The sequence below is a fragment of the Vombatus ursinus genome, unplaced genomic scaffold (genome assembly GCF_900497805.2).
Source record: "Vombatus ursinus unplaced genomic scaffold, bare-nosed wombat genome assembly UNPS02014789.1, whole genome shotgun sequence".
Lineage (NCBI taxonomy): Eukaryota > Metazoa > Chordata > Mammalia > Diprotodontia > Vombatidae > Vombatus > Vombatus ursinus.
The window spans coordinates 4,720,089-4,864,267 of record NW_020954567.1 but is presented as its reverse complement, the minus strand read 5'-3'; the positions used below and the strand labels follow the sequence as shown (position 1 = coordinate 4,864,267).

The window sequence follows — 144,179 nt, the reverse complement described above, 5'->3', positions numbered from 1 at the left end:
TAAATAAAATTAATATATAGGCTCTGAGAAGGTGCTGAAGGGACAATCCTATGAATAAAATATATGACCTTTGTGATATATATAAATATATGTGTGTATGTATAGATATATTTAAAATCTCATATATAAAAAACTTAAGTAATTTAAATGTATCCCTAGTTGCATTTCCCTACATGCTTCATGAGGTAGCTGTCTATCCTACTCCCAGGACAAAAGAACATTGTCTTTTGTGGGAGAAATCTCTCCATTTTTATCTTAGTTTGCTGGAAATGAAGAGGGAGCTCAGTGGTGAACCTTTCATCCAGTCGGTCCACTCAAATGTGAACCTTTTGTCCACAATCTCTGAGAAGCATTTTGATTTAACAGAGACCTTCTGGACACAGTGCCTTAACACAAAGAATTGATTTCTGGTACCAGACCAGACTAGTGAAGGAAATTATTTTGGGACAGGGGGGTCTTATTTCTCGAGAAACACAATGCTGATAAACATCCCCACTCATGTATGTAATAAAGGAACTAGCCAATGAATGGCCAGGCCTTTGCCCAAGAGTAGTATTTTCTGCCTGCTACCAACACACATGGAGACTTGATGAGCCTGCTTCTGGAAACCTATGATGGAGGGGCCCTTTCCTTTCCCACTTCAGAGCAGGCACAGATTTTTTTTTTTTTCTTGCTAGGCAATGGGGTTAAGTGACTTGCCCAGGGTCACACAGCTATTAAGTGTTATGTATCTGAGGCCGGATTTGAACTCAGGTCCTCCTGAATTCTATCCACTGTGCCAACACAGATCTATTTCTTACCAGCTTATTTTGTGGTAATGAAAAGCTTTTTTGATTGGCTTTTGAGCCAGAACTAATTGTACATACCAAAGGCTAAAATGGATGAACTTTCATGGCTCTTTTCCCTGGTGGCGATTAAGGCAATAACTGGTGTGAGCCCAGAGACGGGGCAGGGACCCCAGGACCTTCCTCCCACCTGGCCTCTACACCATGGGTGTGTGAATGGCTGTCCCTTGTGAATGTCTGTCTCTGTAGCATTTATTCTTTCTTGATCTTAGTTGAGTCAGTATTGGGTCCACAGAAGGGACCAGGTTTCAACCTTATGAGCTTTGAAAGGTGAGAATAATCCCCTGAGCAGGTGGAGCTGTTGCCAAGTCCAGTGAGGAAACTGCCCTGAAGAGTGACCTGCTTGACCCAGACTGGTATCTGAAATAGCAAGAGGTGAACTTGTCCATCGAGAGGCCTTGAAAAGAGAAAAAGATTTCTGAGGCCAGAAAACACACTCCCCTCCTTCCCCCATAGGGAGAACAGAATGCTTTGTAGCAACTATTTTGAGTTAAATTCTCTCCCCATGGACCCTGAGGGTTGCATAGAGGAAAAAACATGACCCTGCTTTTGGGGGATGTTTTTGTAATCAAGTGAAACAATATTTATAAAGTGCTTAGCACGTGGTAAACTCTATATAAATGCTTATTCCCTTCCTCTCCCTGAGGACCTTGCCATATCTTCCCAGTAAACATTCCTTTGTAAATGCTAATTAATGTTAGTTGGTTAATTGATATTCAGATGTCAACTAGTTGGGGTTGGGGTGGTTGTTCAGTCTTGTCTTACTATTTGTAACCTAGCTAGTGTGCCAACACTGCCCATGGGATTTTCTTGGTAAAGATACTGGAGTGGTTTGCCATTTCCTTCTCCAATGGATTAAGGCAAACAGATGTTAAGTGACTTGCCCAGGGTCGCACAGCTAGTCAATGTCTGAGGCTGGACTTGAACTCTGCTCTTCCTGACTGGTCTCGGCACTCTATCCACTAAGCCGCCTAGCTGCCTCTAACAGCCATGATATTGGAGGAATGAACCAAATGCGGGTTCATCTGCAATAATATTAGATATCTTCAACCTCTCAAGTTACCCTGAGAACCCTGAGAGGAGCAGTAAGTAATTTGGCTGGGGGCCTGACTTTCTTGTCCTAAGTCAGATGTGGTGTAGTAGTCCTGGAGTCTGTGCTACCTACATAAGGCTTAGGTGACAGCGACCCTGTCCCTAGGTATGGAATAAGTCTCACTTAGGTGTGTTCGCTTGGGCTGCCCTGGCTGTACAGGAACAGCTAGAAATACAATCAGAAAAGCCACCATGTCTCTCCCAACTCCCACCCCACTGCCCAACTCTGCCCAGTTTTAAAGTCAGCAGACTCTCCCTAGTGGACAGGTTGGAGTGCCCCATTTAAAAGATGCCCCACTGAAGTCCATTCCCCATTGTAGTCACTGGAGAATCTTTCAGAGACTCATTCCTAGGTTCTGGAGATAGGGCAGGAATTCCAGACACCTAGAGTCATGAAGCCATGCTCAGGAAACAGCTCAAGAGAGATACTGAGGGGCAGCTAGGTTGCATAGTGGATAGAGCACCAGCCCTGGAGTCAGGAGGACTTAAGTTCAAATCTGGCTTCAGACCAAACACTTGACACTTACTAGCTGTGTGACCCTGGGCAAGTCACTTAGCCCCAATTGCCTAAAAAAAAAAAAAGAGACAGATGCTGGAACTTGATGGTTACCTCATTTCCCACCTAGCTTGTTCCTTTGGAATTCTCCGTCATGTTCCCGACAGCTATCTCCCTCCCCTTCCCCCCTTTCAGCTTCCTTTTGTGTGTTGTCTTCCCCAACTAGATTGTAAGCTCCTCAAAGGCAGAGACTGGCTTTTTTGGATCTGTACCCACAAAGCTTAGCACAGTGCTTGGCACACAGTAGGTACTTAATAAATGTTCACTGACCGGCTAGTTTTGCTTTCTAAGAGTAGAAAACCAGGTCCTTCTCTGGATACCTTGCTGAATACTCATGTGGTAATACATGGCCTGCAGCCCTGCTCCAGGTGGAACCATACTGCTATATGTCACAGGTGGCTAGTATGCCAGTTCTGTTAGCAGGGCCCCTGCCACCCCAAGCCTAACACCTTCCTCTTAGAGACTTGATGATATAATGGTTCATAATTCAGCCTGGGGGTCACCTGGGCAGGGAAGGAACTTTCAAAGAAGGTATGCCTCTGGCTGTACTGGTTCTAACAAGTTAACCTCCATGACCTTAGTTTCCTCTGATGAATAAAAACCCCTGTAATGGAATTAGGCTACAAGGCTCAGTTTTGTTTTACAATGTATAGTAGTGGACGGATTGCTGGGGCCTACTTTCGGGGAGAATGTGTCCTTCATCTGGGTTCACCTCTGTTCCTCCATATGAGATCCTACAACCTTTGTGGGCAGAGGGAAGGAGGCAGGGAAGGAGGGGAAGGTGTGAACAACTTTCCCTGGAAAGAAATGTTTTCTGGTATCTCGCTGAAGATGAACCAGTTCTCTTTTGTTTAGTTCTCAGTAGAGATGAGGAAAAGCCAGATCTCATCCTCTGAGTATTAATCCTTCATAGACTTGGAGACTCTATTTTAGTTTCCCTCTCCTCTTTGGTTTGGCCTCTTTTCTTCAGCAAATACGTGTGGTAGTACAAAGAGGTAACCATTTCTCTCTAGGTACAGGGGACAAAAAGGAAGCAACGCTTAAATTTTAAAAGGGAGAGGGGGCAGAGGAGTACCCCCCAACTGAGCCAGAGGAGGGACTGCCCAATATTCCCAACTCAATAACAGCCAACTGATCACATTGATATAGTATTTTAAGGTTTTCAGTGCACTTTCCTCATAACAATCCTGTAAGGTAGGCTGTATTCATTTTTGATATCTCCTACTTTATTCACTTTAAGAATGAAGAAATAAGGAGATTGAGTGATTTGCCCAGAGTCACCTAGCCAGTGAGTGTCAGAGCCAGAACTGGTCTACACTGACTCCAAATCATGCCACTATTTTACATTGCCTCTGGAGAATGATCATTAGAAAAGCATGGTGCTGAATGAGTGATCTTAGCCTTACCAGTAATAAATCACCAACATAAAAATGGTACTTTCAAGGCTGATTAAAACCGTCTCAGGGAAAATGCTCTTCCGAAATAACCTTTCCCTCTACCCCTTGAAAAATGCCTTCATAAAAAACTCATTTATTCAATGTTTTTACAAAATAAACTTCCAGGCAGTGCTTGGATTGATAAAATGCTGCAGAGAGGCAAAAGCAAAAATCTCACTGATTGTCAAGTCCCACCAAGAATAGAGAAAGGAGAGGGGAATGTGCCCAGTACTCCTTAGCAGTCGCCATACTCCTACTCAGGACCATAAGTTTAGAGCTGGAAGGGACCTTAGAGGTCATTTAGTTCAACCTCTTATTTGACAGTTAAGAAAGTTGAGGCCCAGAGAAGTCTAGGGACTTGCTCAAGGTTATACAAGTAGTGGATGGGAGAGCAAGATTCAAACCCAGGTCCTCTGACCCCACCCACCCTTGTAGACTATTGAAGATCAGAACTGGAACTTGGTGGAGAGTTTTCTTCTAGTGGCTGTACCTGATGGGAGGAAGGTCATCAAGCCATCCAGAGTGAGTAGTGCTATGGAAAGACTTCCATCCTCTCTTTGGCTTTCTCCTTCAGCTATTCCTAAAAAGAAAAGCAAAAACAATACTCAGAGTTTATATTGTGGATGTTGGTGCAGCTTCAGATCCTATCAAACCCCAGAAGGCTAAACCTGATCTTCCCTAATGGCTCAAGCCCTTTCCCTTAGGTGTGCTGCATAGGAAGGAGAGGAAGCCTGAGCCCAGGCTGAGAAGCTTCCCTCCCTTGGGGCTTCCAAACTCCTCTGAGCATTTCCTCCTATTCTCCTACCTACCCCCTTCTTATATTCTAGTCCAACTTATCCCACACTGTTGTACAGAGCAATGACATTCTATACCAAGTGTTTCCCTAATGATGAGGGATGTGCCTACACATCTCAACCAGCTGTAGGCCCACTCTTGTCCACCCCAAGCATGTAAAGACTTCCCCTAGTGGAATGGGCAGATGAGAAGAATTTGTTCCAATGGCCATGAAAGCGGGTGATGCAGGCGTGGTACAGTGCATCCACTGGATCCCAGGCCATTGCCAGGCATCCTGACTTTTGTCCTGCTACTGACTGATGACTCTGGAAGAGACAGTGACGCTGAAGACTTTGTGCAGCTCTGCTTCACTTAAATCCAATTCACAGACGAGTCAAGACATCATCCCATGATGTCATTAGTCCTCTCCAAAAATAAAAGACAATCAGGGCAGCTAGGTGGTGCAGTGGATAGAGCACCGGCCTTGAAATCAGGAGGACCTGAGTTCAAATCTGGCCCCAGACGCATAACACTCACTAGCTGTGTGACTCTGGGCAAGTCACTTAACCCCAATTGCCTCACTAAAAAATCAACACCTGTGTGCCAGGCAATGTGCCAGATACTTTACATATGTTATCTCATGTGATAATCACAACAACCCAGTGAAGGAGGTGCTATTATGATCCCCATTTTTCAGATGAGGAAATTGGGGCACACAGGTTAAGTGACTCATCCGGGGTCACAAAGCTAGTAAGTGTGTGAGGCAGGATTTTAACTCTGACTTTCCTCATTCCATATCCAGCATTCTATCTTTTGCACCATCTAAATACTTCAATTCAATAGGTTCACATTGTTAGGTGTCATGGGGATAGAGAAGACAATACAGTTCTTCTGACTGAACTGGAGAGCAAGGAGAATAAGTGAATGAGTACATGAATGAAATCAATTAAGCACTTGCTATGTACTATACAAAACACTAATACGCAAAAACAAAAGTAAGACTTTCCCTGGCCTCAAGAAGGTAATGGAGGAGACAACATGAATGTGGCATATGGTAGCCAGGGACAGGCTACCTGTGAAGCCATAGAGTAGTCAATTGATATACTCTTTCCAGTATCCATGAGAGTGTTGATTTAATAATGGTTCTAGAACTAGGAGGAGGTGGGAGGAAGAGAAAGAGGGCACATGCATGGCATCAAGGCCATTGGCAAGAAGACGGATGTGGGGAGGTAGGGAGCATGGCTGGAGCAGATGGGAGCTGTATATGAGGAGCTCACCAATCAGCAACTCAGGGACCCTAGTGAGGGATTTTTGGAGCTAAAAGCTCCAAGAAGTGATCTGGTTCATGGGACAAGGCAGTTAGTGAGAAGATGGTGAAGGTATATACACACAGGAAATATCTACATAAGACAGTACATAATGAAGCAGGAGACTGAGGTCCAGATCACTAAATCATAGAATGCGAGGGCTGGAAGGGACTTTGACAATGTTCTTGGATACTGGAAGTTGACTGCGCCTTCTAGCTATAGGAAGAAGACTGCGCTCTGAGCCAGGAGACTTGGGTTTGGATCTTAGATCTACCATTTATTAGCTAGCTCTATCACCATGCTCAAAGCACCTCTCTAGATCTGTTTCTCAACCGTGAAATGGGAATATTTCCAATGAATGCATCCCCTCTCCCTTTCTCCCAATGCCTTTCCTTTCACCGCCAGACTCACTTACTTCTATTAATCACACCAAGTATTCTCCCATTCACCTAGGTTAAAACCATGAAGTTACTGTTCACTCTTCCGCTTCCTTCATACTCTATACCCCATCAATCACCAAGGCCTGTTAATTCCATCTCCACTATTTCTCTTACACCCATCCTTGCCAACCCCCCGTGTCCTTATAATTTCTCATTTGGGTTACTGTCATAGCCTCTTCCCTCATTTTCCAGGTCTCCAATGTTCTCCCATTCCAGTCCATCCATAACAGATCTGCCAACATCCCTTTCCAAATGCACAAGGTTTGTCACATCAATTCCCATAGTAGATAAGCATTTATCAAGTGCCTAGCATGTTTGAGGCACTGTGCTGAGGATACAAAGAAAGGCAAAATATATTCCCTGCCCTCAAGGAGTTTACTATCTGATGGGGGAGACAATACGCAAGCAACTATGTATACACGAACTCCATGAAGAATAAATTGGAAATAACCAACAGAGGGACAGCACTAGAACTGAGGGGTTAAGGAAAGGCTTGCTGTACGAGGTAGAATTGCAGCCAGGACTTGAAGGAAGCTGGATAATCCAAGATTGGATTGGAATCCAATTGTAATGAGGAAGGAGAACATTACAGGGATGGGGCACGGTCAGAAAAATACAATATGATAGGGGAAATATTTATCAAGCACACTACTGGGGATAGAAATAAAAACAGAAGAAAGAAAGAAAGAATAGAAAGAAAGATAGGAAGAAAGAAAGGAAGAAAGAAAGAATAGAAAGAAAGATAGGAAGAAAGAAAGGAAGGAAGGAAGGAAGGAAGACAGTGCCTGCCCTCCAGGAGCTTACAAAGGGGGGAGACAATGCACAAAAGAAGCTGAAAAGGGTCAGGGAGGGGTGTGGGCAGAGGGTCACAGACAATGTCGGAGTGAAAACCAGGCAGAGCCACTGGTGGCAAATGAAGAGATGGGCTGGGATTGTGAGCCCTTTATAAAGGGAGGCTCCCCACTCCAGTCCTCCAATCAGAGAAGCAGAAGCAACTGAGGGTACTGAGGTATGATTACCAAAGAAAATGTCCTGGTCAAAAACCTTCGGTGGATACTTACAGCAGATGATAAAATATAAATCCTTCACCTGACATTGAATGCCCTCTAAGATCTGGTTCCCAGCTACCTTTCCAAATTTATTTCACATAACTCCCCTTCATGTGCTATATATGTCAACCAAGCTGGGCTAGTCATTGTTCCCTGACTTCATCCTGCATTCTTCCCCCAAACAAAAAGAGATTTCTCCTTCCCCCAATTTTCCTAGAGCACTTTTTTCTCCTGGATTTGTCCTTTGTCTCTATTGCATTCTTCACTGTATCATATTTTTTTGTGTAATAGTCATGTTTTTCCTTTATCTCAAGTAGATTGTAAAAAGTCCTTTTGTTTTTTATCTTTTTTTTTTAACAGAACCTAGCCTAGAGCCTACACACAAGATGAACTCAATAACTGCTGTACTGGGTTCTCTTTATACTTAATTTTGTTTACATATATACATACATACATATACACACATTCATATATACATGTACAGTTATCCCTTCCACATTGCAACTTTCCCCATTATGGTTTCGATACATCGCGGGTTGGCATAAGAAATTAAACAGGAATTTGGGGGGAGTTTTGCAGAAGCTACAGACAACACACAAAGGCCAGCAGATGACATAGAAAAACTTTAGAAACTCAGAAATGTAGAAAAACATATGTATAGCATTGTTTAATATCAACATATTTTATCTTTCAATATCATAATAGTTCAGACTTCTGTGGTATGAAGGGAGGGCCAAAAGAATTTATGTGGATATTCCAGATCAAGAGGATGCCATGCCCCTAACTCCCCTTGATATGGAAAGGACAACTGTATATACATATACATATATATACATGTGTGCATATACATACATATACATGTATGGATGTGTAGTCTCTCCTATTAGCATGTAAGCTCTTATTATATAGAGGTTGTTTCAGTCTTTGTTTTTGTACTGCCAACACACAGTAGGTGCTTAATAAATGCTTCCTGTTTGATTAATTTATTGAGATGTAGCTGCTTATGTACCAGTGCAGTTGGGAGAATCAAATGAGATGATGGATGCAAAGCACTTTGCAAACCTTTAAATGCTATGTAAATGTCAACTGTTATCATGACTGTTGCCAAGAAGAAGCCAAAATCCCACTGTGGAGCTGGAAAGCTTTCAGAGCCCTCTAGATGCTAGTTAGGTTAAAGCAAGGCAGGATTGTATTGTAGCTCATTACTACCATCTAGTGGCCTATTAAGAGACATACAGGTGGGTTTGGCTTAACAGAGCTGGCATTCCCTGGGCTAGTTGGAGTCATGCCTACTGCTTGGTTCAACATCTGGGCCACTATTCCGCCTCAATTGAAGGAAGCCCCTTAGATTCAAATATCAGAAAAGTCCTTGGAAAGGGGGTGTGGTTCAACCCACCAATAGGCATCTATTGGGCACCTCCTTAGCACAGTACAAAATTTTGCAGCTACAAAAAAGACAGCCCTTTCCCTTAAAAAAGCTTACAGCACAACTGGAAACAGACTAGCTGACCCTTGTAATAGTCTATCACCCAACACTCCCTGGGCACAACACACAACTGGATAGATGGAGAATTCCTAAAACAAGTGATGTTTGATCTATTCCACAGCAGAATTTCTCTGTGGAGAAAATGAATAAATAGCTATGTAATGGATTTTCCAATCAATCCATTGATTAACCAACAAATATTCATTAAGCCATTTAGTAGGAGAAAGCCTTTTATTATGTGCCAGGCCCTGGAAAAAAAAAACAAAGAAAAAAACAGCCCTTGCCCTCAGTGAGCTTATGTTCTTTCTCAAGTTTTCTATTTTAATTTTCTTCAGGGCAGGGCTCCCCTAGAAGGCAATAAGGCCTATGCTTTTTACCATTTTCCTGTCAAAATATTACTTGTGAATGAAGGGAACATCAGTGCCTTGAACCCTTGCAAACTCAGCCCAGTGGCCTAGCATTCTGAGAGCACGCCTAGCCTGATTTGTGCAGTCTGATTTGCTATTGATTCAAACTTACATCATATTGGTTTTCATACCCTTCCAGCTATCTCCTTTGCTGGCATTACTTTTGCCCTAAATGTGAGTGGCATACAGGGCTTTATCTTTAAATTTCTGTTCATTCTACTTTTTCTAGACCCTCCATTCAGATCTCATCAACTACCACAATTTCAACTGTTGCTTCCTAATGATGCATCCCAAAGCTACATTCCCCAGCCTTCACCAAAAGACCCCACAATTCCAACTTCTGGCTAAACCTTTTCTACTTGAATATACCATTGGGACTTCGAACTAATATGTCAGCCTAAAAGCAAACATGTCTTCTTTCTGACATGTAATAAGGATTACAAATTACCTTCTCCCTTGATACAACTGAGAACAGCTAACTCTGTCTTTCCATCCCCTTGCCACTAACCCTTTTCTAGAAATCTTTTGCAACTGGGAAATAAAATATTCAGGCAATGGAGTATAGAAATCTATCCTGCCCTACAGGAAAATAGAAGGGGAAGGGGATAAGAGAAGGGGAGTGTGATAGAAGGGAGGGCAGATTAGGGGAAAGGGTATTCAGAATGCAAGCTGTCTTGGGGTGGGGGAAGGGCAAGATGGGGAGACAATTTGGAACTCAAAATCTTGTGGAAATGAATGTTGAAAACTAAAAATAAATAATTAATTTAGAAATCTTTCTTCAAGTAATCCCAGGATAATTTGAATAATCTGGCCCAATTGCTTCATGGAAAAGGATGGGGGAAGGAAAAAGAATTGGAGAAAATATAAGAGTGTTCCCACAAGTTCTGAGACCTGTTGCAAGCAAGAGATTTGCTGCCTATGCATTATGGGAGGGAAGAGAGAAATGATACTAACTCACCATAATCCTATATTGAACTGAAGACAGAGAATCATTTGAAGCTATAAGAAGGAAGTATCCACTATGGTATCCATCCTATGGCCCAGCTTTTTATACCCACAGCAAAGGACTCTTATACCTAAGAGTCCTTTGGTACTTGAAGGCAGAAGATGTGGAGCCTGGGTGAATGAAAGGTTCTCAAAGGAATGATCAATTTCAAAGTACTCCAAGAGGAGGAAGAGAATTGTCTTCTTCATTACTCCCTTCTTCTTCCTCCTTCTTCTACTTAAACTGAAATGAAGTCAAAGAAGGCAGAGGCTCAGAGTATTCATTTCATATGGGTCAGGGTCTCTAGGAATTTGGATAAGCTCCACTGGCTTAAGACGGGGTGAACATTAGCTGTGGGAAAAGATTCAACAGTAGTGTTGGTAATTGTTCAATGAGAGGCAGAATTACAGTGGCATAAGAAGTTGAGCTGTATAGGAGATAGTATTTGTGACCATCATAGAGCACAGAGACCAAAACAAAGAATTCTCTAAGATAATAAGGCTCTCTAGAGGATCCTGTTGATAGATGATATTACATCAGTTGCATCAAGCCCTAGAACATTACAGAACCTCCAATGTGAGATCCATAATCACCCCCCAGGGTTCAGCCTCAGTATGCAGAGAAGAAAAGCCAAATTGATGAAGAATATCTATTGTGCAGGCAAGGATGAAAGGGAAATTGATCCCAGGATTGAAGAGAATAAAGAGAGAATCCTGTTTTGCATTGGGAAAATTTTACAGCATTTTCAATGACTGTAAACTTCTCCTTGGGCTCTAGATGGCACAGTATATAGAGTGCCTGATCTACACTTGGGTAAGCTCATCTTCTTGAGTTTAAATCTGGCCTCACATACTTACTAGTTGTGAGACCCTGGGCAAGTCACTTAATCCTGTTTGCCTCAATTTCCTCAGCTGTAAAATGAGCTGGAGAAGGAAATGGCAAATCACACCAGTTATCTTTGCTAAAAGCACCCCAAATGGGACTGTGAAGAGTTGGACATTGCAGAAATGACTAAACAACAAAACTTTTCCTTGAAACAAAAACCCATCTTTTTTGGTTTTTTTGTTTCTTTATTGAGATATATATAGAGAGAGAAATATGTATCATCATAGTTTCCCCCAGTATCCTTCCTCTTCCCATAGAGCCATTTCATATAACAAATGGGTTTTTTAAAAGACAAAAAGAGCCAAGTAAAAAGAGGGGGAAAAGTAATATAATTGATCAATTCACTAAAATAGTTTAAAAACATGTGCTATGTGCAGCATTTATGGGCCTCCCACCTTTGCAAAGGGCAGGGGTGGGGGTGCCTTCTCATATCTCCTCCTTTGAGCCATAATTGCTCTTTATAATTTTGAAACACTGACTTTTGATTTTTTTTTCATGATTGTCCTTTGCATTACATCTTTCCAATGCCAATATTCTGGTGAAAAAATGCAGCTGCAATGCTATCCCTTATGCCTAGAATATATTTCCTTCTCATCATCACTACTTCTCAAAACTCTTGTGTTTCTTGAAGAATCAGCTCAGATATCACTTCAGTGCAGCCTTCCTTCTAGATCAATGGTTAATAGGCTCTTTTTCCTCAGTTTTCCTTGCATGTATATGTGTTATGCCACCCCAGTAGAACATAAACTCATTTGCCACCTGAGGAAACCCCTGGAAACAGAGACTGACAGGGAACAGCAAACCCCAGCCTTCCACCTTGCTGCCCAGGAAGGGACCGCCAGCCTCACACACTTTGAAAGAAAAATTGCCCACTAGAATTCTCTTGACTCTCTAAGACTTGGATGAATCCATTTGTAAATAAAACATGTTCCCAAGCCTGTGAGCCTCAGCGCTTAAGAGGAAAACTACTAGTTGCCTTTGCAGCGGGAAATGCCAAATAGTGACGCTCTAAGGTTCTACCAGGTGACAAGCTAGAGAAATAAGTTCTTAGCATGTACTGGAACCCTTCACATCAGGAAGGAAGCTCCGACACAAGGATTATACACAAATAATCTTTTTCTCTAGATTTCCCCACTTTTGTCAATGTGAATATCACTCTCAATTCAACAGATTCAATTCAATAATCATCTGCTAAGTGCAAGGCACTATGGAATGTTCTGGGGAATACAAAAGTGAAAAACAACACAGCCACTGACCCCAGATCATTAAGTCAGTCAAGTCAGTCACCTATATGCCAGGCACTGTGCTAAGTTCTGGGGATGCAAAGAAAGCCAAAAGACCATCCCTGCTCTCATGGAGCTAACGACATAATGGGGGAGACGACATGCAAACAACAATGTATAAACAAGACATACACAAGTTAAATAGGAAATAATCAGCAGTACTAGAATTAAGACAGATTGGTAAAAGCTTCCTGTGGTATAGAAGGTGAGATTTTAGTTGGGACTTAAAGGAAGCCAGAGAAGCCAGGAGGAAAACTAGACATAGGGGACAGCCAGATAAAATGTTGGGAGTAGAGAGATGGAGTGTATTGTTTCTGGAAGAGCAAGGAGGCTGGTGTCACTGGATCACAGAATATGAGCGTATGAGCAGGGGTGGGGGGGAGTAGTGTATGAAGACTAGAAAGATAGAGGGAAGTCAGGTTATGAGGGGCCTTGAATGTCAGAGCATTTTATATTTGATCCTGGAGGTGATAGGGGGCCATGGCAGTTTATTTAGTAGGAGAGATATGGTCAGACTTGAGACTTGGGGCAGCAAGCTATTACAACAGTTCATATATGAGGTAATGAGGGTTTGCACCGGGGTGGTGACAGTATCAGAGGAGAGAAGGGGGCAAATGTGAGAGATATTATGAAGGTGAAATCAACAGGCCTTGGCAATAGATTGGATATGGGGTGTGGAAGGGGGGCAGGTAAGAGATAGTGAGGAGTCAAGTATGACACCTAGGATTTTGAGCATGAGGAACTGGGAGGCTGGTGGTGCCTTTGATAGTAACAGAGAAGTTTGAAAGAAGGGCAAATTTGGGGGAAAGGATGAGTTCAGTTTCAGAAATGATAAGTTTAAAGTGTCTATTGGACATCCAGTTTGAAATGTCTGAAAGGCAGCTGGTTATGTGAGACTGGTGGTCAGGAGAGAGGTTAGAACTGGATAAGTAGATTTGAGAATTGTCAGCACAGAGATGATAACTGAATCCATAGGAGCTGATGAGATGACTAAGTGAAATAACATAAAGGCAAAAAACCATTGCAATAGCTTTCATCCCCAATAACTATCATCTCATATCTCTCTTTCTTTTTCTGGCTAGACTCCTCAAGAAGGACATCTACCAATAAGGTCTCTACTTCTCACTCTGCAGAAGCTGCTCTCTCCAAAGTGCTTTGACCTCAGGGTGGAGCCTTCTCAGAGCCTTGGGCAATTTAGTCGAGGGAGCAAGTACTTGGAGCAGAAGGAATGGCAGGATACTATGCTAGAAACTGGATGGAATGGTACCCTCTCCCCTCATCTAAGCAGTAGGGCACTGGTGCGATGGAATGGTGCTTCTCCTTTTGCCACAGGAAGCTGGAAGCCAGACAGGAGATGCAAGTAGCTGTGGGAGAATGGTTGGAATGTTAATCTCTACCCTCACCATAGCATTAGGAGACTGGTACAACTCTTCTCCTCTGAAGGAGGCTCAAGACGAGGCAGTAGATATACTGTGCTACGGGGTTGGCACCCTCTCCCCTCACTATGGCAGCAGGAGATTCATGTGATGGAATGTCTCTTCTCTTCCTCAGAGAGGCTAGAGACCAGACAGGAAATGCACAGAGCATCCTATGGAGCTCCCTTTCCCATTGAGCACCCAAATAAGCATGCTACAAGACAGAATGTGACCTAAGAAATATGAAGAGATCACTTTCACTGGGGGAAATGGTGGAGAGGAGAATCAGGCAAGATGTCCTAGAGCAGTGGTGTCAAATTCAAATGGATAAGAATCCACAAAACTGTATGGAAGGACTCCTGTGGGCAGCATATTGATTTAGGAGACCCCACACTAACATCATCTACATTCTATTCTATTTGTATTTACTTTGTTAAATATTTCCCGGTTACATTTTAATCTAGTTTGTTTCCATGGCCCAAAGGCATGTTTGACACCTTTGATGGAGGATGTGGGTAGAACTTGAAAGCGGAGGACTTCAACAGGCAGAGATGAAGAGGAATAGCTAGGGCATTCCCTACATTAATTAATACACAAAGGCATTTCGAGACAAGACAAGATCATGGAATAACTAGTAGTTCAGTGTGGCTAGAAGAGATAATTAATGAAGGAGAAATCTGTGAAAGATTGCTACTGTAAAGTAGCAGAAAGATGGAAGGCCTTAAATGCCAGGTTAAGGCATTTGAATTTTAGGTAACAGACAAACAATAAGAGTTTTTGAGCAAATATTCATATTGAAAAGACTTTTTGGCATCTCTGTAAAGAATAGGTTGAAGAGGGAGAGAAACAGGTAATAAGAGTCCTGTTAGAAGTTGGGGCAGTTAGGTGGCGCAGTGGATAGTGCACCAGAGCTGGAGTCAGGAGGACCTGAGTTCAAACCCAGTCTCAGACACTTGACACTTACTAGCTGTGTGACCCTGGGCAAGTCACTTACCCCCATTGCCTATCCACAAAAAAAAAAGAGTTACAATAGTCTTTTTTTCCTTTGCCTTTTTTTGGGGGGGGGGGGGGTGAGGCAATTGGGGTCAGGTCACTTGCCCAAGGTCACACAGCTAGTAACTGTCATGTTTCTGAGGTCAGATTTGAACTCAGGTCTTCCTGACTCCAACACCAGAGCTCTATCCACTGCGCCACCTAGCTGCCTCCCCTTTTTTTTGTTTGTTTTTGCTTTTTGATGAGGCAATCGGAGCTAAATGACTTGCCCAGGGTCATACAGTTAGTGTCAAGTGTCTGAGACTGGATTTGAACTCAGGTCCTCCTTACTCCAGGGCTAGAGTTCTATCCACTGCACCACCTAGCTGCCACTGAGTTACAACAATCTTAAGAAGAGATGATGAGGTCCCAGACAACGATGATACAATGGCTGAATGAGTGGAAAGGAGAGAATGTATGTGAGAGGTATCATGGACACAAAATTAGTAGGAATTGGTAACTGATTAGATGTGTCGGGAGAAGAAATGAAAAATGACTCTTAAGTTTGGGTGACTGGGAAGATGGTGGTGACAATTTTAAAAAAGGCAAACAGGGATAAAGGCCAGGTTTGCAAAACAAGAGGAACATAAGTCTATTGAGTTTGAGATGTCAGCAGGATGTACGTGTGCATATGTCCACGTGCGGATGTCCATGTGGGTCTGGAGCACAGGTGTGTTTAGAATGTGGACTGGGTACTGTGTGGACTCACCCTGGCTCTATATTACCATTGGCCCTTCAGGCTAAACAGTATGGAGTAGTATAGCCACGAGAAGGGCCAATGATAATGCAGGCTCAGAGTGTACCTGTATACCTGCCCTGGCTTTACTTTATTCTTTGTTGTTTTGTTCTAACTTGTACTATTAGAGTTAAAGCTCTGTCCTTGTCTTACTCATTTTCTTATTCCCAGCACTTTTGTATGTAGTAGGTACTTAACAACATTGAACTGAATTGACTTTTATTGTTTCTTGTGAGAGTAAGACTTTAAGATTCTTGGGGATTTTGTTATTCAGTCATTTTTCAGTCATGTCTAATTCTTCGTGACTCCATTTGCAATTTAAATCCCAATGGCAAAGATACTGGGGTGGTTTGCCATTTCCTTCTCCAGCTCATTTTACAGGAAATTGAAGCAAACAGGGTTAAGTGACTTGCCTAGGGTCACACAGCTAGTAAGTGTCTGAGATCACATTTGAATTCAGGTCTTTCTGACTCCAGGCCCAGTGCCTAATTTAGTAGGTAATCAATCAATAAACACTTATTAAGCACCTACTATATGCCAGGCACTGATACTCAGTGATACTTGCTGAAATATTCAAGATCCCCCAAGAAAGGGAGTTTTCTTGCCATATCACCACCTGGCACCCACAGAAAGACCTTCAATGTTTTTTTAAATTTTTTATTAATTTATTTTGATTTATCAACAATCACTTCCATATGCTTTTGGGTTTAAATTTTTTCTCTCCCTTTCTCCCCACCACCCTCCCCAAGATGGCACACGATCTGATATAGGCTATACCTATATATTCCTATTAAACATATTTTCACTTGAGTGATGTTGTAAGTAAAAATTAGAACCAATAGGAGGAACCACCAGAAAGAAGAAACAAAACTCAACAGAAGAGAAAAAAAAATAGCAATTCAAATTCCATAGTTCTTTCTTTGGATGTAGACTGCATTTTCCATCACAAGGCCTTTGGAGATGTCTTAGATCTTTGTATTGCTGGGAAGGGTTAAGTTTATCAATATTAATCATCGCACAAAATGGCTGTTATTGTATACAACATTCTCTTGGTTTTGCTCACTTCACTCAGTATCAGACCATACAAGTCTTTCTAGGTTTTTCTGAAATCAGCCTGTTCATCATTTCTTATAGCACAATAGCATTCCATCACATTCATATACCACAACTAGCTCAGCCATTCCCCAATTGATGGGCATCCTCTCAATTTCCAATTTTTTGCCACCCCAAAAAGAGCTGCTATGAATATTTTTGTACATGTGGGTCCTTTTCCCATTTGTATGATCTCTTTAGGATATAGCCCTAGAAGTGCTATTGCTGGGTCAAAGGGTACACACATTTTTATAGCTCTTTGGGCATAGTTCCAAATTGCTCTCCAAAATGGTTGGATCATTTCACAACTCTACCAACAATGCATTAATGTTCTAGTTTTCCCACATCTTCTCCAACATTTATCATTTTCCTGTTTTGTCATCTCGGCCAATCTGATGGGTGTGATGTGATACCTCAGAGTTGTTTTGATTTGCATTTCTCTAATCAATAATGATTTAGAGCATTTTTTCATATGACTATAGATGGCTTTAATTTCTTCATCTGAGAACTGCCTGTTCATATCCTTTGACCATTTATCAATTGGAGAATGACTTGCATTCTTATAAATTTGACTTAATTGTCTATATATATTTCAAAAATGAGGACCTTATCAGAGAGACTGGTTGTAAAAATTCTTTTCCAATTTTCTACCTTCCTTCTAATCTTAGTTGCATTGACTTTGTTTGTGCAAAAACTTTTCAGTTTAACGTAATCAAAATTATCCATTTTGCTTTTCGTAAAGTTCTCTATCTCCTGTTTGGTCATGAATCTTTCTGTTCTCCATAGATCTGACAGGTAAACTATTCCTGGCTCTCCAGTTTGCTTATAGTATCAGCCTTTATATCTAAATCATGAACTCATTTTGACTTCATTTTGGTATATGGTGTGAGATTTTGTTCTATGCCAAGTTTCTGCCATACTCTTTTCCAGTATTCCCAGCAGTTTTTTTTTCAAAGAGTGGGTTCTTATCCCAGAAACTGGGGTCTTTGGGTTTATCAAATAATAGATTACTATAGTCATTGACTACTGTGTCTTACATATTTTACCTATTCCACTGATCCACCACTCTATTTCTTAGCCAGTACCAAGCAGTTTTGAAGATTGCTGCTTTTTAATACAATTTAAGATCTGGAATCGCTAGGCCACCTTCCCCTGCATTTCTTTTCATTAGTTCCCTTGATATTCTGAAACTTTTGTTCTTCCAAATGAATCTTGTTATTATTTTTTCTAACTCTATAAAATAATTTTTGGTAGTTTGATTGGTATGGCACTGAATAAGTAAATTAGCTTAGGTAGAATTGTCATTTTTATTATATTAGCTCGCCCTACCCATGAGCAACTGATGTTTTTCTAATTATTTAGATCTGACTTTATTTGTGTGAAAAGTGTTTTGCAATTGTGTTCATAGAGTTCCTGGGTTTGTTTTGGGAGGTAGCCTCCTAAATATTTTATAATGTCTACAGTAAGTTTAAATGGAATTTCTTTTTCTATCTCTTGCTGTTGGGCTTTGTTGGTAATATATAGAATGCCGATGATTTATGTGGGTTTATTTTATAGCCTGCAACTTTGTTAAAGTTGTTTATTATTTCAAGTAGCTTTTTACTTGATTCTCTGGGATTCTCTAAGTATAACATCATGTCATCTGCAAAGACTGATAGCTTTGTTTCTTCTTTGCCAATTCTAATACCTTCAATGTCTTTTTCTTCTCTTATTGCTAAAGCTAACGTTTCCAGTACGATGTTGAATAACAGTGGTGATAATGGACATCCTTGTTTCACCCCCGATCTTATTGGAAATGCTTCTAGCTTGTCCCCATTACATATTATGCTTGCTGAAGGTTTTAGATAGATGTTATTTATTATTTTAAGGAAGACTCCATTTATGCCTATGCTTTCTAGTGTTTTTAATAGGAATGGGTGTTGCATTTTGTCAAAAGCTTTTTCTGCATCTATTGAGATGATCATGTGGTTTCTGTTAGTTTTGGTGTTGATATGATGATTTATGCCGATAGTTTTTGTTATATTGAACCAGCCCTGCATTCCTGGTATAAATCCTACCTGGTCATAGTGTATTATTCTTGTGATAAGTTGCTGTAATCTATTTGTTAATATTTTGTTCAAAATTTTTGCATCTATATTCATTAGAGAAATTGGTCTATAATTTTCTTTCTCTGTTTTGACTCTTCCTGGTTTAGGTATCAGCACCATATTTGTATCATAAAAAGAACTTGGTAAGACTCCTTCTTCACCTATTTCCCCAAATAGTTATATAGTATTGGAATTAATTATTCTTTAAATGTTTGATAGAATTCACATGTAAATCCATCTGGCCCTGGAGATTTTTTCCTAGGGAGCTCATCAATGGTTTGTTCAATTTCTTTTCCTGAGATGAGGTTATTTAAGCATTTTACTTCCTCTTCTGTTAATCTGGGTAATTTATATTTTTGTAAATATGTATCCATTTCACCAAGATTGTCAAATTTGTTTGTATACAATTGGGAAAAATAGTTCCTAATTATTGTTTTAATTTCCTCTTCCTTGGTGGTCCCTCATTGTTTACAAAGGGAGAAAGAGAGATAAAGCTTCTATGGGGGACTGCTGGGCAGGGGTTATGCCCACACTTCAAAACCTTAATACCCAATGCTAGGAGGGTCCCCCAGAGCTATGGGAAGTCACATGCTGCCATTGAAGGGCTGAGAATTAACTTGGATTTAAAGAATGTTGAATTGGAAGGGTAAATGTTAGCTAGTTCCTAGTTTAAAGTTGTCAAACATGCGGGTTGCTCAGCACTGCCCAAACCTGATTAAAATGCCATTGGAAATACTTGACAAAATAAATGACTGCAAGTAAAATAAAACACAGATAATGTTAATTAGTGGTTTTCTAGGTCAATATGTGGCCCACGAGGAGCTGTAGGTGTGGTTTTGTGGCCCTAGTTTCTATCTGAATTTGACACTGCTCTAGTTCAACTCTTAGTTCTCTTGACTTTAAATTTAGTGTTCCTTTTATTACCAAGCATGCTTCATTACTATGGGGAGAAAGCAAGGGAGATGGAGAGGATCAGTTCTCTCTTAGATGTGCAAAGAGAAGGAAGAAAAGAGTTAATAAGCTCACAGGCACCCCAGAAGGAACAAGTGACTTGCTTAGAGGTAATATTCAATCAATCAATCAGCAAGCACTTATTAAGTAACTATTATATAAGCACCATCCTGGGCACAGGGAATACAAAGGAATAAATGAAACAGTCTTTGTCCTCAAGGAATTTTTGTTTTGTAAGGATGAATCACAATACTTCTATTTCAAAGTTTCTTGTTGTTCTTCAGTAGTTCAGTGGTGTCCAATCTCTGTAACCCCACATGGGGTTTTCTTGGCAAAGATACTGGAGTGGTTTGTTATTTCTTTCTCCAGTTCATTTTGCAAATGAAGAAACTGAGGCAAACAGGGTTAAATAACTTGCCCATCAGGGTTACACAACTAGTAAGTGTCTGAAGCTAGATTTGAAGTCAGGTCTTCCAGATGTCTGGCCTGGTGCCCACTTGACTGGTGAATGAATCAACAGATGAAGTGCTACAGATATCATCTGCTTCTATTCCTTCCTTTCCCACTGCAGCACCCTAATTCAGGCTCTTTGTCACCTACTACATTAATTTCCTAACTGGTCTCCCTCCCTTCATAAAACTCTAATTTTAGAGTTTCAAATGACCTTAGAAGTTATCTGGTCCAATCTCTTCTCCATTATTTTCTACCAGTGTTCCTCCACCCTCCAACTTAAAAGACTTCTAGTAATAAGAAAACCAGTATCTCCCAAAGTAGCTCATTCCTCTTTTGGATGGTTCTGAGTGTTAGTAAGTTTTCTTGTGTTGAGACAAAAATCTTCCTATTCCTCTCTTATCCCTCCAATTCAAATTACATACTGTCTCGTGATTCATCTTCCTAAACATTACAGGCCTGTTCAAAAACCTTCAGGGGCTCCACAGTGCTTATCAGATAAAGTCCAAACTATGTAGGTTGATATTTGAGGCCTTCTACAGTCCCCTCTCTGTATCTCCAACTTTATCTCCCATTACTCCCCTACATAAATCCAATATTGTAACTGTCTACACATACACCAGGCACACTCATTCTTGCCTTCCCACCTCTGTTGATCCCATCTCATCCTCCTTACCCCCCTCCCTGTTTATCCAAGTCCTATCTAGATTTCTTAAGGGGAAAAAAAGGGAGGGAAAAGGCAGACTCCATACCTTCTCCAGAGAATTACCTTTCATCTCAGATCTCCTGGCATTCTGCTCAGTGTATACTCTAATTGACAAAAGCTAATGACTTGGGGCCTGGAACAATTCCATGTAAAGAGGAAGAATTCAAAGACTGTAAGGGATGTTGGAATCACCTTTAAAGCTCTTATGGAACTTGGACCTGAGAAGATATATGTCCAGTCCAGGGATGGGGAACTTGTGGCCTCGAAGTCACATGTGGCCCTCTAGGTCCTCAAGTGTGGCCCTTTGACTGAATCCAAACTTGATGTGAAGTCAAAGGACTTTCTGTCAAAGGGGCACACTTGAGGACCTAGAGGGCCACATGTGGCCTCAAACCTGTAGGTTGCCCACACCTGGTCAAGTCACTCAAGGTTAAAGAAAACCTCTTCATAGGATTACAACCAAGAATCATCTACCAAGCAAAACTGAGTATAATCCTTCAGGGGGAAAAATGGATATTCAGTGAAATAGAGGACTTTCAAGCATTCTGGATGAAAAGACCAGAGCTGAATAGAAAATTTGACTTTCAAATACAAGACTCAAGAGAAGTATGAAAAGGTAAACAGGAAAGAGAAATCATAAGGGACTTATTAAAGTTGAACTGTTTACATTCCTACATAGAAAGATGATATTTGTAATTCATGAGACCTTTGTCAGTATTAGAATAGTTGGACGGGAAAAAATTATATGGATAGATAGATAGATAGATAGATAGATAGATAGATAGATAGATAGATAGATAGAAAGAAAGAAAGAAAGAAAGAGGGCACAGGGTGAGCTGAAGATGAAGGAGTGATATCTAAAAAATAAAATTAAGGGGTGAGAGAGGATTATCCTAGGAGAAGGAGAAAGGGAGAGGTAGAATGGGGTATATTATCTCACATAAAATAGACAAGAAAAAGCTTCTACAGTGGAGGGGAAGTGAGGGAAGGGAGAAGGAATGAGTGAATCTCATTCTCATAGGATTTGGCTTAAGGAGGGAATAACATACACACTCAATTGGGTATGGAAATCTATCTTACCCTGCAGTAAAATAGGGGGGAAGGGGATAAGAGAAGGAGGATGATAGAAAGGAGGGCAAATTGGGGAAAGGGGTAATCAGAATCAAACACTTCTGAGGAGGGACAGGGTTAAAAGAATAAAATAAACAGGGTTGGGATGCACGGAATAGAATGAAGGGAAATATAGTTAGTTTTTCACAACATGACTACTATGGAAGTGTTTTGTAGGACTACACATGTATAACCTGTATCGAGTTGCTTGCCTTCTCAATGAGGGTGGGTGGGGAGGGAGAAAGGGAGAGAATTTAGAACCCAAATTTTTAAAAACAAATGTTAAAAATTGTTTTCACATGAAACTAGGAAATAAGATATACAGGCAACAGGGTATAGAAATCTATCCTGCCCTACAGGAAAATAGAAGGGGAAGGGGATGGGGGGGGGGTGTAATAGAAGGGAGGGCAGATTAGGGGAAAGGGTATTCAGAATGCATGCCATCTTGGGGTGGGGAAGGGGCAAGATGGGGAAAAATTTGGAACTCAAAATCTTGTGGAAGTGAATATTAAAAACTAAAAATAAATACATTTATATATATAAAAGAAGATGACCTCTCCACCTATTGGTTACAGAAAGCATGAACCTCCAAGTGTGGTTTGGCCAATGCCTCACTGCCCTTTCTAGAATACCTGTCAAAAGTTTATGTATTGACTCTCCTCATACAAGCCATTTTTGACCCTGTCTTGGTATTTTATTGTCCCAGATCATTTTTCTTCTATTTTATTTTTTCTCCAGTTACATATAAATTAAATTTTTAGCATCCATTTTTACAAGATTTTGAGTTCCAAATTTTTCTCCCTCCCTCCTTTTCCTCCCCTCTTCTGAAAATAGTAGCCAGTTTGATAGTTTATACATATGCTATCATGTAAAAATTATTTCTATATTAGTCACAGTTATGAAAGAAACATTAAAAAAAAAACATGAGAAGGAATAACACAAATGAAAAAAATGCTTTGATCTGCATTCAGAGTCCATCAATCTTTTTCTAGATATGGATATCATTTTCCTTCATCAGACCTTTGTACTTGTCTTGGATCATTGTGTTGCTGAGAAAAGCTGAGTCATTCATAGCTGTTAATCACACAACATTGCTCTTATTGTATACAATGTTTTCCTGGTTCTGCTCATTTCATTTTGCTTTAGTTCATACAAATCTTTCCAGGATTTTCTGAAATCTGCCTATTCATTTCTTATTGCACAAGAGTATTCCATTATTTTCATATACTACAGCTTGTTCAGCCATTCCTCAATTGATGGACATCTCCTCAATTTCCAATATTTTGCTACCATGAAAAGAGCTATCATAACTATTTTGCACATGCAGGTCCCTTTCCCTTTTTTATGATCTCTTTGGAATACAGATCTGGTAGTGATATCACTGGATCAAAGGGTATGCACAGTTTGGTTGCCCTTTGGGCATAGTTCCAAATTGCTCTCCAAAGTGGTTGGATCATTTCACAACTCCACCAACAGTGCATCAGTGTCCCAATTTTCCCACATCCTCTCCAATATTTATCATTTTCCTTTTTTGTCATGTTAGTCAGTCTGATAGGTGTGAGGTGGTACCTCAGGGTTGTTTTAATGTGCATTTTTCTAATCAAAAGTGATTTAGAGCACTTCCTTTTATGCCTGTAGATAACTTTGATTTCTTCATCTGAAAACCACTTTTTCATATCCTTTGACCATTTATCAATTGTGGAATAACTTGTATTCTTATAAATTTGACTCAGTTCTCTGTATATTTGAGAAATGAGGCCTTTAACAGCAATATTTGCTGTAAATATTGTTTCCCAGTTTTCTGCTTTCCTTCTAATCTTGGTCGTATTGGTTTTGTTTGTACAAAAGCTTTTTAATTTAATACCAAAATTACCTTATTTTATATTTTGTGATGTTCTCTATCTCTTGTTTGGTCTTGAATTCTTCCCCTCCCCATAGATCTAATAGGTAGACTATTCCTTACTCTTCTAAGTTGCTTATGGTATCACCCTTTAAGTCTAAATCACCTACCCATTTTGACCTTATTTTGGTGTACGGTGAGAGATGTTGGTCTATACCTAGTTTGTGTCCTATTCCAGTTTTCCCAGCAGTTGTTATCAAATAGTGAGTTTTTATCCCAAAAACTTGTGTCTTTGGGTTTATCAAACACTAGGTTACTATGCTCATTGACTATTGTGTCTTGTGTACTAATCTATTCCACTGATCCACCACTCTATTCCTTAGCCAGTACCAGATAGTTTTGATGATTACTGCTTTATAAAATAGTTTGAGATCTGGTAATGCTAGGCCATTTTCCTTTGTATTTTTTCATTAATTCCCTTGATATTCTTGACCTTTTGTTCTTCCAGATAATTTTGTTGTTATTTTTTCTAGCTCTACAAAATAATTTTTTGGTAGTTTGATTGGTATGGCACTGAGTAGGTAAATTAGTTTAGGCAGAATTATCATTTTTATTATATTGGCTCAGCCTGCCCATGAGCAGTTACTATTTTTCCAATTGTTTAGATCTGACTTTACTTGCATGAAAAGTGTTTTGCAATTATGTTCATATAGTTCCTGGGTTTGTCTTGGCAGGTAGACTCCTAAGTATTTTGTACTGTTGATAGTTATTTTAAGCGGAATTTTTCTATCTCGTGCTGCTGGGCTTTATCGGTCATAATGTCCCGGATCTTTTTTATGAGGCTTACCTTATGCTCAGGACAGAATTTAGGGCTAAGTGCTTACATTACCTTCTGCCCCACCCCCCCAAGCCCACCCCTATTCACTCAATGTTCTGACCAAGCTTGACTACTCTTTAGCACCTGAAACATGCCCTCCGTTTCTCTGTCTCCATGTCTCCTATCTATTAATCATGCCTCTGTTAACACTGTTCCTTACGCTTACAATGCCTTAACAGTAGAATGTAAATTCCTTGAGGGTTGAGACTTTTATTTTTGTCTTTGTACTCCCAACACCCCTCATGGTGACTTTTATGTAGCAGTCACTTAATAAGTATGTGTCCAATTAAAATTAATTGCAAATAATATCATCCCTCCTCCCTATTCACCTGCTGAATTCCCAAGGGGTGGCTTTGGGTTACTTGAGCTTGTCACAGAAAACAAACATTAGTTCACCAGCAGGACCAGGGGCCATGCTCTGGAGGATGTACACTCTGAAACTCTCACCAAGGGTGCCACTGTCCTGACTCGGGAGAGCCTCATGGGACACTCCCCTATATCAAGGCAGGTCCCAGGCATGCTTTGCTTTACTCAACATTCATCTTCTCACCAGAGAATATGCTCCTCTCCAACTCCCCAACTCTTTCCAGTAATGGAACCAGAACCGAATCAATACTGCCATTACTACTGGAAAAGATGAGTCAATCTACTCTCCTACAATGTCACTCACCATTCTTGTAACTTTCCAAACCAAAATACCTCTCTCTAGCCACCACTCTCCTATATGTCTCTCCCTAAAGTAAGGGCAAAGGCTTTCATTTGTGTTTCTATTTCCAGAGCTTAGTACTAAGTAACCAAGCACTTAAGGTTTTTTCATTCATTTATATAGCCCTTTAAGATATACAAAGTATTTTCCTTACAACCACCCTTTCAGATAATTGATACAAGTATTTTTTTTTTACCTCCATTTTATAGATGAGCCTTTACAAAGGCTCAGAGAGACTTGTCCAAGGTCTCACAGTTTATAAGTGATGGTGTCAGGATCTGAACCCAGAGCTCTTGTCTCTCAGGGCCAGCACTCTATCCACTGTAAGACATTGCCTTCCTATAGAAGTTACCCCCACTGCTGGCCACATGTGCTCCGCCTGTATGGAAGAAGAAGAGGGGAAGAGTGTCAGAACTGGGAATCTGACTCTTCCCACTATGGCCCACTAAATAAATTACTATCATTACCTTCTCTCATCTTCGTATAATAACACTGCTCATTTTTACAAGTCATTTTCACATCTGTGATCTCATATGACCACTACAACCGTGCCTTGAGGAAAGTAAGGCAGAGATTACTATTCCCATTTTACTGAAGAACTTTAGAAATACAAAGGAAGAATATTTGGACAAAATCATACAAATAGCTGGAGGCAAAGCTGGGACTCTATCCTGTCCTTTCCAACTACCAGATCCTCTCCGTGACTCCACATGGAACAATTCTCCCTTATTCTCACTCTCCCTTTCTCTCTACAGTTTGCTGAGACTTCATTTCCTGGACAGATCCTCTCTTACTTGTTTTCAAAGAACTAAAAGATTCTTGGTTGTTATTTTTTTCTTCTTCGTTGATTGTCCATCATTTCCCTCTTTATCAACATCACTCCCCAAATGAATTTCTTTCTAGTTATTTCCAACCACTCACTTCAATCTTCTTGCCTCTCCAGATTTCACAGTATCATGGATCCAGAACTGAAAAGAATCCCAAGAAGGCCATCCATTCCAACCCTCTCATTTTACAGATGAGGAAACTAAGGCTCATGATGATTAAATGATTTGCCCAAGGTCACCCAAGGAGTGAGCATCAGAGGCCACATTTGAACCCACATCTACAAACTCCAGAGCCCAGCCTCTTTCCACAGCTCCCCACTGTACACTGCTCCCCACGCTCCCTGTTGTCCTTTGATTTTTCTCTTTCCTCGGCTCATTTCATTGTCACAAATCCCTTTGCCAGTAATCCCCCCACTGGGTGGCCTTTTTCTCCCATCCCAGGTACATTTGCCACCTCCTTACGCCTCTCTATTTCTTTAGTAGTCCTGCTAAGAACCTCTTCATACTCCCCCAGAGAAGACAGCCAAAAGACCAGACTCTCATGTGCGTGGTTACCTAACATTGTGTGCATAGGTGCCTAACATTGCCCTTCTCATCCTCTGCCAGCCCAGTTGTGACAGGTATGGAAGAATGCAGAGGGCTCAGTCTGGCTAGCTGATCTGGAAAGATTCCAACACAGTTTGATTCCATTCAACAAAGGTTTATTAGGCACCTACTGTGTGCAAAACACTGTATTAGGTGCTGAAGGAGATACACAGTTTAGAGAGGACACAAGCCCTGCCCTGTATGGGGCTTACAATCTAGTAGGGAGAGATGTCACACACAAATAACCAACATGTACCTCTTACCCTGCTCGGTACCAAATCTGCCAAAACAGAAACAGGCATGTGTTTCCTCAACAAAGTCACACTGATCAGCTTCCAACTGGTCCCTTTTGATGAACTGTAAAAGCCAAACTTGAATGGCCCTAGAGGCCACTCCCCTCTTGGGCAGCAACTCCTGGATATTGGAGTCTTTGGAGATCAGGCCATTTAGAGCCACACAATTAGCATTTAAAATTTGCAAAGGGCTTTACAAGTTATTTTATTTGATCCACACAACAACCCTGTGAGGTAGGTGCTATTATTTTCCCCATTTTACAGATGAGGAAACTGAGAATGAGAGAAGTGAAATGACTTGCTCAGGGTCACACAGCTAGTTAAGAATCTGAGGATGGATTTGAACTCAGATTTTCCTGACTCTGAGTCCAGTACTCTATATCCACTGTGCCACAATTCTTCCCACTCCCTATTCCCCCTCCCTCATCAAGTGATCTGCAAGATTCAGCTCAGTGAAGATGGGGAAAGAAAAAGAGCCCAAAGCATTCTTCAGCAAAGCCCTCAGCTTCCTACCCAGTGAAAGGCATCTCCAAAAACCATTTCTAAGCAAAATGAGTTTGAGGGTTAGAGGAGATGACGTTCTAGCCAAAGATTCCCAACTCCCTTTGGCATGACTGCCCAAGAAGATATGACCCAAGATAAAAGATCTCTGGGTTGATAAATCTCAAGCAAATGAGGAGCTCTCTACCTGCTCAGGTCCTTCGGATCTGAGCTAGGGGCTACAGTATCGGCAAGCAAGGCAGCCCAACAGAAGGAAATTTCAGCTCTCCGGCTTCCTCCGGCTTCCTCCATCTGCTCCAGATTCCCTAAGAGGCCTGTTGAGAGGGAGCCACACACATGGGCTACATTCTCTCCATCCAGCCCAATTAGAACACAAAGCCTTATCGTTCCATGCAGCTAACATTCAAGGCTATTAAAATCCACAGGCATGGGAAAGTGGGATCATTTCACAGTCCTTAGTAAATATCCGTGATCCAAAGATCATTGACAAAATAAAAAGACACGATGTCATCCCAAGAGCATTGCAGTTCAAAGCCTAGTTGGGCCACTCAGTTGACTGGGTTTGACTTTGAGAAAGTCATCTAGCCTCTGAGCCTCAGCTCTCTCCTTTATAAAATGGACTTAACGTTTGTACTACCTACCACTTTACAAGGTTATTGTGAAGTCAACTTAAATCAACAGGCATTTATTAAATGGGGATACGGTTAAAAGCAAAAGGCAATGAATGAGCTTTGTAAACCTTAAATGGTTATATAAACATGAGATTTTATTAAAAATGCGCTTCTCTGGGCACCTAACCAAAGGTCCCTTTTCATATGTCCTTCCTGAAACTGCTGTTCAAGAAAACTCTCAAGCCTAAGAGATTCCAAGAACCCCTGAGCCTAATTAGGGCTGCACCTGCTGCCAGTGGAGAAATACTGGGGGTGGGGGTGGGGCTGCCAATTTAACCAAGGAATGTGAATCACACAAAGATGGCTAGGTTATCAGCAAGGCGTCCTGGTGTGGCCAATCAGACACTAGACTGAATGTCACAAGACCCAGATTCTAGTCCCAGTCCTAGCCCTAGCTAGCCTTCTGAACTGGGATTTCCTTATTTGAAAAATGAAAGGATCAGACTAAATGAGCAGAAGATTTCATTGTGGTTCAACAAATGTCCCAAGATTCTAAAAGTGAGTGGCCTGCTGCCAGCTTCTAAGACTCAGTGTACTCTGTAGGTCAGAAAAGCTAAAGGGAACGTGTAGTTTAGATAGGTTTTAAATGGCAAAAAAGAAATACTTCAAGCCTGAAGTATTATGTTCACAGTGGGCATTTTGGCAGCATGGTACAACGCAGAGAGTACGTACCAGGAGCCAGAAGATCCAGGTTTGAGCCCTGACCCTTCTTACTTGCTGTTTACCTGTCATAGCTCATTTTATTCCTCTGTAAAATGAAGCAGGCTGGATAATCTCGTTAGGTCATCCTAATTCTAGAACTCTATACACACACCAGGATGTAAAACAGAATTAAATTTTCCCATTTGGGCCTGGAAAGGAAGGGCATGCTAATTCTGGAAACAAAAGGGAGAATATACAGAAGTCTCTGGAGATGTCTGTGAGCTCCATGGTGAACACCCATGTCAAAGGGAAGAGCAGCTGCCAGGTGGCCAATCTCAAAGAGGGTGGGAAGCAAAACCGAAATGTGGCCACTAGGTGGGGCATACTCATCAAAAAGTTAGCCAAGAAGAGGATTCTGAAGCACCACACATAACCATCACCTTCATCACCGGGATAGGCTATGCTGCAACCATTGATGGTCCCTGGCACTTGTCTTCATTAAATGTGATTTGGCTACATGCAGGAATCTAAAGGCATTACAAAAAGGGGTTCAACAAAAGGGTACACAGCAGTGATAATGTGGAATCCTGAGTGCAAATATCGGCACTGGCACAGCACTGTATGAAAATTTAATAAGGGTGTAGAAAGCACTAGGGGAGAAGGCAGAAGGGGGAAGGGAATAAGCACTTATATAGTATCTGCTATATATCTGACACTGTGCTAAGGACTTTTTAAAAAAATATAATTCTATTTGCTCTTCACAACAACCCTGCCACTAGGTAGAACCATTGTAGAATATGGAGCCCCCACATATCCTAAGTATGACATGTAGAGCCATATAAACTTAACAAACTAAGCTTTTTATTGTTATTTTGTTGGGGTTTTTATTAATCACTTTGGTTCAGGTATTTTACTGTTCTGGTTTTCACCATTTCTACTACTTAACACGCAAAATTATAGCTTCTTATTAAGGGTAAGAATTTGATTTAGAGTCAAAAGGGCCCTTGAAGCCAATCTCATCAAATCCCTTCATTTTACAGAGAATAACACTGAAGCCTAAAAACAAAGTGATTTGTCCAAGGTCACACAAATTCTAATAGTTTGGGATTCAAAGCCAGATCCTTTGGCCTATCCATCTTTCACAAAGCTGCCAGTTGAGTCTCTTAAAGCATTGGTCTCACCAAGTTACCCCTCTACTAAAAAAGCTCCATTACCTCCAGAATCAAATATAAAACTCTGCTTGACATTTTAAAATTTTGATATCCTGGTCCATCTTTTTTTGCCCTTCTCCATGGAGGCATTCTATGATTCCACCATATTGGTCTATTTGCTGTTCATGACATCTCCTATCTCCATTTGCACTAGATGTTCTGCTTTCCAGCCCTTCCCCCCATCATATCTAGACTATTCTCTCATCATCTGTTTCTTAGAATCCTTGGCTTTCTTCACTAATAAATTTCAAAGCCCACCTTCTACAGAAGTCCTTTTTGAATTCATCCCAGTTGCTAGAGCCTTCCCCTTAGGTTTTATTATTCATCTGGGGTGTGTGTGTGTGTGTCTCCCTATCTATAGCATCTCACCCCTTTGACCTTAAACTTCTAGAAGGCAAGGACTATTTTGCTTCCTTAGTGTCCAGCGGTTAGCCCAGCACAAGTACCTACTAAAAGCATATTTTAACTCTGAATCCCTAGCACTTAGCACAGTGGATTGCATGTAGTAGGCACTTAATTTTTTAATTAATACAATTTTAGAGGTGTAACGGCCCTTAATGGACTACAGATAGGAAAACTGGGGCCCAGGGTGGTCAAGTGATTTACCGAAGATCACACAGCAAGATGATGACAGGATTGTGATTTCAGAAGCTAGCATTTTCTTTTTACTACTTCAATGCCTCCAATATCTACATCCTTTTCAAACTAATTCCTTTCACTTAGTTTTAAGTTTTTCACTCATACTTGTGTGTATGTATATATAAACATACATGCAGATATATGTATATACACACACACACACACACACACACACACATACATACACACAACTATGTGAATATTGGAGTGGAATCCAAAGTTCAGAAAACTAGTGTGGTTCTTAATGCCTTGAAGTTTATGGCTGGGTTCATACTGAGTGACCATAGTAGAGATCCAGCACCACAATCTGAGCATCTTCCTTTTCACTATCCCCTTTAACGCAGGAGTTCTCGACTTTTTTTGGATCATGGACCCCCTCAGCAGCTTGGTGAAGCCTATGGCCCTCTACTGAGACGCATGTTTTTCAATGCTGGATTACAAAAGAAACTTTATTGAAATAATCAAAATATTTTCCAGAGCTTCATGGTATTTCATGGTTTCTCTCTTTAAGTTGCCCTGACTCCTGATGTTGATTAAATTAGCACCTGGATAAAGCACTGTCATCTCCTCACCTCTTGCCCATAAGACCAGAGACTAGAACACTAGAAATTACCTCTGAATTCTCAGGTAGGAAAAATGAGTCCTGTGGTTCCAGCAGAGGTTCAGGTTTGAGGTAAGGGTTGAGAGTGATAGGCCAAGCCACCAATTCACAGAAGTTAGGTTGGATTAGACGTGAAAAAGAACACACTAGGGCAAGAGCAGAAGAACTGGCATGTTCCCATTTAGCAGCCACATGGATTTGAAAAGGCCCTTTCATCTCTTTGGGTCTGAGATTGATCTTTGGTCAAGGGGACACACCTTGCCCGGAGACGTCTGTGAAAGCTCTTTACAAACCTATGGTGTCTTTAAGGGAGACAGCATGTCTTCCTTCTCTAGAGGAGCTTAGACTCCAAAGTTCTTTTAGACCTTACAGCACTGCCTATAGAGACGCCTGCTAAGGTCACCCTCACACTCACACCAGGTTTAACCACTGCTTCTCAGAACAAATATAAAGGCAAAGGAAAGGGTTGCATCCTTTTGGTTCCATCTTTATTTACAGGGAAGGACAGAATATGAATAGGCAAGAGTATTTCATCACTAATAACAAAACAGAAAAGACAAATGTATAAACTTAAAACAAACAAAAAAAATCTAACCCCTCACCAACAACCCAACTTTAATTCAGAGGCAATACTGGCAGCTACTGCCTCTTCCTAGCATATACCTAAAGGCAGAATGAGCTTGAATTAGCAAGGGCAGATCTTTAACCATTTGCCTGATACAGAGGAAAGGAACCCTCACTGATGGTTAAAGGGAGCTTCACACTCTCAATTCACTTCCACAGGTTTTTCTCCTGCCTAGAACCTGCTTGCTACCACCACTCCAGCTAATAAAGCATATTTGCCTACTGGACCCAAAGAAAAATTTTAGAAGGGTCAAGTAAGAGTGGCAATCCAATCTTCATGGACTCAGCTTTGTCTTCATGGGCTAAAATAGATCTAATTGATTTTGGGGATTGGAATATTTGATGTGGGAAGGTAAGGTTGTAGGATACAGAAGAACACATGTTCCTAACCTCCCATTAACTGAGGTCTTTGCTGCCAGGCCAAGAGTGTTCCAAGAGACCACACCAAGAGGTCACTTACTTATACACAGCACTGAATGGACTTAAGGGGTCTCAATTTCCCATCCAAATCCATGGCCATAAATCCTAGGGAGATTAATCCATTCACCTCCTTAAGAGACTCTTGTACCACATCTGATCCAGCAAAGAAGTTCCAAATTCTCGAGGCAACTGTCTAACCTAGAACCCAATTAGGGGCAGAAAACCATGCTCCCCATGATTAACCACCCCCACTACAGAACATGTGGCTACATCGGAACTCTTGAGAATGCCTTGGGGGCACAACCACCACTTTTACCTCTCCTGGTCCGCAATCTGAGCTGGATCAACTACATTTCCAATAGCATCCATTAGTTCTCCTAATACCCTTGCCTTATCCCACAATTCATCTTTCCTTGGGTTAAGTGGGATATGAAGAATGGAGAAGGCAGGAGTTCTCTGGTTCAGGGGTTAGGGTGAAGCCAGCCTGTCATCACATTATATCATCCTGGCTACCAGGCTGCAGGTGCTGAGTTTCAAGGCAGAAACTTAGCACCTTCTGGTGATGAATCTGAAGGAGCCCTCCATTGGGCTCATCTTTGCCTGCATCCTAACATCTGCACAGGGGTATATGAGAACAAGAGAAGCTCAATGAAAGAATCTGCCAAGTCTGTAGATGATGGTGCCCTGCCTAGGGCACTCAAGGACCTGGATTATACCCCTGAATTTCTTCCTTTCCTCCAATATGGCAATCTCTGCTCTGTGCTATAGTTTTGGGGAGGACCTCTTTGGATTCTGCTCCACCCTGGGAAATACCAGCCAGCCTCCCTTGCCTGTCAATGACTGTGACAGGGAAAGGCCAGAGAGGCTATCAAACCCATGAAGGGTAGAGCAGCAGTGAAGAAAGGGACTGGAAGATTGGTAGGAGAACCTGCTCAGGGGATGACCTTGGTCCCAATATCACAAGTAGATGAAGAAGCAACTAAGTAGAAGGGTCAGTGACAACAGAAGAATCTGTCTTACAAGGCAGTGGGATAGGCAGCCAAGGCACTAAATGGTTTGGCACCTGGAAGCTTCAAGTAAATTTGAGCATGGTACCCGCTGCAAGGCAAAGACTGTCTGAGACAGACACTTCCCATGGCAGAGAGTGCCCCCACCTGGGATGAAGGCCCCGCCATCCTGAGGCTCCTGGCCCTGTCTTATCCTCCCCCCTCCCCATGCCTCAGAGCTGAGGTGTGACTATAAAGGAATGTGACTGAATACTAAGAAAAAGATTCCAGAATTTCCACACACAAAAGCATGTTGTTCTCTTTCAAAGGGGACACCTTGGGAGGGTGACCCAATTTATCAATGACACTTCCATGGCTTAAAACATTCTGGAAACTCCTCTCTCTTGAACTGCCTTCAGAGAGCCCTTCTCTCTGGAGAAAAACCGTTTGGTATTTTTTAAAAGGTGGCACCTTCTTCTGAGGGTTGGCAAAGCTTTGTCCTTGGGGATAGGTTCAGTTGAAAAGCATTCAAATCCCTTGGAGCCAAGTCTGTGAATAAGACAGGGTAGACTGAGCCAGGTGATGCCATCTGGGGTTAACAGACAAGTTGCGGCCAAGTGATCAGACTGGTTTTGTTTTGTGACTCAAATTAGACTTCAAACGCCACTTACAAGAGTGCCCCAAATGCTTAAAGAGTCTGTCCTCTGTCCTTGCCCACCCCACCCCAGTCCGACTCCCGAGTGATTTACTTTAGAAAGATCACAAATTTTAGATAAAGACAATCTGGCAAGTGTATACAAAACAAAATAAAATTAAAGCAGTCACATTACTTTAAAATCACATCTCATAAATCCAGTAGTTCTGATTTTTTCCCCCCAGAATTCAGCTAGGAATCTATCCCAGGAAGGAAGGCATCACTAGGGGACTGGCTTGGGTTTACCTCCCTGTAATTGAGAGGAAATTCCAGTTATTAAAGATGAAAATGCACAGTCCCCTCCTTTTAGCACCTCTAAGGCACAGGATGGAGCTGTTTCCTTCTCTGTGGTAACAGCAATTTTATCCAGGTTGTCACATTGCAAATGAAAAGCATTAATGGGAGGGAAATCAAGTTCATCCTACTAAATGCGCATGCGTCCCCCCTTTTTTTGGGGGGGGGAGGGAAACAAAGCTACCCCTTGGTCAGAGAAGACAGTTTAAGTGTCTTGCACTGGCTCCCATTGCTGAGATGAATGGCCGTGTGGCAGCGTCTGAGATCCAGAGCCACTTATCAGAAAGTAAATAAGCAGAAGCCCAGACCCTTCAGTTGCTGTATAACAACAGGGCAGGGGAAATCCCGAATGCAGATTCTTTCCAGGTACCATCTGGTACCTGGAAAGCCAGTATCTAGAGAGGTCCCCACACCACTGGCAAACTCTCTCCTGCTCCATTCTTGCTCTGTTTCTGTTGACAGCAATCTCACAAAATTCCTACTTACTCTGGTAGGAACCCAGAGGCACCATCTCTGAGAAGATTAAGAAGGACAAAAGAAAAGGATATACAGACTAACTGGATGTGGGGAAAGAGAACATTCAAGATTCACTCTCTTCTGCAGGTCACTTCCTTCCCTGAGTATGATTTTGGGGTCTTTCCTCATTCCCGACTAAAACAAAGACAGAGATCCTTTCACTTTTCATATCCTTAAGGACCAGCCCCAGAAGGTGGCATGTGTCAGAAGAGAGCAGCACTGGGAGGGACGGGGAGGAATGTCAGAAGCTAACCCTTTCTAGATTTTCACCAGCATTCAGGACAATTTATCAGCTGTCCTTCCCCCTGCATCACTCCTCCTTGACAGATGCTTGAACCACTGGCTTATCCTACCTGGAAATGTAAGAAGCAAACGCCCTCTGCCGGGGCTAAAGCACCTATCCCAGAAAATACAAGCACAAACTCTCAGATATCCCCTTGGAAAATACTCACGGCAAACAGCTTTACATTATTCTACATTTACACAAAAATAGATTTTTATATATATATGTATATATTTATAACTGGTTACACGATGGACTCGTAATTCAGCATCGCCAGTAGCTCCTGGCACAGTTTATCGCTTAAACTCATCTTCCATTTCATCCTGCCCGTTCCAAAGTACAAAAATCAAAGGCATTTCATCTTCCCGGGTGTTTTCTTACACAGTCAGGTCACTGGAAACACTATATACACAGATCAGTGGGGCCTCCTCGCCCGGGTAGGGTTCAGGGGCAGGGACGAGCATTGGGCGGAGGCGGTCAGTGTGGCCGGCTGCTGGACTCGGAGGCCTGCCGCTTACGGGAGGGGGTGTAACCGTTGAGGCAGTTGTTGGTCTGACGCTTGGTGAGACCTCCATTCAGGATGTCCTGGATATGCTGCACGATGAGGTTGATGGCCACTGTCAGGGCAGAAAGGTACAAAAATATAAGGAGGCCCAGGAACAGAGCCCAAAACAGCCTAGTCATTCTCCTCTCCTCTCTCCTCATTCTCTTTCTCCCCTCCACTCCCCACCATGTCCCTCCAGAACTCACCTATGTTGTCCACACCTCTGGGAATAATCACATCAGCATATTTCTTGGTCTGTGAAAAAGATTTTTTTAAAAATTAGCATTGCAAGAGAAGTTGAAGCTTCTGGAACATGCCTTACTACCAGAGCATGGAATGGGAGAAGGTGCTCCACATTGTGACTTTGCAGGCTGAGAACCTCAGTTATAATTTGGCTCTGTCACTTGATAGCTGTGTAACTTTGAGCAATTGCATTCCTTAACTCCTGGGGGCCTCAGTTTCTGTATCTGTAAAATGAGGACTCAGGTGACCCCTTTCAGCTTTACAACTTATGATCCTGTAACAAGTTCTTATGTAATACTACCTTTGCTGTACTTACTAAGAATTCTACAGTTTAAAACCATGAACTTTATATTGGCAAAACTCTGGCCAGACACACCAACTGATTCCATTGAAAACACATTATGAATGGGACTGTAAACGAACTGATGCTTAGGGGAGGAAAGACACCTCAGTTTGACCTGCTAGTTTCAATTCACTGCATCTGGAGCAAAAGGCTGAGTTGCTTCCCTCTCATTTCATTGAAGGTACTGTGAAATGTCACTGGTTGTTACAACAGTACACAAGTCATGCATGTAATTAATCTTAAAAAACTTACGGCAAAAATCTCTCAAAAAATTAAAGACAAGCCCCAATTGGTAGAAACATGATGGATGGGGGCATTGGAGATAATTTAGAAACATGCATTGGCTGAACAAAGAACCAAGAATTTTTTTCTGTTTTTAGGTGGCTGTCCCAACCAATGGGATAGCTGTATAGACAATATAACAATAGTGAATGCTTTAAAAAAAAAAAAAGTCAATTTTCAGGAGAAGAGAGAAAGGAGAGACTATGGAACTCAAATTTTTTTTTTTAAAATGAATGTCAAAATTTTGTTTACATGTAATTGAGAAAAAAATAAAAATTAAATGTAAAAAAAGTCAATTTTCAATGACCTATACTCAAATGATCTAACTGGCACTATCTTGTTCTCAAGTTCATTCTGCCCAATCACTTTCTCTCCTTAAATTCATTAACGACATTTAACACTGTTTACACATTCACTTGGCTTTGCACATTAGAATTTAGCACAGAAAGGCAAAAATTTCATTACTTCCCCACCAAACAAGTAGGGAGGGAACCATTGTGCTTAGGATTTCACACAGACGATTCAAGAAGAAAACCCAGATAACAGTTTATTCTCTCCTTCAGGCAAGAGATAGACAACTGTGGGAAAGGAGGCATAGAATTGAGTGAGTGTTGTGAATATGAAATACTGTCTTTACCTGGAAACTCCAAAGTATATTCTAAAGCTAAAATATAAGTGATTTGGGGATTTTACCTGCCCCCAAGCTTTTCCAATTGTGTCGATGACTACAAAACAATTATTCCACTAGGAGATTTATTTTCCTAATTACTTTCTGCTCAGACTCACATCAGGAACTTAATTCAGTAGGGAACAAAAAGTAAAAAAACAAACTGTACTAATTTCCTGAATTGTAAAACTAAGTATTAATTCTGTTTTATATGAGTTCCAAAACTAAATAGAAATGTGCTTTCTGTGTGTGGTTTAACTCAACATGACAGAATCCATCCAAGTAAATACAGGGCCATCTTTTCTCCCTAGATAGACTAGGGTTCTAAGTTCTTGAGGGACAGAACTATATACCTTTCAGTATATATGTAGTTTTTTGCACATAATAAGGCATAGATATTTACTGGTTGATTGTGAATTGGAAGTTTGAGCAAGAATGAGGGGATGATATGTCTGAAGACAATGAGGAAACTCTGAGAAACAATTTGAAGTAAAAATTCTAAAAGGTAAAAGATAATCTTCTAAGACTGCTAAATTAGAATAACATTTCATAAAAATATTCTCCAGCCAATTCTGAATTCTGAACCAAACTGAAGAGACATTCCATATCAGTCCCTGGCTTACAATGGAATGCGATGGCTTTCCTTGAGTATTTAATAGCTAGATGGGAGGGAGGAATGAGTTGGATGGCTGGAGATACAGACTGCCCCAAATTCTAATTTTCACCAATGTGCTGGGCAAAAAACCAGAAAGAAAACAAAATTACCCAGAGTTACCTATGCTCACTTTAAAAAATGTGGCAGACTTATGGAGAGGGAGAAGAGAACAAGCTTTTGTTAAGCACCTACTATGTGCCAGGCACTGAACTGCTTTTAAATATTATCTCATTTGATCATCAGGAGTTAGGTGCTATTATTAGCCTTATTTTACTGTTAAGGAAACTGAAGTAGATAGAGGTGTGACTTGCCCATGGTCATACAACTAGTAAGTATCTGAAGCTACATTTGACCTCAAGCCTTACTGACTCCAGCTATCTCTATTATTAGAGATAAAAATGGCAGAGGGGTGCCATTGTGGAGTCGCACTGCTGCTCTGCTACCAAGGCCCACCTGGTGCCCTCTGCCTGTCACCATCTGACCTGATCCTACAAAGAAAATCCCCAGAAGGCCCAGGGCACCTGTTGCCCTAACTGAATCCTTTAGATTTCCCCTATTTCTGATCTGACACTGGCTACCTTAAATTAGGACTGGTTTGTGATGATTTTCTACAAAGTATCTCTTTAATCAGACTTAAAGACAGGGAGACTTTTTTTAAACCAAGTTTATGGAAGGCAAGTGGGAGTGAAGATGAAAACTTTGCAATCCCTTTTCTAAAGGGATAAAGACAACAATCACAATTCTTGGCTTCACAGACCAAACAGCTTCCTCACCCTGCAGAAGGATGCCTGTCTATCAATTAGCTTCCAAAAGATATCACTCAGGAGCCAGGCCAATCTCCCAACTCACAACAGTTTGAATAAAATGGAACCAGAAGGGCCAATGTCACTGAGATGGAGAGAGGAAATCCCACACTAAATACTTCTCTTTCCAGATCATTCTCCCTCTACCTCATCCTGTCCCCTTCCCTCATGTTCCAGGGAAGACAACTGCACCTCAGCGGCTGGGTTCCAAAGACTTCTCCTTAAGGGATGCCTTCCTTCCCTGAAAATGGACTAGAGCACTTCACTTCAGAGCTGGAGAACTCACAGGACCAGCTGATGCCACAGGAACATCCAATAGCTCAGTGCCAAGGAGGAACTGAGGAAATTTTTGAGGCGAGTCTCAAGTACAAAGCTTATTTTATGTCTCCCTCCCAAATTTAAACCAGCTGTTTCAGAACTAGTCAGAACCAAAGAAAAACGTTAAAAGGTAAAAACCTGTGGGAAAGTCATTAGGGGAACAGATCTCGTGGTATACAACATTCTCCACCTCCCCTGCATCTTGAGCAACAGGCTTTCCTCTCATTTCACTGAAGGTACTGTGACCAATACGAAACCATGTTGCTTAATGTAATTATCATACTGGATGAAACAGCTGAGTGAATAGAGGCTACTGACTATCTAGTTGGCTGGCCTGAGATCTGGCAACAAACAGAATACCAGATCCCATGCCAAAGGGATGAAAGGGAGAGCTATTCCCAGAATCCCTCGTGGGGGAGGTACATTTAGCTTTGCCAGGCAAGAAAGTGGTTGAGGTGGCCTTTCTCTGGGCCTCAAGAAGGGAAGCAACACTGGCATCTATAAACAACAGGGAGGAGAGGGAAGCTAGTGTCAGAGAAGTCAGAATTGCATCAATTCGAGTAAGCTTTGTTTGTATTATTAAATTGTAATTTGTGAATTAGAGAAGGGGGATGGGGGCTGTGCAAGAACTTACTGGCAAGCAGAATTCCTCAAAGGCAGGTTTGACGAACGTAATGTACTGAGATAAGATCTGTTCCAGGTCTCTCCCTCTTTCGCTGATGTCCCTTAACACTACAAGAGAAGGAAAAACAAGTCATGAAAATGCTGCACTGGTCAACGCCTCCTTCCTCTCTTTGAGGCCCTCTGGGCTCTGGCACACAGGGACCATCAGACTGTTCAAAGAACAGACCAGCTGCAATTTGAGGAACACTAAGTTGCATCTGATGTCTTATAACCAAAAAAATCCCTATATAATACAAAGGACCACCAAGGCTAACCAAGCAGCCTATTTTGTTTCTGCAACATTTTTTCCCATATTTCATAGTAACAAAAAAGGCCTGGATCAGTCACTTGGAGTCTGTTCCACTGGTTCACAGTTTAGAAAGGTCTTGAGCTGCTCCTGCCTGCATGTCCAAGCCAGGCAGGGAGTGGAGAGTAGCCAACTCTACCTCTCCCTCCCCCTCCCTCCCTCCTCTACCTTCTCTCTTTCCCCTCTCTAGCGCACCTCCAGCCTACCCCCATCCATCCTCAACAGCTCTGCTCAGTGCTCCTCCCAGAATTCCAAGCACCAAATATCAGTTACAAACTCTTTATTCCCAACTTTGCTATTCTGCCCCCATGTCAACTCCATCAGGGGCAATTTCAGCTGTGGGTAGATGGTGACTACTTGTCACAAACCATGAGCTTTGTTCAAAAGAATCCCTGACACTCTAGCATTCCCAAATATATTTGACGAAAAGAGGAAAATCAAAACATATGAACCTGTGCCTGGGGCGGGGGAGATGAGGTAGGCAGAGAAAATAAATGCTTGTTAATTAAAAAATAAAACAAAACAAGACACTGATATATCAAAAGACTTCTGCCCCAATTTCTTTGCAAGTGAAGGATGGGATAGGAAAGGGGAGAGGGGGTGAGGCTGTGCTGGTCTGAATTCTGAGTGTGTAACAACTTAGTTCTGCTGAATTGTCTTTTCCCCTCTCTTTATTCTTTGTTCCAAGGATTGCTCTAAGGATACAATGGACAACAAAGGTAATATAAAAACAAAAGATATCAATAACATTTATGAAAAAAAAAAAGTAATTATGACCTGTCCAGGTTTGCCAAGAATGCCAAACAGAACTACAATAAACAAATTACACTCTTCCATAACACTTGAATGTTTACAAAGCCCTTTCCTTCATAACAACCCTGTAAAATAGATATACTTTCCCCATCAGAAAGATGAGAACACAAAATGTGCACAAGGTGACCTCACTTGGCAGCTCCATGTTAAGATGCTAGTAAATATCAGGTGAGATTTAAACCTTGAACTCCTGAATTCAAGTCCTGTGTCCCTTCCACCAACATCTTCTTGCCACCAATCTGACTAAATTTTAAGCATCTTGAGGTCACAGTGTAGTGAACAAAGTAGACTCAATAAATGTTTGCTGAATAAATGACTAATGGGAGGATAAAGAATGAAACTCACTCAAATTGTTCTGAGGTCTAGACCCAAAATGGTGGGACAGAAGGGCACTTCAGGCCCCAGGTTCATGAAAATATGTTCACATATTTTCCCTGGCTACCTTATTAAGTCACCTTTCATCGGAAAAATCTTGTAATTTTTTTTGGGGGGGGGTAGAGACAGGGGTAGAAAGAACAACCTTGGCTTTCTCATTAACTGTGCTGCTCCCTGGTCCTCCACTTTCCCATAGATTAAAAGTAGCATAGAGGGGACCACAGAGATTACAATGAGATTTTTTTGATGATGGCCCCAAACTACCTCTGGTTAAACCTCTCTTTCCCTTACTAGGAATGCATTACTTCTTTAGATGTTTTCATATGGATATTTCACTGAAATCCACTCTCACTGAACAAGATGCATTAATTTCTACCAACAAACCCCCTATAAGGCACCACATTTATTGTAGAGCTCAATATTAGGCTGCATTTCACTGTAAACAAACCTGTGAAAGAGTTGAATGAAGATACATCTGAATTATTCGGTATGGGGGTTGGGGAGCAGAGTGGAACAGAAAAAGGGTTAGGAAAGCATCACTGGAATCCCTGCAAAAGCACTTATTTTTTCAGCTCAAGAAAGAAGGTGACAGTCCCAACACTAAAACAAGAAATAACCACAAAATCTAGTAACTCTCCTGGAAGAATTTGACAACCAAGAAGACGAATGAATGCATTTGCAGCTTGGAGCAGCTTAGGGTCCTTTCTGGTCCAATAAAATGTAAAGGACTGAAAACAAGAGATGACCATCAAGAAAGTCAAGATACCTATGTCTGTCAAGGGAAAAGGCACTCACGTCAAGATAACAGGAAGGGCTGTCATTTTGTAGCTTAGTCCAGATTTGTCCTAATCCCTGCTCTACCACATATCCAAAGGACAGGACATCCACACAGAAACCATGCCCTCTCTACAGTTTCATCCTGGAACTTTGGGGTCTCCTCAGTCTGGAATATCCTGTTAGCCCTGGGGCCTGCTCATCCTAGACTATTCCTCTGCAAGGTAAGCCTCACCTCCCTCCTAATGGTGAGTGATGCTGGTGAGCCTGTTTTCATCCTTCTCCCAGCTCTGTTCCTGACTTCCTGGATTAAAACCATGCTATGTTCCCACCAAGTACTTCACCCTGTTCCCATTAGAACATAAATTCCTTGAGTGTAGGGACATCTCTTTTTTCTGCTTGTGTTTGTATCCCTAGGCACTCAGCACAATGACTGGCACGTGGTAAGTGCTTAAGAAGTACTTGGTTCTCTCCTTTTTCTAGCTTTAATAGATTCATATGGAATAAATGCTTTGACTAGGACAAGAGGATGCTGGGGAGAATACAGCATCATCAGACAGAGTAGGTCAAGTCATGGTGACTACCCCGCTCTACGTAAAAATATTGTACATCATTTGGGCTTAGTGCCATTTAGGCTTATAATGATTTCCTCCAAACAATTATTTATTCAGACGTCTTATAAGATTATCTTATGACAACTACTATATGCAGAACACTCTGCTAGGCACTGAGGGAAATACAAAGTTTGGATAAGACATTAATTTTGCTTATAATCCAGCAGGAGAATAAGACACAAAAATAGGCAACTACAATATGAAATGCTACACGATAGTTATGTTGAAAGATGAAGAATAAAAGGCTGTCAGGTCCAAAGAGGAGGACTGTTTTCAACAAAGGGATCAGCAGTGGCTTTCCGTAGGAGGTAGCATTTGAAATGGGCTTTAAAGGACAGGGAGCAGAGGCAACATGAAAAGGGGGCTAGATTAGGAATCAGAGAACATGAGTTCAAATAATGGCTCTGTCATTCCCTAACACCGTGACCAGGACAAAAATCATTACTTTGGGTCTCGGTTTCCTCATCCGTAAAACGACCAGATGACCTCTGGTGTCCCTTCCAGGTCCACAACTACAATCCTGCTCTTTCCAATTCTCTCTGATTCAAGGCGGCAAAGGAAGATAAAATTAAAAAGAGATTCCAGCACTAACACACTTCATATTCACAATGATGGGTAAATAAATCAATCTGGATCCCATTCCATGCCTTGCGTTCTGGGGAAGGGTGCCACTTACGAAGGAAAGGTTCAGAAAGAGCCAGGTATTAGTTTAAGTCTGATTGGCTTCATTCACATATCCCCAGATGAGAGATATCAATGCCAGGAAGGCAGAAAACCCACTGCAAAGGCATTGGCCCATGGAGACTGGCCAGGTCTCCCCTTGGAATGTCAATGAAAAGGAAAAGCACATAATTAGATTTAAAAATAAACAAACAAAAAAAATTGGAGACAGAGGAGAGAGGTAATTTTTAAGCCTCAAGTAATGCTTTTACATGTGACCACTACTTCTTCCCTACCCCATAAGCACACCTCTGTTACAAAGCTGGAAAATCTCACGTACACACTGGAGAGACATGGTATACCAGTGGATGGATCTCAGAAACAGTAAGCAGTCAGCAAGGAGAATGCTTTGATGCATTGTTCATACAAAGGGAAGGATTAAAGAAAGGGACACAAAGTCTACTCTAAAAACAAGCCACACGAGGAAGGAGAAAGCCTTGACTGTCTCACTCTGACAACCGCATCTAAGACTCAGAGCCAGAAAGAACCTGAAATATCACTGCAGCCCACTCCTCATCTTACAAATAAGAAAAGTGAGACTTAAGAGAAATTACGAGATTTGACCAAGTCACACACGGCTAAAAAGTCACAGAACTGGTGACTCCAGCTTGGACCCCCTACTTCCAAATCCCAGACTCTTTGCTTAAGGCTGGACGGAAGACATGCAGAAAAGGCAACAGATACAAAGAAAGTTTTAGCTAAAGAAAGTGACTTGGAATCATAAAAAGAAGGAAGAAACACAATGAAATAGAAACTTTTTTTCAAGTTTATTTCTATGTGGAAATATGCTAGAGGTAGAAACCTAGAAAGCATCAAGGGATCACTTTACAAGATAGTTCAGGTAGGGGAAGATATCAAAATAAGTTAAAAAATATAATTAATGGACAATATTATCTTCCCACCCCCAAAAGGCAAGCAAGCAACATCAATAACTCTTGCCGGCTATATTACCTTTACAAAATTTTTGTGAGTAAAATAACAAAAAAAAGATTTGACTCAGTAGGACAAAATATAGCTTTAGAGTTCTCCTCCAACCATGGATCTCTAATGCCTGTTTGATCCTAACAAGATTCCTTGATATTTAGCAACAGGACAACAGAAATCATCCTGTTCAGTACCTGGTCATTTGTTTCAAGCAAGGTATAAACATTTGTACCTGCTGGAAAACATGTATATGTGGCTGTCTGCTCTTTGAATGGAAGTACTAAGGGCCCTTTCACCTATGATTATTCTTGAGTTATTCCATTCTTTGAGGTTTTGACTTCAGCTCCAACTGGCTGGATTAGCAATGATGTGAGCCTGGGCCTGTAGTCACCCAGTCCAATATCATGGTCTAACATTATGTGGGAATCTGTGAGTAACAGTGGTGGGAAATCTAATGGGAAGGCCTAATGACTGCCTGGCACACCGGGGTGAGGGCAGGCAGGCCTACACGATGTGCTACACATACACAGTGTTTTCTGTAGAAAGTTAAGGAAAGGGTGCAATGGCTTTCAGGGGGAACCATAAATGGCGGGGGGGGGGGGGGTGGAGGGGGAGGGGGGGAGGGGGTGGGGGGGGGAAGAGGGAGGGGGGGGGGGGGGGGCGGTTGGAAGGATTATGCAGAGTGCAGCATGGGGTAGGAGGGGAAAGGGGAGCAATATGAAAAGATTTCCTGACTCAATCTGGGTAGTAGCATCATTAAAAAGAAAGTCCACTATATCTTGCCCCTAAGCAGTACAGCTTTAAAAACACAGGCTTTCAGAATCAGAGGATGCTAGGGTCAGAAGGCACTTCAGAGATTATCTGGTCTTTATTTTACAGATGGGAACCAAGGCCCAACAAGAGCTAAACAGTGGAAGAGCTCCCAACTCCAGTCTACCACACTGCTTTCTCTGGAGAGTCACCTATTACACATTATAATGCCCCTAGGAAGGGGAAAGTCAGGTTTTCACTTCCCTACAGTCTTCTAATGTCTCTCTCTCTTTTTTTTCATATTGATGCTGAATCTAATAGTCATTGCAAAAGACAAACTGTAGGACTTTGGCAGGGCCCAGGGGAAAGAGCATGGGCTCTCTCTGAAGTACCTGGGCTCCCATCCTAGTGCTTTCATTACTTGTGTGACTTTAAAGAACTCGTTGAAACTTGCTAGTGTTCCGATTCCTCATATGCAAAATGAATAGGTCAGACTGGTTCCCTTCGAGCTGTGGGGCTGATTCTATCTACATTTTATCTGCCTAAAAAGCAATCTGCATGGGCTGTGAGAACCAAAATAACATTCAGGGGCTGCTGCTACCTTGCGGTGGCCATGGGATTTGTTTTCTTCAGTCCTTCTCCATTAAAACTGGCAATGTTACTGACCCAGTGTGTGGGTTATTTGCCAGAATTAAAACACATAAAGCACTTTAAAAAAACAAACCAACCCACATCTACTATGAGCCTACTGTGAGCGAAGATATATGCCTACTACGGGTCAAGATATGTGCCTACTGTGCTAGGTGGGAGTAAACAAAGATAAAACAAAATTATCCTTGAATTATATCAAGACAAAAGTGTATGTGGAATTAAATACAAGATCATTTTTCAAGAGTGAGGCACTAGCAGCAAGGGGGAGGGGGGATTGGAAAAGGTCTCATATAGGACATGGCATTTTGTATTTAAAAGCACGTAAGATAAAGTGAGTAAACTGTCTATACCCCTTGATATCTCATTAAGATACAAAAATAGTCTCAATTACACCAAAAGCAGCATTTGTGTCAAGGAAAAACAAAACAGAAATAAAGTTGATACTCACTGATTAGTGGTGGGCTAAGTAATTATAGTAAATAAATGCAATGGGATATTATTGAGTGATATAAAATGATAAAAAGGAAGGCCAAAGAGAAGCAAAGGAAGACTTATGGGAACAGATACAAGAGAGCCAGGAAAAGACACTTAATTCAATAATGCAAATTGAAAGAATAACAACAACAACAAACTTAATATTGTGTAATGATAAAGACCAAGCTTTCTGCCAAAGAAGAGATGCAGGAAAGTGTGTCCCTCCCTCCCTCCTTTGCAGAGATGTGAAACCCTACTGGATCTGGCTGAGGTATCAGTCAGTCTTGCTTAACTGTTCCTCCACCCATTTCTTGTTTATTTTGTTAGAAGGGATCGATGCCTGATTAGGGAACAGGGGAGGGACATACTGGAAGAGGAAAGGGATACAAAAGCAAAAGACAAATGGAAAACATTTTTTAAAAGATGATTTGAAAAAAAATTGGATATAGGGGAAAACTGGCAGGACTACTCTCTAGTTAATGGTTAAGGGACAGACTGTTCTTGACTCAGAATACCCTGAAGCCAAATGTCCTGATCTCACTCTGAATTTCCCACAAGGACGCTATTTGGAACTGAGTATTTAGCCCAAGCCCTTTCCCATAGGCCCACATGCCAGCCTCTTAGGTTACCCAATAGTGACCTCACAGGGGATTTATTATCCTGTACAGAATGACTGACTAATGCTGCCTCTAATGTCACCAGAACCACTTCCTCACAAGAACATCCTGGAATGAAGAGGGCTCTTCTGCTGGCAGGTGAGCACATCCAAGCTATGAATTCCCAGAGGAAAGAAAGTAGGATCCAGAGTCTGTATTGCGTGTACCACAATATGAAGGGGAGGTTTCCAGACCTACCTCTACGGGAGAGTCGAGTATCTGCATCCGTGTCCACAAAGAGCTTCATCTGGAAAAGGTCTCGTACCTCCTGGGAATAGAAAGCAAGGATCCCTTCAAAGAGCACCACATCAGCAGGATACACAGTCACTGTCTCCTCTTTCCTGCCAGGCACAAGGCAGAAAGTGAAGAAAGGTTAGACCAAAAAGTAAAGAGTATTGAGAAAAGGGTAGGAAGGAGGGCATCTGATGAAGAGGCTAGATTCTCTCTCTGCCAAACTCTGAGTCAGGGGGAGAGTCTTTGGAAAGAGCACTAGAGGACAAAGCTTCAAATTCTACCCATATGTGACCAATCACTTAACCTCTCTGGGACTCAGTTTCCCCCTCAGTACAACAAGAGGGTTGTACTCAATGGCATCTGAAGTCCCTTCTAGGTTTAAAATTATGAAACCATGATTATACTCTCTGTCCACCTTCTTCCCACAAGAGACCAAGAAAAGGGCTTAGTCAAAACAGCTTCAAGGAGCCTTCTGAGATATACTGGGTACAAGGACACAGCAGTCACAATTGGGATAAGAGCCTCTTCTGAAGGATAATCCCATATGAGGTTAAACAAACAGTTGGACACGACTGACTTTCCATAACCCCATTTGAACTTTCCGTGGCAAAGATACTGGAGTGGTTTGCTATTTTCTTCTCCAGCTCATTTTACAGATGAAGAAACTGAGGCAAACAGGGTTAAGTGACTTGCCCAGGGTCACCCAGCTGGTAAGTGTCTAAGGCCAGATTTGAACGCAGCTCCTCCTGACTCTAGGGCCAACACTCTATCCACTGTGCCAACTTGCTGCCACACACACACACATACCACACACACCACACACACATCTGTATGTATGTATGTATATGAATCTTCCTGATTCCAAGCCCAGTGCTCTATTCACTGGGCCACCTTGCTGCCCAATATGACATGTACAATTCAGGAAAAGAAATGCACTTTCAATGATCAAAACACAAACTGCAGTACAACCAATAATTGTGAAGCTGTTGGTAGCTTGATAATAATATAGCGTATGTATGTTATACATCTACCTTATCGGTACATAACATTAGTGAATAACTCACCTTACAGATCAGACAGACCTAACTCCCAAATTTTACAGATGAAAAAACCAGAGCCCACAAACATTACGTCTTGTAGTAGCAAGAAGGGAATTACCAATTACAAACCCAATATACTTTCTGTCACTCTATACTTAGTACTGACATCTGATTACTATAGATTAGCACAAGTCAATCAATGGTTCAATGGAAAGGATTCAAGACACAAACTAATCCAAATTTTAAATTGAGAAATACTCAGTGCTAGCTGTAGGGAGCACTCATCAGATTTAGTGCTGGAGTAGTTATCTAGTCTCATCTCTTCATTTTACAGATTAGGAAATAGAGAAGGCTCAGAGAAAGTAAATGACTTACTTGTCCAAAATCCCTCAGGTTGTAATGAAGCTGGCATTCAAATCCAAACCAGACAATCAGAACAAAAAAGGGACCTCAGAAGCCATCTGGTCTGACCCCCCTCATTTTACAGATAGAAACAGATCAGGGAGGTAAGGAACTTGCCCAAAGTCAAACAAATAAATAAATGGCAGAAGTATAATTCAAAGCCAAGTCTTCGCCCTCCCAAATCAGGGCTCTTTCCACTGAACCACACTGCCTCAGTTTTTAAGAAATTTAATTAATCTTGACTAATGGATAACATTTATGCAAATGGACCATAAATCTATATATACAGCCTAACTCTTTTACCTGAGTTTCAATCTGGTATCACAAACTACCTATAAGCCATTTCAAAATAGGTGTCCCAGAGACATCTAAAACTCAACATGTTCAAAAGAGAACTCAGTTATTTCCCCCAACAAAACTACTTATCTTACAAAATCCTCTATTCTCCCCTCTCCTTTTTGCTTGCAGTCCTAAACCCTGTTCTTTGTCTGTGACCTTCATCCCTCCAAGACTCATTTCTTTCCCACATCAACAACCCCGCACTGGCTACACACTTTCCCCTTCTCCATCTTAAATCAGTTCAACTCTACACTTCTTGAGTCCTATGCCCCCCTTATCCTATTGAAGATCTCACCCCGCCAAGTCCAAAGCGTGGGATTAATTAATTTCACCATCGAATGTGTTCTTTTTTTGGGGGGGGGGGGTGAGGTAATTGGGGTTAAGTGACTTGCCCAGAGTCACACAGCTAGTGAGTATTATGTGTCTGAGGCTGGATTTGAACCCAGGCCCTCCTGACTCCAGGGCCAGTGCTCTATCACTGAGCTACCAAGCTGCCCCCAATGTGTTCACTCTTACTCATATGCTGATAAGCAAAGCTGGAGAAAATCATGAAACCAGACTGACTGGGTCCACTACAGATTCATGATACATAATCTCAACCAAGCTTTCACCATGGCAAGACTGTCCTTTTACATCTCCCTAAGTGATTCACTATCCCATTCAACACAGTAGCTTTTCTAAAACTTATCCCTCAAACCTCCCACATCCCTTCTCTATCAGATAAGAACGTTGCCTCAAATTCTCTGAAAAAAAATTGAGGCCATTTGCTAGGAGCTCCCTCTTCTCCTTCTGATCTCAGATCACTCTAATGTCTTCCAACAATGTCTCCTCCTTCATGAGGGGGGTGACCCTTTTCTTAACTAAGGTAAATTCCTTTACATGCACAATTGGTCCCATTTCAATCTTCTTTAAGAGACCACCTCTGTCATCCCCATTCTCACTAATCTTTAATCTCTCCCTCCCTGTTACTACAAATATACCCATGTCTTTCTCTAACCTCAAAAAAGCCCTCACAGAATTGGTCAATCACCAATAACTATGATCCTTCTCCATTTAGAGGCTAAATTCCTTGAGAAGACCACCTATAGGGGCAGCTAGGTGGTGCAGTGAATAGAGCACTGGGTCTGAAGTCAAGAGGACCTGAGTTCAAATCCAGCCTCAGACACTCAACACTTACTAGCTGTGTGACCCTGGGCAAGTCACTTAACTCCACTCCATTGCCTAGTCAAAAAAAAAAAAAAGAAAAGGAAAAAAAAGAAAAGAGAAGACCATCTATAATCAGTATCTCCACCTCCTCTCCTCTCACACAATTCAAGATGCTCTGTAATCTGGCTTCTAACCTCATCATTTGACAAAATCTGTTCTTTCCAAAGTCACCAATGACCTCTAAAGATATGCCAAAATCCAATGGCCTTTTCTCAATCCTCATCTTTCTTGACCTCTCTGTAGCCTCTGACATTGCCAATCACCTTCCTTTCTTTGATCCTCTCCTCTCCCTCCTCCTACCAGTCTGACCGCTCCTTAGAAGCCCTTTGCTGGATCTTTTTTCCTTTGTCTCCACCACGCTTAGTACAGTACTTGGCACACAACAAAGGCTTAATAAATGTTTGTTAACTATGGTGAAGGCACCACCATTCTTCCAATATCCTAGAGGTTCATAGCCTCAAAATTATCCATTCTCATGCATCCAATCAGCTACCAGATCTTGTCATTTATACCACTACTGTACTCTGACCTTTTAACTCTATTTGCAAAGTCTCCATCTGTTTCAGGACCTCATCTCTATTATCAACAGCCTCCTACCTGAACTCCTTGCCTCAAGGTTCTCTCCATTCCAATCCATCCTCCACATGACTGTCAAAATGATTTTCTTTAAGCATAGACATGACCATGTCACTACCCTACTCAAACTCCACTGGCTGACTTTTTGCTTCTAGGACAAAATATGAACTCCTCTGTTTGGCTTTTAAAACCCTTCACAATACAGCCCCAACCAATTCCAGTCTCATTGTAATATAGTATTCCTTTCCCAAAATCTGTGGTACAACCAAACTGGCCTTCTTTTTGTGCTCCCATCATGGCTCATCAACATAATGTTTGCACTGGCCATCCTTTCGGTTTGGAATGCAAGTTCTCCCCAACTCCTTTTCCCAAAATTGGTCTCTTGACTTTCAAGTACCACTATCTATATAAAGCCTTCTCTGAAGCACCAGAGTACTGCCCCTAACTGCCTTGTACTTGTCTGGGATATCGACATGCTTTCTCCCCCACAGAATGAAAGCTCTTTGGGAGGGGGGGAGGGAATCTTTTTGTCTTAGTATCTTCAGTGACTAGCACATAGTAAATGGTTTATAAATGCTTAAACTAGAAGAACTAAGCTTTAACTAGGAAAAATGCTACCCCTAGGCAAGGGTATCCAGGAAGCTAATTACTTGGAGAGCTCCTGTAAGTAAGAGCTTACACAATGACTCTGTGCTTTGGGGCAGCTAAGAATCAAAGAATTAAGTCCCTAGTCTGATTAAGGATTCCCTAGTTCTTAATCAGATAATCTGATATTGCTTTCACTGAATAGGCCTGGAAAGCTAATAATAACAGTAATAAGAACTTACATTTATATAGTGCTTGCTATGTGCCAAACAGTATGCTAAGCACTTTACGTGTATTATTTGATCCCTCATACCAACCCTCAGAGGTAGATGGTATTGCTGTTTGCACTTTACAGATGAGAAAATTGAGGCAGACAGAGGTGATGGGACTTTCTAAGGGTTACACAGCTATTGTCTGAGGCTACATAGGAACTCAGGTCTTGCTGACTCCAGGCATGGTGCTCTATCGACTGAACCACCTTAGCTGCCTAGGTAAAGGGAGAAGGTGTAAATATTAGTAGGATTGGCTGGTTCTTTGCCTAACAACCCCAATCCTATTTCACCGCCCCTATCTATCAGTAGGATAGAAAAGGGCTTGTTGTCTTTACAATCCCTTTCCCCATTAACTTCCAGCCTTCTAGACATAGGATCTTAGGGGTAAAAGCTCATTTTTATGACCCACCACTAGCTTTAGGGAGAGCGTGATGAAGTCAGTTGCAGGCATGCCCACAGCACTAGTGCTGTCGATGAATATGTCCTATTAAAAACACAACCACAAACCTTATCTCCCTATCCTAAAACTCTGCCTACATGAGGCAGCTCAGATCTAAGAGCTGCAAGCCTACTGTGTCCTCTGGGAAGGAAGAGCAGAAATCCCCACCCCTGAGCAAGGGAGGAAGTCTATTACCGGGAATGGGAGACGAAGTCATATACAGGAATCTGAACCGTCTTTCCTTCTGTAATTTCTTTGAGGGTTTTGAAGATGAGCTCATTGTCGAAGGCATCTAAGGAAAAGAGAGGTGCTCTTGGCTCAGTTGTATACCCCATAAAGCCCTAAAAATATTTCAAAATGACACAGACACCCAGAAGCGTTGGGAGTTTACTGACTTTTCTCCCTGTAATGAGGCACTCGGTAGCCAGCACACAATGACACGTGGGTTCTCACTTCAGGCACATCCTTAAAAAAGGAATACAGGTGTTTCGCCTGCATCCCTCTCCTTCTCCTTCCTTTGTAGAAGCTGGTGGTCATAATCGTGGAACACCATATAACATCAGACTCTGGGGATATACTGGTTAGTCCTGATGAACTTTCCTTCCCCCTTCTCCACCAGTTACAGATCAACTCAAAGGACACTGATGTAGATAGAAATTGGAATCCCTGCCAAGATTAGGAGCAGTGTGGCTAGAAGAGCAATGTTTTGGCAGAAAACCAGGACTGCTTTGCTAATCACTAATCGATTCCTTTCTAAAAGGATCAGCAGGCTCCACAGGGGCAGGACTTCTGTGCTGATAAAAGCTGCCAGAGGGTGGGGAAATGCAGCTGTGAGTATTAGACAGCCAGGGTGCTGAGTGTGTGTGTGGGGGGGGTGGGGGTGGTGTCTCTGTGTGTGTGGGGGGTGTCTCTGTGTGTGTGGGGGGGTGTCTCTGTGTGTGGGGGAGGGGGGTCTGCTGTTTCTCTCTCCCTTACTCTCTCCCTCCCTCTTTCCTTCTCCCCCACCCAGTCCCAAACTAGACAGAGCTACTTTCTTACCTGGGTGGTCAAAGTTGAACTGGCCCTTGAGGGCCTTGGCCTTCTGCTCCATGGTCAGCACCCGGTAGAAGCTGTCCTGACTCAGGATCACCACCTGCTTCTGGTGATAATCCACCTCATTCTGGCCCAGCAGCTGCACAATTTTGGAACACACTGAAGACTGCAACAGGAGAACAAGAAGTGGTGGTTAGGTTACAAGGGAGAAAGTTAACAGGTTGAGTGGCTCCCATCTCCCTAGGCTGGAGGGCAAGTTTAGGGGTGTGGAAAGTTAGGATCTGTGGGTGCTTATAATTCCCTACTTCATTAACATATGTGGATCTCACCAACCCATAACAAGGACAGTATAGATAATACATTTTTAAAAAATTTTTTTAAATCTCATTTTAATTTGACTGACTTCCCTTTCTCTTATCTTTCTGCCCCATCAGCCTCCAGCTAGAGGCATAAAGATAATGAAATTGTACAAAGGAAAAGGAAGGGAATAATTGTTATTTAGACAGTGCTTTAAGATTTGCAAACTTTTCCCACCAGAACTTGGTTAATAATATACCATTTTTCTAGGTGAAGAAATGAAGAGTTCTAGAGTTTAAGGGGTTAAGTGACCTGCTGTGACCATGCCATAATTACATTCTGAGTTAGGATTTAAAAACCTAGGACCTAGGTCTTTTGACTTGGTGTCTAATGCTGTTTGACTACATCATGCTACTTTCTCAGCAGGGAAAGAAAAAAGCAGAGAGATGAGCAAACTCCTAGATAATGTGCTAAGTGAATAATCAGTCCCAGGTAACCAGAAAATACTTGTAGTATTCCAGAGACCTCTCACTGCAACATTTTTACGCATGTCCTTAATCATGTAAGCTGGATAATTCTTTTGCGCTGGTAAAAGCTGCTGTGCTCCTGAAGTCCAGAACACAAGGTCACCCTCTATTTAGGGTAATTCCTTTTGAAACATTCCGTGGTCTCAGACCAAACCATAAACCTTCTCATTTGGGGAAAAAGCTATAGTACCCTGCATTGGTCACCACACTGACCTGCTAACCTCTACACTAAGCTATTGGGATGCCCTGGATAAATGGACACCTTGTAATAAGCCTATGGGACTTCCTTGCTCTCTAGAGGTCCACAGCCCACACAGGTTAGGAATCACTGATCTCACCCAACCCCCTTCACTTTACAGATGAGAAAACCAGGATAGAGTGACTTGCCCATGAGCACACTGCTATACAATCAGAGCCAGATCTGGAAATGAGATCTCTTGTCCAGTGTCTTTTCCACACTACAGACACCTGTGTATGTTATGCCTTAAGGCATAATTGGTGTCTATCACGGACATCAAAGGAGACTTGATACAAAAACCTCATTCTATAGTCCTATATCGTCCCTATAGTTTCCTTTGAGAACTTCATTATGAGATCTGGTGGGACCACTTCAGTAAAAATACACAAGGGCATGGGATTATAGATTTAGAACAGGAAGACACTGGCCTCCTTGCCATTCCTCTCACAAAACACCCTGATTCCATGCATTTTCCCTGGCTATCTACAGCCCTAAAAGGGTCTCCTCCCTCCTCCATTCTTGGCTTCCCTTGAGTCTCAGTTAAAATGCCACCTTCTTCAAGAAGTCTTTATTCCCCTCAATGCTACTGCATTTCTCCCATTGATTATCTCCAGTTTGTACTATATATAGTTGTTCACATGGTACCCCTTCCATTTGATTATCAACTATTTGAAGGACACGATTGATTTGTCTTTTTTGTACTTCCAGTGCTTGGCACGGTACTTGACACAAAGTAGGCCCTTAATAAATGCTTGCAGACTTGACAGGACTCAAACTTTGTCATTTTATATACAAAAAATGATGAGACTCAGAGAGGGTAATTAACTTATTCAAGAAAACAAAGATAGGCCTTGTGGTTAGAGTGCCAGGCCTAGAATCAGGAGGACTCTTCTTCCCAAGTTCAAGTCTGGCCTCAGACACTCATTAGGTATGTGATCCTGGTTAACTTTGTTTACCTCAGTTTCCTCATCTGTAAAATAAGTTGAAAACCTCAAAAGCGATCACAGAGTCAGACATGACTAATAACAACTTCTGACTTCAAATCTATATCCTGTATGTCACCTGGGTCTGTAATTTTTTAAAAACAAGATATTAATTTGTATAGATTAAAAATCCATCTTGAAAACCATGGATCCATAGTCTAGCAGATGGTCCTGGTCTTAGTATTCTCTTTCTAGAAAGCTGAATTGGATAAAGGGAAGATGGCATGGGTGTAGTCACTCACCCTTCAGAACTTTTAATTTTCTTATTTTTATCAAATAATGGAAAAAGATCATTTTGGATCAATATGATACTTTAGTTAATGGAAAAAAATAAGTTCAGTTCACAAATATGAAATTCAAAAGGTGTGTTCAGATTACAGAAATTGCTTGATGCTATGAATGAAATCCACTTTATAGAAGTAATGAGGAAACAGAAAAAACAAAAACGCCTAAAGGAATCTCTGAAAGATGGGAGTTTTGAATTATATCATAATAACTAATTACAGTATGATATAACTGGGAAAGTAATAGGCATATACCCCAAGGAGGTCAAAGACTGAATACCCCAAGGAGGTCAAAGACTGAAAGAATGGCCCTAAATACCAAAATATTTATAGAAGGACCTTTCTGTGGTTGCCCAGAAAAAAACCATGGGTAAAGGTCATGGTCTATTACTGTGCTGTAAGAAATTACAAATGTGAGGAATTCTAAGAAATATAATAAGACTTTTATGAACTAATACAGAGTAAAATAAGAAGTAGGAAAATATGCTACTTAGTGACTATATGAATGATAAAAGGAAACCGAATTCTGAGTAACTATAATAAACAATCTTGGTTCTGGATAACAGATAATGAAGCATGGACATCTCTCAATAGAAAGGCAGGGAACAACAGTTAAATAATGATGTATATACACTGGCAAACATAGTCATTCTATGTTGGTTTTGCTCAACTTTTCTTTATCATAAAGGAGGATTCAATGCTGAAGGGAGAGGTGAGAAAGGGATTTTAACCAGAAACGACAAAAGGCTTGACATTTTAAAGTAAAATATGGGGATTGGATTGGGAATTTTATTTATGGGTTTATCGGTATTATAACTTATGAATTTGGAATTTTAACTATACCAAATATATAAAAGATAAGACTATGCCTTGGCTTTACCATCTATAAAATGGGGGTGGAAAATTAATTTGCCAACTACTTTTGTGTATAAAAAGCCAGTATGTGGACTAATCGTTACTGTGTGAGATTCTGAGTACAACAATCTTCGAGAAGAGATGAGGAAGCATGGATCTTTCCTCTTGATAGAAAGGTGGGGAATTACAGTTACATGATGATGCATACACTATCAAACATGGTCACTCTATGTTGTTTTTGTTTTAACTTTTTCTTTATTATGAAGGAGGATTCAATGCTGGGGGTTGCACCTTCGAGTGGGATTCTTCAGAATGTATTCCAGAAAGTATCCTACTAAAGCACTTAAAATGTGCTCACCTAAGCCTTCCCTAAACTGGATCTGAAGTCAGATGTGGATTTAAATCCCTACTTTGTTTGTGATTTAAGTAAATATAGTTACCTAATCTCTCTGGCCTCAGTTTCTTCATCTGTAAATATGGGGATTAGATGATCACTAAGGTCCCTTCCCAATCTTGTCATAATTCAATAATCATTTCCAATGGCATAGAAAGACAGAAAGACTAGCAGAGTTGAATTTAAGGGCATAAACATTACTCAGAATAAGACAAATAAAGGCTAGAATAGGATAGAACTAGTGTGTGATATCTACGTTTTGCAGGTGTCAGCATATCCTTTACACTCTGGACTAAGCACCAATGAAAGGAAAAGTCCAAATCAATGTCACACACGTATACATGTGTGTACATGTATTGGTATGTGCACATAGACACATGTCTATATATGCACTGTGTGTGCATAAATTATGATACTAAAATATGTTACTGAAAATATGTACACATATAATGATATGTATGTATGGAAAAGGCTTCTACTAGTTGGAAATACAAAGCTGCCATTATTTACTATGTTTGCAAGACAGTGAGACACAAGTTATTACCACCCAAGGCAATATTGATTCTCCACCCAGTTCTTATTATGTTTGTTGACTAAGGGCTGCTGTCCCAGTTTAGCTCACAATCTTCAGTGGTTTCCTGTTACCTATGGAACCAAGTTCAAACATCTTTATTTGACTAGCAAGCAGGGTGTTCCAAAATCTACCAACATGCTACTTTTCTAGCTTTATTTTACCTTACTCTCTTTCCTGACACTCTGCTCCAGCTAAACATGACTTGCTATTGGTCTGTTTTAATAGGTCATGGCCTATTACTGTGCTGTAAGAAATGACAAATGAGGAATTCTAAGAAATATAGTAAGACTTTTGTGAACTAATACAGAATAAAAAAGAGTCAGGAGAATATGCTACTATACTAATAACAAAATGGAATGCCCTATACTCCCCTACCTCCTCAATGGCAGAGTGGAGTCTTCTCTAAGGAGATGCTTAACCTAGTCCATGGCTACTGTCCCAAATTCAGAGACAACTTAAAGTAGACCAATAGCAAAGAATGGTATTCTATTCTATGCCCTTGGGAGATTGAAAAAGAATCTGTATGGACTGAGGAATCAATGTTATGGACAGCATTCTAGATACAGTATAGAAGTGAGTTTTAAAAATAGAAAATACATAAAAAAATAGAAAATATACTCTAGGGATGAGACCAAGTATTTCTTAGAATAGGCCTTTTTCTCCAAAGGTCTCAAAAGTCAGTGCCATGAATCTACTTCGTACTCTACAGACACTAAAGCCTCCATCTCAGCAGCAATGCTGTGATCCTACAACCTGCTTACTGGCAAGTTCCATGAGAGCAGATTTAATCTTTCTCCTCCTTCCCAATAAATCTCCTACCTGGCACAGTGATCTGAAAAGAGGAAGCAGTAAATAAATAGCTGCTGAACAATTGGTCCCCCATGTCTGGAATGCAGTACCTCTTTACTTCTGCCTCTGGTATCTATTGCCTTTGTGTCCCTCCCAAAGTCCAAAGCACAGCTTAGGCTACTTCCTACATTGGTAATAACTAAGGAGATTAAGAAATACCCAGTCTTTCCATATTTGAATTGCTTTGTGTATTCTTTATATTTACGTGCCTGTAGGTGGCCAGGTGGCTCAGTAGGTAAGGTTGGTAAGGTAGGTAAGGTCAGGAAGTTCAAATATAGTCTCGTACATTTACATTTATCCCTGCTTTACAGATGAAGAAACTAAGGCAGAGAGGGATAATAATATACCTACCTCCCAGGGTTGTTGTGAAGATCAGATGAGACAATACTGTCTCTAGCCCTTAAATCACTACATAAAGGCTACTGTATACCTATTGTATCACTCCTCAGGAGAATATAAGCTCCCTGAAGACTACAGCTACTTCATCTTAATCTTTTCATCCCCAATATCTTGCATAAATACCTGTTAAGTGAATTCGAGACTTCAATTTCTCAAAGAGAACTAAAAGGTAGTGGCCAAGAAAGTTAAAGAGGTCTTGGGCTACACTAAGAAAAGCACAACAATGATCACCTATGATAGACTTAGCTTTTCTTAGCATTACAATAATACAAGACAATTCCAAAAGACTCATGATGGAAAATGCTATCCATATTCAAAGAAAGAACTACAGAGTCTAAATGCAAAGCATACTATTTTCACTTTTGCTGTTGTTTTTGGTGGGTTTTTTCCTTTTGTTCTGTTTCTTCTTTCATAACATGACTAATATGGAAATACGTTTAATATGATTACACATGTATAAGCTATATCAGATTGCTAGTTGGAAGGGGGAAAGGAAGGAGAGGAAAATTTGGAACTCAAAATCTTATAAAAAAATGAATGTTGAAAACCATTTTTACATGCAGTTGGGAAAAAATTACTATTTACCAAGATAGAAAGAAAAGAAAGAAAAGCAAGAGAGAAAGAAACTATAGACCAATTTCCTTGATGAATACCAATGCAAAAAAAAAATGTAAATAAAGTGTTAGCAAGGAAGATTACAGCAAAATATCACAAAGGTCACTGTGACCAGGTGGGATTTATACACAAAATGTAGGGCTAATTCAATATTAGGGAAACTATTAGCATAAATGACCAAATCAATAACAAAACCAGCAAAAATCATATGATTATCTAAACAGATGCAGAAAAAGCTTTTGACAAAATACATTCATTCCTATTAAAAACACTAGAAAGCACAGGAATAAATGGAGTTTTCTTTAAAATAAGTAGAATCTTCTAAGACTATCATAAGCATTACCTGTAATGGGGATAAGCTAGAAGCCTTCCCACTAAGATCAGGGTTGAAGCAAGGATGTCCATTATCACCACTATTATTCAATATTGTACTAGAAAAGCAAGCTATAGCAAAAAAAAAAAAGTATTAGAATAGGCAATGAGGAAAGAAAGACACAAGAAGTGGAGCCAACATGTCAAAGTAACAGGAAGCTCCTATCCTCTGTCCCTCTCTCCTCCAAAAATATCTAAAAAAATGCACCAGACCAAATTCTGATCAAGAAATTGAAGAAAGTAGATCAGACCACTTTGGAGGCACTCCAGCCTAAGCTGTCCCTAAAATCCTGAAATAACACAATGCCCTAAAGAAAGCATTAGGAAGCCCAGTCCCTGACAGTTCCAAAAGAAGTACACAGAGCCCGGCACTAACAAAGTCCAAAGTCCTACTTTTTAAAAAAAATCCTGCTATAAAAAGTTACTGTGGTGACAAGGCTATTCCAAAACATCTACAAGCAAAGCCTCTAAGGAAAATATAGCTTAGGTGCACAAATTCAACTAGAATTTTTGGGAGAGATGAAACAAAAAGTTAAAAAAAAATTTAAAATGTTTTTAATCAATGAAATGTGAGTGTTAAAGGAAAAAATTGGGGAAAATATGAGAACTATGGAAGAAGGAACTGGAAAGGGAATTAAAAGTTTGGAACAAGAAGCATAAAACCTCGCCCAAATAGCAAACTCCCTGAAAATTAAAATGGACCAAGGAAGCCAATGACTCCATGAGATAACAATAAAACAAAGTCAAAAGACTGAAAAAATAGAAAAGTAAAAAAGTAAAAGAAAAATAATGTATCTCATAACAAAAAAAAATCTAGAAAACAGATCTAGGAGAGATAATTTAAGAATCATTACGCTACACGTGAAACCTATATCAAATTGTTTATCATCTCAGGGAGGGGAACAGGAAAGGGAGCAGGGAGAGAATTCAGAACTCAAAATTTTAAAAAATGAAGTGTTAAAAATGTTTTTATGTGCACTTGGGAATAAATTTATTAAAAGAATCATTATGCTATCTGAAAAGTCATGAAAAAAAGAGCCTCAACAGCATAACACAAAGAACCATAAAGCTAGCCAGATCTTAGAAAAAAGAGGGCAAAGTAGAAGGAGAAAGAATCTACTGGTCACCTCCTGAAAGAAACTCCCAAATGAAAACTCCCTGAAACATTATAGCTAGAATCCTGTTTCCAGGTCAAAAAAGAAATAATACAAGCAGTTGGAAACAAAGACTACAAACAGTAAGGAGCCACAGTCAGAATCACACCTAATTTTTTTAAACAGTATTTTATTTTCTCCAATTATATGTAAAAACAAATAACGTTTTTAATAAAAATTTTTTCTCCCTACCTACCTACCCTCCCCCTTCCTAATAACCAATTTGATAAGTTATGTGTGCAGTCATGTAAAACATTTCCATATTAGTCATGCTGTGAAAGAAAAAAGTTTTCAAAACACAGTTTGCAAAAGGAAAAAAACACACACAAAAAAAGTGAAGATAGTATGCTTTGGATCTGCATTCAGACTCCATCAGTTCTTTCTCTGGATGGTTCACACATGATTTAGCAGTCACCACTGTAAGGGTATGGAGAGCCTGGAATATGATATTCCAGAAGGCAAAGGATAGGCTTACAACCAAGAATATCTTATCCAGCAAAACTGAGTATAATCCTGTAAGGAAAAATTGACCTTTAATGAAATAGAGTCTTCCAAGCAATCCTGATGAAAAGACCAGAGCCATGAGAACACTATGAAGTTCAAACACAAGAATGAACAGAAACAAAAAGATAAACACGAGCAAATAAGGATAAACTGTTTACATTCTACTATGAGAAGATGGTACATGTGTCCCCTCCGAATTCTATCACTATTAGCAATCATGAGGAAATCTAACTAGAAGGCCTGGGAGTTCTATTATGTCTTGATGATCTTAAAAAGAAGAAATGAAAGGGAGAGGAAGAGGAACACTCTAGGGATTGGGAAAAGAAAGGGAAAGGTTAAGGGAAACTATCTCATATAATCGAATACATAAAGAGAAGTCTATACAAACAAGGAAGAAGGGGTGGGAGAACCAGTGAGTGACACCTGAACCATACTCGCATCTCAACTGGTCAAAGAGGGAAGAACATCTACATACACATACCCATAAACACACACAGGAACAGAAACACTTTCACTCAACAGGGAAACAGGAGAGAAAGGAAAAGAGAGGAGGAATAAGAGAGAGAGTGGATTAAAGGAGGGATTTATCCTAAGCAAAACAAACTAAGAGGTGGCAAATAATTGGAAAATGAAGAGGTGCCCATCAATTGGGTGATGGCTTCAAGTTAAGGCATATAAAAGTGAAAGAATATAATTATGTCATAAAAAATGAAGGGATGGTTTCAGAGACAGCTGGGAAGATTTGTATGAACTGTTAACAGAATGAGATGAGTAGAACCAGGAGAACCATTTACAAAGTTATAACTTTGAAAGACTAAGGAACTCTGATCAGCATAATGATCAATCAAGATTCCAAAGGTAATTTTTTTTTTAAAATATGGCCAATGTGGACATTTGCTTTGCCTAACTACATATGGTCCTAACAGGGATTTTGTTTTTCTTTCTCGATGGGGAAGGGCGGTAGTAGAAGGGAAACGAAGTTTTTGCTGATTAAAAAAAAATTTTAAAGAAATGCATCCAGGAATAAGGAGATAAAGGACATGATTAAAAGCTAGAAAGAGTCCAGGAGAGAGCAACTGGAATGATGAAGGACCTTGGAAACATGTCCTATTAGAAGAGGTAGAGATATTTCACTCATCCCTGAGAAGGTGACTCAGGGGTACCATGATGGCTATTTTACAGTGTGTGAAAGATGTTGTTCTTCTTTGTCCTAGATCTTGCTATACGAAAAAATAAATAAATAACACTTAGACCTGTCCAAAAGTGAAGGTTGGACAACCACTTGTTAAGGGACATTTTAGGAGAGATTTTTTTTTGCAAATTTCAGTTGGACTAGATAACTGCTGAGGTCCCTTCTAACTCTGAAATTCTGTGTTTCCATAATAAATGACTGACCCTCTTAAAGGGGAATAAATTGGACCAGTTATGTTTTTGCCTTGCATAAAAGCTAAAGTATTCTCTAAAATCCAAGAAACTGTCATCATCTGATGTGCCTCTCTAAAAATGAATAAGTAGAAATGACATATAAAAGGATCAGATTCCAGTTATTAGTGTGTAAACATTGTGGAAAAGTATTTGGTATTTTATACAATCTGGGTTTTTACTACGTTCAGAATAATCCAGCTTGTTAGGAATATGAAGCAAAGGAAAAGGTATCATTTGGTTACAAAAATCTCATGGGAAGGAGACTCAACAGTCAACTATGCTGAGTGACATAGTCACACTGTTTTTACTGGAAGCAAGAAAATTATGATATTCTAAAAAACAGAGATATTTGTGTTTCATAATAGACTGAGGCCACTCTGCTGAATGTACTAAACCACGGGGTACCAAGCTCTGACATGCTGATACTTTCTTCATTCCTATGGCCCAGGCTGGGAACACAAGATCTAGAGTTAAGAGACTTTCTGAAACTACCCACTCCAACTCCTTCATTTTAGATACATAGTAAAGGAGGCAACAGAGGGATTAAATAACTTGTCCAAAGGCAGGGCAACAAGGTGACACCATAGGGCACAGAGTGCTGGGCTTGGAGTCAGGAAGACTCATTTTCCTGAGTTCAAATCTGGCCTCAGACATTTACTAGCTGTGTGACCCTGGGCAAGTCACTTAACCTTGTCTACCCCAGTTTCCTCATCTATAAAATGAGCTGGTGAAGGAAATGGCAAATCACTACAGTATCTCTGTCAAGAAAACCCCAAAATGGGGTCAGGAAGTGTCGGACATGACTGAAAAACACCACCACAGCCAAGTACTGAGGATTCAAACACAAGGTGAATATTTATCTATTCACATGATGAATAAGTAGTTATCCATTCATTCAAAGTCACCAGGAGAACAGGGCCCAATGATAATACCTGATATTTACATAATTGCTTGAAGGTCTGGAAAGTGTTTTAAATCTCACTTGATTCTTACAACCATGGAAGTAAATATTACAGATGAAAAAACTCAGAAAGATTAAGTGACTTGTCCATAGGTCACACAGCTAAGTGTCTAAGGCAGGATTCAAACCCAGTTCTCTCTGTTACTTTATTATTATACTGATACTCCCTCTTCAACACAGTTTCTAAGAGGTTTATTTTTCCTTGGCATCTCTCATTTATGTGCTAAGCTAAACTGACTTAAGTGGAGTGTGAGATTGTTCATGAGGGCATCCCCTAGAATAGAGGTTCTTAATGGATCCCTTTTTAGAATAATGCTTTTAAATGCATAAAATAAAATACACAGGAAATACAAAGGAAACCAATTTTATTGAAATAAAACATTTTTTAAAAATATGTTCCATAGACTTCAGGTTAAGAATCCCTTCCTTAAATTTAAGTCACTGTAACCTACCTGTTCAGACTCAGTATTGCTAAACAGACCCAAAATGGAAATGGTTGATTCAGCTCTTGTTGCCTGGTGGCCTTTCATCCTTTCGTCAGTGTTTACGCTCTTCACAGTCACTGCTCAAGAGTGCTGACGAGGGAAAAGCTAAACTAGCTCAGGGATCAGGCCTTCAGGGGACTGTAGAGTCTGGCTGTGGGAGAACTGGGCTGGCATTTCCCATGGGCAGCAGGAAAAGGGGTGGGTTGACAGCTATCTAGGGCAAGGGCCAGTTTCTCCTTTGAGTGGGCATTTACAGGATTCTGTCTGGCTGACACACCCAAAGGGAGCTGGATCAGAGGCAGAAGCTCTGTCTGATGAAGAAAGCCCTCGCAACAGCATGGCTCAGGGCTTAAAATAACCAGCCAGTGTCGTTGCCTCACACTGGTTCCTTATGCCACAGATTTCGAAATGCTGGGATCATGTACCCACAATGGCCAGGCAGCCTCCTTCTTTAACTCCATCATCTGACCTACCATTGAAAACGAAGGTTCATGCTAGATGCTACCTTTACCGTGCAGCTGAGTAACCCAGAAGGCAGTTCTCTAAAAAGCAGCTTCCTCTTTCACTCCCCTTCCCCTGTCCTGTCCAGACAGATACCCACTGAGCTTTACAGGTTCTGCAAATGAGGGGATTATGCATAAGCATCATAAGTTTGTGCAAATTAGCACCCTCTTTCCTTATTAAGTAACGATTTATATAGTTACAATCTCAAAGGAAACTCAAGCCATGCTTCCCTGATATTACTTCATTCTGGCTAAGAGGGGCTATTAAGGACTTAGGTAAAACTCTTATAGACACAGGGAAACTGAGGCACCCAAAATGTATGCAACTCACCTGGGACTGAGAACAAAGTCCACAATCTCAAACTACTAATTAAATTGGGAATACATCCTGGGTATCTGGAAATAGAATGGTACTTCTTAAGAATGTTTCCTTTGTGGGGCAGCTAGGTGGTGCAGTGGATAAAGCACCAGCCCTGGAGTCAGGAGGAACTCGGTTCAAATCTGGCCTCAGACACATAACACTCACCAGCTGTGTGACCCTGGGCAAGTCACTTAATCCCATTGCCTATCAAAAAAAAAAAAAAAAAAAGAATGTTTCCTTTGAGAAATATTGCTATGGCTAAAGACATCAATGTGCAGTGAGCTCCAAGTTACTCACTGGGCAATTGGTAAATTACCAGCTATGGGCCAAATCAAAATGGCTCACAGGAACTGCTGTGGAAACATCAATATTAAGAAGAGGATGGTTTCAGAAAAATCTGAGGAAGACATGTATGAATGGATGCAAAGTGAAGCAAACAGAACCAGGACAACAGTATACACAGTAGCAGCAACATCATAATGATAATCAACCATGAAACACTTAGGTATTCTGATCAATACAATGATCCCTGGAAGACCCACAATAAAAATGCTATCCACCTCCAGAAACAGAACTGATGGACTCTGAGTACAGACTGAAGCATATTTTGCTTGTTTCATTTTCTCACAACATAGCTAATGGGGAAATGTTTTACATGACTTCATATGTATAATAGGTATGACATTTCTTGCCTTCCCAATGTGTGGGAATGGGGTGGAGAGAGAGAATTTGGAACTCAAAAAAAAAAAAAAAAACAAAAACCTGTTATCAAGAAATATATCAAGTAACACCAATATTAAAAAAAAAAAGTCCATCACAGCAAAGGTGTCAAATATAAAAGCCCACTCCCAAGTGGGCCAGAACCAGATTAAAATGTAATTGGGAAATATATGACCAAAAAAAAGTACAATGAAACACAGATAATGTTAATAATTTGTTTTCTAAGTCAATATGCAGTGAACCTTGTGTATGGTTTAGCGCCACTCCCCCCACCCCCATTCTACTTCATTTGAAAACGCTGCCCTAGCGAACAGAATCTGTCATAGACCTTTACACTTTGAGGTAATTAGTTGGCATTTGGGAGAGAGCACTGGGCATGGAGTTTGGAAGGCCTGAGTTCCAATATGGATTCAAAGACTTACCTGCATGACCATCAGCAAGTCACTTCACATCTTACACTTTTGCTGACTATAAAATGGGGATATCTCCCAGGGTTGTTGTAAGGATCAAATGCCATGATATTTTTAAGTGATTAACCCTGTGTCTGACACATGGAAATCAATCTTCCTTCTTTCCTTTCATCTATCCACCCATCCATCACCTGCTAAACTCTTGGGGTAGTGACTAAACCTCTGGGTTTCAACTACCTTATGTAGGAGGTAGCTAACTGGAAGAGACCTTAAAGACAATCAGAACTGATTCACACCAGGTTGTTTCCCATGTAACTGTTTGGCCAAGGACAAGACGACACAATCCTGCTTAAAACTGTTACCTCACATCAGCATGAAGGATGTATAGATTTGCCCACAGCAGACGCAGTAAGGGACAGGCAATTGAACCATCATGGAACAATAGCTCTAGAGTTCGAAGGCGTCTGCCAGGTAGCGCATAAATTCTACCAAGAAAGAGGGGAACTAGTCAAGCAAATCTGGATAAATTATTTAACCTCTCTAGGCCTTAATTTCATTCTTGAATGAGGGGTAGAACCAAATTATTTTAAAGGTTCTCCCATCTCAAACCTGCCAGAATTCTTTAGTTGGTCATATTTTAAACAGGCAAAAGGAGTTATTCGCTGTCAATGATAATGGAAAATAACAATAGCTTACATTTATGAGGTAAAGCTAAAAGAGTTTCTCTTATATTATCTTTGTTTTATATGGCAGTCCAAAGCTTACGAACAATTAGGACAGGCATGAAATGGGTAAAATGTCAGGGGTCACAGGTGCTGGGACCTGACTTCTGTCCCTGGATCCACCTTATGAACTAGGGAGGTGCTCCTTATCTTAGTACTGTGAGTTAGTTAGGAATATCCTTCTTCCCTTCTTCAGATTATGTTCCATAATTACCTAGAACCCATTCTTCCCCTCACTTCACCACTCTGTTACTGAAGAGAAGTAGCTGCTGCTGCAATTGGTGGCATGGATGGATTGCCCTGCCACCATGACCAGACCCAATTGGTCCAATGTTATCACACCAGAAAGAGTCCTAATTAACTCCAAGCAAGTCATAACGTGTAGTCCTATTCCTGAGGCCAGATCTAATGCTCACTTCCTGCCTCATCATGCCCAATGCCACTTACTAGGCCTACACAAACTTTCCTCTGCATTCACTTGTAGCCAACCAGCTTTCACAAGCTGCCAGTGAGGACTCCTTTCCTTCCTATCCAAAAAAACAGCAGGAGGGCCCTGCATAGGTCAGTATTTTCAAAGTGCCTGCAGTGTTGAATTCAATACTCACTTTCAGCACACTGGCTTATGCCGTACCCGATCTTTTAATGCAATATCTGTGACCGGGGCGGGGGGGGGGGGGGGGGGGTTTTGGGAAGCCTACAGAATTCTGCCAACTACACACAGAGTTCCCCAAAATTAAAACTGCTGATTTTGAAGTCTCAAATTCTAGAGTATATAGTTCTTTTTTTTTTTCTTTTTGGTGAGGCAGTTGGGGTTAAGCTACTTGCCCAGAGTCACACAGCTAGTGAGTGTTGTGTGTCTGAGGCTGGATATGAATTCAGGTCCTCCTGACTCCAGGGCCGGTGCTCTATCCACTGCCCCATCTAACTGCCCCTATACAGTTCTTTTCTACCAAAAGTCTTCTCCAGACTCCTAGGAAACCTATCCAACAGGCTCATCTAACAGGCAGTTAAGTGGTGCAATGGATAGAGCAATGTGCCTATGTCAGGAAGATGCAAATCCAGATTCAGACACTTCCTAAATCACGTGACCCTGGGCAAGTCACTTTACCTGCTGGCCTCCGTTTCCTCAACTGTAAAATGAAGATAACAGTAGCACCTACCTCCCAGGGAATGGGATAATGAGATAATATTCAAAAGTGTTTGGCACAGTTCCTGGCACATAGTAAGTACTATATAAAGACTAGCTATTATTTAATCTGGGCAGCTAGGTGGCACAGTGAATAGAGCACTGGGTCTAGAGTCAGGAAGACCTGAGTGCAAATCCAGTCTCTGATACCCACTAGCTGATCAGTGGACCTCATGAGGAAACCCAAGAAGATTAAAAAAAAAAAAAAAATCACCTCACACAAGACATTCTCTTAAGGGTGACCAATTCTTCTCTTCCTGACTCCACCATATAGGTGAAACAGCAAGCTTAGAAAGGAAAGGAGAGGGAGAGGGAGAAGGAGAAGACAGGAGTTAAGTAAACAAAAAATCAGGTTGGGAAATTTCAGCTTGAAGGGACTGGGGGAGAGGGGGGGACGACCCTCCAAACAGGAATTTGAAAATACTATTTATTAAATATCATGTGTTTCTAATCTACAATCACCCTGGTGACCACTGAACTCAAAATGGTGTAGAAACATACAGGTCTCACACACACACACACACACACACACACACACACACACGTCTCAGGGCAGCTTCCTCTAGTCTATCCCTAAGGAAGGGAACATGCTGAAAAATTTCTACCTCTATTCTCATTCCAAGATGGGAAAAGCAGAAAAAAAACCTCCTGCCAAGGAAAATGAAAGAATTCAAAGAAAAACACAGTAATTCCCATTTCAGCAAATACCCAGGAAAAATAAGTCCGAAGCAAGGAGTGCATTAACAGATGTCTCCAGAAGCAGCATGGGGTATGGGTAGGGGGTGGATGTCACCTACAGCTCCATTCTGATTCTCAAAATCATCATTACTCACCTACCACACCTTGACTCTCCAAAGAAATAAAGTCATTTCCTATGACTGCTTATGTTATACGCACTGTTGACAATCTGGGACGACTTAGAGATAGAAGAACTCTTTAGACTATATATAGAGAGATTAATACAAGGCTTACTGCACAGCATGTACTCAATATTCAGTTAGACAGACCCAAAAAAGCTTTTTCCATCTGGGCTCTGTCCCTCCTTCCCCTTGTCTCATCCTCTGAATGAGTAGCAGCAGCACCAAACCCTACCCGCCAAATCTCAGCGTCTAGAGAGCAGAGGAAAACAAAAATTACATGCAAAACAGAGCTCCAGCCTTGGAGTTGGGAGGACCTGAGTTCAAATCTGGCCTCAGACACTTGACACTTACTAGATGTATGAACCTAGGCAAGTCATTTAGCTCAGATTGCCTCATCAAAAAGCAAAACAATAACAACAACAAAAACCCCACAGGCTAGTAAAGAGCACTGTCCCCCCTTCCCCAATTGCTGTAGCTTTCTCACCTTTAGGAAATCAAAGGTTGGGGGGAGAGTATCTCCACATTTATTAGTCATCTTGTTCTATAATGGCCACAATGAACAAAAAAGGGAAAGGGGAAGGGGAAACAGTAGATTAGGCTGATCGGTTTCCTCATTTAACAAATGAGAGATTTAGACCAGAGCAATAGTTCACATTTTAGTGTCCTGGACCCCTTTGGCAGTCAGTCTGGTGAAGCTTATGGGCCTCTTCTCAGAATCATGTTTTCAAATGCACAGAATAAAACACATAGGATTTCAAAGGAAACCAATTACATTGAGATGCAATTGTCAAAAAAACTCAAAGGTTCCAGGTTAAGAATTGCTAGACTAGAGGATCTTAAAGATATCTTCTAACTCTTAACTCCTGGGCACTTAGCTATGGAAAATATCTTAGAGCTGAGACTTTTGAAGGCTTTGAGTTCAATGCATCATTTATAGATTCAGAGAGTAACGCCCTGTGAGTGATTCGCCCAAGAGTTAGTGTTAGCACAGCTGGTCAGTGGCTAAGCCAGTTTAAGACCACATCAAGAATGGCACTGGCAACCATGAACATCTCCTCTGATTTCCAGTTGTGAATTTGACTGTCTAAACAAGAACATACCAATCTCTGGGCCCTCAGATCCGTCACAGATTGTACTGATGGCTAATTCTTGAACTGTTGCCAATCAGCAAGGATGCTGCACTGGCTGGGACTCTGCAGAAAGAATTTCTTTTGCCTTGTGGGTTAGACTAGATGACCTCTAAGGAACTTTCCATGAGGCCTAGAAACCTCAAGTAGCTTGCCTATGGTCAGATAGCATAAGACAGGATCCTCTCCCCTTTCCCTTTTCATTATTTCTTCACTATCTCAAATAGACCAATTGTAGAAATTTCACTTAGAAATACTGACTAAATTCAGAGCCAAGTTCTAGAATTCTTATAGCTTTGTGGTAGATTTATTTGCCAAAAGCTGATATTGGATTAACTACTAGGTAGCAGCAAGAAGTAGCCTTGGTCCAAACTTGCCCCTGCTCCCAAATTTCAGAGAAGCCAAAAATGGCAGGGTTTAAAAAAAGATAGGGGATAGTCTATAAAATTCTGACTTTCACAAAACACTTCTTTGCTAAGCAAAAAAAAAAAATTGTTCTTTGGGAAGAAAGGTACTAAAGGGGAAATTTAAATAGAGGGTTGAATGACTGAGATACCAACTGTCCTGAGACAGGGGGTAGAGGAAGGAAGGGGAGTAAGATTAAGTTTGGAACAACCGTTAGTTCTTTAACTGCTATACTTTGTGCCAACACATACCACATCTCCCATGGGAGCCATTCCCCTTTCTGGCACAGCACAGCCAAGCCTCCCCCTTCCCCTCACCCCACTCCAACTGAACACAAACTGCACCTGTGCAGCAGCTGGCCTGAGAGGATCTCCAATGGTTCTCTCTAGGACAGAAGTCAAGAATTCTACACCACATGAAACAACATCTGTGCCAGGCAGGCAGGAGAGTAATAACAGATTATTGGGAAGAGGGGAGATGGGGAGAATGGAGTTAAGAGCTAGGAAAAACACATGTTTACATACGTAAACTAGACAAACATGAATAAATACAAACTGTCCTCAACACTAATCCTAATTTCCAGCTGAAGACCACTACCCCATGAAGCATTATTTCCCTCCTTATATATCTCATAGCTTTGCATGGACTTGTCCAAACCAATCTTGATGTCCTTTATTTGTTATATATAACATATTCTCCCACCCCCCAACCACATTAGGCTATTAGGTTGCTTGAGAATGTGGTAGGTTTCTTATCTAATCTACCCAGAAGATAGCACAATCCTCTGCACACAGTATGCACAGAACTTTGTTGAACTGAATTCTCATTGAAGGCATAGGAATTATATGTTTAATTTAAATACAAGTAGCACATAATTCTCTACCCACCTATCCTTGAGAGCACATTATCGTATATATCTTTGCATCCCTCAGAGGGCTTTTAGCAGGTAGTACCATTTAGAAATAGAGACTGTTTCCCTTTTTTCTTTGTAGCCATTGCCTAGTACATAGTTGGAGCTTAATAAATGCTTGTTGATTGATTAATCACTACCAATCCCAAAAATGAATCCACTTTATGGTATTCCTAACAGGTAATTGTTCAGGCACTATTTGAACCCTTCTAATAATAAAGAGGCAGTGTGTCAAGGTGGAAAATGACAGATTTGTCCTTAGTGCAAACCCCCTCACTTCCCTGAGTCACTTGACTTCATTATAAAATGAGAAGGGTGGACCAGATGACCTCTTTGGTCCCTTCCAGTTCTAAATCTAACTCACTCTCCTATTTAATAAACTCTAGTGGCTCCCTATTGCCTACAGGTTAAAATATAAAATCTTTTATTTGGTTTTTAATGCCCTTCCCAACCCTAACTCTTCCTTCCTTTCTGGGCTTCTCACACCTTTCTCTTCTCCAAGTATTCTGCAATACAGTGTCACTGGCATCCTTGCTGTTCCTCACACATCTCCCTATTCCACTGGCTGTCTCCCACCCCCTGCATCCCCTGGCTTCATTCAAGTTTCAGCTAAAGTCCCACATTATGTGAGAATCTTTTTCTGATCCTCCTGAACCTTAATGCCTTTCCTCTAAGATTATCTACAAATACCTTGCTTGTACATAACTGTCTATACGTTATCTGTCTCTTCACCCCCTTCCCTCATTAGACTGAGGTCCTTGAGAGCAGACTGTCTTCTGCCTTTTTCTGTATCCACAGGGCTTAACACAAGTGTCTAGAACATTTAATAAATGCTTGTTGATTTGACTAAATCTATGGTCCTAGGAATCCTGATTTTATTGCAAGGCAAACTACCTTATCTCTAATGACTCAATTGCTAAGAAGTTATTTCTTATATGGAACAAGAAAAATCCTTCTGTTGACTTCCATTCATTGGTCTTAATTTTGTCCTTTAATTAGAGCTAATCTAATCTCTCCTTCCACATATGTAACGTCCCTCACCACTCCAACTCTTCAGATTAAACATCCCCATTTTGTTTAACAGTTCCTCATAAGACATTATTTCAAGACCTCTTCAACATCAGGAGAAGTTGCCTCTGAAACACAGATTAGTTTCTTTCTAAACATGTAGAGCCCAAAGCTGAGCACAACACTGAAGATGTAATCTGTCTAGTGCAGAGTACAGTGGTACTGTTATCTCCTTTGTTCTGGGTACTATGCATCTACTAACGTGACAATCATATAAGCTTTCGGGGCAGCCAAGTCACCCTGCTGATTCATGTTAAATTTAACAGCCAACTTTTTTTTAAAAACCTAAAGTCAAACTCTGATCAATGAAATGACCAACACAATGATCCCAAAGAACTGATGAAGAATGTGACTCTACACGCAGACTGAAATACACATTTCTGGACAGGGGGAAAAAATACAGGATTCTGTTTCATTTGACTTAACACATTTGTTACGAGAGTTTTGTTTTGTTTTCCCCTTTGAGAGTGAGTGAAGAGGGAAAATAAATGCTTATTGTTTGAAACAGAAATAATTAAAAAATAAAATCTCTTAAGTTTTTCTCACATGAAATAACCCTAAACCCTCCCTTCTCCCTATTCCAATATCTAGTTTTGTAAAAATCAAAATGTTTACCTAGTTCATCTTATTCAATTCAACAAGCACTTATTAAGTATCTACTCTGTTCAAGGTAATATGATAGTATTGAGTCTACAGAGGAAAAAGTGGAAGTCCCTGTCTTCATGGAGCTTACAAATCGCCGGGGGAGGTGCATCATTTTAACAGATAAATACAATACCATCTGATGAGAAGAAATGAAGAAATGTAATTAGATTGCCTATAGGGTCCTTCCAGCTCCAGATCTAGATGTCATTTTATGACAACTTAAGCAAAGTTTCTTAACCTATGATCCATGGAGATTTCAGGAGGTCCATGAACTCATGGAGAAAAAAAAAATCCATCTTTATTTCAATATAATTGGTTCCCTTTGTGATTGAATTTACTTTATGCATTTAAAAATATTCTCCTGAGAAAGGGTTCCCAGATTTTTCCAGACTTTGGGGGGTGGGGGTGGGGGTGAAGTGGAGTGCTGTGGGAGGAAGAATCTGTGGCACAAAAAAAAAAAAGTTAAGAACCGCCATAACAGAGGAACCTAGAAATGCTTCCATCCCATTGGGGTATCACCTCAGTTAAATACTGAAGGAAGGTAAGGATTATTGATCTGAGGATTCATCACTCCCACTTACTGAAATAATTTAGATCTTAGCATCCAAAATATGTCTTCTTCATAGCTTTGTATTACACAAATTTAATAAGCATGCCACCCCTGCATTCACCCAGTCAGGTGGGTAGTCTAAAGATTATTACCCCTTCTTTTCAAATGAGGAAACTGAGGCCTATAAGAGTGTCAGATCCAAGATTCAAATCCAAGTCCCCAGATCCCAGGATTCTTTCTACTACATGCTCCAATTTTAAATAAAATAAGACTGAATAAAAAGTCATTTTAATTTATATTGAAGGTTGATGCTTAGGAAACATGCATGTACGGCACAGTGAAAGGGCTTCGAATCGTACTCCACCCTCTGACACTTGCTACCTGAGCCTCCATTGCCTTAAATGTAAAATGAGAGTATTGTCCCTGGTAGTTGCTGGCTCTGAAACCATGATCCTATGATCTTTTTCTAGATCCCCCTTATGCCCTCATCTGCCCCAAGTAGCAACTGATAACACTGCCCTGCCCTGACCTCTTCTATTGTACAAAGCTGAAGGTCAATCTCCCCACCTACCCTCACCACCAGTGGAGAATAAAATAATCCATACCCCCTAGGATACTCTTTTTCCTGGTTTCTCCCCCTCTGAAGTAGCAATAAAAAAGCCAGGAATATGGCCACAGGTAATAGAGGTAAGAGGTGCAGGGAGAGAGTTGAAGAGTTAATAAGACCCCATGATTCTACTGTAGGCAACATGACCTAAAAGTGCTAGCATAAACAACAACAAAGATCTGCTCCAAGAGTTTGTAATTATTTGTCACTTGTAATTACAGTAGCATTATTTGTAAAAGCAACCTAAATGTCTAACACTAGGAGACTAGTTAAATAAACTGCAATACATTAATGTAACAGAATATTATAATGTTATTAAAACCAAAAAGTAGGAACACACACAAAAATCTGAAAGTTCCTTTGTGACATAATACAAAATCAAAAAAGATGATCTAGGAAAATGGCATATGCAGTTAAGTACAGTCATAAGATAATGCTCATTCTCAATCTCAACAGGGACTCAGAGGAAATGAATTTGTATGAATGTAAATAGTGACTAAAAGTTTAGTTGTCTGTATTGATGTTCAATGTCAAGTCTCTAATAAAACATTTACTTTTTTTTTTCCTACAGGGAAGAGTCAATTCGGAAAATTCCCTAAAGCAATGAATAGAGAAGACAATTTAGGCAGCAAAGGAGTAGGTTGTTACTGGAGTCGGATGAATAGGAGGAATCATAATTTGAGACCGTAAGTGTTCATCTAAGCCCACCCCCTCAGTCGGGAAAGAATCTAAGACCAAGAGACTTAACCAAGGTCATACAACTAACAGTTGAGCAAGAGATGATCCAAATTCAGAGCAAAGCTGCAACACCACAGAATTAAGGGCATCACAGGAGTTAGAGATAAAAGGGGTTTAGGCCAAGCCTCGGGTTTTACAGATGAGGAAATTAAGATCCAAAGAATTCATGTTGCTCAAAGTACCATAACTAGTAGAGTTCTGATTGCAAATCCAGTGTTCTTTCTACTCTACTGCAGACCCTTTACCAATAATAAAACTACCAAACAAAAGATACTACAAAGGAAACGGTGGCAGAACTATCAATTAACTGTCTGTTAGGTTAATGGTAAGAGAACAGCGATGGCTTCTTTAATCCTTTTTATTCAGTAGTTGTAGTGAAGCCACTCAACATGGAGTGTGGTCACATGGAGACCTAGCACCTTGGCCTTCCTGACGGATAAGGACCAGAGATATGGCTGTCACCTACCTAGATAGGGCAGGTGACTCAGACACTGCCCAGGGTGCTAGTGTAGAGAGACCACAGGGATCACTGAATGCAGAATTCAGTGCCAGGTCTGTTCCAAACACGTGGGGAGCTGCCAGCCTGAGACTGAAAGGAGAGTCTTCCCCTCCCCCTCCCTACCTCCCAGGAAATCAAGATCAGAGATTTGAAAATAAGTTCGTTCTTCTGCTTCCTTCAGCATTCTCAATAATAATGACACCAGTTCTGAAAACTTTTCCTGAGAAGTTCAAAGTTCAGTGTCTTTTCATATATAGATTTAATAACCACGTTTTATATCCTGTGTAATAGTTTTACAATTTATCATTTGCTCCCTTCAAAACAGTTATTAGGCATGTCACAGCCACAGAGAATAATCTCAGTGGAAAGATTCATCTAGCTCATAGATGCCAATCTCCAGAACCATGATTCACAACTTACCCAGACCTTTCATCACTCATGTGGCTAGCAAAACAACCACTCAAGGCCTATGAATGATAAATACACCAAACAGCAATTGCCATCACTGGACTCTGATGGCTCAGAGATCTGCCAGAGAGCCTCTTGAGCCCATCTCCTTGTCTTCTTGCAGGAGCTGCAACCATTCCACACAGACACAGCTGCTGAGATATGGAAAGTGCAATGAATGACTGTATAAGATGACCTGCCGTCAGATACCGTAGCTTATTCTCTCAGACAAAAATCACCAAGATTCTCTGCATCTGCATTCTCTCCATCTCTCCATCTGTAAAATGGGGATAAAAATACTTGCTCTATCTCCCTCACTGGGTAGTTGTGAATACAGATATAAAATTATTTGATTTATATGTCACTGTTCTTATTCCACTCAGGAGAAAAGCTGTAATCTTGAGTGTAGTTGCAGTGAGTGACAGAAAACCTTTGGAAAGAGGACTTGTGTTAAGCTCAACAAGTTGAAGGAAGATTGACTTTTCAGAACCTAAATAACAATAGTAGTAACACCAACCTCAGAGGCTTGATAAGAAAATATCCTTTGAAAACCTAAACTATGAAGTAGAAATGTAAATTGTTAGCCTCAGGGTGAGATGAGGACCCAGCAGCAAGGCAGTAGATATGCCACAGTAGATGTCAAAATGGCAAAGATACCAGAATCGTTTGCCATTTCCTTCTAGACACTAGTAAGTGTTGAGGATGGATTTGAACTCATGAAGATGAGTCTTCCTGATTCCAAGCCCAGTGCTCTTTCTACTGGGCCATCTAGCTGCTAGTTACTATTGCCAACATGACAAGTCCTTCCTTGCCTCTACAACCCTGTAGAAAGGCAACTCCTTCAGCCTGTCAGAGTACTTTAAAAGATCACATACATTCAGAAGAGAGATCAACAGGTTGGACTGGGAAGCAGAGCCATGTTATGAAGCTTGCCAAGGCATCTATCCAAACACACCTTAGGTCTTGACACATTCTGACCTGAGATTTCTCTGGTAAACAATCCCAGAGACTAGTAGATCAAGAACTTTCATCCTTACACTTGACAAAAACACAGGAGTGAGTCCAATTCTTTTCTGACATGTAGAGTAACGACCACAGAAGGCTGTCTATCTTGTTGAATCTTGACTCTCACCTCCTACATATTTTAGTCATCCCCTCCAGACTGATGTGCATATTTGAGAAACATTACCTCTGTGTCTTTATCCAAGACAGTGTCAAAATTATCAACTACCACAGGACCAAGCAGAAATGCCTGCACATTCTATTACAGACTTTCTTCCATGGTGTCTTTGAACCATTAATCACTAGTCTATGGATCCAGTCATTAAACCTGTTCCAAATCTAGCTGATTACATGACCATCTCCCAATTTTCTAAGTATCATTTCTAAGTATAGTATGATGGACTCTCAAGTATTGCTACAAAAAAAAGAAAAAAAAAACCTAGATAAACTAGAGCTACCATCATTCCTCTCATCTGCCACTTTACTAAACTTGACAAAAAATAAGTTAGTTGTGGCACCCATTCATAAAGCCACGCTGGCTCTTTATAACTGACTCCTGCTTCCTTTTCTAGAAATCTATTAACCATCCCTTTCATAATGTTCTACAACTTTTCCAGGAATCAGTCAAGCTCAAAAGTTTATAATCTGCACGCTACAATCCCTTCCTTTTTCTTTTTTTTTTTTTAATTTGGAAAGGACCTTTTTATACTTCCCCAGTCCCATGGCACCTTAAGTCAGTAAGTATTTATTAAACATGTACCATGTGTCAGGTTATACAAAGGAAGGCAAAAACAATCCCTAATCTCAAGAAGTTCAAAACTAATGGGGGAGAAAATAGGCAAAATCAATGATAATGAGTCAACAAATCCTTCTTTCAGAAGCTTGGGTTGGGGTTTATCTGGATCTGATGACTTGAAGTCACCAAAAGAAGCTAAATTCTTCCTTACAATCTCATTTATCTTACATATCAACATTTTTTTATCTTGCCCTGACCAAAGTTGATTATCCATGGCAAGCCACTTAATTAACATCTCTGGGATTCAGTTATATTGTGTGGATTTGAAACATGAATGTATGTTCTTTCCTAAAATCTAAATGTAGAGGGCAACTAACACAGCCCCAAAACTCTGAGATAACAATGTATAGTGGAAATAGTTTAGTTAGGGGACCTAATTTCACAGCCTCTTTAGCTTCAATATTTACTATGTGGCCATAGGCAACTCAATCACTCTGGGCACCAGTTTTCCATTTGTAAAATGGGGATGATAACACATCACTCCATATCCTAGAAGGCTGTTGTAAAGTCATGGTCTTTATAAATCTTAAAGCACTAATGTAAGTTAGTATTTGTTTTTAATCTAAAACAAAAGGTAATGCCACTAAAGAATGCCACTCACCTGACACTGCCTAGTAAAATGAAAACTTCAGGGCAATGGAAGGTTGAGTGGGTTGTTCATAAATAATCTGAATATCATCCCAGCTGAAATTTGCAGTTGTAGAATTTTCTCCTCTGGCAGAATGTCAAAATTAATTTATCTATTAAGCTTCTCCAATTTGCACTAGATGAATCAAGAACTTGGAAAAAGTACAACCATTTGAACAACCTCCTCAGAAAACTGAGCCCATACCCTATGGCACAGTCTGACATAACTTTCAGTACCTGTTCCTAAGAAACTCTGCCTCCCCTTTATCATACCAAGGGCCAAGAGTGACTGCCTAAGAAGCCTAAAATTAAGAACAAAGGGTAAAGGGTTAAATATAAAGAAGATAAGAAAAGGATGGCAAGGCCTCCAAAAGCCTGTAGAGTAGAAACTGAGGCCATCTCTCAGCACACATTACTGCTGGAAATAATTCAAACGTTTACACCTGAAGTACTTCAGGATGCTTACTCTGTTCAAACAATAGACCAAGAGAATGAGAATCAGAAGAACATAGCTAACTCTAGATCTGTCACTAGTGCTGTGCTAAGTGATTACACACTATGATTCTCTCTACATCAAGACATCTCAGCTTTTCTATAACTTCATCTACTGCTTTACACAATTTTAAACTCAATGATTTCCCTTCTGTATGTACAAGCAGATCTTTGAAAGAAAAGATCCTAACTTTAGGGATTCTTTTCCACTCAGGCCCTCTAGACATTGATGGATATGACCAAACTAATAGAGAAAAGGGAGAAGAGGGTCTTTATTAGATAGGATCAAATGCATGAACGTGTAAAGTAGTATAAAAGTGGGAGCTGCTATATATGTTTGGGGAGGGGGGAACATGTTTCCAGAAAATCTGTAAAGACAAAAGTTGCCTTGATTTCAGAGTAATGATAGCTCACATTTATAAAGCATTTTAACAGTTTACAAAGTACTCTTCTAGGAAGAACCCTGTCAATTGGGTAGTACAAACACTAACATCCTCATTTTATAAACTAGGAAATAGGATCAGAAAAGTTAAGTGATTTGCTTGGCCAAGGTCACACAGCTAGTAGCAAAGCTAGGGCCCAAACTAAATGAACAGGCTCCTAGTACAATGGTATTTCGGCCAAGTACTTAAATAGGAACTGATTGCTCCTATAGGCCTCTCGCACATGTAAACCACATGTGTTTGCTGCAGAAGATAATGGAGAGTTCCAACATGGACCATATCTATTATTTATTCTTCCAGAGTCTTAAATCAGTAGTCCTCCAGGCCTTTTCCTGACCTCTAATATGCATCTGCCTCCAATGAAAAGAGACAAAAATAATGGGTTGAAATACAAATGGAATAAAATTCCAGATACTACCAGACTTCCAAACCTTATCTCAAATGAGAATTTCTAATCTCAATACTAGAAACAAGTAGAAGACAAAGGGACTTATAAATTGCATTTAGACATCAAGGGATGCCTTTCAAAAAACAAACAAGCAAACATTTGGGAGCAGCCATCAGGCAGTACAACTGGCAAAAGTATTTATACCCCAACTCATGTCTGGAAAATGTCAGTAATAAAATATCATCTATAGACACTATTCTTTTTTAAAAGTTTCTTTGTGCAAAGCCTACTAAGGAGACTGAATAAAGGAGGCAGTTTCAACATCTGACCTACTTAAAAATATTTGGGTTTTGGCACAGGTCTATGTGTTTCTAAAAAGGTTAAAATTATTTAAGGAGAGAGGAAGAGAGAAGAGAAAGAGAAAGAGAGAGAGAGAGAGACAGCAAGCCTTTATTTTTAATTTTTTTTTTCATAAAAAGACATTAAAAATAATGGCCAACAAAATTTAAGCTGCATTGAGCTGGCACAACTCACAAGGCTCACAGGAACCCCAATTTTCCCAGTACCCCATACACTCCCGCCAGGTCTAGAAAGAAAAAAAAAGGCCAGAGCACAAAGAGCAGATGTCCCTTCCTGGTGCCTCTTGGCAGAAGAGGGAAGGCTTGACACAGTAGGTCCCTGGCTCAGTAGCCTGTGTTATATGTGGGACATCTGGATCTAGGGAGCTTTTACTAGAGCTGGGACTAAGAGAAGACAACTCACTTCAAGTGATACAAAAGATAGCAAAACCCACTGACAGAGAAAAATCAGAAGTTATAGCAGAAAGAGGTTCATTAAGCGTTAGGACTAACTTTAGGAAAAATGTTTGATACTTACAAGATTTTTTGACCCTTCCCTAAGCCTCAAGGGGCTCAGAAAGCTGGCTATCGGGCTCACTTTCAGAATTCTCCTTACATGGAATCATTAAAGAATTTCCCACCTGGTTTCCCAGGGGTCTCTTCTATCCCTCTGCATTTTCCCCTAAGCATAACAATTCACAATTGTATTTTAAAGTTTCTATCCCCAAATCACAATACCTATGCCTGCATCATTTCCCCAAGCTCAACAACACACAGGTTTTCTGAACCAAGGTAAATGGAGGGGGAGTGTGAGACAAGAGAAGGGGGGGAAAGAGTGCAAGCACACATGCATGGACGATCTCCAAGATAATCATTGAAATTCACCAAAGGTATGTTGGAGCTAAAAGTTAGTGTCTCATATCCACTCTCTCCTCTGGAATGTTCAAAATACTTTGCCTGATTACATCCTACCAACCTCTAGGTATAAATATATTAACATAATTACCTTAGAGAAGAAACTTGGCTGAGAGGCTTCAACTGGTGTTAACCAACTAGGATTGTAATTCCACAGTGGCCTATGGATTGCTATGGACTATTACTCATTTTGCTAATTATATGGAGATTGCTAAAGCTGTGGAGTTTATTGAATTTAGGACAGGAGTTACCTGATAACACTTTAGGAAGATCAATTTGATAGAATGGAGAATGGGGATACCTTGAGGCAAGATCAACTAGAAGGTATTACAGAAATCTAGGTATGAGGTGATGAGGGCCAACAACCAAGTGGCGGCAACATAAGAGAAGGGGCCACATAAAAGAGATGATAAGGTAAAATCAGCAGGATTTGCCAACAAATTGGATGGAGGGTGGTGTGAAGAAGTGTTGAGATATCAGCCTGGGTGACTGGAAGGATGATAGAGCTTTTGACAGTAATAGGTAAATTTGGAAGGGAGTATGCTTGAGTGGAGGGGCAGGGGCAGGATAATGAATTCGGTTTTGAACATATTGAGTTTAAAATTTCTACTGCGCATCCAATGACAGATATTCAACCAGCAGATGGAGAAGCAAGATTAGGAGAAAGGTGAGAGCTGGATAAACAGATCTGAGAATCAGTCTGGTATGACAGCAAAACTCATAAAATTTTCTTTGGCCTGTAACTGTGTGCTTCTCTCTTTCTCTCATCCAAGTTCCTTTTCAGCTTTTGTAGCTGAATTTCAACTGTTTGTGTGAGGAATCTGGAAACCCCTTAAAAACTGGAAAGGTCTTTTAAGATTTAGGACACTATGACCTTTGGGGGGGGGGGGGTTGTCATACCAGTGGTATTCTTTCTTTTGTTCAGTTATTTTCAGTCCTGTCTTGCCCAGGGTAGGATAGTCAGTAAGTTTCTGAGGCCAGATTTGAACTCAGGTCTTCCTGACTCCAAGCCCAGTACTCTGTCCACTGCACTACTTAGCAGTACCAAGCACCAGCTTTAACATCCTTAAAATGTAGTAACACCTAGAACTGAACCCAGTCCCACTGTCAATATGTCTGGGTCACAGCACATCTGCAATATTATCATCTTGCTTGTTCTTGACATGATACTTCAGTCAATCAGCACATTAGTATAAGTCACTTAGCTGACTCAATGAATTTGTAATTCATTAAACCTCCACACTGTAGCCGCACACCCATCCCTCAATGGCTCCCTATTATCACCAATATCAAATAACTAAAATTTTCTGGTTTTTAAAGCCCTTCCAAGCTTTCCAGTGACACTGGCTTTTTTGCTATTCCTCACACTAAATCCTCTCTCTTTACTCCATTCCTTTTCACTGGCTCTCCTGCCATGCCTGGAATTCTCTCCTTTCTCATCTGTGCTTCCTGGCTTCCTTCAAGTCTCAGCTAAAATTGCACCTTTTGCAAAGTTTTCCTGAATCCCTTTTAATGCTAGCACATTTCCTCTGAGGTTACTTGCAACTTATCCTGTATCTATCTTGTACGTATGGTTTGTTGTCTTCTCCACTGAAGTGTGAGCTCCTTGAGATAGGGGATTGTTTGTTTTTCTTTGTATCCCAATGCTTAGCAGTGCCTGGCATACAGTAGGTATTTAACAAATGTCTGCTAACTTATTCAAATGGGCATTCTAGATCAAACCAGAACATTAAACCGAGTAACTTGCTGTAATTAGTGCACAAGCACTTGCTATTTCAGGAAGAAGAATTTTACTTCAGTCTGATCTGACCAAGGTTTTCCCCAACCTATTTTAGTTTTTTTCTAAAAGTAACTCTGGGGCTCGAACATTCCCTCCTCTTGAGGCAGCTTCTTAGTCACCTAAGATCATAAAAAGCCCTACCCACAGTCAGGGCTCCTCTGACTTGGTGGATTTCTAAATGCCACAGTAGTCCACAGGGAAACAAGGAAGGTCAGATCCTGACCAAATGTCACTGCATCATTGTTGCCTATTTGTGGAGTTAGAGCAAAGCAAATCTCCTTTTGTTAAATATTCAATGACTTGCAAGTACCATCATTTGTCCCAACATCTAACCTGAACAGGATGCTGGCATTAAGCCAGTCCAATCACTGCTCATCTCCAAATGCTGGATGGGAGGCCAAGTTCAAGTTGCATCCTGACCCCTGCTGTCAACCAGCTTATACCCTGAATCATGAAGGCTGGCAAGCCCTCGAAGAGCACTGCGGGGCTATTAAATTACTACATCTCCTTCCTGCTCACCTTGGTTTCTGGTGTTTTCCTCCTGAAACTAAGAATATACAAGCACCCAGGATGCTTGCTTCCACTTAGTATTTCTAGAACCAGAGTCTTCTTCCATGTTGTTCTTTGGTAAACATCTGAGAAACATTATAACACAACAACTCCTCTGAGTTTTTTTTTTTCTTTTTTGCCCTTTCTCTCTGGATAAACAGTATCAAATGGCGGTAAATCAATATTGACACTCCAACTCAGAGGATCCTCCCGAAAGTTTCCGTTGAGTCTACTTGCCTCAAGTCTGGGCTCTCTGCTATCACTCCATCTTCTTTGTTTACTTAACATAATGCTCAAATTTTACTGCTGACACAGCCTATTAATTAGCTGGTTCTGCCTGCCCTTCTCATTCATGGGTAACCAAAGAACATTTCCATCTTCTGCCTTTTTTAAAAATGAAATTAAGTAACATTTCTTTATCATAAGAGGAAGACAAGTGTATAAGGCAAAGTGAGAGGAGAGCTGACAGACTGATTAGCCAGCATACCTCCTCTTTCTTTAGTCCTTCCATTGAGTTCTGAAGAAAAGCCAACCTTCACCCTGATGCCAGGCAAGAGATGACTGCTTTGCCAAGTCAAGGCTTGCTCTTCTGGCACTACTGCTCATGAGCAGAGAGAGGTAAAATAACTATACTATCAGAGTAGTCTGAAAACACATAATCCCAGATCCTGGCTTAGGAATTTCTAAACTCGATTTCAATAGATAAATGGATGCTACAATTCCTTCCAGTAAAGGGAAATTTGTTTTTAAATCTTTTCTCAGGTGCTTTTACAGCACCTCAAATACATAATGTATGTTAAAGGGACACGAACAACATTCCCAAGCCTACCTTCTCACCTTCCCCTTTCCTTCAAGGCCCATCTCTGTTACATACTCAGTGAACACCTGATTGCTCCTATCTCCCCTCTCTTTTGAACCCTTTAAAAGTACTGCTTCTGGGTAACACTCATTGGGTACTTGATATATGAAGGGATGGTTTTAGAACCACACCATAGTCACAGCAAATAGTGGACCCTTAAGGAATCTTCTAATGATGAACAAAGGAAAAACAAAGACTTCTTTGGGAAGCCCCAGGCACTCTGAAAAGCAGATCCACAGCACTGTATGCAACTCCACTCACCCCCAACCCCAATCATCATACATCATTCCTTCACAGCTAGGTTTGCCTCCTTCCATTTTCTTTGCCCCAGGCCCAGTCAAGATCATGGTTCCTAGAAACAAATTAAGTAATTCAGAATCAAAATCCTAACAAAGAACCTGTCCAACCAATTTTAGGCAGCACCTCAGAATCAGGGTTAGGCTGGTTTCAAATGTTTATAATCCATGACCCCACTGCCAGTCTCCACAAACACCTGTTACAGGAGCATAGTTTTAGAAAACAAGTCTGATCCCTTTATTTTACAGATGAAGAAACTGAAATCCAGAGAGGTAAACTAACTTGCTCGTGGTCATATAGCTAGTTCATGACAGAAGCTAGGAGCTCCAACTCCAAATCAGGTAACAACTCCATTAACAGAGCAGGGACTACAACCTGGCTCTTCTGACTGTCCCATTTCAAAGTTGCATAAGTTAGTTCTCTGTAGCCACTTAGAACTGCTTTTTTGTTTTGTTTTAGTTTTTTTGGTCATCAGCTGAAAATTCTCAAATACAAAATATAAAAGAAGCACTTTTTTCACCTCAGCCTGGAAAATGATGAAGGAATATATCCTGGCATTGTGTGGGATAGTGACCTAAAAAAAACTCAGAGGTATCTCAAGGTAGGAACAGAAACTTTATTTCAATTCTCAAGAAACGGGTGTTCCTGCACCAGCATGATTTCTGATGAAGGAAGACAAAATACAGAAGCAAAAAGCCAGATTAAATAGCCCTGACAGAGAAAATCCCCCCCCCACCAACTATCCAATATTTGGCTTACAATCTAAGTGCCAAAATCTATTCCCAGAGACAGAGAACAAAGAAACAATACACATATCTATCACCTTAGTTTCTGCAAAAATGAACAATGCAGAATGTGCGATCAAGCTAGACGCTGCGGGAAGGTCACGGTGACCAAAATGTAACAACAGAATACGGGGGGGGAGGGGGGGTTCAGAGTTTCAGACTTGGCAATCTTTAACTACTGACAACACTGGGAGAAGGGGGAACTGTAGAAATCTATACTTATCCTATTCTGCCTCATGAACTTATCTCCAAGTTCAGGATAATCTTATCCCAAACCTTAATTACACTGAGAAGTCTTCATAGGGGCATCCCACTCAGCATGGTCTGCTCTATGGACCAGCCTTGCCTCCCTCTGTTCTACACACTGCTAAAATATCAAAGAGAGGCAAAACTGTAAGGGCAGATGGGAATAGCCAGCTTTCGGTTTCACGTCATGTTTGGGTAGAGAAGAAAGCAAGCTTCTTAAATCAGAAGTTGCGACACCACAGTCTTCAAATCTAAACACATCTGTTTGATGAGTCTCTCAGTAAGACAGGATCCCACATGATTAAAAATACTAAGTGTTCCATATAAACCAAAGTTCCAACTTCCACATTCCATTTTGGCCTTGTCTATAGCCCAAGTCCTTTCCAAAATGTTGGGGTAGTTGGAAATCTCTGGCATTATTATTCATAGCTCCCAAAACCAGTCTCTCCTCATGTGGTCCAAAAGCAGAGCAAAGAGTTGAAGCCACAGTCAACATAAACATGTCCCCTTACTATGTCCAAACTTTCCAGGTCATGTCTGGTAGAATACAACATGTGAAAACTGCTTCTCCAAATGCAATGATGAGTCTTTTAAAAGGGAATTACAGTAAACCAAAATATAATACAGGCAGTTAAGTGGTGCAATGGATACAGTGCCGGCCCTGGAGTCAGGAGGACCTGAGTTCAAATCTGACCTCAGACACTTACTTGCTGTGTGACCCTCAGCAAGTCACTTAATCCTGTTTGTCTCAGTTCCTCATCTGTAAAATGACCTGGAGAAGGAAATGGCAAAACATTCCAGTATCTTTGAGAAGAAAACTCCAAATGGGGTCATGGAGAGTTGGACACGACTGAAACAATTCAACAATAACAAAAAACATAATATGTACAGAGGATTCTACCCTTGTGATTGACTTACTGATGGTCCCTTTATAGAGGTTACAGTTAAGTTGCAGTTATCCAGATGAACTACACACACTTAATATTGTATTCTTGTTTGTTTTGATTCTCATGCAGATCAGTTAACACTGACAAGTCAATAGAAATACCTGTCTTTAGTAATCTGAGGGACATTTCCTATTTTAATTCAAGTTTATTTCCCACAAGTTCAAATTTCAATGCCATCTTTTTCAAATCCCTTTGGCCTACAACAATTATCATTCATTCAACATGTATTTACTAAATGTCTACTATATGCAAGGCACTGTGTTAGGTGCTAACCACAAAAGGGAAAAATGAAAAAAATCCATCCTTCTGCCCTCAAGCAGACTACATTTCCATTACCGCCCTGGAGTAGAAAAGATATACTTACTCAAGATAATTTAAGGAGAGCACCAACAAAACTAACTCAGAGGGATAAGTCCCCTCTCCCAGAAGGTGGCACCCAAGTTGAACCTTAAAGAAAGCTAAGGATTTTATGAGGCAGAAATAAAGGAAAAGTGTGCCCTCCGAGCACAGGTGACAGCCTGTACAAAGACAGGTAGAACTGAGGACAAGATATCAAACGACAAATTTGGGGAATAACAAATAAGCCGGTTTCCTATGCATGAAGGGGAGTGGTGTGAACCAATATAGAAGGGTCTGCCAGGGACAGATTGCTCAGGTTTTAAATGTCAAACAGGGGAGTTTGCATCTTATCCTCAAGGAAAACAGGGAACCACTACAAAGTCTTCAGAGAGTGATACAGTTGGACCTGTACTTTTGGAAGATTATTTCCACAGTTGTATGTTGAAGGGACTAGAAAGGGAAAAAGACTAGACTCAATTTGTTAAACAGTTCAGGACAGAGAGGATAAGGATCTAAATTAGAATAAATTTCTCAGTCCCTTTACAGCTTATATCATTCATGTTGTGCTCAGTACACATTGTATTGCTAATTATATTTTCATGTGTTAATATCTTCCCAATGAAATTCTGAATTTCCTTGAGGTGATGGGACCTGACTTAGGCCTCTCTCTATGCCATGGGGACTCTTACCCAGGGGCCATTTTGTTTTATTAAACATTTCCCAATGGAAACTGGTTCAGTTTGCACTTGGGAATGTTGTGGGCTTACTGTCTGACACCTCTACTCTAGATGAGTCCCCCATCACTTTTGGTGCTGTCCAGCGCTGAGGACTTCTGTTCAAGCTAAAGTTATAAAATCACAGTAATACAAGACCTATTTAGAACATAGTACACTTCTGTGACTTGGAGCAAGAACACAAATATTCAAGGTGGCACCTGGAGAATTTATCCAGTCCTGGGTAACAAGACCAACTCTATAATGGCAAAGACACAAATTGTAGGAAAAGGAAGGGAACAAACATTTATTAAGTGCCTACTATTGTGCCAGGCACTGGGCTAAGGCCTTTACAAATTTGCCTCACTGGATCCTTCATAACAACCCTGAGAGATAAATACTATTATTATCCCTATTGTACAGTTATGGAAAATGAAGCAAATAGAGGTTAAGTGATTTGCCCAGGGTCACATAATTGGTAAGTATCTGAGGCCAGACTCAAACTCAGGTCTTCCTGACTCTAGGCCCAGAGCTCTATGCACTGCATTACCTAACTTCCTCTCTCTGATGACTGAGGTCTGCTGCATCCCATTGACAAAAGAAAGAGAAAGCTATAGTATAAACCTACACAAGAACAAACAGCCACATCTGAGGATCAGTAGAAAGAAGCAGTGATTATTAACTGAAATCTCGAGTCAGAAATTTAAAAAGAAAACTCAAATCAAAGTCTTTTTTCTTTAAGTAGGCTAAGGAAGGTATTAATAGACATAAACTAGAAGTTACTGAGGGGTTTTAATTCCTCAAATACATAGTGTAATGATTTGTAAGAGAATCCAACGGTAGACTTAGATCTGTCAAATTTGAGTCATCTACCAACACTTAGACTTTTCAGGCTCACCTGGTCAGTGAGTAAATCATAGCCAAAACTAGGGGAAAAGAGGCTAGCCTGTTTGCTGACACCACCGTTTGTCACACAGTATTATTCTATGTATGGAGTGGGCTCAGGGAAAAACCGCTCTTACCCACAAATGTGGCTTCCTCTCGGGGAAAGAGACAATGCCCCTTTGACAGCTGCAGAGCAACAAACCCTTCCATTAAAGCTATGGCACAACTAACACTGGAGGGGGAATTTAAGGGAGTCAGAATGTAAAGAATAGGGTTTGGACTGTAACCATAAGGCAAAGAGCCAGGGGAACTTCAAAAAACCACAAAAGGTCAAATTTTGCAATCTACTGAGGAGTTTCTGAAAGCAAATACATTGCATGAAAATGCCTCCTGATGAATGCAGATCCGCTCTGGGTAGCTCAACATCTCAACAAGGTCTACATCTATCATGGTTCCATTTAAGCATAAACACCTACTAGATGCTGACTACTGGGCCAAGCTTGAAGCTACAAAAGTGAAATTAAACACCATGCTTGCCCTCAAGGAGCTTGCTCTAGTAGCTGAGGTAAGACAGGTGGTAGATGAATAGAGTACAAATTAGGAGACAGCAAATCAGAAAGGAGAGATCTGAAGCAGGATGAGGGAGGGATCATTTTCAGCTGGCAGGATTACAGATGGCTTTGAGGGGAAAAAAAAAATGACACCTGAACTGGGCCTTGAAGGAACAGCTTATTTAGTTCTTCCAGAAGATGGGGAAGGGGAGGAACCAAGGAAGGCAAGGAGGAGCATGGCTTATGGAAGCAATAGTGCAAATCCCACAGGAATTACCTATAAAGGTATGTGTATGTGTGTGTGTTCATATATATATATATATATATATATATATATATATTCATATATGGAAGGAAAGCTGTTTAAAAAAACTGCTAGTTTTCTACTCCCTCTCCCTAATCCATTTTCCCTTCTCTCACATTCAAAGGAATTTCTCCCTAGATTTCCACAGATCAACAATGGAATTGTCAAATATTTACTTCCTAATATGACCTTAGGCAAGTGCTTTTCCTCATTTGTAAAATGAAAAAGTTGGACTAGATTTCTAAGGTTTTTTCCATCTCTGAAGCCTAGACTCTCATATACTCAGTCTGTGCCTCTTTCAGATGAGGTACTGTTCTAGGTGCTCAAGGGTATTTTTTCAATAGAACTTTCTATTTTCAAGGATGCCCTTCAAGAAAGCACAAATCTGTGACAGGTAAATGAACAGGAGACCATATGGAACACTGAAAGGATCAATGGACTGAGTCAAGAGATCCAAATTATAGTTTCTGCTCTACCACTGATGCAAAACCAGAGACCAGTTCTTTAACCTCTAAAACACGGTTTGTCTGTAAGATGTGGTGGGGGAACGAAAGAGGAAGAGGAAAACAGTAGACTTCTGTGATTTAGGTTGAAGAGCTTACAACTAGCAAGTCAATCGATCCTCTGAGAATTATCTCTATTCATTATAAAGATCTGTAAGGTTCCCAATCCTCCTTGAGATGGACACATCATGAAGAGACAAATCTACAACTACCATAAAACTGAAGAACAGAAATCGTTAAGAAGGATCTTCAAGTTGACAAATCCCTTAACTCTACAATTCTAAGACAAGTGGTCTTTCAGCCTATGTGTGAAGACTTCTAGTGATAGGGAATTCATTATACTAAGACAGCCCATTTCACTTTTGGATTAATTGTAATTCATAGAAAGCACGTCCTTATACTGATTGAGCTGAAATCTGCCTCCCTATGATTTCCAACCATTGGTGCTAGGTTCTAAATGCACAAAATAAATCAAATCCCTTCAGTGTTTCACAGCATTTGAAAATATCTGGGGATATAACTATGTTCTCCCAAGTCCTCTCTTCTCCAGGCTATTTGTGTCCCAGGTCCCTAACTATCTGCTTGCTTATTTTATGAGCTTATCAACATCCTTTACAAAACTTCCAACTGTTTAAAAGATCCTGTCACCCTCCCCAAAAAGAGGTTAATGGTAGGCTTTCACACATCCATCACAAAGGCTGAATAAAACATAAGTCTCATAAACACCACAATTACTTAGTGTACTCAATTGTGTTTTCTGGGCCTAATGATAGGGTGACCTAAGTTACTTTCCAACTCTAAATCTAACGGATCTTATAACACTTTTTACTCCAAGCCTACGGTTTCACATCTTTCACAAAGCATTTCACTGAATCAGATGACAGGCAGCCAGGTACAACAGAAAGAACACTAGACTTGGAGTTATGGGATTCAAATTCTACCTATTTCCTAGCTGGGTGTGACCAGGAGTAGGTCAGGTTACCTTGCTTAGCTGCAGCTTTCTCATCTAGAAAGGAGGGATGCTAATATCTGTGCTACCTTCTCCCCTCCTCTCTTGGTAGGCCCTAGCTCCTTTCAAGGTGCCGTTCAGTGCCCTCTCCTACCCAAGGCATTTCCTGATTCCCACCATGTGAGGGCTTCCCTACAACCTTCAGAAACTACTTTGTGTATTTTGTATTTTTCTCCTGTTTACATGTTGCTGTTTCCTCCATCCCCACTCCCTATCACAATGTAAACTCCTTAAGACAAGAACTCCATAGTTTATATTTCTGTCCCCTTCCCATGGCACCCTGTCTGGTACATGACTTGAACTGAATTTAATGATAGAAGTACTGTGCAAACACTGAGTGCTTTATAAGCGTCAGTCATTTAACCTCCAAAAGCCCATCAAGAATCAGAGCTAGAATTAGAAATGACTCCAGAGGCCATCTAATTCAACAACCTAGTTTCCAGATAGGAAACTGAGGGCCAGAAGGGAGAAGTAGCTTACAAGTAATTGGCTTGCCCACAGTCACTCAGGCAGAAATTGAAAGAATCAGAACTTAACTGTTGGTCCTTTGACCTCCAAACCAGTATTTTTTCCATGCTACAGATATAGATATAGACACATATGTATGTGTATGTATGTATATGGTCTATAGATAGATGGAAGGATGGATAGCTTGCCTTCAAGGCAACACAGGATTTCCTGTTCTAGCTACCTGTGAAAAAGCCAATACTTTCTTGCCTTCCACTTCAACTACATTTAATTCAATTTAACATACAATCATTACCAACTATTGTGGATATTTAAGTCTTGAGGTTTGTAAACGTCTTTGATTATTAAGCACATATATATCGTGGATATATTTAAGCACTGTGTATCGAGAGCTCTCCTAAATCCTAACAACACACACACAAACGCACAAACACACACACACACACACAATTTACATTTAGCTCTAGAGAGTGCTTTTTATAAAGTTTGATGGACTCCAAATTAATTGACTGGTCAACTTGGAAGGACTCTAATGGAGTGTCCAGAGATCCCTGATTGGCCAGGTGCTGTTTAACACTTTAACATTTCTGTCAAAGCTCTAAGTTAAAGCAAAAATGCCAGGCTTATCTAACCTGCAGAATACACAAAAATAGGAAACACAGCAAAGAGGACAGAATTAAGATCCAAAGAGATCTCAAGAGTCTAGAACACTGGACCAAGTCTAATAAGATCAAATTCAACCGGGATAAATGTAAAACTGCCCAAGCACAAGATGGAGGCATAGCTAGGCAGCAATTCAATTAAAATAGAGTAAACTGCAAGCCCATTGAGTCAACAGCATGAAATAGCAGCCAAGAAAAGTAAGTAGCCAACCAATAAGTCAACAAGCACTTATTAAGCACCTACTATGTACCAGACACTGTGCTAGGAATACAAAGAGTGAAATAATCCTTTCCCTCAAGCTTACATTCTAAGAAAATGACATGGAGTTAAGGGTCTGACAGTCATGCTCTACTTTGCCCTAGTCAGCCAGTATCTAGAGTGTTTTATTCTGCATGGGCACCACATTTTAAGAAGGATGCTCATTAGCTTCAAAACATCTAAAGGAGGGAGAAAAGGGACAGTGAAGAGGATTGAGATTATGCCAGATATAGGAAGACCCAACTGAAGAAACCAGAGATGTTTAACCTGGAGAAGAAAAGACATAGGGCTCCACAATTTGGAACTGAAAAAGACATTTTACACGGAGGCCTCTGGTCCTCATCCCACACAAAAATAAGAGACAGAACTGGAATTTGAACCCAGTTCTTCTGATATAAATACAATGTTTTCTCCACTGCACTATGGCAGAATTTCTATTTTTCAAGTATGAGGGGCTAGCACGTGGAAGGTTTGGCCCCAGAACTATGAGTAACAGGTGGAAATTACAAGGGGCAAATTTAGATCTTATATAAGTAAAAAGGCTGGGACCCTTGCTGTATCAGCAAGAACACAATGCCAATAGTTGCCAGCTCTCCCCACCCTGCTATTTTTTGCCAGGCTATCTCCTTGATGCTTATCAAAGAGAATCTGCATGACCCTACTGCTGGCTGCTAGAAGCAAGAGCTGAAAAGGATTCATTTTGTTGCCAGTGGTGTGGATAGAAGGAATTCAAGTGCCCTAACCCAACTAGGAAGTGACGCTTAGGGAATTCTCATCAAGGAGGGGATATGAAGTCTTTGCTAGCAGCTTATGTGCCCAATAAAGGAATGGGGAAGAGAAAATGATGGCTATAAATAAGTCAAACTAACAAACTAGCTAAACATGGGCTGATTAGCACCCAGGCAGGTTAGATTCAGAGCAGATTTCTACAGATGGCACCAGCTCAGCTGAGACATCATCCAGTAATAGCAGTATCTCAGATCAGTAAGTAGCAAATGGAAGCTTTGAAATCAAAGTGGAAGAGCAGCAGCCAAGGTAGATCAGGCAGCCCTGACCATAATGCTTTGAAGCACTCTAGTCTATGAATGGCCTCAAAGCACTGATAAGCTGCAAGGAGGCACTTAGTGACACTGCAGAAGTGGGGGGAGGGGAGATGGGGGACAGGACCTGTGTCCTGTATTTCCACTCAGACATCTCACATTTCCCATCCAGCTTCATTCATTTTGGACTTCTTTGGCCTCTCCACCTGGTCTCTCCCTCCCCCTCCCATTTTTCCAGCTTTCTTTTAGATGCTGTCTTTCCCCTGCGTGCCTAAGCTCCTTGAAAGAAGGGACTGGTTTTTTCATATTTGTAACCCCAGTACTTAGAACAGTGCCTGGCACAGAGCAGTACTTAAATGTTTATTATGGTAAAGGTGGAGCAGCTAGGTGGCACAGTGGATGGAGTGTCAGCCCTGGAGTCAGGGGGACACCCCAAGTTCAAATCCAACCTCAGACACTAGCTGTGTGATCCTGGGCAAGTCACTTAATGCTGTTTGCCTCTGTAAAATGAGCTGGAGAAGGAAATGACAAACCACTCCAGTATCCTTGCCAAGAAAACCCCAAATGGGGCATAAAAGGGTTGGGCACAACTGAAAAATGACTGAACTGAAATGGCATGGGTCTCTGTCCTCCTTTATAAAGAAAAATTTCCTAATAATTATTAAAAACTGCCCAAACTGAAATGGTTTGACTGCCTCCACAAAGACTGTGAAGTCTGTATTACCTGCAAGATCAAATATAAAATCCAATTTGCCTTTAGAAGCCTTTTTGGAAAAATCATGCAAGGAGTTTAAATGACTTAGCCACAGTCAAGTCTGGTAACATGTCAGAGATGGAATGTGAAAACAGGTCCCTTCCGACTCCAAGTCCTGTGCTCTACTACCACATCATATTCCTCCTCCCAACTCCCTGACTACCTGTAGGCAACAGGAAAACTACTGAAAGATTTTGAGTCAGGAATTGACAGGACCACATGTATGCAAGACTAAGTAGGAAAAATTAGAGAAGGAAAGGAATGATGGATTGGAAAGGTGTGAGTGTTGGTGGAAAGATCTGGGTGGGGCTACTGTGATTGTCCAGAATGATGGTAATGAACTGATTCCCAAATACAATTGGTGACACTGCTAAGGTAGAATATGACAAGACTTAACAACTGATAGGAGTAAGGAGGGGGATTGAGGAAGAAAGGAAAGGGGGGGAAAAAGGAGCCAGGATAAACGTGACACCATTGACAAAACCAGAAGGGAACCAGAAGGGTGAATGTGTTTTGAAGAAAGATCAACTTGTTCCCCAATTGATAAATGGTCAAAGGATATGAACAGGCAGTTCTCAGAAGAATTAAAGCCATGTATAGTCACATGAAAAAATGCTCTAAATCACCATTGATTAGAGAAATGCAAATCAAAACAATTCTGAAGTACCACATCACACCCATCATATTGGCCAACATGACAAAACAGGAAAATAATAAATGTTGGAGAAGATGTGGGAAAATTGGAACACTAATGCATTGTTGGTGGAGTTGTGAAATGATCCAACCATTTTGGAGAGCAATCTGGAACTATGCCCAAAGGGCTATAAAAAAGTGCATACCCTTTGACCCAGCAACAGCACTTCTAGGGCTGTATTCCAAAGAGATCATAAAAATGGGAAAAGGACCCACAAGTACAAAAATATTTATAGCAGCTCTTTTTGTGGTGGCAAGGAATTGGAAATTGAGGGGATGCCCATCAATTGGGGAATGGCTGAACAAGCTGTGGTATATGAATGTAATGGAACGCTACTGTGCTATAAAAAATGATGAGCAGGCAGACTTCAGAAATACCTGGAAAGACTTGTATGGACTAACGCTGAATGAAGTGAGCAGAACCAGGAGAACACTGTACATGGTAACAACAACAATGTGCTATGACTAACTTTGATAGACTTAGCCCTTCTCAGCAATGTAATGATCTAAGACAATTCCAAAATACTCATGATGGAAAATGGTATCCACAACCAGAGAAAGAACTATGGAGTCTGAATGCAAATCGAAGTATACTATTTTCTCTTTTTTTCTTTCTCATGGTTTTCCCATTGATTCTTCTTTCACAACATGACTAATGCAGAAATAAGTCTAATATGATCATACATGTATAGTCAATACCAGATTCCACGCCATCTTGGGGAGGAGAAGGGGACGAAGAGAGGAAAAATTCAGAACCCAAGAATATTATGAAAGTGAATGTTGAAAACTAAAAATAAATAATTAATTTTTCTTTAAAAAGGGAAGAAGAAGCTTACACACAAAGGGGAAAGACAATTCACCAAAGAAAGCTGATAACTGAGGGGCAGGGACCTGGCGGCGAATCCCAACGGGAAATGGAGATGTCACAGAGGTGACAGCTGAAGCACATGAGTCTGCTAGCTCTCAGGACTGGCAAAATGGCTATTTTTGAAGTACTACCATATTACTCAAGAGCCCTGTTAAGAAGAATGTAGCATGTGCCCAGTGCTGGAAAGATCCTGCAGCTCATGTAAGACTAACCCTGTCAAAGTATAGGGAACGGAGGTCCAGTAACTTGCCAAAGGTCCCACAGCAGCGGAGACAATGAAATGTCAGACTTCCCCAAATACAACAGGAGAAGTCAACCTTTGGAACCCTCTTCCTGATTCCCTAACTCTCCTTCTACAGCCTCCAAAATCCATGAGGCTGAAGGGGAGAGTTTTTCTAATTAGGAGCAACAGTGCTCTGTGTGTAGCCCTGAAGTAGATGCAAAGGAAGGATGAAAACAATATGATTCTCTGGGGTGAGCCAATGAGGATAAGCAACAGAAAGGCAACCATAAGCTAGGCAAAAAACACCCTCAGGCATAATGCCATAGCCATATTAGAAAATTTTATGTGGAGTCTAAAGTTGAAAACTTAGAATTCTGGATCTTCAAGTGCTTTGCCAAGTTGAAGCAACAGACAGATCTAGCGTATCTGGTCTAAAAGATTCCACACCTGGATTTGTTTGCAGTCTGACCACAAACAAAAGAGTGAGGGGGCTTACCTGTCAATGACTATTCAACCTTCTTAATTCAGCCTAAGACGGAAGAGTATGAAATTAAAATGAAATTTAGCCGGTCCCTGAAAAGTCAATGTCATTTCTTAAGTACACATAAGAAAAAAAACTAAACGTATCTGTATATACCCAGGCACACATAACACATACATAAAAACATATGAGATTCAGACTAATCTCAAAAAATTAGGTTACAAAGGGGCTTCAGCTGTGTAGCATAAAACAGCAGGATTTGGCAAACAAACAATTCTATTTAACATTAAACCAAAACAGGGAAGCAATATGGTATCATGAAAAGAACATTGAATTTAAAGTCCCCACCACCTGTGAGGCTGAGCAAGCCCTTTAATTTCCGTTTCTTCAACTGTAAAATGGTGGGATTGGAACAATGTCTCTTTCCACTCTAGATCAATGATCCACCAGGTAGCTTGGAAAACCTTGATAAATTGGGGAGCTTCAGCTTTTAACTTAATTTGCCTAAATGCTAGAGAGTCCACTCTTCCAGCAAGTCCTTCTGGTCTTATTCTGCCTTTCCTGGAACCAACAGTCAACATTTTAGCTCTTACAGCAAGTTTCTTTTTGTGTCATGAACCCCCTTTGGCAGTCAGGTGAAACCTGTAGACTTCTCAAAATATTTATTGCCTAGAGTCATAACTGGAGGAAGTATTAAATTTCAGTTGGAGGTTCATGAAAATAAGGGTGTAATATTTTTCCCATCCACAGGTGCACAGAACCTATCAGAGAGGGGACTGGGGTGGAGCCTAGGTTAAGAACTCCTGCCTTATACCAACTTTACACTCTATACTAGCCCACTCTCAAAAGCTCCCTGAAGAAAGGCCAAGGAATAGTTTCCAGGGCCAGTCATATGATATAGCAAGTTCCTAATATGTTAGGTGAACAGAGTGTACAAATCATGTCAAGGCTGGAGAGTTGACTCAAGGTGCAACAGGGAAGTGAGAGCCAAGGCGCTCTCAGCTTAAAGAGCTCCAGGAAGTGGCTGCCAACTCACTATCACCTGGAGACAGTGTCAAAATGTATATATCAGTGCCCTATACATGATTCCTCTTGTCCTGTGCTATTCACAAAACTGGGAACAAACAACAACTCATTTGAGAAAGACCATGGGGTTCTCATGCAAGCCCAACAAGTCTAGGGGGTAAGACGGCCACCATTAGGCTTCGTTAATAGAAACACTGTGTACTACGTGAAGGCAATGAGAGCCCCACTTCAGTTTTAATCTGCCTCTTGTCAAAGCAAATCCACATCACCCTGTTCAGTTCTGGGACCTGAAATTTAAGGATATTGACAAACTCGAGCATATCTAGGAGAGGACCCAGAAGAGCAACAGGACTGGAAACCCTTGCCACACTTCACAAGACTGGTGGAAGGAAATGAATGTTTAGCCTGAAGAAGAGAAATACTCAGGAGAAAATAGAAGTGGCCTCCAAGTAAGTCAAAGCTTGCCAACCGGAAGAAAGATTACAACTGTTTTGCTTAGTCCTAAAGAACAGTCAGTCAGTCCATCAATCAAGGGAACTAGAAACACCAGGTGGAAGTGAAGACTTAAACTGAATGAAAAGTAAGAATTTCTTACCATTAAAGCTGTTTCAAAATGAGAGGGACTGCTTCAGGAGGTATTCAGGTCCCTGTCACTGAAGGTCTTTAGAGGCTAAATGAGAGAGCTGGGGGCAGGGTAAACTCTTAGGCTTCCACACCCCTCAGACTCTGAGGTTCTTTAGGGAGATCAGCAGGGTCTAGCAGAAAGAGGGGTGGTCTGGGAGTCAGAAAGGCCTAGATTCCTATCATGGCCCAGCCACGCCTAGTTGTATAACCAGGTGTCGTTTAATTAGTCTTACCTTTCTCACCCATAAAATGTAGATTTATTAACACCTATAGGACCCTGAAAGGCTCAAATGAAAGTCTAAGTCAAACTCCTTAAACCTATTAGTGTTAGGTGCTGAATTGTTTTAGGAGGATTCTGAAGATCACCTGAAAGGATAACATACACTGAGATCCTTTCTCAAATTAAACCACCAAGCATTCCTGAAACTACAACCGTAGAAGCTATCGTTATCATTTTCTATAATACTTAGCATAGCCCTCACTTAGCACAATGCCTGGCACAAAGCAGACACTTAAGAAGTGCTTATTGACTGACTGATCCCAACAGTGACTTTAGTGCTATTTCTTGACCCTGGGCAAGTCACTTAATCCTGTTTGCTTTGGTTTCCTCATCGATAAAATGAGCCGGAGAAGAAAATGGCAACAACCACCTTCACTCACTAGGCAATCCCTCTAGTTCAAAAGCCTTTCCTCGATTGGGTTGCAGTAATATACTGCTTCCTAACTCAAGGCTCCCCTCACCAATTCAATTCCACACAGCTGCCAAAGTTATTTTCCTAAAGGGCAAGTCTGACCCTGTCACTTTCCCCTTCCTACCCTCCCCACTCCTTAAATTCCAGAGTCTCCCCAGTACCTCTAGTATCAACTCCTCTGATATTGAAAACTCTTCACAACCTGGACACATGGTACCTCTCTAGCCTTACCATCCACAATTCCTCTCTCCAAACACTGTGATCTAAAATGGCCACCTTGCTGTTCCTCATATATAACATTCCATCTTCCATCTCTGTGCCTTTGGTATTGTCTATCTTCCAAGCCTGAAATGAACACCTTCCTTACCTCAAAAGCGCAAACATCCCTGACTTCCTTGGGGAGCCAACTCAAGCACCCCTTCTGTAGGAGACACACACATCCATCTCCCACCCCTTTGTGTGGCCCCCAGATCTATTCTTTGTTGTGTGTGTGTTATATTCATATATACTCATTTTGTTGCTGTTGTTCAGTCCTATCCAACTCTTCATGACCCTATTTGGGGTTTTCTTGGCAAAGTTACTGAAATGGTTTGCCATTTTCTTCTCCAGCTCATTTGACAGATGAGGAAACTGAGGCAAACAGGGTGAGGTGACTTGCCCAGGGTCTCATAGCTAGTAAGTGTTTAAGACCAGATTTGAACTCAGAAAGATGAGTCTTCCTGACTCCAGACCAGGCACTCTCTCTACTGTACCACCTAGCTACCTATATATTCATATATACATATAGCTATATATTCAGGTTGTTTTCTAGCTCCCTGGAGGGCATGGCCCAGTTGCCTTGCTTAGCACCTGGAGGGCACTTAATTATCCCTTGTTGATTCAGTAGCATTGTAACATTGTTATCCTAAATTGTGTTTTTCTTTTAACTATACAAGTGTCTTCTTAGGCACTCTCTGGGAAAAATTATTCTTCTAGAATGCCTACCTCCACCTGTGATTTACTTCTAGCCACCACTACTACCTACTCAAGCTTCCAAGAGGAGGTTAAATGAGACATCCTCCAGGCAGCCTCCCAGATTCCTCCCCCACCCAATTATTACATATCTATTTTAATTAAAAAAATAATCAACTAACATTTATTAAGGACTTTTAATGCCCCAAACACTTTAACAGGGGTATAAAGAGAAAAAAGCAAAAATAATCCTTAAAGAGCTTACAACATATATAAACATAGATACAGGACATACATATACATATGACAATACACACATGTACATGTACAAGATACATGCAAAGTAAATACAAGAGAAGGCGGCAATACTAGTAGCCGAGGAGAACTGGAAAGGCCTCCAGAAGAGGCCTTTGTTGACTGAGCTGGGTCCTAAAAGAAACCAGAAGTAAGGAGAGAGACCATTCTAAGCAGGGAAAACAGCCAATGGAAAGCCTCAGAAATGGAAGACAGATTGGAGGAACAGGAAGCAGACCAATATGGCTGAACCACAGAGTGGGTGAAGGGGATACTGTGAAAGAGAGGATGGGGCCAAGTTGTGAGGAGTATTAAATGTCAAACAGAGCAGTTTTTATTTGATTCTAGAGGTAGTATGGAGACACTAGAATTTAAGAGGGGGGCAAAACAGGGTGTCAGGGTCAGAAATGCAGTTGAGGAAGAATAATTTGGGGCCATATAAGATAGATATTGTGGAGAAATAAATGACAAGATATGGAAATTGATTGGATAGGGATGAGAAGAGTGAACACGAGGGGCCAGGAGGAGTTCGGTAGGCAGTGTTTGGGGGAAAAGAAAATGAGATCTGTTTTGGCCATGCAATAAATAGCCTGTTGCTGGGGTTTGCCTGCCTCAAATCTCTCTCCACTCTAATCCATCCTCCATTCAGCTGCCAAAGGGATTTTCCTAAAGTGAAAGTCAGACCACATCACTCCTCTAATTCAATAAGCTTCAGAGGCTCCCAAATGCCACCAAGATCAAGTACAAAATTCTGTTTGGCATTCAAAACCCTCTATAACTTATTCTTCCACCCACCCCCACTGTCCACCTTTCTAGTCTTTACACTTCATACACCCTCCACATAATCTGGAATCCAGTGACACTGGCTTCCCTGCTCTTCCTTAAACAAGATACTGCATCTCTCAGCTCTTGCGTTTTCACTGGCTGTTCCCCAAAACTGGAATGCTCTCCCACTCATCTAGGCCTACTGGCTTCCTTCAAGCCCCAACTAAAATCCCATTTTCTAGCCTTTCCCAACCCATCTTAATTCTCGTAGTGCCTTCCCACATTCATTTCCAATTTATCCTGTATATAGTCCTTTAGTCTCTCCCATTAGATTGTGAGCTCCTGGAGGGCAGTCTTTTTGCCCCTTTTTGTATCCCTAGCACTTAGCACTTTATCTAGCACTCAATAGGCACTTTGTAAATAAATGTTTGTTCATTGACAGACTGAGTAGTTTAGTTTGAGATGTCCATTGAAATCCAGTTAGGGCTGGAGCCCGGGAAGAAGGGTTGGATCTATAGATACGGGAATCATCTACAGAGACAATAATTTAACTCATGGCATCTGATGAATTTACCAAGTGAGACAGTATAGAGAGAAAGGAGTACCTAAAGCAAGCATCTTGAGGGATCCTTACCACTTAAGAGACTGTGATGTAAAGATCCAGAAATGTAGATTTAAGAGAAATCATAGTTAAACTGGAGAATCAAAAAGAGCAGTGTCACAAAAACTTATGGGAGAGATTATCAGATCAGCAGTGGCAAATCCTGAGAAGTCAAGCAGGATGAAAACTGATTAAAGGACCTAAGGTAATTAAGATATCATTGGTGACTCTGGAGTGAAGTTTCATTTGAATGACAGACTTCAAAGAATTTTTAAAAAGAGAGGACAGGAAGTGGATAAACCACATGTAGATAACTTTTTCAAGTTTAGTTGAGAAGGGGGAAGAAAGTTGGAGGACCCTACCTAGCAGGGATGGCAGGATCTGCAGAAGTTTTTTAATGATAAGGAGGCTTGGACATGTTTGTAGGTAGCAAGGAAAGAAAACAGGGAGAGAGTGAATATTTGACATTGGGGTCAATCTGCCTGGAGAAGATGGTGGGGAGGGGTCAAGGCCACCTGTAAACAGGTTGGCCTGGTGAGAAGAAAGGTCAACTCTTCTAAGGCTAGAATAAAAAAGGAAACCGTGGGGTCAGATGTGAGATGAGAAGAGGAGAATGGAGAACTCACAGTGAATGGGCTCTATTTTCTAAGTGAAGTGTGAGGTGTATCTAGAAGAGGTTTAGAACAGCTATTGTGGTGATTAGAGAATCAATAATGGAAAAGCAGAACTACTTAGCAGTAGTGATGGCCCAGCTGAAGTTAGATAATACAAATCTGTAGTGGACTCAGCTTGATTTTATGATTTCCTCTAGTTCTCTGCAACATCACACAAGTAGGAACTTAGGAGACTGATGTAATCTAGTAATCCTGAGTTAGGGTTTCACAAGAACAGGAGTAGCAATACAACCCAAGAAATTTAGTTTTTAATTTTGTCTTTGCTACTGAAAATTATGAGTATAAGCAAGTTAGTCCATTTCTCTGTGGCTTAATTTCCCCATCTGCAAAATGGGCACAATACCTGCTACTACCTACCTTACAGGGTTATTTATAGGTCACAAAAGATACATAAAATACTTTGTAAACATTCTAGAAATACCAACTCTTTTTAAGAGACACCTACTGAAGTAAAATAGTTAGCTAGTATCAACGACTTCATTAGGATGTTGAGGAAAATACTTCATAAACCTTAAACTGAGTTTCTACTCTTATAGAAAATGATTTATCTCCAAATATGTGGCACATAGTAGGCTTTTAATAAAACCTTCCCGAACTAAATTCTGGTCACTTTCAAAGTTACATAACTTTCTCACAAATTTTTGAACAGTGATGTTATCTGTTGACAGTCATTTTGGGATTCTAACTCATTAATTTATAAAATAAGGGGGGAATCTGGAGGAAGGAAAAAGGCCATGGGAACCACAAATCACTACTTTTGCCTCCACAGTCCAAAACAGTTTCCTCTGAGAAAATAACTTGCACCAAAGGCAGTCCCAACAGGGAGACAGGCCACAAGCATGAAAAGGCCAAGTCCATTCACTGTGGGGCCTAGATAAGGATAAGAACCAATAAAACAGTGCCACAGTGTTGCAAAGCAGACTCTTTCTAATAGTAGCAACTTTCCTTGGAACTCGAAACTCCATAGTTCACCTAGTCTTTTTTAGAGCCGAAGCTTCCCCACAGCCCAGTTCTGTGCCTGAAATAGGCTCCCTCCCTCTCTACTCAGCTAGAACTCCTTACCCTCGTACCTCCTCCAGGGAAGCCAGAATGAGGTTCAGCCTTCCCCAATGCTCCCACTCCCTCCTTCACTCTTTCCCCATACAGGTACCTCCTCCCCACACCCCACCCCATCTCAGGCCTCATACAGCACTTCGTTTTACTCAAATCTCTCTTCTTACATGGTAACCTCTCACTTTTCCAGAGCTCAAAACAAGCATGGAATATTATCATAATTACCTGGGTTTATATCTTATTCCACTGACCATCTGATTATATGACACAAACTTTCCCTCTCCCCCAGGGCCTAGCACAGTGCTCCACACACAAGAGGAGCCTAACAAAGGCTTTCTCAAACAACCCCCAACAGCCAGAACTTCGACCAGACCCTCTGAGTGGTGCTTTCATTCTTCTTTATTCTTCTAAATTATACAGCTATACCAAGGTGCCAATTTGGACTTCTTTCTTCCAGAAGCCTATCTTCCAAACTTTTCCTTACTCCTCCCAGTTCAAGTAAGATCCATCAGATCCATTTCATGTCCTTCCAACTACATGATTCAAAGGATTCATATTACATAAACATCTTTGAATTCCCTGGCAGAAAGTTTCTAAGGTAAAAATAAATATAAACTAGGAATTAAAAATACAATGTAATTAAGAAATACTAGATAAACCTATAAAAACATTATAAAAATCCTCATCTTCAGCTCCTGAATTAGTATTAATCACTAAAAAGCACCCAGAATACGCTATGCACTTTTAACAAAGACAGTTCCTGCCTCTAGCTTTGCATGCATTCTCTTGGTGGATTATTTTAGGATACTTTCCCCATTACAACTCTAAAAATTAAAATAAAAATTGGAAACTATATTCTAATGATAACAAATTCTCACTTCTATATTATATAGTAATAAAAGTTAATTTAAAAAGTGTTTTCCCTCACTATTGCCTTCGGAGGGAGGTAACGCACATCATTAGCCCATTTTACAGATAAGAAAACTGAGGCTGAGAGGTGAAATAACTATTGGAGCCAGGATTCTCCAGACCAGTTGCTTGACATCAAGTCTAGGTGCTTTTTACACAGCACTTCCACTATACCAGGACGAATCATCTGTCACAAAAGCAAAACTAAATTTGTGGGGAAGATTCAGAACAAAGAAAAAAGGGTCATTCCCCCCAATCCGAATCTTAATTTCCTCAATCCGTAAAATGTAGAAGTTGGACTGGAGGATCTCTAAGGACCCTTTCTAGGTCTGGCTGTGTATAATTCTAAAATCCCCAGTGAAAAGGGAGTACAAGCGTTCCCTTCAACCTAGTGAGGCTGGGCCTCAGGACTGGCTTAAGGGGTGGCTGCAATAAATGCAGCCTTGGGGAAGAGCAGAAACTAGCAGAAATCCCCCCCCCATCCCCCCAGCTCTTCTATAGCAAACGCTTCCATGCCTAGGAGCCCAAAATCCAAAAAAATCTGTCTCCACGTTTGGAAGGAAAAATGAAAGACCAAAATGGAGGGAGGAGGGGTTGCTGGTGAAGCATACCAAGAAGTGACATTCTCATTGCTCACAGCACATGGCGCCAACCAGAGTCCGCGGTCCAGCCCCAACCCAAACTAGAATACCGCACACACATGGAAGAGGCTCCAGCTTGGGGTTCCATTGCTGCAACCGAAGTTGAGAGGTAGTTAAAAATTGTGGGGGAAACCAGTAACCACATCTTATAAGATAGGTGTACAAACTAAGTGGATCTGTAAACTAACCACTCGTCTCCACCTGCAGGACACGCAACCTGGTGGCCACGGCTGGGGAATTGCTGTTTCCCATAAGTCTCAGACCTTTTGGATAAAACAAAGCCAGCTGCTGCCTTTTCGCGGGGATTTAAGAAACGTATGTAAGCGATGACCTCCTAATACGACCACAGTGAGATAAACGAGATCATCTGCCGGACAAAATAGACCAGCGAATGGATGGAGCCACCACGTTTCCTCCTGAAATTAGGAATATTAATGAGAGGGAAAAAAACCTGCACCACTAAATATAATTTTTCATCTGCCACTGTACACGGGCGCGCACACATCTGGCTCCATTGGTATTTTACCTCAAAATCTGCAATCCCACCCAGATAAAAAGCCAAACCTGCTTACTCCCCTGCCCCCCCCCCCATTCCCGCCACCACAGCAGCTTTCCCAGGCTAGCTTCCTGCCTCACTCCACCCATGGCATCAGGGCTGCACAGCTCTGGCGCGCGGATTAACGCAAGGCCCGGAGAAAAGGAATGTGTGGGGGGCGCAAAAAAAGATCTGCCCTGGAGATCCCTCACCGACATCGGCTTTCCAAAACCATATAAACCTACACATAGTGTCCATTTCAACAACGTCCCCAAAAAGAACGACCCTGGTCGAGAGTTACCGCCTTTAGGAAAATGGGCATGTGCTCAGTGGCCCCAGTACCGCCTACAGCCTTTCACAAGGGTCTTTTTCCGAATCTTCACAAATCACCCCGACACGGGGGCGCAAAAGAGAGCTTCCGACGCAAATGGTAGCCAAAGTATGTCTTTTGGAACGTGGCCGGGAAACAGATACACCGCGTTCCGAAGAGCCACGCGGTCCCTGCTGCAACTGACACAGCACAGCTCCCCTCCCCCAGCCACACGCGCCCTCTGGGGGAGGGGAAGCCAGGCCAAAGGGGTCTTAAGAAGGGGCTGAAAACGTGGAGGGGGAAAAAAAACCACGAGAATCCCCTTACTTTGCCGCTGGCTGTGCCCCCGCTGACGCCAATCAGGAAAGGCTCCCCTCCGTTGGTTTGCTGGTGGTTCTGAAGGGTCTGATCACTGTCTCCGGCCATGGCTCCAGCCAGTCCCTTCCTTCCTGCCCGCCTGACTGCTGGATTGCTTGCTTGCCTGGTTGCCCGACTGCCTCTCTCCCAGTCTGGATTCGTCCTATTCTCTCAGCCACCACTTGGTGTTAATTGGGTGTTATTGTTCTACCGCTGCTGCTGCAGCTTCTGCTGTTGGTGCTGCTGCTCTTGCTGCTGCTCCTGCTCCTACTCCTGCCCCTCCTTCTCCTCCTCCTCCTCTTCCTCCTCCTCCTCTTCTAGGTCTTTTTGAACCTTCCAGCTAGGCTGGCTTTATCAGATGAGCCGAGAGCCGTCCTGTCCCACCACCCGCCCCAACCTAGTTTACATCTCAGCCAGAGGTCATCGCAATACAGCTGCTCCAATCCAGAAGAAAATCTTATCAGTTTATTCGCATAGAGGAAGGCTTCCCAGTCGGGTGGGCTCGTCGCGAAACCCTCCCCTGCATCCCAGGTCTCCAGCTGGCTGAGGTCTCTGGGAAAGGTGTTTGCTTGACACCTCATCAGAAAGCCTGAGTTTATTTAATTAATCCCACCCAACCACGCCTTGAATGAAGAAGAAAAAGAAATAAACGTTTTATTTTCCTGTCCTAGATGTAAGGGAAAAAAAAGATAGAGGGCATTGTTGCTACAATGTATATATTATTATTATAATGAATAAACAATGCGGGTGTTTCCAAAGGTGAGACACCTTTTAACCTGGACCCGTTCTAACTGCTCGGACCTAATTAACATCAAATGCACAGGAGCAAAACAAAGCAAAGGGTTAGTATGAATACCTGGAGCATCGGGGACAAAACCAGAATCGCCTTCTGAAAATGCTTGCTTTTTTCTAGTGTTTGCCAGAATAGTTCTGCCACTTCTTGGTTTTTTTTTTTATTTGCCCCCCCCTTAGAAACTCCCGATTTTCCCATCCCCCTTTTGTAGGATAGGCTTTATGAAGGGCTCTATTTAAAGTACTTCTCAGCTCCACTTTGTCTCCACCCAAAAAAAAAAAATCCAAAAACAAAACTTTTCCACCGATCTACCTAGTTACCTAGGATTCCCACGATTGAAATTCTTTTGGTTACAGCAATGCTGACCTGCACAGACTCTTATGGCCTTTTCTCAATCCTAGTTCTTGAACTCTGAAGCCTTTGCCACTGTCAATCACCCTCTTCTCCTTGATACTCTCTTTAGGTTTTCATATCAGTGAGTTGGGTCCTCTTTTCTTCTTCTTCTACACTATTTCACCCCGTGAATCTCATGAGCTTCCATGCTTTCAATTATTATTTCTATGCAGGTGACTTACAGATCTACAAGTCCAGCCCCAACATCTCTCCAAACCTCCTGGAAGACATCCTGTAGACATCTTAAACTCAACATAGACAAAACTTTACCCCCATCATCTTTACCCCCAAACCTTCCCCTCTCTCTAACTTCCCTATTGCTATCCTAGGGTACCACCCACCTCCCAATCACCCAGGTTGGAAACTTAGGTGTCATCCTTGACTCCTCAATCTGTTGCCAAATCCTTTCAATTTTACCTTCACAACATCTCTCTCATACATTCCTTTCTCTCCTCTGACACTGCAACTGCCCTGATCAAGCTCTCATTACTTCATGCCTAGACACTATCGCAATATCCTGCTGGTTGGTCTCCCTGCTTCAAGTCTAGCCCCACTTCAGTTTATCCTTCCTTAAGCTGTCAAACTGATCTTAAAGCACAGGTTTAACCATATTCCTCCATTCCCCCCCCCCCCCCATAACTGCAGTGGCTCTCTATTATCTCCAGTATCATATATAAAATCCTCTGGTTTTTAAAATCCTTCATAACCTTCTCAGATATGAACCTGGCTACACTCTTTTTGGCGTTCTATGGCTTCTCAACCACGTCCATCCCTTCCCTTAATCCACTACCTTCCCCACCCCATACACCTTTCCAGTTTTTTTTTGTATGTTATGTTCCCAGATTAGATTGTAGGTTTGTTTTTCACATTTGTATCCCCAGTCCTTAGCACAGTGCCTGACAAATAGTAAGTGTTTAATAAATGATTATTATCTGACTTGTTTAAACATAGTTATTTGCATATTATCAGTCATTAAACAGAGCTCCTGAGAGCAAGAACTGTTTTTTGCCTTACTTTTTCTACCTAGCACCTAGCAGAATGCATGGCACACAGCAGGGTTTAATAAATGTTAGCTGACTGACTGACATCCATTAACATTTTAGCTGGAACAGAAAAGATATGAAGGAAGGTTAGAAAGAATCACAGAGGAGCTGAACAGCTTTGAAAATTACATGGTGAGTTTATTATACATTTTAAAAGAAAAGCAAGCTGTATATATAAAACATATAATAGGGATTCACAGTTATATGTATAATCCTCTTTTTCTATTCTAATCAACAAGCACTTATTAAGCACTTACTATGTGCTAAGTAGGGTTGGTACTAAGAGCTGGAAATTCAGAGAAGGGAAAAGCAAAGAAAACAATACCAACAAGAAACTCGGTCTGCTCTCAAGGAGCTCAGTCTAACAGAAAAGACGTGCAAACAACCTCTGTACTGTACAAACAAAATATGCCCAGAGTTTCATCTAGAGTATGTTAAATTCAGAATAGCTTTTTAAACTCATGTTTATCGGTTAGAGGATTAAAAACCCAGCACACTACTTCAATTGAAAGTGAAGAGAGAAATTTTTAAGGTAAGAAGTGAAAGGTCTATAATCTTGGCTTCCAGCCTTTTCTCTGAGACAAACATACTTGGGCTGCATGGCCCTCAACATTCTCAAGTGCAATCTGAATCAGATGAAAATGTCTTTGGGAGGCAGCTAGGTGGCTCAGTGTATAGAGCTCCAGCCTTGGAGTCAGGAGGAATTGAGTTCAAATCCGACCTCAGACACATGACACTTACTTGCTGTGTGACCCTGGGCAAGTCACTTGACCCCAACTGCCTCACCAAAAAGGCAAAAAAAAAAAGTCTTTGGGAAATATTTAACAAAATAAATAAAAATACAACAGAACATAGAAAATGTTAATATGTGATTTTCTAAGTCAAAATGTGGCCTGCAGGGATCCTTCTGTACAGTTCAGTGGCCCCCATTTCTATTTGAGTTTGACACTATTGTTCCAGGGATCATAAACTGAACAGCAATCAGGCTTTGGGATTTGAAAGGCCTAAAAGAGAACTGAAATACTTATTAAAAGCTAATGAAATTCATAGCTAACATTAATTATTGTGAAAACAGACACAGAAATTTACAATATACATCTGGGAGCCAATCAAAATATAGAAACAGGAATTTTAAGCAAGAAGGAAGGAAGGAGGAAGGAAGAGAGTGAGGGAGGAAGAAAAGAAAGAGAGAGAAACAAAGAAAGAAAGTCAGTGTTTGGTCACCAGATCCCACAACTCAGAATGTACAAGTCACTTTTCAGCCTATGGTAACAATGACACTGCTGGTTTATAATTCTTACCCCTCCTCCCTCCCCCATACATACGTACATACATATGTATATATGTGGATGTGTGTGTGTGTATATATATATACATGTTATATATATATATATATATATACATATGTAATCAAATTGGCTTAACATGAGCCAGAATCATACTAGCAATAAAGCAAATGATGTTATCCAATTCCCTTGTACAAATTATTTCTCCTATGCCATATGGACTTTGTTACCTGCATTTCAAACTGACCAAGATCATGGCATTAATTTGGGTTATGATAAAAAGCTATGACCTAGTAATCTAAATCAATATTTCTCAACTACATGTCTATAAGCCATTTAAGGCCAGGATAAAACTTTAACCTATCAAGAAAACTTTTAGTATAGAAAGTCCTTACTTCTTAAGACATACACATTTCAAAAATCTAGCTTAATGTACAAAATGATTAATCCCGTAAATCAATATGGCTGATGTGAACAGGTCTTAACTCTCAATTTCTTAAGGTGGAAGACCACTGAACTAAACACTCCTGAGTTAAAAGGGTAGACTCTCCTGTCCAAGTCTACAGAGAACATGCTCCTTCAAGTTACCAACCAGTAGTCAGCAGGAGGTATTCCGTTCTAATGAACTTACCTTCTTATTTTAATTACTATAGTTATATTTCAAAGATACAATGGTTGGGGGGGGGTTATCAATAAAAATACAAAAAAAAAATACGAAGATGATGTTTAGAAGAACGGGGAAAACAAAGCAAGACATAGTGCTTGGTTCACATATTCATTCAGCTTTCATTCCAACCAGGTATCATCCATGCACAAGTTAAGAACATACAAGATTCCTTAATAGATGTGTAGAAGCTCGGCTAAAGGAGCTAAAGTTCCTTTTGATGAGTTTATAGGGCAGTGAGCTTTGGATTGGGACTCTGAAAAACATTTTCCCATGAAGGGTATGGAAATGCTCATTGGTACCTCACTGAGAAGACTATGGACAGCTCATGGTCATTTCTTACCTATTTCTACCTTAACAGCAACAACAGACAGCTGCTAAGTTTCCCAAAACAGCAGATTAAGTTTCCCAAAGTTTATATTCTATAGGAGGTAATAACATGTACACATATAGGGAGATAAGAAATACATACAAGGTAATGGGGGGGCACTAGAGCCTGAGGGGATCAGAAAAGGCCTCATGTGGCATTAAAGCTCGGCTTTGAAGGGAGCTACGGATTCTAGGAAGCAAGGAGAATAGGAAGGACATTCCAAGCCAGGGAGAAAGTCTATACAAAGGCATCAGTCAATGAATCAAACAATTTATTGAACGGATACATTTTTAAGGTAAGAAGTCACAGGGATAGTGATCATAGCTACCAACCTCTTCTCTGAGGGGATCCTAACTTGGACCACCAGTGCTCAGAGGAGAAAGGAGAGACAATGCTGTAAGAGAAGAAGAAGCTTTTGCCTCTGTTCACAAAGGCCCAACATATAGACCACGTATACATCCTTTGCTTTGCTGTTTCATGGGAAGGAGAGTAATCTGGTGACAATGACCTTATTAGATTTGAAAGAAGCCAAGTGAAGTCCAAGAGTCTGGGAATTGAATCCATAATGAGTTCTGCATCCAGCCCAGAATTGACACCCACAAAGAGGGAATCAGTTAGAACTTAGGAGACATTACCTTGTCCTCACACTTAAAATTATGTAGTTATTGTAACCTGGTATTACAATATGAAGGAGATAGGTGGGGGTTGGGGGGGAGACAGAGAGACAGAGAGAGAGAGAGGGAGTAAGAGAGAGACAGAAAGAGATGGAAGTGAATGTTGATTGATTGATTGATTGAACTGTTTTGCTTGTACAGAGATCATGTGTTGTTTAAAAAGTATTGCTTTAGAACCAGGAGAACATTGTACACAGTAACAGCAACATTTGATAGACTTAGCGCTTCTCAGCAATACAAGGATCTAAGACATTTCCAAAAGACTCATCATGGAAAATGTATCCACATCCTGAGAAAGAACTGTGGAGTCTGAATGCAGATCAAGGCATGCTATTTTCTCTCCCTTTTTTTTTCTGATTCTTCTTTCACAACATGACTACTGTGGAAATGTGTTTAATATGATCGCACATGTATAGCCTATATCAGATTGCTTGCGATTTTGGGGAGAGAGGTAGGAGAAAAAATTTGGAACTCAAAATCTTATAAAAGTGAATGCTGAAAACTATCTTTACATGTAATTGGGGAAAAAATACTATTAAGTGAGGAAAAAATAAAAATATATTGCTTTTTGCTTCTCTGCCCAGAACACTGACCTACTCTGACTTCCTCCAACCCTGCAAAAAGCAGCTGCTTAATTGAGGGAAATAGAGCAGAGGACTAGTAGCAATGGCTGCTCCAGTTATGAAGAAAAGGAGACTAGAATAAAGATAGGGTCCCAAATCTTCAACTCCTCACGCTCTGTCACACCCCATATCTAATCTGTTTCCAAGTTCTGCCAATTCCATCTTCAAAATATTTTTCTTATAACCCCCTTCTCTCCTCTTCCACTGTCTCCATTCCACTACAGGCCCTCATCACCTCAAGTCTGAACTTCTGCAATAGACTTCGAGTTTGCCTGCTTATCTCAAGTCTTTCCACCAAATTGGTCTATCCTCTACTCAGTTGTTAAGTTGATCTTCCTAAAGCAAAAGTCTAACCATGTCACACTGCTACATAATAAGCCCCAGTAACTCACTATTACTTCCAGGATCAAAAAGAAATGCTTCTATTTGCCTTTTAAAGCTTTTCAGTACCTGACCTCTGCCTATCTTTCCTGAATTCTTACACCTTACTCCCCTCACATACTCTGTATCACATATTCTTGATACAGTGACAATGACCTCCTTGCTTAAATAAGACACTCTCTTTCCCAAATTTATGCATTTTCATTGGTTGTCCCCCATGTCTGGAGTTCTCTCCAAGTTCATCTCCACCTCCTGCCTTCCTTATGCCCTCTGTAAAATCCCACCTTCTGCAAGAAACTTTTTCCAATCTCCTCTTTAAGGCGGTCTTTAATTTAATGTTTTGTTTTGTTTTTTAAATGTATGCTGTCTCTTTCATTAGAATGTGGGCTCCTTGAGTAGGGACTGGTTTAGTTTGAGTTTGTTTGTTTGCCTTTTCTTTGTATACACAGAGCCTAGTACATAGCACAGGAGCTGTAGGAGTGGCAGCAGCCCCTAGACTGCCCAATCCTGCTTCTAGTCTGGGGAAGCATCTCCTATGGAGAAGGGGCCAGCCATCCCATCAAGCTACCAACTAATTGCTACCCATAGGGCAGGTAAGTCACCTAGCTGAAGCAGCAAGGCAACATGAGGGAAAAATGGGAGGTGGCATATGCTAGACAAGTATAACTACCACCACCACCTTGACTACCATCTCCTCTCAGACCTCAATGGAGACAGCCCAGAACCCTGAACCTAAGAGGCAATGTTTCCAGCCCAGCACCTGCAGCCTTTTACCACGTAGAAATGGCAATTGCTCTTGCAGGTGCTATAGCCACAGCTACTGAAGATCCAGAAAGGAAAGTTCTTGCCACCAAAGTCCTTGACCCTGTCAAAAGGATCAGCATCAAAAGCTGATATGATTTTGGAGCAGCGAGGTGGCTAGGTGGATAGAGAATCAGCCGTAGAGTCAGGAAGACCTGAATTCAAATCTGGTCAGCCTGGGAAAGTCATTTAACCCTGATTGCCTCCTTGAAAAAAAAAAAAAAAAAAGAAAGCAAAGAAATTGACATGACTTTATCAGTGGAAATGACATTACAGAAGAAACTGTGACCATCTGCTTTATTACTGCGCTCTAGGAACTATGGGACCTTTCCACTGACCTGCAGCTGAAACCTCCTTGTAATGTTGTCTCCTCCATTAGAATGTGAGCTCCTTGAGAATAAAGAATTTTCTATTTGTATCACCAGCTCTTAGCACAGTGTGTTGCACATACTAAATGCTTAATAAATGCATTTTTCATTAATTCATTCATTCACTGTAGGTGCTTAAACCTTCTTGACTTCACTTGACTTGATTTGGGGCAGGGACCAAGGCCAGTGACAAATAAACTTCTATAAATAAATATTTTATAAGGAAGAAACTGAACCAAGACCTAACGAAAAACAAAACCCGATAGATTCTCAAGAAAGCATGGAACCACAATTGGATATTCCCCAGTGGTTTAAAAGAGAAATAAGAATCCTGAAAGAAGTAAGAAGGGAACAGGTAGCAAAATAGATGACTTCCATCACAGAAGTAATTAGCAGAATAGAAAATCCACAATGAATCCACAATGTGAATCCACAATGACAAGTTTCTCCAAAGAAACAAAAGAGAAAACAACAGACTCAGAATATAAGCATACTGAAATGAAAGACTATCTGGAAGAAGAGAAGCAAGAAGCAATAATGTTTAAAGAACACATGATCTTGGGGCAGCTAGGTGGTGCAGTGGATAGAGTACCAGCCCTGAAGTCAGGAGGACTTGAGTTCAAATCTGGCCTCAGACCAAACACTTGACACTTACTAGCTGTTTGACCCTGGGCAAGTCACTTAACCCCAACTGCCTAAGCAAAAAAGAAGAAAAAGAAGAAGAAGAAGAAGAAGAATACATGATCTTGATATGAACAAAACACATTGACCTCAAAGATAGGATGTAAGGAGATAACTCAAGGATGATTAAGTCTCCCAGAAAATTACAAGTCAGACAATCTAAACATCATAGTCCAAGAAATAATAGGAGGAAATTGCCTAGAACTTCTGAATATAGAAAACAAACCAGTAATTGAAAGAATCCACAGACTTTTTTTCCTTCCAGGAAAAATAAACAACAAAACTGTATACTTCAAATTCTAAGACCAATTCTGCAAGCAACAAGGAAAAAAATCTTCAAATATAAAGGAAAGAAAGGTTTGTGGCACGAATCACGCAGAAAGAGGAGGTATGGTTGGGTTATGACCTGTACCTTTAGGTGTTAAAGGGAATGCCCATATTGAGAACTTCATGGAGTCACCGAAGAATGTAAAGATGTATTCAGCACATTTTTTATACTTACATATTTTTATTTAGTATAGACTGTATTGTTTTTTTAAAACTTATACTGCTTCTGTCAAATACACAGTTCTTTTAATGATGCCAAGCTTCTCTCTGAAATAATAATGGTCCTTTTAAAAAAACAGATTTTTATTGATATATTTTGTTTGTACATCACCTAGATTTCCCCCTGTATCCCTTCTTTACCTCACAACTTGCAATGTGAAGAGAATGGGAGGAAGGTCCTGCCTCAAGTCTCTGTCTACTTTAATCCATTTGAAATCAAAGTGATCTCCCTAAAGTTCATTTCTGACCAAGTCACCCCCATTACTCACTAAACTCCAGTGACTCCCTATCACCTGTAGGATCAAATATAAATGCCTGTTTGGCATTCAAAGCCTCTCATAACCTACCCTCTCCTACCTTTCCGGTCTTCTTACACCTCACACCATAGCCCCAAACCCCTATTTAATGACACTAGCCTCCTTTTGCTGTTTCACAAATCTCAGCATTTTCACTGGTCATCCTCAATCCCTAAAAATCCATACCTTCTTACCTTTGCCTCCTATCTTCCCTGGCTTCCATTAAGTCCCCCAAAAAATCCTACCTTCCACAAGAAGTCTTTTCCAATGCCCTTTAATTCTAGTGTTTTTTCTCTGATGATTATTTACAATTTATTCTATTACAGAGTTGGTTTGTACATAGTTGTTTGCATGCTGTCTCTCCCATTAAACTGTGAGCTCCTTGAGAACAGGGACTATTTTCTGCCTTTCTTTGTATCCAAGTGCTTAGCACAGTTACTGGCATGTAGTAGGTACTCAATAAAAGTTTATGGTCTGACTTACCCAAAGGAGTTACACAGGAAAGACAGACATTGATGGGTTGTAATATTCATCCCTGGATGGGAATACCTACATTTGATAAGATCATAGGACCACTGAGATATTTTAAATATATTTTGATATTTTATATAATTTATATTATATGTAAATAACTTATATAACATTTTATATAATTTTATTTTTATTTTATATAATATTTTTTTAAAAATAAGGGATAGTTCTTGGTGCACAAATTATTTCAACATTCATTCAACTACTGCAAATATATACTAAGCATATACAAAGTACATTTACAAAGTACAAATATAGTACAAAACACTTATGCACTGGACACAATACTAAGTATAGGTAAGACAGAATCCTCATCTTCATAGTGAATATAGTCTGATGGAGAGATGTTAACACATATACAGATAGCTAATATATATATACACACACACACATACACACACACACACACATACATACATACATAAATAATACATGAGTTACCAAAAAAAAGATGCTATGTAAGGTTTGAGAATAAGTCATAAGAGATTTGGAGGAATAGGGAAGGCTTCATGGAGGGGGTGGTATGCGAGTTGGGCTTCAAAGGATAGATAGGATCTCAGCAGGTGAAAAGAGGGAGGAAGGACATTCTAGGCAGAGGGAACAGCATAAGCAAAGATCCAGAGGTCCAATACTACCTGGAGTCTTCAGGAGACAGATAGTAGTTTATCTTTGATGGAACACACAGTGCATATGTAAAACCAATGGATGGTTCTCTCAAATCCCAAGATGGGATGTCAGTTCTTAAACCCCAGTTTTTTGCTGTTCAGTTTTTCAGTCATGTCTGACTCACCATGACCCCATTTGGGGTTTTCTTGGCAGAGATACAGGAGTGGTTTGCCATTTCCTTCTCCAGTTTATTTTTCAGATGAGGAAACTGAGGCAAACAGACTTACCTAGAGTCATTCAGCTAGTGTCTCAGGCCAGATTTGAACTCAGGTCTTCCTGACTCCAGGCCTAGCACTCTATGCACTGTACCATCTAGCTGCCCCAAATACATATGGATAAAAATATGAGATAAAGTGAGGATGATATCAAATTACAGAGAGCATTGAATACTAGACAGAACCTTAGAGGAATAATGAGACTTTATAAGAAACAATCTTCATAAGGAAGATCATTCTAAATTAAATTCAATTGAATTCAGCAAATATCTATTTAGTTGCTACTACTTGCAGGGAATTATACTGGGTATTGGGGATGAAAAGAGATTGCTCTTAGGGAGCTTAAAATCTAACAGAAAGATGTCAAATAAATAGCAATGCTACATGGGTGAGTGGGATAAGTATACCAGAGAGGTCCAAACTACATGCAATGAGAAATTTGAGAATGGAGAGACCCCATTGAGCTTGTTGGAAGGAGGGGAGAAAGGAGAAAGGGAAAAGAAGAATGTCAGAGAAGACTTCATGGGGGAATTCAATCTATATTTATTACCCAGTTAAGACTCTGGTAGCTGTTCTTTACTGACCTCTAGGACATTCTTTGTTCCTCAGTGATTCAGCACCATCTTTCTTTTGTCTCTAATTCCTGCCCTCATTCTAGCTTTGATATACACATTGATACTCCCTTAATCACCTCAACTTCCCTTTTCCTCAGCTTACTCGTTTCCATGACCCCCTCCTCCACCCCACCTCAGCTGCTCACAGAAATGGTCATGCCCTTGCTCTTGCTATGACCCACAAGTGCTCCATTTCCATGTTCATGAACTCTGAAATGTCTTTATCTGACCATAATCTTTAGTCATTTCACCTTTCCCTCTGCTTTGAAACCCTAGCCCTATTCTTCATCCAAGACTTCCAGTTCTTCCTCTTCTAAGTTTTCTGTCTTTCCTTCCCTGATCTTGACTCCTTACTGTCATTTTCTACAGTCATCTTCTCTCAAGTCTCTTGTCCCCTTATCCCATCACTAATCTTGTGCTGATAAGCCTAAACCTAGATTACTCCCACTCACCACTGAGCAAAGGTGGAGAAGCAAGGAACAATTTTGGAGAGTGACCTTAACGAACCAGTCTAGAAGCAGCTGAGATGTAGGCCCACCTGGCAGTCATGCTTCAGCTGGATGTGAACTCCGTGAAGTCAATGTTTTGTAGGAACCTAGCTAAGTTTTGAGCCTAATCTTTTCTTCCACTTCATACCCCCAGAATAAGGTGAAATAATATAAAAGGGAATTATGCCTCTGAGGTATCTGGGGGAAATGTTTTTATATTTCTTGCTATATCAGTGAAGTAAATATCCCTTTGCAAAAAATAAACAAAAAGGTAAATTGTGTAAAATGGAGCTAGAGTGCTAATTACTGGTCCTCAAGAAATAGAATGAACATAGCTAATGGGGGGTTGTGCCAACAGCAGTGATAAGAAATACCTTGAAATCCCTCAGAGTACCCTCTAGACCCTGAGGGGGAAGATATAGCAGGCCTCTCCCTGAGAGAGTGATGCCAAAATTAACTATGTTAAACTAAAATCACGAGATAGCAGGCAGCATGCATAACACAATGGAAAACATGCTATTCTTGGAATCAGGAGGACAGGGTTCAAATCCTGCCTTACGAGCTGTGTGAACATGGGCAATTTACTTCATCTCCCAGTTTCAGTTTCTTCATCTTAAAAATGGAGGTGATAATACTTGTATTTCTGATCTTGCCACACAGGTTGTTGTGAAGGGAGTGTTATACAAACTTTGAGTTCTGGTTGGCTTCTCCTTGTCATTTATGCCACCCATCCCATTCCCTCCTGTTTCCTTCAGAACCCTGCCACATCACCATTTCCCTTTTCATTCTCCATCCCTACTTACCTGTTCCTTTACTGATGTATCCAAGTATCCTCAGGTTCCCTCTAACTTATTTTTTTTTCATTTGAGCCTGCCAAGGATGAGAACTGAAAAAAGAGCATCAGATTAAGCAATTTAGAGGTCTTTTTCTCATCCCCTGTGTGAGTGTTCTGTAAGGCTCTGCCCGAGGCCCTCATCTATTTTCTCTATATATTCTCTCACCTGTTCCTATGGATTCAGTGACCATTACCCCCTCACACATTCTCACCTTGCATTCCAACCCTTACTTCTAAATGCCCACTGGACATTTACACCTGACTAGATCTTGTCTGTATCTCAGTGACAACATATCCCAACCTTAATTCATCATTCTTCCCTTAAAGCTTCACACTTCCTGTTGATGACACCACCACCCTCCCAGTCATGTCAGCTCAAAACCCAAGAGTCGTTTTTGACTCGATTCTTTCCCTTAATTACTCATATTTAATCAATTGCCAAGTCTGATGGTTTGTAGAGCATCTCCCACAGTCATCTTCTCATCTTTCCATTTAGACTATGCCACCCCCTAATTCAAGCCCTCATTACAGCTTACCTGGAACATTAAGAGCTTTAAATATACTCACCCTGTTTCCAGTCTCTCTGCTTTTCAATTTATCCTTTACACAGCAACGAAAATAATCTTCCTAAGGCAGTGACTTGTCTGCTCAAGAACCTTCAATGGCTTTCTTTTGCCTATAGAGAAAAATGTAAACCCCTTAGTCTGGTGGTTAAGGCCATGTTTTGGTTCCAATATATTTTTTTCTAATCTATTTTATTTAATCTTAATAGATTTATTCAATCTATTTTTCCAATCTATTTTATTTGAATTTAACCTTCTTTATACATTCTATTTTTACCTTCATAGACTCCCCATTCCAGTCAAGGTAGACTATTAACTTTTTTTTTTAATTAATTTATTTTGATTTACCAACAATCACTTCCATAAGCTTTTGAGTTTTAAGTTTTTCTACCCCTTCCTCCCCAAGATGGAGCACAATCTGATATAGGCTATACACACACATTCCTATTAAACATATTTTCACATTAGTGATGTTTTAAGGAAGAATTAGAGCCAATAGGAGGAACCACAAGAAAGAGGAAACAAAACTCAATAGAAGAAAAGAAAATAGCAAATAGTATGCTTCGATCTGCCTCCAAACTCCATAGTTCTTTCTTTGTATGTGGATAATATTTTCCATCATGAGGCCTTTGGAGATGTCTTAATTCCTTGTATTGCTAGGAAGGGTTAAGTCTATCAATATTAGTCATTGCATAATGTGGCTGTTATTGTGTACAGCGTTTCTCTTGGTTTACCTCACTTCACTCAGTATCAGACCACACAAGTCTTTCCAGGTTTTTCTGAAGTCAGCCTGTTCATCATTTTTTTTTTTTTGGTGAGGCAGTTGGGGTTAAGTGACTTGCCCAAGGTCACACAGCTAGTACGTGTCAAGCGTTTGGTCTGAGGTCGGATCTGAACTCAGGTCCTCCTGACTTCAGGGCCAGTGCTCTATTCACTATGCCACCTAGCTGCCCCTTGTTCATCATTTCTTATAGCACAACAGTATTCCCTTACATTCATATACCACAACTTGTTCAGCCATTCCCCAATTGATGGGCATCCCCTCAATTTCCAATTCTTTGCCACCCCAAAAAGAGCTGCTATAAATATTTTTGTACATGTGGGTCCTTTTCCTATTTGTGTGATCTCTTTGGGATATAGCCCTAGAAGTGCCATTGCTGGGTCAAAGGGTATGCACATTTTTATAGTCCTTTGGGCATTGTTCCAAATTGCTCTCCAAAATGGTTGTATCATTTCACAACTCCACCAACAATGCATTAGTGTTCCAATTTTCCCACATGTTCTCCAACATTTATCATTTTCTTGTTTTGTCATCTTGGCCAATCTGATAGGTGTGATGTGGTACCTCAGAGTTGTTTTGATTTGCATTTCTCTAATCAATAGTGACTTAGGGCATTTTTTTCATATGACTATAGATGGCTTTAATTTCTTCATCTGAGAACTGCCTGTTCATATCCTTTGACCATTTATCAATTGGGGAATGACTTATATTTTTATAAATTTGACTTAATTCTCTATATATTTTAGAAATGAGGCCCTTATCAAAGAGACTGGTTGTAAAAATTCTTTTCCAATTTTTTACCTTCCTTCTAATCTATTTTCTTTCTCTGTTTTGACTCTTCCTGGTTTAGGTATCAGCACCATATTTGTATCATAAAAAGAATTTGGTAAGACTCCTTCTTCATCTATTTTCCTAAGTAGTCTATATAGTATTGGAATTAATTGTTCTTTAAATGTTTGATATAATTCACATGTAAATCCATCTGGCCCTGGCAATTTTTTCCTAGAGAGTTCATCAATGGCTTGTTCAAATTCTTTTTCTGAGATGGGGTTATTTAAGTATTTTACTTCCTCTTCTGTTAATCTGGGCAATTTATATTTTTGTAAATATGTATCCATTTCACTGATTGTCAAATTTGTTGGCATATAGTTGGGCAAAATAATGCTTAATTATTGTTTTAATTTCCTCTTCCTTGGTGGTAGCTTCACCCTTTTCATTCTTGATACTAGTAATTTGGTTTTCTTTTTTCTTTTTTTTAATTAAATTAACCAAAGGTTTATCTATTTTATTGTTTTTTTTTTTTCATAAAACTGGCTCTTAGTTTTATTAGTTCAATAGTTCTCTTAATTTCAATTTTATTGATTTTTCCTTTGGTTTTCAATATTTCTAATTTGGTGTTTAATTGAGGATTTTTAATTTGTTCTTTTTCTAGTTTTTTTAGTTGTATGACCAATTCACTGATCTCCTCTTTTTCTATTTTATTTGTGTAAGCATTTAGAGATATAAAACTTCCCCTAAGAACTGCTTTTGCTTCATCCTATAAGTTTTGGTATGTTGTCTCATTATTGTCATTCTCTTGAATGAAATTATTGATTGTTTCTATGATTTGTTGTTTGACCCAATCATTTTTTAGGATTAGATTATTTAGTTTCAAATTATTTTTTAGTCTATCTTTCCATGGCCCTTTATTACATATAATTTTTATTGCATCATGATCTGAAACAGATGCATTTAACATTTCTGCCTTTCTGCATTGGATTGTAAGGTTTTTATGCCCTAGTACATGGTCAATTTTTGTGTATGTGCCATGTACCGCCAAGAAAAAAGTATATTCCTTTCTATCCCCATTCAGTTTTCTTCAGAGGTCTATCATACCTAACTTTTCTAACATTCTATTCACCTCCTTAACTTTTTTTTTTTTGGTTAGGCAATTGGGTTAAGTGACTCGCCCAGGGTCACACAGCTAGTAAGTGTTAGGTGTCTGAGGCCAGATTTGAACTCAGGTTCTCCTGAATACAGGGCCGGTGCTCTATCCACTGTGCCACCTAGCTGCCCCTCTTAACTTCTCTCTTGTTTATTTTGTGGTTAGATTTATCTAGTTCAGAGAGGGGGAGGTTGAGGTCCCCCACTAGGATAGTTTTGCTGTCTATTTCTTCCTGTAACTCCCTGAACCTCTCCTCTAAGAATCTGGATGCTATACCATTTGGTGCATATATGTTTAGTAATGATATTACTTCATTGTCTATGGTGCCTTTTAGCAGGATGTAGTTTCTTTCCTTATCTCTTTTGATAAGATCTATTTTTGCTTTTGCTTTGTCTGAGATCAGGATTGCTACCCCTGCTTTTTTTACTTCAGCTGAAGCATAATATATTTTGCTCCAGCCTTTTACCTTTACCCTGTATGTGGCACTCTTTTTCAAATGTGTTTCCTGTAAACAACATATTGTAGGATTATGGTTTTTAATCTACTCTGCTATCCCCTTCAGTTTTATGGGAGAGTTCATCCCATTCACATTCACAGTTATGATTACTATCTGTGTCTTTGTCTCCATCCTATTTCCCCCCTGTTTATGCTTTTCTTTCTTCTTTCTCCTTTTCCCTCCTCACTAGTGTTTTGCTTTTGACCACCACCTACCTCAGTCCCTCCTCCCTTCTTTTAGCCCTTTCCCTTTTCTTCCCCTTTACCCTTACTGCTTCTTCCCTCCTTTCTATCTTCCCTCCTTTTCTTTCCCCTTTTCCCTCCTACTGCCTATAGGGCAAATTAGATTTCTATACCTGATTATGTTATTCCCTTCTTGAGCCAAATCTGAGAAGAGTAAGGTTCAAACAATGCTCATCTCCCTCCCTTCTTTACCTATGCTCTAATAGGTTTTTGTCTTTTCCTGTAATGTAATTTACCCTTGTGTGCCTCCTCCTTTCTCAGTACATTTTCTTAGATCAGATTAATCCACTTATTAGATCCATTTAACCCACTTGATTAGACTTTTTTTTTATCCTTACATCAAAGTCAACTTATATCCACCCCCTTTATGTATACTCCTTTAACATGGTGTAATAACAATACAGTTCTCAAGAGTTGCAAGTGTCAAGTTGCAAGTATCATCTTCCCTTGTAGGGATGTAAACAGTTTGCCCTTATTAACAACATCTTGTATCTTTCTGTCCCATTTACCTTTTTATGTCTCTCTTGAATCTTGTACTTGAAGATCAAATTTTTTGTTGAGCTCTGCTTTTTTTATCAGGAAGGTTTGGAAGTCTCCTACTTCGTTGAATATCCATCTCCTCCCCTGAAAAATCACGCTCATTTTCACTGGGTAGTTGATCCTTGGCTGCAATCCAAGCTCCTTTGCCTTATGGAATATCATGTTCCATGCCCTACGGTCTTTTAATGTAGAAGCTGCAAGGTCCTGTGAAACCCTGACTGTGGTTCCATGATATTTAATTGTTTCTTTTCGGCTGTTTGCAGTATTTTCTCTTTAATCTGGTAATTTTGGAATTTAGCTATTATACTCCTTGGCATTTTCAATTTGGGATCTCTTTCAGGCGGAGATTCTTTCTATAGTTATTTTACCTTCTGGTTGTAGGACTTCAGGGCAGTTTTCCTTTATGATTTCCTGAAAGATACTGTCCAGGCACTTTCTTTCATCATGATTTTCAGGTAGGTCAATAATTTTTAAATTGCCTCTACTGGATCAATTTTCCAGGTCAGTTGTTTTACCCATGAGGTATTTTATGTTTTCATCTATTTTTTCATTTTTTTGTTTCTGTTTGACTGATTCTTGCTCTCTCATAGAGTCATTAGTTTCCATTTGTTCAATTCTAATTTTTAACATATTGTTTTCTTCTGTTAGATTTTGTACTTTCTTCTCCAACTGGCCAATTGCATTTTTAAGGGATTTGTTTTCTTCAGTGTACTTTTTTTCCAGTTGGCCAACTATTTTTTGTTAAGGACTTATTTTCTTCAGTGTACTTTTTTTTCCAGTTGGCCAACTGTATTTTTTTAAGGACTCCTCTACCTCTCATTTGACTTTTAAAATCCTTCTTGAGCTCTTCTAAGAAGGCTTTTTGGGCTTCAGACCAGTTCATATTCCCTTTTGATGCTGCAGATGTGGGTTTGTTGACAATGCTGTCCTCTTCAGAATTTCTGTCTTTTTTTTTTTTCAGTGAGGCAATTGGGGTTAAGTGACTTGCCCAAGGTCACACAGCTAATACGTGTCAAGTGTTTGGTCTGAGGCCAGATTTGAACTCAGGTCCTCCTGACTTCAGGGCCAGTGCTCTGACCCAGCTGCCCCCTTAGAATTTCTGTCTTGATCTTCACTCTTCTCATAATATGAATCTATCGTACGTTTCTTTTTCCTCATGGTGTTTCTTTATTCCCTGGCTTTTAAAGAGATTAAGCTCTCCTGCTGTGGAGCAGAGGGCACTGACCTAAGCTTCTTGTGTTGGGAGCTTAGGTCTTGGTCACTGGCTTTGTGTGCTGGGGCCTCTTATGTTGGCAATTGGAGGCTGTAGGGTTTGGGCAACTTACCTGGTGTTGGGCTGGAATCAGCAAGGCTGGAACTTTCAGGCAATTCTAGGCTGCCTGCTTTTCCTTCCCATTAGCTTTCTTCAGCTCCTTTTAGATGGGTGCTTCAGGGTGTTTATCTGCCTGGGACCCCTTGCAGTGCTGCATCCCTTAGTTCTGCTGAGGCACTGGGAGACTCCTTTGCTGTAGAATGCCCAGACACCTGGTGGTTTTGTGAGCTGGTTTCCACTGGTTCCCCCGCCCTCACTAAGGCACTCAGAGTTCCCGGTGTTGGTGTTTGCCTGCTCTACCACCTGGGCTTCGGGGATCTCCTTCTGGTTGGCAGTTGGAGGCTGTAGGGTTGTGACAGCTTACCTGCTGTTGGGCTGGAATCAGTAAGGCTGGAACTTTTGGGTAACTCTAGGTTGTTTTCTTCAGCTCCTTTCAGAGGAACACTGCAGGGTGCTTATCTGCCTGGGGCCCTTTGTAGTACTGCTTCCCTTATTTTTGCTGAGGCACTGGGAGACCCGTTTGCTGTAGAATGCCGAGGCACCAGAATCTCCTCCTGGTGTGCTAAAGTGGGTCTTTCCACTAGCTGGCTGGGCAACTCCCATTCTGTATTGCTCCCCTTCCCCCAGGGTAAGAGGGGCCTTTCCCGTTAATCCCTCTAGCTACCTGGGTTACTGTACTGCTGCTCCCTGTCTTTTTTCTGGTTCAGCTGTTCCAGGGTTTTTTCTGCGGTTATATTTTCTGGGTTTTCAGAGGTTGATAGGGGAGGGTGAGAGCGACTACCTTTTTACTCTGCCAGCTTGGTTCCCAGAAGTGGAACTCCAACTTAGGGCTTTCTGAGGGAGTACCCAGATCCCATTGCCTCTAAGCACAGATTTCTGTAGACTTTATATGTCTCTGGCCCATCTCTGATCTGATGTTAAGAAGCTGTAAGATACCAGTGCCCCCTTTTCAACTATGAGCTTCTTCTGCCTGACTTCTTTATGTAGTTCTGGGGTGGAAGAAATCACTTGCTATAGTTTCTCACTGGATTTCTTAATCATTATTTAGTGTGGTTCAAATTTCCAATTTTTGCTAGAGTTGGCATGTAAGAACTGTGTGGTCTACTTTTATTTAGGTAGCCATCTTGGCCAAAAGTGTGAAAAGTGAAACTCACAGAGGCTGTGACTTTCTCAGGATCAAATAACTATTAAATGTCTGAATTAAGATTTTGCCATATGAAGACCACCTGATGGAATGTGAAATATTTAGCCTGAAGAAGAGATACTAATGTGGAGGACATGATAGTTATCTTCAAGCGTTATGGAAGCCTTCAAGTCATTCAAGTTTCATGGCAGAAGAATTAAATTTGCTCTCTTTGGCTCCTGAAGGCAGAAGTAGGAGCAACAGATGGAAACTGCAAAAAGAAAAGTTAAGGTTTGATAAAAGAAAAACATCTCTAATAATTAGACCTATTCACAAGTGGAACTGACTCTCTGAAGAAGTAGGTCCTTCCTCACTAGCCAAAGTTAGGTGATTATTGGTCAGGTAGTTTACAAAAAGGGTTCTTGTTCAGATAGATGTGGCTCTACATAGCCGTTTAAGTAAATTTCTTCCAAATCTGAGATTCTTCTCCTTTGCTATATGAGCATTAGAAAATAAATCAGTTGGATTTTGTCACAAAATGCCTTTCCCACTGATTTCCACTTCTCTAGTATCAGTGGCTCTCTCCTGGTCAGAGGAGACACTCTCCCAGTGCTCTGCCCTGATCAGACTCATCTGGAGGCTTGTGTTCAGTTCTAGATGCCAAATTTCAGAAAGGATATTGACTGCTGACCTGGAAAGTGTACAAAATGGTGAAAGGCATCAAACTGATGGCACAGAAATATAACTCTCAGAAATTATTTAGGATTGTATCTGTTAAGCAGTTGTTGGTTTCTTTTAATCACCTAAGTTCTTAGTAATTTTTCCATTGGACATGTTATGAAATGGCTTATGATGATGTCTTCAGCTTGCAAAAACAATGGGCTGGTGGTTTGAGATCCCAGCCCTGAACTAGGGGAGGTCATGCTTTCCTGTGAGGTTCACAGAATTGTCACACTCCCTCAAGCTGTGAACAAAGTGATCCCAGGAAATGTAAGGACATGTTCAATGAGAAGTGTTGATGGGAAATAGATTAGACCTGTCAAAATCAGTCTTCAATAAGAACAAAACAATAAATTAGAAACAGAACGAGGCAAGGTGGATAGGGTAAGAACATTTCTTTGTGTCTATTTTTCTTTCAGTACTCCAGCTATTGGAATAAGCGCCTAAGAAAAAAATACAGACATAAACTTGTCTGTTTAGAGGTCACATCTCATGTTCTCCCATGAAGACTTGGGTTTGAAGGAGAATGCAGATGTTGCTGTAACCAGCCTTGGGGGGTGGGGGAGGGAGGAAGGGGAATGGTGAGAGAGGCTCAGGTCTCTTGTATCTCCCTCATTTCTCTCAGTTTTCTTGCCTCTCTTTCTTTTAAGAAATACTAAAAACTCCCACTTTCCTGGGAGAAACCCAGCCTTCTAGTTCTGCTCTGGCTTAGCTTCTTCTCTTCCCAACCAAGGAAACACAACCTGTTGAATTACTACTCATAATTATTTAGTGCATATTTTAAACTTTACCTCCTACAGGAAGCCTTCCCTCTTTCCCAAATCAAAAATGACCTTTCCATTATATTTCAATAGCACTCTGTACCTTTATGATGTATAAAATCACATGATTTTATATTATTTGTGTATATGTCATATACTCTTACTAGATTGTAAGTTCTTTAAGGACAGGGATTCACATTATCTAAACACTGTATGCTGCCTCCCTCCATCCCAGTGTCCAGCCCTTTGTCCAGATCCTTGTGGCAGTCATATACCAGTGTCTAGATCACTTCCCCTCCTCTCTCAAAGAGTTCATTGCCTGATTCACATTCTTTTTCTGTACCCTACCCCCTGCCTTAGTTTTAGAGATTTCAATATTCACAATGCTACCCCTTCAAATGCCCTGGTTCAGGACAATTCATATGACAACAACATTGCAAAGAAAAATAATTGTGAAAGACTTAAGAACTCTGATCAATGTAATGAACAACTACAATTCTAAAGGACCAATGATTAATAAATGATACTCAACTCCTGTATTGTCAGTGGTCCCCTAGAATCATGGTTGCCTGTTGTATTAAAAAAAAATTAGAAAGCAAATGCCCTGGTCAACCTCTTCACCTCCTCTGACTTGTATCTCTACTCTTTCTCAGTCACCCACTTTATCATCACTCAAAACTATTCTAATTCCAGGTACCATAGATAAGGACATTTTCCTTTCTTATTCCAATATTCCTTCCATTTTCCCCTCTGCTTCGTTGCTTTCAAATCTATTCTTATTCCTAACAACTGCCATTCCCTCAGTCTATTTCTATTCTCCCTTAGTCTCACAATTCTATCCTTGACCTTACAGTTAACTGGTTCAATCAATCAGTCACCTATTATGTGGGAAGGACCAGGATACAAACACCTTTAAGAAGCTAACATTCCATCAATTCAAATACACACTCTCCTCTAACCTTAAATTCTTTGCCCTTTGGTGTTTGAGATCTACCAAGCCCCAGTCATGAATCACTCCATCTTTTTCCACCATTTCCTTTTCTGCTTCTACTCCCAAGCTGCTGGAGGAAGTCATGCAACCATGCTAACTAGTCCACTATAAATTCATGCTATCTCATCTCAATTTGGCCTTCAATTATTTTTTTCCCCTGATTAACTATCAATCTTCTTGCTAGCTCCAAACTTCTTCCACTATCCTTAAAACCTCAGCAGCAACCAGACTTCCATTCCCTCCCTGCCCCTTACCCAAAAGACTTCGTCTCCTACTTCATGGAGAATACAAAGATCAACCAACGTGGAAGAGCAGGTGCTGCATATGGTTCCACTGGCCAAGTTATGATAGTGGTCATAACTGTAACTAAAATTGAGGATAACATTTGTTCACCTTGTATTTTCATATAAAGTGATATGTTTGTGTATGTGGTTTTTTTGTGGGTTTTTTTGTGTTTTGTTTTGGTTTTTTTTGCAAATTTTGTCTCGTACTCTTCCCCACCTTTTACTTGCACTGATGGATTGGGTTACCAGAAGGCAACTGCTACTTCAAGTTCTAGAGTACCTTGTGGGTTTGCACTCCTAGATTTTTAGCTCATGAGTCCCTACCAGTGAGCTTAGCTTGAATAGTCAGCCAGTACATTACTTAGTTGGGTTCCCAGGGTCTGCTCCTTTTCATGTCTTGAGTCTCTATTGCCAGGTATACTTTTCTCTTAAGTGCACAGTCAGCTCTCTTCATTGCTGTTCCTTGATGATGCTTCCTTCCTCAAAGTGTTGCTCCTCTCTAGGTATATATCACCACACAAAGCATTATTGCCAATTAGTGTGTGTATAATTATCTACCTTCCCCCCTGTCCTTTGTTTTTTTTTTTTAATTTCACTTGAATTTTATTGATTTACTCTTGCTGCTTTGTGATGCTAGACTGATGACATAATCAATGTCTTTACTTAAGTTGTCCACATGCAAAAATCAAGAAAATACTGCTTATGAGGTCTCCCACTGAAACTAAGAATTAACTAACTCAAAAGCATTTTTATAGTGATTGTAAAGGTACAGAGACTCATGACTATGATTTTTAAATAGATATAAGCAAACAACTAGAAAATTATTCTTAAAATCCAGCCTGACTCAAGCTATCCTCTGAATACAGCACATGCAAATTAGCACCCAAAAGAGCATTACAGAGGTATTATTTGAGTCTCCTCTATCATTAGGTACTTTCGGAGGACTGCATTAAGCAAGGTGATTAATATGCAACTTACTTTTAAAAATATATTACAATTCCCTTGTAAATGTGTCAGCTTTTCAGTCAAATAAATCAAATGTGTTTGTCTTCACTGAGGCAAATGAGAAGAGAGACTGTACTAAATAGTTAAAGAGTTAATGTTTGTAATACAAGAGGCAATAAATGGACGTTGTGGGTGAGTAAATGTTGAAATGAACCTAAGACAAAGCTCTTCAATTTGAGTATACATCAATGTCATAATCATTATTATGCCTACTAAAGAAAGGGGAATAACATTTCAACAACCCATGTCATTAAAAAATAACAAATTACACTGTTTTAGTTTAATGTCTTAGCACATTGTAACAATTCATTTGAATCTCTCTGGACCTAAATAAAGGGGATAAATTTGAATGCCTGATGCTTACCTACCCACCTTTACAAAGCTGACCAATCACTGACTTTATCTAACACCTCTGCTACCATGAAAATACCAACCAGTACAACCTTCACCAAGAATAGAAAAGTAAAAAATCCTATGTACAAATAAGAAAAATGGAAAACGGGATGGTAAGGTAGATTGCCATATCAACCATGACAGAAATGAGAGAAGTATACAAAAACAGAGCATTCTCAGTGTTGCCACTTGCCAATGTAAGAAATGATTATTAATATCCAATATATTGGGGAGATTCAAAGGTCCTCTTCCCCCCTCCCCCAATTCTTCCAAAGCCCTGAATTTCTTTCCCTTCACAAGGACTTTACTGATAATGAGATTGTATTGACTTTCCTCATCTTGGTCAGACCCCACCCAAGTTTGCAAGGAATTTAATTTAAGGTGGAGAAACCCATAGTGTTCTACTCAAACTTGGGTGGAGACATCATTTGCCTAGATAGCCCAAGGCTGGGAGCGGTCTGCTATCGCTGAAAATGGTCTAGTATAGATATTTTCTCTGTCCAGGGATAACATTATGATGGAGTGACATCAGCCCCTATTGGAAGGGTATATAAATTATACAGACTTTGGAATTCCAAAGTGAGTGAGCTCAGTTATAACTGAGCTGTGCATCCATACAGTCAGCTTGAGAGAAATAAAATCTACACATAACCCAATTTTGCTCATCTTTCTTAAACCGAACTCTGGGGTTGATACCATCAAATATAGAACAACAGTGTCCTAGGATTTTCTCAGAGCATAGTATTTCAGTCTGTATAACTCTTAATAGACACAGGTCACAAGACTTTTCTTAGCCTCTCCCACTAAGGTGCACAGGTCTAAGAGACCTACTCTGCCCTGGAAATTGGGATCTCCCAGGAGAGGTAGAATTTGTACATGATTTTATGCACAACCTGCTGCCCTTTTGTGTGGTACAGAGACTCTAACACAATTAAATTCAGACACTTCTCAAGGTGGAAGCAAAAAGTTACTCTTTATTACAATCTCTCGAGAAGGGGCATCTACTGCTTCAGTACACTACCAGCAGGAGAGAGGCGAGGCACAAAGAAAGGACAAAGCAAGGTTATATATCTTAACGCAAACAAGAAACTCCCACCCTGCCACTATCCCTTACTCCCATTGGCTGGGAGGCGGGCTTACATTCTAGGCGCAAAAATCTTTCCCATTCCCAAAGAACAAGGAAACAGGGTATAGCCAATCCAAACATACATGTCCTTATTTAGTATACCTAATGCTGACGTGACAGTGGCAATCAGGAGGGAGTTTAGGGCCGAATTCCTATAGGGTTAGGTAATTTAAACTTATGGCCTGTTCGTTCTCTCAGAGCCTATCTCTAGTTTCAAGACAGTCTTTTCATCACCACCCTGAGAAGTCTTCACAGAGGTTGTATCATTCACTTTGCTGAAGGAACAGAAGTTCCACTCTACAAAGCTGCTTCCTGCCTATTTGACTGCAGAACTACCAAGCCACCTTTTTAAGGGGTTCTGGGGGACTGGTTAATCTTTTCCTAGTCAGTGACCAGGCTTCCTTCCCAATTTGATCAGAGTCCTTTCACACTTTGTGACAGGATAACAAGGCATAGATTTTTTTTAAAATTTAGCTTAATACCTTTTGTGATAACTTTTGTGTAACTTTTTGTGATTATAACTTTGGCTGGGGAGGGGGAGATTAGTAAGGGACTAATTCTCTTCTCTTTACATATATACTAACAATTGTGCACCACATAAAACTTGGGCAAAAATAGATATTCAAAAAGTGGGAGATAAAGACGAAATTACATTTGATCCTAGAGTCAATAGGGAACCATTAGAGTTTATTGAAAGGAGGTGATATATGTTATAGCAACATTACCATGGTAGACTTATTCTTACGGGCTTCTGGGGAGCGCAGGCCAACTTTTTTCTGCACCACCTTGGGATTAGCTCATCACCATATCAATATCATCTCAAAGTTATCAGTGCTCCCTTAAGAAGCTCTTAATAGCATAGCACTTTCTGGTTTTGATAGGGTGGGGATCTGGAGAGGAAAAACCCTGGATTTTCCCCGCATGGCCAAATCTGGCATTCCCCTGAGGCTATAATCCCACCAACTGGCCTTTCATTGTGGACCTCCCTGCGGTCCCAGATCACTTCTCCATTCTCCCTTGGCCATGTGGTCCAGGTCCCTGGATTTCTATTAATTACCTCATAGACTACTTGGCTACTCCTAGATCTCTCCCATAGTCTTTCTGTATATAAGGTCCATCTTGTCTCCATTAAGATGCTGAGATTCTTATAATCTAGCCACTGCTTAGATTCTTATAATCTAGCCAATAGTTTACTAATGTTCAGACTCCTTAAGAGTCTGTCCAATTTGACAGATGTTCTAATAAACCTTGGCTGAAAGAAGGCTTGGGTCGAATTCTTTCGGGCAGGATCTGCATGTTGTGATTTCGGGGTTCCAGGACCCCTGAACCCCTAAACCGTACCAGTTTTACTGTGCATACTGGAGTTTATCTGCAACTTGCAGATCAAGAAGCCATTATTGGTACGTAACTGACTTCTCCTAATTTACCACATAGTCTCTAGATGTGGCCTTAATTAATTTTGTGGGCAGTTTTTGGCAAGTGGCTTATATGTTCCCCTTTATACACTTAATTCTTATTTCCTACCTATTATTATCTTACACTGGCTATTTACATGCCTCTTTATTATATTAAACCATAAGATAGTTGGGGTGACCATAACAAGATACAATTTCTTTCTTTTTTTTTTTGCAAGATATGTGAAGATTTTTAAAATTAATTTATTTTTAGTTTTGACCATTCACTTCCATAAGATTTTGAGTTTTGAACTTTCTCCCCTTCCCTCCCCCCAAGATGGCGTGCAATCTGATATAGGCTTTACATATACATTCATATTAAACATATTTCCACATCAGTCATGTTGTAAAGAAGAATTAGAACCATGAGGAGGAACCACAAGAAAGAGGAAACAAAACAAAACAGAAGGAAAGAAAAAGAGCAAACAGTATGCCTCAATCTGCATTCAGACTCCATAGTTCTTTCTTTGGATGCAGATAGCATTTTCCATCATGAGTCTTTTAGAGTTATCTTAGATCCTTGCATTGCTGAGAAAAGCCAAGTCTATGAAAGTTACTCATTGCACAACTTGACTGTTACTGTGTACAATGTTCTCCTGGTTCTGCTCACTTCACTCAGCATTAGTCCATGTAAGTCTTTCCAGGTTTTTCTGTAGTCTGCCTGCTCATCATTTTCTTATAGCACAATAGTATTCCATTACATTCATATACCACAACCTGTACACACATTCCCCAATTGATGGGCATCCCCTCAGTTTCCAATTATTTGCCCATCAATTTGCCCATCAATCCAAAAAGAGCTGCTATAAATATTTTTGTACATGTGGGTCCTTTTCCCATTTGTGTGATCTCTTTGGGATACAGCCCTAGAAGTGCTATTGCTGGATCAAAGGGTATGCACATTTTTATAGCCCTTTGGGCATAGTTCCAAATTGCTCTCCAAAATGTTTGGATCATTTCACAACTTCACCAACAATGCATTAGTGTTCCAATTTTCCCACATCCTCTCCAACATTTATCATTTTCCTGTTTTGTCATGTTGGCCAATCTGATAGGTGTGATGTGGTAACTCAGAGTCGTTTTAATTTGCATTTCTCTAATCAATAGCGATTTAGAGCATTTTTTCATATGATTACAGATGGCCTTAATTTCTTCATCTGAGAACTACCTGTGACCATTTATCAATCGGGGAATGACTTGTATTCTTATAAAATTGACTTAATTCTCTATTTAGAAATGAGTCCCTTATCAGAGAGACTGGTTGTAAAAATTCTTTCCCAGTTTTCTGCTTCCTTCCTAATCTTGGTTGCATTAGCTTTGTTTGTGCAAAAACGTTTCAATTTAATGTAATCAAAATTATTCATTTTGCATTTCATAATGTTCTCTATTTTCTGTTTGGTCATAAATTCTTCAGTTCTCCATAAATCTGACAGGTAAACTATTCCTTGCTCTCCCAGTTTGCTTAGAGTATCAGCCTTTATATCTAAATCATGAACCCATTTTGACTTTATTTTGGTATATAGTGTGAGATTTTGGTCTATGCCTAGTTTCTGCCATACTCTTTCCCAGATTTCCCAGCAGTTTTTGTCAAATAGTGAGTTCTTATCCCAGAAGCTGGAGTCTTTGGGTTTATCAAATAGTAGATTACTATACTCATTGACTACTCCTTTTTCCATTTTTATGATCTCTTTGGGATACAGACCTAGAAGTGGTATTGCTGGGTCAAAGGGTATGCACATTTTATAGCCCATAGTTGCAAATTGCTCTCCAAAACAGTTGGATCATTTCACAACTCCAGCAACAATGCATTAATGTTCCAATTTTCCCACATCTTCTCCAATATTTATCATTTTCCTGTTTTGTCATGTTGGCCAATCTGATAGGTATGATGTGTTACCTCAGGATTGTTTTGATTTGCATTTCTCTAATCAACAGTGATTTAGAGCATTTTTTCATATGATTGTAGATAGCTTTAATTTCTTCATCTGAAAACTGCTTGTTCATATCCTTTGACCATTTATCAATTCGGGAATGACTAAGATACAATTTCAACACAGTAAAGGACACCCAGAATCCAAAAAAAGGTTAACCCTCCTCCCCAAATCCAGGAACTAACACTGACTCTGAGCTCACTCAGCACCCCTCTCCCACTTCTCATGCTGCTGGCAGTAAGGCTGTACTAGCAGACCCAAGAACACAACACAGGCTTATATCAAAACCCATCCTTGCACCCTGTTTCCCTCATCCTCTTTCCAGTGTCATAGAGGCCTTAGCTCCAAGTATGGAGGTTTCCTCAGGCCTCAAAAATCAGATTGGCCACAGAGGAAAAGCCTGCTAAAGACTGTAATCTGGAAGTACTAGCACTGCAAAGCTCTGAACTATTGGTACTCGGAAAACAGGTTCTGAACTTCTGGTGCCAGGGAAAGTAGGCTCTGAACTGTCAGTGCCAGGCCAGAGAACTGAGGAACAGAAGGAGCGGGACAGGTCACCAGTATAGGACATGATGCTTGTAATGAACTGCACAGCATTCTGCCAAACCTGAGAAAAGAGCACAGCATCCAGCTGGAGACATTTCTGACCAGCCAAAAATCAGCTGGGCAGAGATCTAGGCTGGTGAACCATGAATTGCCCAGTGTAGGATGATGCCTCTAGGGAAACCACAGTCAGAAGGGAGAGAGCCAAGAAGTGAATAATAAGGAAAATAAGAGGCAGATAAAGACTGAAAGTACCAAAGATTTCAGGAAGAAGAAATTTCAAAGACCTTGAACATGAACAGATAAATTAACAAATATCAGTAACAACAGAAAGAAATAAGGCCTCCAGATCCAGTAAATGAGTTCAGACATTTAAGAATAAATATAATAAAATGAAGGAAAATGATCAAATATTCAGTGAGACAGAGGACTTGATGGAATTTGAGAAGAACATGGAACTACCACATGCTGTTCCTGAGTGGTTTAAAAGAGAAATTATGTGATATCATAAGAAAATTAGGAACATATTACCAATCAGTCTTATGGATAAAAGAATAATTTATGAGTAAATAAAAGAGAGTATATAAGGTGTGAAATGGATAATTTTGATTACACTAAATTAAAAAGGTTTTGTATAAATAAAACCAATATAACCAAGATTAGAAGGAAAACAGAAAACTGGGGGAAAATTTTTTATAGACAGTATCTCAGATAAAAGTCTCATGTTGAAAACATATGAAGAACTTTGCCAAATTTATAAGAATACAAGGCATTCCCCAACTGATACATGGTCAAAGGATATGAACAGGCAGTTTTTTAATAAAGAAATCAAAACTATATATTGTCACATGAAAAAATGCTCTAAATTACTATTGATTAGAGAAATGCAAATTAAAACAGCTTTGAGATATCAACTTATACCTATCAGATAGGCTACAATGATACAAGGTGAAAGTGACAAATTTTGGAGGGGATATGGAAAAAACTGGACATTAATTCACTGCTGTTGAAATGTTGAACTGATCCAACCATTTTGTAGAGCAATCTGGGATTGTGCTCAAAGAGTTATAAAATTGTATCTACCTTTTGACTCAGTAATACCACTATTAGGTCTGTTTCCCAAGGTGACTAGGGATAAAGAGAAATAACTTATATGTCCTAAAATATTTATAGTAGCTCTCTTTGTGGTGGCAAAGAACTGGAAATTGAGGGGAAGCCCATCAATTCAGGAATGACTAAACAAGTTGTGATATATGATTGTGATGGAATACTGCTGTGCTATAAGAAATTCTGAGCTGTTTGATTTTCGGAAAACATGGAAAGACTTGCATGAAACAATGAAGAGTAAAATGAGTAGAACCAAGAAAATGTTTTTCACAGTAATAGCAATATTGTTCTAAGAACAATTCTGAACTAAATCATTTTGAGTATTACAAATACTCAAATCAACTACCAAGAACCTATGAAAGAAGATATTATCCACATACAAAGAAAGAATTGATAAACAGAAGTATATATGGTATGGCTTTACTTATTGTGTCAATGGTAGACTTCTCTAGGGCAGGATGGGGAGGGAGGAAAAAGAAAAGTACACAGCAGAGAACAAAAGAAAACTTAGAAGGAAGCACGGAAAAGCAGGGTAGCTTTGAAAATGATATGTATTATTTATTCCATAGTTTTAAAAAAAAGTAAACAGTGTGAAATGGAAATTCATGGTTTTATTTTGAATCCTCTTTTTATGCTGTGCTGTATACATAAAAATATTCTCTTTTTTTATTTTGGCCTATCTGTATTAAGTTCAAAGTGAATAAAAATTTTTTTAAAAAAAGAAAGAAATGAGAATTATGAGGGCAGAATTTATGTCCTACATTTAAAAAAAAATGAGCAAAATGGAAAAACTTGAATCTGCAATGGTAAGCCTCACCAAAGAAAGAAAAGACAGCAAAATAAATTGAGAATGCAAATATACAGAAAGGAAAGACAACTTAGAAGAAGAGAAGCAAAAACAAGATGATTAAAAGAAAATGTGCTCATTATGCAAACAAAACATACTGATTTTGAAGACTGGATGTGTAGAGGCAACCTAAAAATCATAAGCCTCTCAGAAGAACATGACAGGACCAAAAAACCTTAACACCATACTGAAGGAAATAGTAGAAGAGAACCACCGAGAACTTCTGAACATAGAAAACAAAATTCTAATTGAAAGAATTCCCAGATTACCTCTAAAAAAAGCAGAGGATTGCAAACTCCAAGACACATAGAGGCTAAATTTAACAATTCAATTCAGAAACAAGTTCTACAAGCCATCAGGAGAAAGACTTTCAAATGCAAAAGAAAAGGACATTTGAATAATGCAAGATTATTCCATGTCCACTAGAAAAGGAGAAGGGAACAGAATATGTTTTTTTTAAGTTATTTATTTATTAATATTTAGCTTCAACATTCACTTTTATAAGATTGAGTTCTAAATTTTCCCCTCCCTTCCTCCCTCACCTCCCCCTTCCCCAAAGACTGTAAGCAATCTGATAACCTATACATGTATAATCATATTAAACATATTTCCACATTAGTCATATTGTGAAAGAACAATAAGAACAAAAGGGAAAAACCACAAGAAAGAAAAAAAGAGAGAAAATAGTATATTTTGAGCCACATTCAGACTCAATAGTTCTTTCTTTGAATGTGGATAGCATTTTCCATCATGAGTCTTTTGGAATTGTCTCAGGTCATTGCATTGCTGAGAAGAGCTAAGTCTGTCATTCTGTCTTTGAACAATGTTGCTGTTACTGTGTACAATGTTCTGGTTCTGCTCACTTCACTCAGCATTAGTTCATGTAAGTCTTTCCAGGTTTTTCTGAAATCCTCCTGCTCATCATTTCTTATTGAACAATATTAGAAGAGCACTGAAACTCAGGATACAGCCAAAGATGACCTACATTGTAAATCTGACCTTAACCATATAGGACAAAAGATGACACCTGGAGTAGTAGGAGAATATGGATGTAGGCAGGAGATTTCTAGGAAAATGTTAAAAAAAAAAAAAAAGGTCAATAAGAGATGGTATAGATCAGTGGGAGAGAACTACTACTATGGGACAGTGTCCTCTCTGACATTTGTAATAACAGACATTGTTCTGAGATTGGAGCACAGTAGGAAAGGAGAATCTATAGGTTCCATTGCCTATAGAGCAGTGTCAGAAAGTGTGTAGTGGGAAGAGCCTAGAAGGGATGCCTTGGAAGCTTTGATTGTATGAAGAATACAAAGAGAGACCAGATGATTATAAGGGTCATGAATCAGAAAACGAGGGTCTAGAGTAAAAAGAAAGAGAAAATGGATAATGAAGAAAGAGAAATCCTTTTTGGAAAGGAGCATAAGACATTTAAAAGGAAAAAAAAACAATGAATAGGACTAGCTGAAGGAGAAGAAAGGAGGGGGAAATCTACTTGACTGAGAGGAAAAAATGGGGGCAAGAAATATATAACTAGAAAAAAACAGGACAGAGGAACTAATAAAATCCTAAAGGGAAAGGGGTAACAAATGAGAAGAGATGATCAGGGATGAGGGAAAGAGAGCCAGGGGGAACAAGGTTCCCTTAAAAAAAGATTAATGTAAAGCAATTGAAGGAACATAGTACTGTGTTAATAGCAGAAGAGGGAAAAAAATCATAACTTGGCAGGGGTGGGAGAAACAACTTTAGTGACAGATGGGAGAAAATACAAACCTAACTCTTGTAGGTTTAAATGTGAATGGGTTAAACAATCCAATAAAATGAAAAAGAGTGAAAGATTGGAAAAGAAAATAAACCCCTACAATCTGTTGCTTCTGGTTAGCTGTACCAATATAATACAAGTGACAATACTACCAAACTTAATTTACATGTTGAATGCTATGGCAATCAAGTTTCCAAGGGGATACTTAACAGGCCTTGATAAAATAATAACAAAATTCCTTTGGAAAAAGAAAAGATGAAAAACATCAAGGGAAAGGATGAAAAGAAGTAAGGATGAAGGGGGAATAGCACTTCCAGATCTCAAACTATATTATAAAGCAGCAGTCATCAAAACCATCTGGTATTGGTTACAAAATGGCGAGATAGATCAATGGAATAGACTAGAAAAAGGAGATTCAGAAACAATAGAACTCAATAACCCAGTGTTTGATAAAGGGGAAAAATACATAACCTAGGGGGAAGTTCTCTATTTGATAAAAACTGCTGGGAAAACTGCAAAACAGTCTGGCAGAAATTAGGCTTAAACCAATACTTTACCCCATCTTCCACAATACATGGATGCAAGATCTTAATAGGTCTTGAATGAATGAATGAAAAAGCTCATTCTATAAAAAAGTTAGAAGAGAAACAGGTCATATACTTCTCATAGCTATGCTAAGAGATGTATTCTTAATTAAATAAGAGGTAGAAGCAATTACAAAATACAAATTAGATAGCTTTCATTACTTGAAGTTGAAAAGCTTCTGCACAGACAATACTAATGCATCTAAGATAACAAGGGAACTGGTCAAATGGGGGAAAATCTTTGTATCAAATTTCTTTGCTATGAGTTGGTATCCAAGATATAGAAATAATTAATAAATATATATATATATAAGACTAATAGCTGTTCCCCAGTAGATAGTCAAAGGACATGAACACATATCTCTCAAAGGAAAAATTGCAAAGTATTTATAACCACACTAAAAAATGCTCCAAATCCCTAAGAGAAATGCAAATAAAAACAACCCTGATATTTTATCTCACACCTACAAAATTGGCAAAAATGACAAAAAATGGCAATAATCAATGTTGGAGGGTTACAAGAAGATAGGCACCCTGATACATTGTTGGAGCTGTGAAGTGGTATAAAAGGAATTTGGAATTATTTAAACAAAGTGACTAAAATCAACCTCTGAACCACAGACTCCATTATACCCCAAAGAAGCCATCAATAGAAAAAAAGGCCCCACATATTTTAAAATATTTATAACAGTACTTTTTTGTGGTAGCTAAAAATTAAAAACAAAGTAGATGCCCATCAACTGGGGAATGGTTAAACAAATTGTGATATATAATAGAATATAATAGAATACTACTGCACTATAAGAAATTATGTGCGTGATGAATACAAAGAAACATGGAAGGATCTATATGTTTTGATGCAGAGTGATGTAAGCAGAGTCAAGGGGGGAACATCAATGTAAATGGAAAGAACAACACAAAAAAATCAAAAGTAAATGAAACAAAATTATAAAGATCAAGATGGATTTAAATAAAGATTTATGAGAAGATATCTCCCACCCACTCCTTCATGGAGGTTGGAGGTCTACAGGTATTACACATTGCATGTGCTTTTGGACATATTCAATGTATCAATCAGTTGCACTACCTTAGGGGATAGCTCTCTAAAAGGGGCAAAAGGTGGGCTACATGGTATACTGTGGTGATAACAGAAAACGTCAATACTTACTATTTTTTTTTAAAGTATTGAGACATTCCTCTAATATTAGTTCAAGGGACTAAGAGCTCACAGTGTTGATGTCACTTCCCAATTGCCTGAGAACAAAGCAGTCACCAGGACCTGAAGTGGGAAGAGAGGTATCTCAGAGATTTGACCATAGATCATGATAGGTAATGTAGGTAGGGTAATGCAGACAAGGAAGCGGAGCTCTATCAAATCAGTCCAAGGGATTCTAAATGCCTATTTTTTTTTTAAAGATTAATTAATTTATTTAATTTTTGTTTTCAACACTCACTTTTTTAAGATTGTGAGTTCTAAATTTCCCCCCTCCTTCCTCCCCAAGATGGTATATAATCTGATACAGGCTATTAACATATAATCATATTAAACATATTTCCATATTAGTCAAGTTGTGAAAGAAGAATCAGAACAAAAGAGAAAAACCATGAGAAAGAAAAAAACAAAAAAACACAAAAAAAGTGAAAATGGTATGTTTCAATCTGCATTCAGACTCCGTAGTTCTTTCTCTGAATGTGGACAGCATTTTCCATCATGAGTCCCTTGAAATTATCTTAGATCGGGGCAGCTAGGTGGCACAGTGGATAGACCACTGGCCCTGAAGTCAGGAGGACCTGAGTTCAAATCCGGCCTCAGACCAAACACTTGACACTTACTAGCTGTGTGACCCTGGGCAAGTCACTTAACCCCAATTGCCTAAAAAAAAAAAAAGAAAGAAAGAAAATAATTGTCTTAGACCATTGCATTGCCGAGTCAATCAAAGTGGGTCATCGCACAATGTTGCTGTTACTATGTACAATGTTGTCCCGGTTCTGCTCACTTCACTCAACATCAGTTCATGTAAGTCTTTCCAGGTCTAAATGCCTATCCTTGATAAATATCTTTATCCTAATATTGTTAAATAAATTTCTTTTTGTTTGCTGAATGACCTATAAAAGTCTCATTTTTTTCCTGATATTGAGCCTAAACTACCAGGAGATTGGCCTTAGGCCGAGACCAGAACAATCTTTTTATATATTAAGCATATAATATATATGCATGTAGATATACATATATAGAGATACATGTAAATCTCTCTGTATATCTATTGATCGATTGACAGATAGATAACTTGGTTAGATACTGCAGGTGGCCAGTGAGCTGAACCCAGAATTGAACAATCCAAAAGGTTGGACTGCCTTTGGGAAATTGTGCAGTGATTAAAAAAAAGATTTAGATGTTTTGTTTTTACATTACCTACATTTCCCACTACACATTTCCCTTCCATTCTTCCAGAGAGCCATCCCTTATAATAAAGATTTTAAAAGACAAAGAAAAAAATTCAGGAAACTAATTAAAATGTTAAAAAAAATCTGGCATTATAGGCAGTGTTCCTCATATAGGGAACCTCACTTTTGCAAAGGAGAGAGGTGAGGTATTATCTCTTTTGGGGGGCAAAGTTCAGTCATTATAATTTCACAACAGTTTTGATTGTTATGTTGTTCTTTCTGTTTTTATTCTCATAATCACTGTGTATACTGATTTCCTTATTCTGTTTATTCCATTTTGCATTATTTCATGTAAGTCTCTCCATGGTGCTCTGTATTGATCATATTCTCTGTTTCTTAAAGTACAGTCATATTTTGTTACATTCACGTATCATAATTTGTTTATCCATTTAATTTTCTTATACTTTACATCCAACCCCCTACCCAGGTACTCTTCCATCCAGTGATACTTGTTTATTTGTTGTTCTAGTTTCCTTAACTGTAAAATAGGGATAATAACATCTACCTTGCAGGGTTTTTGTGAGGCTCAAATGAGATAATGTTTGTTAAAATAAACAAACATTTAGCACAGTGCCTGACTCAGAGCAGACATTAACAAATGCTTATTTCCCTTCACCTCCCTGAAAACAAGATATTCTCAGCTCCAGGTATTTTCTGTTTCCCTTCCCTGGAATGCTTTCCCTCCTCATTTCCAGCTGCTGGATTCCCTGGCTTCCTTCAAATCCCAGCAAAAATCCCCCTTCTCCATAAATCCTTTCTCAGTTCCTCTTAATTCGTGTGCCTTCCTTCTGTTCATTATTTCCTATGTATTCTGTATATAGCTTGTTTCTATATTTTCATTTATTTGTTGTCTCCACTATTAGGTTTTGAGTTCCTTGAGAGCAAGGACTGACTTTTGCTTTTCTCTGCATTCCCAGTGCTTAGCTCAGTGCCTGGCATATAGTAGGAGCTTAATAAATGTTTATTGATGCCAATTGATGGATAACTACTTGGTTTCTGTTTCTTTTCTAACCCAAAGAATGCTGCTTTAATTATTTAGGCATCTATGAAGCTTTTTTTTTTTCATTGACTTCCTTGGGGTATATGCTTAGCAGTAAAATCTCATGATCAAGAGGTAAGGATATTTGAGTCACTTTCTTTACATAATACCGTATTGCTTTCCAGAATGGTAGTACCAATAACTAGCTCCACCAACAAGCATTAGTGTTCTTGTCTTTCTATACAATCCCTCCAACACTGACTATTCCCATCTTTTGACATTTGGCCAATTGTAGAGTGCTTTTAATAACCCTAAGCTTCTCTCTGAAACAGAGGTCCATCTTATCTTTTTAAAATTAAGTTTTATTTTTTCAATGAACAAAAATCTATTTTCTCTCCTTCCTATCCCCCTCCCATGGGGGAAGGGGGTAAACAAAAATGAAAACATAAAATTAAACCCTGTAACAAATGTGCATAGTCAAGCAAGATAAATTCCTTCATTGGCCATGTCCTACACACACACACACACACACACACACACACACACACACACACTCCACATAATCTCATTCCGTACCCCGAGTCCATCACCTCTTAGTCAGTAGTGGGTAGCATGCTTTATCAATGGTCCTCTAGAAGCCACTGGCCTAGAAGATGCTGGTTTTACAAGTCTTGTTTTTCAAAGTTCTTTGTTTTTACAGTGCTGTTGTAGTTACTATATAAATTGCTCTCCTTTTCTGCTCACTTCATTCTGAATTAGTTAATACGAGTATTCCTAGGTTTTTCTGAAACTGGTTTTTCATATTTTCTTATGGCACAATAGTATTGTATCACATTCACATGTCAAAAGTTGTTGAGAAATTCTCCAAAGGATGGGCATTCCCTTAGTTTCCAGTTCTTTGCTATTATAAAAAGAACTACTAAAAATATTTTTGTTTATGTGAGTCCTTTATTTTCTTTGATATCTTTGGGGTACAGGACTTGTAGTGGTATTGTTGGGTCACAGGATACACTCAGTTTAATGAATTTGGGGACATAGCTACAAATTACTTCCCAGAATGGCTGTACCATTTCATAGCTCCACCAACACTACAAAATGTCAATGGCCCATCTTTCCAACAATATTCTTCCAATAATGTTTTATGGTTGTGATTCATGGAATAGGTCCTGAAGAATTAAATATAAGGATCACCTTAAGTGCAATGAAAAGGTACATGATGGGTATTAAGCATGCTGCAACACATTACCAATGAAAAATTACACAAGACGTGCTGTAATGGATATTACTAAAGAGACAAGGTTGCATGGTGCCATGGAAAGCATTCTGGATTTGAACTCAGAGAAACTAAGTTTGAATGCTGGCTCTTCCATTTACTACCTATGTGAAAACAGGCAAGTCATTAAACCTATCTGGGATTCAATTTCCTCAAGTGTAAGATAAGCGAATTGGACTAGATCACTTTAGTGGTCCATTCCAGCTCAAAATATATGATCCTTTTATAATTGTTTAAAAAAATGGACTGGTCATGTGGTAAGACAGAAATAGTCCAAGTCTTATCTACACTTTTACCTACAAACAGCTCTAGAAGGCCTTCAGTATATTGGATAGTTCCTTTATGAATTATCTTTGAGAACATGAACAAGAAGTGCAGAGAACAAAAAAAATATGGATATGTTGTGATCTGCATCAATGGAGAAAACATTTATATCAATGAAATCACAGATCCACTGAAGTATAGAATATACCTATATAATTGTAGTGGTGCACTTAGAGCTTTTGCATATTTTACTAATTCACAGTATGTTTTGGTCTGAAAAACACAGGGTTAGAACATAGGATACAATGCTTCAGGGGAGCATGGATCACTGGGTACTTGGGGAGATTGGAATGGATTAATGATGGGAAGTATCAATTTTATAATTATCTGAGGCCTGAATAGGCCCTGGATGCACCTCCAATTACATAGATGTTACTACTTCTCAAGAATCAACTTTCCCTCCTTGTACAATATATTTATCTTGCTCTGTAGGTAACTAGTTTGTATCCCCAATCATTTAATTTCCCTATGTTTTAGTCTCCCTATCTATCAAACAAGGATGAAAATATCTGATGTATCTACCTACCTATTCCAGGATTGAGTTAATAGATGCAAAAGTGCTTTGAAAAGTAAAGACACTATTACTTATTGGGTCTATATAGGCAGCATAATATAGTTGGATTAGAATGCTAGATTAGAATTTGGAATCAGGAAAACCTGTATTCAAATATCATCTCATTTTTTAGCTGTGATTCCAGGCAAGTCACAACTTCCCTGTGCCTCAGTTTCCTCATCTTTATGGGAAGAGATGGATGCCATGGCCTTTAAGGTCTTCTCCAGACCTAAATCTATTATGATCCTATAATATGTTCATTTTTACTTTCCTACCACTGATCCCTTCCTCTCACATTTGGAAGAAATATGCTGGGTTGATTAAAGTGATGCAAAACCAATCTTGAGGGGCAGCTAGGTGGCACAGTGGATAGAGCACCCACACTAAAGTCAGGAGGACCTGAGTTCAAATCCGGCCTCAGACCAAACACTTGACACTTACTAGCTGTGTGACCCTGGGCAAGTCACTTAACCCCAATTCCCTAAAAAAATATA

The 144,179-nt window shown here is 40.2% G+C and overlaps 1 protein-coding gene across 1 annotated transcript; it reads right to left on the bottom strand.

Moving 5' to 3' along the window:
• Positions 1-31,983: 31,983 nt before the first annotated feature.
• UCK2 (uridine-cytidine kinase 2) lies at positions 31,984-105,629 on the bottom strand. Its single transcript, XM_027868407.1, has 7 exons — positions 105,328-105,629; positions 53,042-53,201; positions 52,199-52,295; positions 47,109-47,251; positions 39,824-39,921; positions 36,085-36,133; positions 31,984-35,951 (listed from the first exon to the last, which is right to left on the bottom strand). The coding sequence occupies exons 1-7, from the start codon at positions 105,424-105,426 to the stop codon at positions 35,812-35,814; spliced, it is 786 nt and encodes a 261-aa protein (XP_027724208.1). The 5' UTR covers positions 105,427-105,629; the 3' UTR covers positions 31,984-35,811.
• Between the last annotated feature and the right edge of the window lie 38,550 nt (positions 105,630-144,179).

Excerpts from the sequence above, each read along its gene's own strand:
- UCK2 (XM_027868407.1), bottom strand. The coding sequence starts at position 105,426 with ATGGCCGGAGACAGTGATCAGACCCTTCAGAACCACCAGCAAACCAAC. Across the intron at positions 53,202-105,327 it reads GGGGCACAGCCAGCGGCAAA|TCTTCAGTGTGTTCCAAAAT; the intron begins GTAAGGGGATTC and ends CTCCTGTTGCAG. Across the intron at positions 52,296-53,041 it reads GTTCAACTTTGACCACCCAG|ATGCCTTCGACAATGAGCTC; the intron begins GTAAGAAAGTAG and ends TCTTTTCCTTAG.